At 36.6% G+C, this 144179-nt stretch overlaps 1 protein-coding gene across 1 annotated transcript; it reads left to right on the forward strand.

Annotated features, from left to right (window-relative positions):
• The first annotated feature begins 15912 nt into the window (after window positions 1-15912).
• Window positions 15913-119688, forward strand: RASSF8 (Ras association domain family member 8). The gene is made up of 5 exons (XM_081311162.1): window positions 15913-16015; window positions 100317-100507; window positions 111701-112590; window positions 114759-114903; window positions 115579-119688. Exons 2-5 carry the CDS (start codon window positions 100405-100407, stop codon window positions 115698-115700), a joined length of 1260 nt encoding a protein of 419 aa, XP_081167288.1. The 5' UTR covers window positions 15913-16015; window positions 100317-100404; the 3' UTR covers window positions 115701-119688.
• The last annotated feature ends 24491 nt before the right edge of the window (window positions 119689-144179 follow it).

Here is a 144179-nt window from a genome sequence, read left to right on the forward strand (position 1 = left end):
CCAAAAGCTTTACCAGCTCTAGATAAGGAGAGAAGCCAAGAGAGAAAAAATGAGATTGATGTCCTCCCTGGAAACAAAGGAGGAAAAAGAGCCTCAAGATCAGAGAGATGGTCAGCAATATTGAAGGCAAAGAGGAAATCAAAGAGGATTTGACTCTCTGATAATCAAATAATTGGTGTGAACTTCCCAGGGACAGTGAGGTTAAGTATTGAGTTGAGTGTGAGGCATTGGAGATTTTTTCTTTTTTAATTTTCTTTAGCTGTAGAGGACACAATACCTTTATTTAATTTATTTATTTTTATGTGGTGCTGAGGATCGAACCCAGTGCCTCACACATGCTAGACAAGTGCTCTCACTGAGCCACAACCCCAGCCCTGGAGATTTATTTTTAAAAACAGTAACAATAATTTTATTTATAACATCTGAGTGCTTGTAGTGTGCCAGGTTCTTTGTCTTTATTCGTTCATTTAAATCTCAAAACTCTCTTGAAAACCGCCCCCCCCCCCATTTTATTTCTGTGAAAACCAAGGCCCAGAATGGTTTGTCCAAGCTTGCAATGGTAACAGAACAAATATGCCAACCCAGGGACAGCTCCACCACTACTGGTTTTCTACCATTCCATGCTGGTTTTCTACCATTCCATGCTGGTTTTCTACCATTCCATGCTGGTTTCCCTGGTTGAATGCTTAGATGTTCTTTGTAGTGTGGGAGTGATAGATGCAGAGACAGTGCCTTGAAGAACTTCCACAAATCTGGTTCAGGAGATAGATCTACAATACAGTTGTGCCTCTGTTGGTAAGTAGCACTAGGGAATATAGTGGCCAGTTTTCGTATTGCGGGGGAATGAGGAGTTAGGAAAAATCTCTTGGAATAGGTGACCCCTAGGAGGTTCACAGTGGTAAATTCAAGGTGGTGGTTTAAAAAATTTAGGTAACCAGAAGCTGGATTCCATTCTTAGGTCTGTTTCTTTCTTTTTCATCAAATTTTCTAAGTACCCTCTCCCATGATTAAAAACCATTTGAAGCAAATGTAAGGTGTCTTTCAAAATCTTTAGTGGGTTTAACTTAACAAGATACTTAACCCACAAATGAGAACTTTTCATTCTTTTGTTTGGCTAGGTGGACCAAATTATGAGTATTATGCTGTAATACTCATAATTATATATTTTCTTTAGAGGAGGAAAACCAAAGGTTCCTTACATAGTCTATTTTAAGAAAAAAGTACATACATATGCATGACAGAATGGTCATTATCATCAGTTTAAAAAAACATTTAATTTAAGAAGTAAATGCGGGCTGGGGATGTGGCTCAAGGGCTGGGGATGTGGCTCAAGTGGTAGCGCGCTCGCCTGGCGTGCATGCGGCCCGGGTTCGATCCTCAGCACCACATACAAACAAAGATGTTGTGTCTGCTGAGAACTAAGAAAAAAATAAATAAATATTAAAATTCTCTCTCTCTCTCTCTGTCCCCCTCTCTCTCACTCTCTCTTTAAAAAAAAAAAAAAGAAGAAGTAAATGCAGTAACTATTATAATAGCTTTCTGTATGTGGTGGAAAGTATCTTCCTCCTTAATCATTTTTGTGCTTTCATCAAAAGCATCTTGTGAAATATCACCCAAATGGGGAGAATATGGAAATCAGCAAAGGAGTTTGGGAAATCATTCAGGTTCCTTATAAGTGATTCCCTTCTAAAGTACAGATGCCCTCTCTCCATCAGAGGGTTTTGTAGTGTAGTTGAGTTTATTATTTCTTCTTTATGAAATAAATTTTTGTCACATATTCTTTGACAGCACGCAAATTATAATTTTTTAAACTCAATAAATTCCATAAAACAAAGTTATTTTGTCATTTTGGATCACTATTGGTTTATTTCCAGGTCTGCTGACTTACTTGTAAGAACATTGAGTAGATATGAGACATGAAGGATTGTGCTGGGTCCTTTCTCTACATTTTTGTTTAATGTTCACATTTTGTGGGTACATTTACTTGTTTTCTGAATAACAGGCTTGGGGAGATTGTTTTTAAACTGCAGAAACTTAACTTTTTGTTGTTGTTTTTATGTTCCTTTCCATTTTGTGTTTTTGTTCTTGTTGCTGTTGTTTGTTGTTGTTGTTTTGTTTTTTGTTATTGGTTCTTTTTAGTTACACATGACAATAGAATTCATTTTGACATAATTACAAAAGTGTGGTATATGATTTGTTCTAATTCAAACCCCAGTACTTTCCCTTCCCCTCCCATTTACCCTCCCCTTATAACTTTCCTTCCCTCTATTCTACTGATCTTTTTGCATTTACTTATAGTTTGTTTTATTTAATAGTGTAGATATACATGATGGTGAGATTTACTGTGGTGTGGTATATTCATATATGTACTAGGAAAGTTAGGTCAGATTCATTCCACTGTCTTTCCCTATCTTATCTCACTTTTTTTTTCCTTCATTCCCTTTTGTCTACCCCACTGATGTGTGTGTGTGTGTGTGTGTGTGTGTGTGTGTGTGTGTGTTTTGTTTTGCTTTGTACTGGGATTTAACTCAGGGGTGTTTAGCCACTAAGCTGCATACCCAGCCTTTTTATTTTTTATTTTGAGGCAGGATCTCACTAAGTTACTGAGGCTGGCTTTGAACTTGACAGTCCTCCTGATTCAGCCTCCTACTCCCTCCCCAAGAACTTCACTGATCTTTCTTCTATTCTTTTATTTATTTTTTTATCTCCCCTCCTGCTTATTTTTGATTAGCTCCCTTATATCTGAGAAAGCATTCAGCCTCTGACTTTTGGGGACTTATTTATTTCACTTAGCATAATAGTCTCCTCTTCCATACATTTGTAGCAAATGCCATAAAGTTGTTCTTTTGGGCCAAGTAATACTCTATTGTGTACATATACCACATTTACTTTATCCATTCATCTATTGAAGGGAACCTGGGTTGGTTCTGTAGCTTAGCTATTGTAAATTGAGCTGCTGTAAACATTGATTTGGCTGTGTCACTATATAGTATGCTGATTTTAATTCCTTTTAGTATAAACTGAGGATTGGGAATATCTGGGTCATATGGTGGTTCCATTCCTAGTTTTTAATTTCCATACTGCTTTCCAGATTAGTTGCATAAGTTATGCAGTGCTACCAACAAAGTATGAGTGTATCTTCTTTTCCCCCACATCCCTCCCAACATTTATTGTTACTTGTATTCTTGATAATTCTTAACTGGAGTGAGATGAAATCTTAGTGTAGTTTTAATTTACATTTTTCTAATTGCTAGAGATATTGAACATGTTTTTCACTTATTTGTTGACCATTTGTATTTATTCTTTTAAGAAGTGTCTATTTGCCCACTTACTGATTGGGTTATTTGTTTTTTTGGTGTTAAGTTTTTTGAGTTCTTTGTGTATCCTGGATATTAATGCCCTGAAGTGGTGATAAAGATTTTCTCTCATTCTGTTGGCTTATTTCTGTTGATTATTTCCTTTTCTGGGTAGAAGCTTTCTAATTTGCTGCCATTCCATTTATTGATTTTTTATTTACTTCTTGTGCTTTAGGAGTCTTGTTAAGGAAGTCAGTTCCTGAGCTGACATGTTGGAGTGTTGGGCCTGTATTTTCTTCTAGCAGGTCCAGGGTTTCTGGTCTAACACCTAGGTCTTTGATCCACTTTGAACTGAATTTTGTGCAGATTGAGAGATCAAGGTTAAAAATCATTCTACAATATAAGGATTTCCAGTTTTCCTAGCACCATTTGTTAAAAAGGTTATCTTTTTTCCATCATATGTTTTTGGCATTTTTGTCTAGTATGAGATAACTGTATTGATGTGGGTTTGTCTCTCTGTCTTCTGTTTCACTGATATTTGTGCCTGTTTTAGTGCCAGTATCATGCTGGTTTTTTTTTTGTTGTTGTTTGTTTATCTTGTTTTGTTGTTATTGTTTGCTTTTGAATTTTTAAAAATTATTTGTTCTTTTTAGTTTTACATGATAGTAGAGTCTATTTTTGTCGTATTTATGTAAACATGGAGTATATCTTATTCTAATTAGGATCCCAGTCTTGTGGATGTACACAATGTTGAGATTCACTGTGGTGTACCATGCTGTTTTTGTTATTATAGCTCTGTAGTATGATTTGAGGTACAGTATTGTGATGCCCTCTGCTTCACTATTCTTGCTTTGGATATTCTAGGTCTCTTATTTTTCCAAAATTAATTTCATGACTACTTTTTCTATTTCTCGTCATTGGAATTTTGGTAGGAATTGCATTGAATCTACATAGTGCTTTTGGTGTTAATAGTCAAAATGGTCATAATACCAAAAGCACTATACAATTAATTCTGCCTAATCAAGAATGTGGGAGGTCTTTCCATCTCCTAAGGTCTTAAATTTCTTTCTTTAGTGTTCTTTAGTTTTCATTTAGAGGCCTTTCATCTCTTTTGTTAGATTAATTCTCAAAATTTGGGGGTTTTTGAGGCTATTAGGAATAGGATAGTTATCCTAATTTCTTTTTCTTCATATTCATCATTGGAGTATAGGAATGGGATTGATTTATGGGTGTTGATTTTGTTTCCTGCTACTTTACTGAATTCATTTATGAGCTCTAGAATTTTTCTGGTGGGATTTTTTTTTTTTGGGGGGGGGGGGTTCTAAGTAAAGGATTATGTCATCAACAAACAGATAATTTGAGCTCTTCTTTTCCTATTTATATCCCTATAATTTCCTTTTGTTGCCTAATTGCTCTGGCTAGAGAGAAACTTAACTGAACACGTATGGTTTCAGGCAAATATCTTTTATTGTATGAAATTGCAAGTACTGTGTGCTTTACAGATGTATCTATTAGGGAACTTTCTTTAAAATGATTTCAATGCTGAATGGTATGATGATCCACATCTTTTTGAACTTGGAATACAGAAGGCATATTAATAGTCTTAAATAAATACTTAATGGTATATAATATGTTAAAATGAGAGATTAAGAATTCCTTAATAGCTTAAAACAATGTCTTAAATTAAAATAGACTAAATTTAATAGGTTAGAAAGTAAATTGCTGCATTCAGATTAAAAACAGCCATTATGCAAGTGGTCTTATCTTCTTCTCACAGGTGTGGAACTTGGGGAGGTGTAGCTGAAATCACTATGTGGGGAGAAAAGGACAGAAGAGCAAGCTTTCACCAGCGCACTGCTAGGGCTGTAGAGTGGTTAGAAGCACACACTGAGGTCCCCAGGGCTGGGTTCATAAGTACATGCCATTTACTAGCTGGGAGACTTGGGTCAAAGTAATTTTTTTATTGGTTCTTTTTAGTTACACATAACAGAATATATTTTGATATAATTATATAAACATGGAATATATCTTATTAGGATCCCATTCTTATGGATGTACATGGCAATGGGATTCACTGTGTTGTTTTCATTATATGTATGTGAGAAAATTATGTCAGATTCATTCCACTTTTCTTTTCCTACCTGCCTCCCTTTCCTCCATTCATCATTGTCTAATCTACTGAACTTCTGTTCTTCCCCATGCACCCCCCCCCCCTTACTGTGTGTTAACTTCTACATATCAGAGAAAACATGCAACCTTTGGCTTTTGGGGACTGGCTTATTTCACTTAGTGTGACAGTCTCCAGTTCCATACTTTAACAGGCAAATGCCATAGTTATTCTTATGGCTGAGTAATACTCCTTTGTGTATATATACCACATTTTCTTTATCACTCATCTGTTGATGGGCACCTAGGTTGGTTCCATAGCTTAGCTATTGTGAATTTAGCTTCTATAAACATTGATGTGGCTGCATGACTGTAGTATGCTGATTGTAAATCCTTTGGATATATACCAAGGATTGGGATAACTGCATCAAAATGTGGATCATAGTATTTTAACTACCCTGTTCTTCTAGCCTGAGAAAATGAGGACACTTCCTATTTCCTAGGATTATTTAAGAGAATTAAATAAATCAATATGCATAAGGTAATTAGGTCAGTGGCTTGGTACATAGTACCAAGTTTTGAAGTTTTGTGTGATTTTTTTTCAACGTTGGCTTTTAGCAAATGATTGCCCTGATGGTTATGACCCTTGTAGCAGAACTTATCCACAGTCTTAAAAGGCTGCGATTACTAGCCTCCCAGCATCCCAAGTTGGATTCAGCCCCATCCAGAAGGTAGGCGTGATCTTCTTTTACATTCATCAGGTTTTCCTGCTCCATGATCTTGCATCTCCCAGGCCATTGAGATAAGACAATGCCAGAATTTTTTAAATTTAAATTTATTTATTTATTCTAATTGTTAAACATGACAGCAGAATGCATTTCATAGTACACATATAGAACACAATTTTTCATGTCTCTGGTTGTAAACAAAGTAGAGTCACACCATTCGTGTCTTCATACATGTACATAGGGTAATGATATCCATCTCATTCCACCATCTTTCCATATCCCCTTCCTTCCCCTTCCTCCCCCCTTTGCCCTATCCAAAGTTCCTCCTTTCCTTCCATGTTCTCCCCGACCCCCATTATGGATCAGTATCCATATATCAGAGAAAACATTCGGCCTTTGGTTTGGGGGGACTGGCTTATTTCACTTAGCATGATATTCTCCAGCTGTATCTATTTATTGCAAATGCCATGATTTTATTCTCTTAATGTTGAGTAGTATTCCATTGTGTGTGTGTGTGTGTGTGTGTGTGTGTGTGTGTATATATATATATATATATATATATATATATATATATATCACAGTTTCTTTATCCATTCATCTATTGAAGGGCATCTAGGTTGGTTCCACAATTTAGCTATTGTCAATTGAGCTGCTACAATTGATGTGGCTGCGTTACTATAGTATGCTGTTTTTAAGTCCTTTGGGTATACACCAAGGTGTGGGATAGCTGGCTCAAAAGGTGGTTCCATAGGAATCTCCATACTGCTTTCCAGATTGGCTAGTCCCACCACATACTTAATGTTATTTGTCGTTTCTTAATAGCTGCCATTCTGAAAGGAGTGAGATGAAATCTTAGTTTTGATTTGCATTTCTCTAATTGCTAGAAAAGTTGAACATTTTTTCATATATTTGTTGATTAATTGTATATCACCTTTTGAGAAGTATCTTTTCAGTTCCTTAGCCCATTTATTGATTGAGTTTTTTGGGTTTTTGGTGTTAAATGATTTGAGTTCTTTATATATCCTAGAGATTAGTGCTCTATCTGATGTGCATGGGGTAAAAATTTGCTCCCATTCCGTAGGCTCTCTTTTTACCTCATTGTTTCTTTTGCTGAGAAGAAGCTCTTCAGTTTGAATCCATCCCATTTATTGATTTTTAAAAAATATTTTTTAGTTGACAATGAGCCTTTATTGTATTTATTTATATGTGGTGCTGAGAATCGAACCCAGCCCCCACCCCTACCATTTATTGATTTGGGATTTTATTTCTTGCTCTATAGAAGTCTTGTTAAGGAAGTCAGGGCCTAATCTGACATGATGAAGATTGGGCCAACTTTTTGTTCTATTAGGTGCAAGGTCTCTGGTCTCTGGTCTCTGATGTAATTCCTAGGTCCTTGATCCATTTTGAGTTGAGTTTGTGCATGGTGAGAGATAGCGGCTTAATTTTATTTTGCTGCATATAGATATCCAGTTTTCCCAGCACCATTTGTCAAATAGGCTATCTTTTCTCCAGTATATGTTTTTGGCACCTTTGTCTGGGATTAGGGTGTTTGCTGTTGTCTGTACTACTTCCATAATGCATAGAGGTCAAGGCCAGTTCTCTCCTTAGAGCCTTGATTCATGCAGTATGCATGACTTCACTTTTTTTGGGTCCCCTGGACTTTCAGGCCGTAGGGGTTACATATGTCTATGTGAGACCCATGGTGAGTAGGCTGCCCCCAGCTTCTGAGTCACTCAAGGTCATTCTGCTTCTTCTTTGAGCACCTCTATTCATTACTCCTCTTACCTCAGTTTTTATCTAACGTGTGTAGGATTAGACATCTAGTGACTTCTTCCATGTTACCTGTCTGACCTGGTGTTTCCAGTGATCATTGGCATCTCATGACACTGACAAAGTTCCCCATTACTTGCTGCCTCTCCTCCCCTCTTTGCTTCCTCTTGTGTTTACTTTAATTATTTTTCTTCCTTTCTTTCTTCCTTTCCTCCTCCCTGATTTATTTTTATGCTCTGACCCTTTTGTATTTCAACCATTTTTCCTTTACCTGAGGCAGGATCAGACTCAACTTTTTGAGAAAACGCTAGGCAGTGAGCATTCATGACAGGAACTAATCTAATCACACTATGTAAACTACATTCTTGCCTCTCAGCTTTTGAATAGCCTGAGGCTAAATTTTAATCAATACCGTATGCTTTCAATAAAGAGAAAGAGTACACGAAAATTGAACACATGCTATGGTACACTGTAACTCCAGGAATGATCTAAAGGCTTCCATTCATTCAGGTAGGGTGGGTGGCAGGAAATGGTAAGGTTTCCGAACCAGGTAAAGTATAAACTATATGAATGCTTGGCTTAAGTGGTAATTAAATCTAAATATATTCTTTTCTTCAATATAAGTTAGCTTTTTATATTGCTTATGCTTTTCTTTGAACTGAAATGAGGTCATTTATCAAGATTAACATACATTATGAAGCAGTTCCATTTAGGAAATAAGGTAATTATTTAAAACATACTTGAACATTTCAACATAGTACAGTAATTTTCTGTTCACCAGTAGAACATTCTTTATTGTGTGTATGTGTATGTGTGTGTGTGTATGTGTGTGTGTGTATGTGTGTGTGTGTGTGTATGTGTATACACATATTTTTAAACATATATTAAAGGTTTTCTGTCAGCTGTGATTTTACAAGGAGAATGAAAATCATTGTCATTTGAAATTAATCAGTATTATTTTTAAAAAATGAAGTCCTTCCTAACATTTGAACTTACCCTTCTTTGTGGAATTTTAAAATAGTTTTCTGAGACCATTAGGGGGAAAAAATGGGACAGTTTTAACATCTATGCAGAGACCCCATGTCAAAACTGTCAGGTATTTACAAGCAATTTTAGGATTTTTATTATTGTCTCAATACTATTGAACAGATGGTTAATTCACACAGTAAAGCTGGATAATCAAATCCCATGATCTAAGAAGAAGTTAACTAGAGCAATCTAGTATTTAGAAAATTTTCCAGGACAACCAGGAGGTGGTGACTGTAATCAACATTTGAAATTTCAAAAATATGTTAATAAAGCTATATAACATAAAGCTACAAGCTTGTTTGTTTAATTAGAATTCTTTTTTTTTTTTTCACTTAAAAAAAATTTAGGACCACACCTCCCAAATGCTCCTTCTTTTCAGGGGACAGGGGTAAGAAGAAAGATTTTCAACAGCTAGCCTCACTTACAGCTGCTTCAGGAAATGGCATGTATAATTCCTGCTATATAAGGCCCTTCCTCCTTGCCTTCCCAGGTTGAATGTGCCAGATTCCTCATTTGTTGAGTGTGCTAGGTGCTGGGACCATAAAAAAGACAGGGTTCCACGGCACAGTAGAGGAGTGAATCTTAACAGCAATAGCATAATGTGGAAACCACCAGAGACACTTTTTGTCTTTTCCTGGAAACTATATATTTAAGAGCATGGGTTACACCTCCTGGTTAAACCTTTGTGTTTTATTTCACTCAAGTGAAAAACTAGTTAACTTCTTTGAATTTTTCCTCTTCTTAGAAAGCAGCTCTTTGAGGGGTATATGTATCTCCCCACATCCCTCTGCAAACATATACTTTGTCTCCAACAGAGCCTTATACTTTCAATGATAGTAAAAAAGCCTTATGATGTTTCCTTTATGGAAGGTTCCTTCTTTCTCATCTGTTCTTCACATTCTTTGTCTCCTAAAATTTTCATCAGTTTGAATGTTTGCTCTGAACACTGATTTCTAGCCATGTGGGGTTTGGGTGGGGGTGAGCCGGGAGGGGTGGTGTGTGTTGTTGTAATTATATTCACTGTACTGCACCAGTGACCATACTATTTTTTTTATGAGTGCTTGTTTGATGTAACCCTTTAATATGTCCTGGTATCACATCTGACTGATACGTATTTTATAGTAAAACACAGTTACTATTCATGTGATTGTGTTTGTCTTAATCTATATGTATTTACTAGTTTGTGTGTTTTTCTTTTTTTCCCTTCTTTCCTTCCTTCTTGATTCAAATTGGAGTAATAAATCGTAAATAAAAGACACCTAGATAATTTGATGAATACTAATCAAAACTCTGAAGTTGGTCTTCTGAAAATAACTCTCTGACAAATGGGATATTGACGTATTAGCCTGAGGAAGGAAACCCTATACAAATAATCATTCTGTAGCTTATCTGGTAAAGTTTAGGAGTTGCATCTTTCAGATCTATTTAACAGAAAGGATTACTTAGTGTTTAAACAGTAATTGATCATATCCCTGTCTTTGTCTTTGTCTCGGCTGCTTTTCTTATTTCTTAGTGACATTTAATAATGAATAATACCAATGGGGATGTATTTCAGTTCATTGTGGTTTATGGACAGAATATGAGCCAGAGAGGGAAGGTTCAGTAAAGAGTGTGAATACTAAAAGCAGCAAGAGATAGGTGAATTAACCTGGGATAATCGGAAACTGAGTTTAAATCAGGGCTCTCCAAGTGACTAGCCATATAATCTGAAAAGGTACTAAATCTTTCTGAAATCTTATGTTTCCTCATCTTTAAAATGGAGATTGTAGGATATACATTCACTGCATTGTAAACAGTGTCTGAATTGCACATAAAGTGGTGCCTAGGACTAATTTTCTGAGTATATATTGTTATTCTCTAACACCAGTAACTGTATTCTAATCAAGTTACTCAATATTTATGATCCTCAAGTTTGTCGTCTGAGTAATGGGACTATTAATATATTAATATGAAAATACTAGAAAAATGTGTAGCCACATACAAATAGGAGGGACTATTTTATGAAGGCTTCTTGGATACCCACGAGTTGTGATTTGTCTCTTATTTGAACTTATTATAGCTTTTTCTCAAGTCCTTTGTTGCTTACCAAATATTTATTTGGTGTTATTGTTACTAGATATTAGTCTAGTAATACTAGATATTACATCTCACAAATATTGCACAGTTATTAGAAAGAAATTCATATCTTCATCTTTCTATTTTTAAATATGATAAGGTCTTGGTAAATTTTATTATGTAATTAATTTTTGTTATTTTCATTGCCCTCTGCTTTTTAGATTCATATAGCTCATAACATTATAATGGACTTATTCCCACAGAAAGTCAAGGTATTATTGTTATATCATTTTATTGTGTTAATATTTCACATAGAATATCTAAAACCTAAGATTTCTTTCTAACATTGTTTATTGCTTTTAGCAGGATGGCATTATCTTTGAATGTACGTTATTAAGTTTTTGTGTCAAAAGAGGGAAGGAAAAACTGGGCATGGTGGCCCATGCCTGTAATCCTAATGGTTCAGGAAGCTGAGGCAGAAGGATTGCAAGTTCAAAGCCAGCCTCAACAATGGCATGGTGCAAAGCAACTCAGTGAGATCCTGTCTCTAAATAAAATACAAAATAGGGCTGGGGATGTGACTCAGTTGTCAAGTGCCCCTGAGTTCAATCCCCAGTACCAAAAAAAAAAAAAAAAAGAATATCACTTACAAAAATAAGGTACCACACCTTATCTATAGCTTAATATTCAGAATTCAGATGAATTTTCTCTTCTCAATAAAAATAAATTTGCTGTTTGTTTTAAAACTTTCCAAGCATAGTGGAGTCAGAGTAGACAGTTGTTCGTTTCCTCCAAAATTTCTTAGATTTTTTTCTTATCTGATTTTTTTCTTATCTGACCTATAATATTTAAACAACCAGAGCTATGAAGTCTTTTCTCATAGAAAGAAATGCCACTGCTGTCCATTGATTATCATTCCTTGTGGACCTACTTTGAAGTGAGGGGACATACCTAACAACTAATAAGCAGTCATTAAGAGACATCTATCAGGATATGAAGGGCTTGCATCCTTTACCTCTTTTGTAAAAAAGGAAGGAAAAGGCAGAACTCCTTGGAAACTGGAATTTATTTTGCTTGAGTTGTACTTGAACATTTTGTTTGGCATTTGTTCAGTGTTTAGGAATTACAATAACCCAATATTGTATTAACATCAATTACTTCTACTTGCATTCTTATAAACTAAATGAAAGTTGTGTGGGTGGTAATAGTGTATGTTATTGCTGTATAACAAGTTGCCCCAGACTTAGAGACTTAAAACAGTACTTTTTAAATCTTGCCTAGTTTCTTTGATCAGGAATCCAGGAATGGCCGAAGGATCAGTGTCTTTGAGGAGATACCAGTCCAAATGCTGTGCCAAATTGTACAGAGACTATATGAAGATTTGATTAGTATGGACTATCTACTTCCAAAGTGGCTCACCCCCATGCCTAGCAAATTAGCACTGGTTGTTGGCAGGAGGCCTGAGTTCCTCACCACATGGATATCTCCCTGAGTCTGCTCAAACATCAATGTAATATTGGCTGGCTTATCTTAGGATAAGTGATCAAAGAGAACAAACTAGAAGTTGCCATGTCTTTTATGACATCATTTCCACAGGATCCTACTGGCTGTTCAAATTAACTCTGTTCATTATGGGAAGAGAAGATACAAGGGTATTAATACCATTAGGAGAAGATCTTTGGGAGCTGTCTACTGAAGCAGATTGTCGAATCTTTGATACATTTATATAAGTGTCTAATCAATGTGTGACTACTCTTAAGTTTCACTAAAAATAATGTAATTATTGGAATATAAAAGTTTCTCATTTTTCTTTCTTTACCCCAATTACACATTGATTATTGGTCTCTACTATTTGCATGATACTTACCTGTTTCTCAGAAACATGATTAAAGGAGAATTATATCTAGGTAAAAGAATCATTTAGCTTAGTAGGGCTTTCACTGAGGATAACCTCAGTACCTCCATTCTATAAAACCCTCTGAATTTATCAAGCCTTCAGTGAACATTTATTGAAAAACTCTTTAATATGCTAGGTATTGTGAATGCCGGTATCAGTACAAAAATATACAAAAATTATATTTTATGCTAAAATGATAATACTGGTACAGTTGTTGAAGCTCATAGATTCACATTTTAATTTATTTTAAATTTAATTCCTGTATCCCCTGTATATTAGAGGCATAGCTTTTCTATTTCGTTTTCTGATTATTCCCTTGTTACAGCTTACTTACCTCATTGGATTATTGTGAGGATTCAGCAAACAGTGCCAGTGAGTACCAAAGGTAGATACTTGGTAATACCTGGAGTGATTAATTTGGATGAGGGAAGGTTTTCAGGGACTGGTAAGAAGACATTTGAGCTGTCTCTCATAGAGTGAGTTGGAGTTTAGCTGTTACAAGATGATGATCCTGTTATGAGATTCCAGTGTAGAGTTTGAGTCTGGAAGCTGTGCGGTAGGGAGGCAGGGGCATGCCTTATGGTGATTTCAGGAGAGCAACTGTGGATGAGCTTTCACAATGACATGAAAAGATGTAAAAGGTTTCCTGTAGAATACCCAGCACATTATAAATTTTCTGAGTGTTTCCCCAATTAAATTTCTGGATTCTTATTGCCTTCTTAAGTACTACCCAAATTGCTAAATCTTATATGTGTATTTGTGGTTACAAAATTTTGTCACTAGAGTTACCAAAAAAGTTACACCACTCCTTCAAAACAGTTGGAACCTTTTCATGGAGACTTTCAAAAGCAATTGAATGATAGGATTTGGTCTTTTTTGCTTGGTTTGTTTCTATGAAGTGACCTGACTGAAAGGTGAACTGTGGGTGTACTAGTTAGGATGCTTATAGTAATCAAGGAGGAGACAATTAGTGCCTCAAAGAACTGGTGGGGGGACAGGTACATAAGAGCCTAGTTCCACTCTTTCTCATCAGATTTGGCATTTCTCATGGGCATTCTACAGCACATTCCTGGGACTCTAGCAGAACTAGTATACCCCATCCCATCCCAGAGAGCCTTGACTCATTTGGAGTTTTGCATTGTAAATCTAAAAAGGAATGCTGTTAATCTCAGGATATGTGTAAATTGGTATGTTTGGGATTATATATGAGGGAGTAAGCACCATATCTTCTTTCCCTTAAGTGTGTGGCTTTAATGATAATTTTATTTTGTAAACAAAATAAGCTAATGATTGTCAGTTTTAGAAACTCCCTTCTCAGTTGCTCATTCCCAACTCCCAGACCTTTTCTTAAAAACAAAACTAGAAAGAGATGAGGCTTTAGAGGGAAAAAAAAAAGTGGGAAGAGATTTTGATTTAGGTAAATAACAATACTTTACCAGTGAGCTAGATTCCAATAATATCCAGGCCCAAGAATGGGAGTTAGGGTGGTTGTTGATCTACTTGGCCTCTTCTTGAATGTTTCCAAATTGGTCATACAGTCATCTCTCAGCAGGCTTAAACCCTCCCTTGTTTTTTGGATGCCACTCTCCTGGACCAGCCCTCTATCAAGCACTTGGTCCTCGGATGTGTGAATGCCCTGGTTTCTTTGGAAGGAATGAGGTTATATGAAGGCTCTCTGCCAGCATCTGACACATTAGGATGAAAAGGAATTCTGTGGTTTCTGTAATATCTAATATGCTTAAAGCCTGTTTATTATCATTAGGGGAAAAATCCTGACTACTACTCTCTTTTTCTTTTAAAAGAAACGTGGGAGCAGGCACTAATAGACCCTTATTACATCACAACTGTAACACTATATACAAAATAATCAGGAAGCAAATGGCATTTTTGTAGCAACTATTAAGTTATATGAAGTGTTAATCTAGTAAGGGATTTGGAGACAGTGTCTCCATCTGGGAAAGTAGCAGCTGTCCAGGGAGAACCTGGCTATGGAACGGCAAACTGCTTGCTGACTGACTTCCCCCTTGCTCAGTGATGTTTGAAATTTATGTATTTACTTCAATTTTGCATCAGATTTAATGTCCATCAGTTCTTTTTCCTTAAGCTATTTCTAATTTAATATTTCATATCATTTTATGACTAAGAATTTAAGAATTGAAATACTTTTAGGTAGTATATTCTATTCATAATAAAAATTGTTCAGTGTCTTGTATTTTTTAAAATGGTTGATGGAAGCTGGTTCTGTTTCTAAAGTAAACTTTCCTATAAATAAATGTAGAAACATCTGTGGAGGGCATCGTCTGAACGTGGCAGACAAATGAATTGCGTCAATTCCCGTCTTGTGGCCAAGATTTCTTCCCTAGGCTTTCTTTATAACTAACGTCGTGGCAGAGCTTTACATTCTCACAGCATTAGGCAACAAAGTGGTCAAGAGAAGTGCAAGTTGCCCTCTTTTTTTTTTTTCCATTTTTAAAATTTGTTTTAATTAGTTGCCCTCTTCTTAAGTTGGGTAGTGGTAGTGATGTGTACTTATCATGGAAAAGTGTGGCATGTTTCATTTGTGTTTGTTAGGACTGAAAACCTGAGATGTCTACTCCAGCTTGATTTTTAGCCCTGGCTTTAGGCAGTTTTCCAAATGTCTAACTGCTTACTACTTTCAAGAAATTGTTGTGATATTGCAGGGGGCTTTGGTCAGGAGAAAAAGAAGGCCAATAACCTTCCTAGAACAACAGTACAGTCCATCCAGTGACCTTTTTAAAGAAACAACTGAAATTCCTTTTTCAAAGGGGCAAAAATGCTAATTGAAACCAAACAGAAAATAAACCCATTCCACAAATGGTGCCATTCAAATGACCAGGGGAAGGGGATGTGGAGGTGGGGAGGGTGGAAGGAAAATTATCCCTGGGAATGTTATTTGAAGCTCCAAGCTTGTATATTTTGCTCTTTGATAGTTGTGAGTTAAAATGGGGTGATTTTGCATTTTTAAGATTAAAAATTAGCCAGGACTTAAGACCACTGTGTACCTTTTCAGGTGCCTGTGTAGATCCTCCCAGAATATCTGCCTGGTGCTGTGCTGTGCACTTCCTCAAGACTACCTCATATTGGCTCTGGCTCAGAGACTCCTGCGTGCTGAGGTGAGTCAGAAAACTTGTACTCTTTATATGCATCCTGGAAGCATAGTATTTTTTCAGTGACATTTATAGGTGTATTCATGGGGGAACTCAGGAATCATCATTTGTAAGATGTTTTAATTTGAAAAATACAAAGTATAGTTAGTAATGGTCTTGCCACCATTATAGAATTTTTTGTTCTAAATTTGTGATGACACTAACAGCATCTTAAAACATGCTGTAGGGTTCAAGTTTGGAGTTTGAAACAGAAGTTTTTGAGGTGGTATACTGCTGGGTTACTGTTCTCACGACTAAAAGGCTCAAGGGTCACTCCAGTAAAACTGGGCTGACTGGGCTGCGCAAAATAACCATACAAGAGACACAAATACCTTTTTTTTTTTTTTTTTTTTTATTGGTTGTTCACAACGTTACAAAGCTCTTGACATATCATACTTCATACATTAGAATCAAGTGGGTTATGAACTCCCAATTTTACCCCAAATGCAGATTGCAGAATCACGTCGGTTATACATCCACAATTTTACATAATGCCCTATTGGTAATTGTTGTACTCTGCTCCCTTTCCTATCCCCCACTGTCCCGCCTCCCCTCCCCTCCCCCAGAATAACAAATACCTTTTTGTTTGGAGTCGCTGTCAAGGCTCCTCTGACCTTAAGGGTCTGCAGGAAGAGAGAGAGTGTCGGGGGGCCGGGGCCGACCCCTTTTATTGAGGAGAAGTTATTTAAATGAGGCAAGGGGTCAGGTTTCAGGGGGCTGAGTCTATCTTCATGATGTCCACTGTCAGCAGGTTGACTGACACCTGGGTAGGCCACATCCAAGGGCACAGTAAGAGAAAGGGACACACACAAGGCACTTCCATGGAAGATTCTATCCTAAACAGGGCAAGGGGTTATATTACAAAGGAACAGGTGAGCATAGCTTCACCCATGGGGCTGCAGCAAGACACACCCATGCATGAGACACCAACCCTCGGATCCAAGAAGGGTGGGGAAAACTGCCACATTTCTGCAACTGAGCGCCTCAGCACCCAGCCACAGGGAGTGTGACTCAGTCATGAGTAAAGTTGGTCTCCCACAGTATACCACTGCTTTTGGGCTTTCTGAACACTTTTATACTGATGTTTTGAATTGGTGGTCTCTTCAAAAGCAGAGAAGTGTTATCAGCAGGGAAAAGTTAGAAATCCTTAATGGGTAACTGGTTTTTCTTATGATTCTCCATGATAATTCTGAAATATCCTGTTGTCTTCACTAATGGCTACAATTGGCTTCATTAAGTAAAAGGGAGCACAAAATCTCTTTAGGGGAGGATGTGCAACCAAAATGTGTTTCACTTGCTTTTAGTATGCTTGCTGTGTGTGATCTCTTTTCTCTTGAGCATTGAAGTGACTTATTGGTCCCAGAAGGGAAAAATAATTTGACCTTGTTTATACTAAGTGAATCATTTATGAATAAACTGTTCACATTTTATAGGTGAATAAACTCTTTAAGGGTACCAACCAGTTTACTATCTCATAAATTCCTTAGCCCCTCATTTGTAAAAGCTGTGTGCTTACATTTGATGGCTCTCAAAGGCCTTACATAAATTAATCTCCTCATGAAATAAAAAAATAATAATAACTTTAAGTCTTCAAGTAATTGTGAGTTATGCAGAGGGACTGAACTCCTAAAACTGTAGGTCCGTATCCTTACTGGTTCAGTTCTTGTATATATCCTGTTGTAGTGCTTGTGTCATTAACCCTAACCATAACTGCAAGACCACAAATGTATACTAGAAGACAGGGATTCTAATAAGACAATTTTGTCATATCTGTGTGAGAGCTGAAAAGTCCTAGTGAAGCTCTATTCAAGAAAATCGTAGAAGTAAAAAGGACTATGTATGGGCTGGGGTTGTGGCTCAGCAGTAGAGCACTCGCCTAGCACATGCAAGGCCCTGGGTTCGATCGTCAGCACCACATTCAAATAAATAAAATAAAGGTAGTGTGTCCAACTACAGCTAAAAAATAAATATATATATTATATATATATATTTTTTAAAAGGACTATGTAGCTTCACTAACAAGTTCTCTGTGTGATTGGAGAGTCACTTGAATTTTAGACTTAGCTTCCAATACTGATAAAGCTATGCTGTGAGCTTTCGCTTTTATACTAATTATTTTTTATTTAGGAGGATTTGTGTGTAAGTTACCTCAAGAGAGACTATGATTCACTCTTAGTGATTAGAATTGTGTGGATTTGGGGACTGGGGATGTGGCTCAAGTGGTAGCGCGCTCGCCTGGCATGCGTGCAGCCCGGGTTCGATCCTCAGCACCACATACAGACAAAGATGTTGTGTCCGCCAAATACTAAAAAAAATAAACATTAAAATTCTCTCTCTCTCTCTCTCTCCCTCTCTCTCACTCTTTCTTTAAAAAAAAAAAAAGAATTGTGTGGATTTGGGTTTGAACATTTCAGTTATTTGGTTCCTCTGGAGCACTTGCAGTTATTCCGGTAGGGATTGCATGGGTTGCTTGGAGTTTGCTGCTGAAGAATTTGCATGATTTGCTGTTTCTTCTCAATTGCTCAATATTTCAAGATTATCAGCCTTTGATGGGCTGGGGATGTCGTACAGTAGTAGAGCACTTGCCTAGCATGTGTGAGATGCTGGGTTCAATCCTCAGCACCACATAAAAATATATAAAGTTTCATCAACAACCAAAATAAAAATAAAAAGATTATCAGCCTTTGAAATTTTTACTTACAGTGCAAGGAGACTCTTCTTTTCTTTTTTTTTTTTTTTCTCTTTTTTAAAGGAAGTTTTTTTGTGTGTGTTTGTTTGTTTTAAATAACCAAAAGGTCTGCCAGGGCTGGGGTGTAGATACATGAGAAACAGAGAGCTCTTTAGCCTATGAGGGCTAGCTACTGAAGAAGCTGTTGTTCCTTGCCCACAGGAGAGGGTGCCTTCCCTTAGCTTTTCTGATATAGTATCTAATTTTGATAATGTTAACTTTGATGGGTAACAAAAACAACTTTGAGGTTTCATTGTTGCTACTGTAAAACTATTTTACTTTTTTTTTTTGTTTCACGGGCTAATGTAAATTTTTAATGTCTTACAATCAGAATATTTCTACTAAATCATATTTTTTCCATCAAGACTTCAGTCCATTTTTCTTTTAGGAAATGATGATGAGAATAATACATACTTTATTTAAACAAGGCACCTTTGTTTAGATTCATAGATCTGAAACTAGGAGAACAGACTTGAAAGTCCGTAATTTGTGTAAAAAGACAGATTCAGTAAAACAGTAAATTTTACAGATTATTTTATTCTTTGTTTTTCTTTCAGTTTAAAATAGGCTATAGTCTTCCCTCAACCCCTTTTCTGGTACCTTCCTGTAAAAAGCATTAGTGAAGGAAAAATAATGATAAACAGGACTTAACTGCATAATATTTTTTTCAAACCTGCCTTGCAAATAATTTCACACAGTTTCTTTTTTTTTTAAGAAAGAGGGAGAGAGAGAATTTTTTAATATTTATTTTTTAGTTTTTTTTATTGGTTGTTCACAACATTACAAAGCTCTTGACATATCATAGTTCATACATTAGATTGAAGTGGGTTATGAACCCCCAATTTTACCCCAAATGCAGATTGCAGAATCACGTCAGTTACACATCCACAATTTTACATAATGCCCTATTAGTAATTGTTGTATTCTGCTACCTTTCCTATCCCCTACTATCCCCCCTCCCCTCCCCTCCCCTCCCATCTTCTCTCTCTACCCCATCTACTGTAATTCATTTCTCTCCTTGTTTATTTTCCCATTCCCCTCACAACCTCTTATATGTAATTTTGTATAGCAATGAGGGTCTCCCTTCATTTCCATGCAATTTCCCTTTTCTCTCCCTTTCCCTCCCATCTCATGTCTCTGTTTAATGTTAATCTTTTCTTCCTGCTCTTCCTCCCTGCTCTGTTCATAGTTGCTCTCATTATATCAAAGAAGACATTTGGTATTTGTTTTTTAGGGATTGGCTAGCTTCACTAAGCATAATCTGCTCTAGTGCCATCCATTTCCCTGCAAATTCTATGATTTTGTCATTTTTTATTGCTGCATAGTACTCCATTGTGTATAGATGCCACATTTTTTTTATCCATTCATCTATTGAAGGGCATCTGGGTTGGTTCCACAGTCTAGCTATTGTGAATTGTGCTGCTATGAACATCGATGTGGCAGTATCCCTGTAGCATGCTCTTTTAAGGTCTTCAGGGAATAGTCCAAGAAGGGCAATAGCAGGGTCAAATGGTGGTTCCATTCCCATCTTTCCCAGGAATCTCCAAACTGCTTTCCAAATTGGCCGCACCAATTTGCAGTCCCACCAGCAATGTACAAGTGTACCCTTTTCTCCACATCCTCTCCAGTACTTGTTGTTGTTTGACTTCATAGTGGCTGCCAATCTTACTGGAGTGAGATGGTATCTTAGGGTGGTTTTGATTTGCATTTCTCTGACTGCTGGAGATGGTGAGCATTTTTTCATGTACTTGTTGATTGATTGTATATCCTCCTCTGAGAAGTGTCTGTTCAGGTCCTTGGCTCATTTGTTGATTGGGTTATTTGTTATCTTATTGTCTAATTTTTTGAGTTCTTTGTATACTCTGGATATTAGGGCTCTGTCTGAAGTGTGAGGAGTAAAAATTTGTTCCCAGGATGTAGGCTCCCTATTTACCTCTCTTATTGTTTCTCTTGCTGAGAAAAAACTTTTTAGTTTAAGTAAGTCCCATTTGTTGATTCTTGTTATTAACTCTTGTGCTATGGGTGTCCTATTAAGGAATTTGGAGACCGACCCCACAATATGTAGATCGGAGCCAACTTTTTCTTCTATCAGACGCAGAGTCTCTGATTTGATATCAAGCTCCTTGATCCATTTTGAGTTAACTTTTGTGCATGGCGAGAGAAAGGGATTCGGTTTCATCCTTCCTCCATTGCATGCTTTTAGCCCCTTTATCAACTATCTTATATTTGATAAAGGGGCTAAAAGCATGCAATGGAGGAAGGATAGCATCTTCAACAAATGGTGTTGGGAAAACTGGAAATCCATATTTTTTAGTTTTTGGCGGACACAACATCTTTGTTTGTATGTGGTGCTGAGGATCGAACCCGGGCCGCATGCATGCCAGGCGAGTGTGATACCGGTTGAGCCACATCCCCAGCCCCTCACACAGTTTCTGGAATGAAGCATACTATAGTATTGTAGTATGCTTCTGGTTGGGAAGTAGTTTAAAAATACTCTCAATATTTTATATTTTAAACTGGGTGTTTATGTATGTTCACGTTAGGTTTTCCATCCATATTATTTTAATAGAAACTATTTTCCATTAAAAGTCAATTATGTTTATTTTAAGGGTTTAGATAAAGGTATTTATAAATAAAACTTGTAAAGAGGTGTTTATTGTTGTTACATTCATTTGTATGTACAGATTTTAGAATGCTTAAAGTTATCTTCCAGAGAAGAAACTTGGTAAAGAAAGGGTGGCATTTCTTTTCTGTAATTTAAGTTGTCATAGTAATTTGCCTTAATACACATACTTAGAATCCAGGCTTGAAGAATTTCAGTAACAATAAACATTCCAATTGCATTCATCATCCTGTTTTTTTTTTAACCAAAAAAGGAGCTATCCATTGTGACTCAAATATTTTATTTCTGTTTAGAAGATGGAGAGCAGTTTTTCAGTTTTAGCACTTTGAAACTTTGTTGGTGGAATAGAACTGAAAAGTTCACCTGTTTTTATTTTAAATGGACAATTTCTGATGATGTGTCACAATTTTTTTCAGGTTTCAAGATAGGTTCAGTATAATGTTCATTTAATGAAATTTGAAAAGAATCACAATTGGATAAGAACTGAAGAAATCATATCTGTTTGTTAACATGCAAGTCTAATATTAAGAGTATTAGAATCTGGTTTCCATGGAGCGCTGATTTTAAGAATGTTATCACTTTCTTAATGCCAACTTGTTAATATTTTTATTTTATAGCACATCACACTATACTCTTAATGATGAACAAATGATTTTAGAAGTTTCATTTTTACTTATAAAATAGAAATTTGTAGTCACACATTATTTTTAAATATTCTCAGAGTAGGATATTATTTCCAAAGAGAAAGCCTTTTTTTTTTTAAGGATTTTCTTTGTTCTTGCTTTCTGCAAGGTTGCTAACCAAGATTATTCTCCTTAAGCAAGGAATATAAGGAAAAATAAAGAGATGAAAAAGAGAGAGAGAGTGTGTGTGTGTGTGTGTGTCTGAATGCATATGCACATATATGTGTGTCCAGTTGTTTTGGGAAGTTTGGAAAATAAATTGGAAGAGTTTATAGCCAGAATAATTTGTGGAAAAATGTATAAAAATCCATTTACTACAAAAATGTGAGGAAAAATAAAATCACCCATTATGTCACCCTATTATTTCCTTTTTTCAGATTGTCCTCTAATAATATTTTGTGGAAAGTATCTACAATTTTATAAACAAAATTCATACTCAATGCTAAAATACTAATGGTAGTAAAACATTAGAATTTTATCCATTTCTAGAATTAGTAGTATGCTTACTTTCATCATTTGCTAAGAAATAATGCTGAAATATCTAGTTAGTGTCTTAAGTAAAAAGATCTTCCTTCCCAGTAATTCTGTGGGGATAGCAGAACTATTGGGAAGGAAGATAAAACTATTTCCATTTAAAAATTTCCAAGACAACTATAAGTAACAGAGTTTAGTAAGGTTCTATTATAAATATCATGATCTTTGGTATGTAGTACCAGTAACCAATTAGAAAGTGACAAAAAGGGAACCCATTTATAGGAGCAATAAAGAATATACTAAGGATTAAATTTGATAAGAAATGCAAACTGCCTGTAGGAAGGAAACTATTGTACAATTCTGGGAAGATAGGAGACTTTCTGGGTAGAAAAACAACTCATTAATGGTTTTTAATGTATTTGTATTGATTTATAAGTTTAGTACAGTTACAATCAAAATCTCAGTAGGGAATTTTCACAGCTCAGTGTGATTATGAATTTCATTTTATACAATAATTAAGAGCCAAATGTGTTTATAAAGAAGAATAATGAAGGGAAAATTGCAATGCTAGGTAATTACTTAAAAATAGAAAATTGTGAGGTCCTGGGTTTGATTCTCAGCACCACAAAGAAAAAAAGGGCAGGGGGCTGCTAGAGGTGTAGCTTGGTAGTAAAATACTTGCTTCACATGCATAAGGCCTGGATTTGATCTTTGATCCTTAGCAATAAAAGGGCTTAGAGGTATATATTAGTGGTAGAGTAAGGGCCCTGGATTCAGTCCTCAGTTACCGAAAAAATAAATTCATAAAAGTAAAAAATAGTACGATACTGATAAAACATATAAATACTTGGAGAAGTATAAAAAGGTTAGAGGAATGTTGAATTGCTAAAAAATGCCATTGCAAATAATGAATATAAAAATGTAATATACTAGAATGACTATCTGATCCTGGATTTGGGAAAGGTGTAGTAAAATACAGAAGCAAAAGTAAAAGCAAGAGAATGATTCATGTATATAATTACTTTAAAAATAAATGAATCTTATATATTTATCACATCACCAAAAGGCAAACAATTACTTGTGGAAGGTATTCATGTATTTATATTCTTTTAATAAGTAGACCACAAAACATATAAAGTTGACCAAATATCTTCAGATTTCATGGTATGCTTTTTTGGTGGAAAAAAAATTATTTTAAAGACCATTGGGGATATAAGATGGGGGGCTAGAGGGAGGCTGCATTCTGTGTCACTCCTTGACCTGGGATTTAAGTAGTGGGAATATTGTTTCTCTGTGAGTGATTAGAGGACCCCCGACGGCTGCTCCCACACAGGACTGAAGGTCGCTGTGCCCAGGCAGACCTCAGTGTCAGAGCAAAATTCCTGGCCACTCACCCACACAGGAACTCTGAGTGCCTGAGCAGGACCACCGGCATCAGCACTGGCACAGGACACCCAGCCACTGCCCACGCATAGGAACTCCAGTAGCCACTCCCGTGTGGACCCCCATCTACCAACGTGGGGCTCCCCCGGTTGCCTCCATCTTAGAAAACTGCAGCTACTGCCATAGTCTACCACATGCAGTAGCCTTCACCTGGGGACACTGCACAGCATCTGGAGACAACCACCAGCCACAACACAGCACACCGCAGAGCTGCATCTCTGAATATGCTGTCCACCGCCACCACCCGGCCCCACCTGTCCTGACACCCCATTGGTGAAAGCAGCCACCTCCATCTTGGGACACATTGCCATCTTTAGTTGGGGCAGCCTCCCACTTGGAACACCAGCTGGGGCTTAGAAGCAATATCAGGATACCCTTCTTTAGTCCCCAACTCCCCCATCTCCTCGGCAGCCGCTAACCTGGCATAGTGCTTGCGGCTGTAGGCCGTCTGTAGCTCACAAAACCTGGTCCTGAACTGCTCATTACAAAATAGATCTCCAAAACAGGTATGCAGCCCCCCGCCCCCAAGCACAGCCTACAAGACCTCCAGAGAGAAAGGTTTCTGATTGGGAAGTAGAAAGGGAGGGGGTGAGTGAGATACAGTTTAGAGGCTAAATTAGAGACTAGGAATTGTGAGGTTTACAGACGATATAAGGAGATAAGACCAGGCACCCACATCATACCACCGGTCCCCAAAGGAGATCCTTGGGATGCAGCCAACCATTGGGGATCACAAGTGCCATCCATTCCCCACATCTAGGAACTATGCGTCCAAGACCAACCCTCGCACCCTGATAACCTTCACCATCCTGAGGGTGAAGATACCAGCAAACAACAGACAACCCCACCTATTCGAAGAGAAGGGAAGCAGGAAAGATACTAATCTCCAACAAAAATAATCCTTGAGATTTTTTTTTCCTCTCACTCCTCCCACCCTCACATCCCCAACATTTGTGAAACCAAGTACTTCTCATGAATTAGGCTACTGAGGACAGTATGTTCTTCATTTTTTAATTTTTCTTAATGTTTTGTTTGTTTTTTGTACTCTGTTGTCTTCCCACTTACTTATCTTCCCAAAATCACATTCTCTCTCTTCTGCTACTAATCAACTTCCTTAGATTCCTCTTTCACGCTTTCTAAGATCTAATAACTCTACATCATCACCTCCTACCCCTCAACATCTGATCATACACCTCACAACCGGTTTTTTGTCCACCATCAGAAACTATAGATCCTTTTGCGAACCTACTGTTTTATATTGTAGATAATAATTGACTTACCATTTCTGTATATTGTGACAAAGCTGTAATAGCAACTATTTGGTTTGAGGTTGTATATTGTTTGTATTTTGGATCTGTTAATATTGTTCTCCCCCTTAAAGGAGAGGTATTGGAAATCCTGCAGGGGCACTATAAGCCTATAGGGTAAAAACTGTAATACCTCATATCTGCAGTGCTAGAAGGGAAGATACACAAACAACATGAAAAAACAAGGGAAGAAAGAGATTGGGGAAAAAACAAAGCACTCACATGGACTGCGGAAACATGCAGGGATTTCCATCCTCATATCAAATAAAGTAGACTTCAAGCCAAAAGTTACTCAAAAGAGATAAAAAAGGACATTTCATACTGCCTAAGGGAAACATATATCAATAAGACATAACAATTATAAATATATATGCCCCAAACAATGGAGCATCTATGTTCATTAAACTCTTCTCAAGTTCAAGAATCATATAGACAACACAATAATTCTGGGTGAGTTTAACACACCTGCTTCACCACTGGATAGATCTTCCAAACAAAAGCTAAACAAAGAAACTATAGAACTCCATAATATAATCAACAACTTAGTCTTAACAGACACATATAGAATATATCATCCATCAGTGAGTGAATACACTTTCTTCTCACAGCACATGGATCCTTCTCTAAAATAGACCATATATTATGCCACAAAGCAACTCTTAGCAAATACAAAAAAGTAGAGATACTACCCTGCATTCTCTCAGATCATAATGGAATGAAATTAGAAATCAAAGATAAAATAAAAAATAAAAGCTACTCCAACACCTGGAGACTAAATAATATGCTCCTGAATGAATGGGTAGCAGAAGACATCAAAGAAGAAATGGAAAGATTCTGAGAGGTAAATGAGTACACTGATACAACGATTTAAAATCTCTGGGACGTAGTACTAAGAGGAAAGTTCATTGCATGGAGTTCATTCCTTAAAAGAAGAAAAGGTCAACAAATAAATGACCTAACATTATATCTCAAAGTCCTAGAAAAAGACAAACAAATCAGCACTAAAACAGTAGAAGACAGGAAATAATTAAAATTAGAGCTGAAATCAATGAAATTGAAACAGAAAAAAAAAATCTGAAAAAAATTGACAGAACACAAAGTTGGTTCTTTGAAAAAAAATAAGATTGATAAACCTTTAGCCATGCTAATGAAGAGAAGGAGAGAGAAAAGTCAAATTACTAACATCCATGATGAAAAAGGAAATATCACGACAGATACTACAGAAATACAGAAGATAATTAGAAATTATTTAGGAAATTTGTTCCCTGGTTAAATTGAAAATATCAAAGGCATCAACAAAATTTCTGGATTTGCTCTGACTGAATCAGGATGATATACACAAGTTAAACAGATCAATTTCAATCAATGAAATAGAAGATGCCATCAGAAGCCTACCAACAAAGAAAAGCCCAGGACCAGACGGATACACAGCTGAGTTCTACGAGACCTTCAAAGAAGAACTAATACCAATATTCTTCAATTTATTTCAGGAAATAGAATGAGTTTGAAAGTGTTTCCTCTTTTTCTATGAGGCCAATATCATCCTGATTCCAAAACCAGACACAGATACATCAAAGAAAGAAAACTTCAGACCAATATCTCTAATGGACATAGATGCAAAAATTAAAAAAAAAATTCTGGCAAATAGAATACAAAAACATATCAAAAAGATAGTGCAACACAATAAAGTAGGGTTCATCCCAGGGATTCGAGGTTGATTCAACATGGAATTCAATAAATGTAATCCATTATATCAACAGACTTAAAGATAAGACTCATATGATCCTCTCAATAGACGCAGAAAAAGCATTCACCAAAATACAGCACCCCTTCATGTTCAAAACACTAGGAAAAAATAGGAATAACAGGAACATATCTCAATGTTGTAAAAGCTATCTATGCTAAGCCCCAGGCCAACATCATTCTAAATGGAGAAAAATTGAAAGCATTCCCTCCAAAAACTGGAACAAAACAAGAATGCCCTCTTTTACCACTTCTATTTAACATAGTTTTTGAAACACTGGCCAGAACAATTAGGTAGATGAAAGAAATTAAAGGGATACAGACAGGAAAAGAAGAACTCAAATTGGCACTATTTGCTGATGATCTGATTCTATACCTAGAACACCAAAAAAATTCCACCAGAAAACTTCTGGAACTAGTAAAGGAATTCAGCAAAGTAGCAGGATACAAAATCAACACCTATAAATCAAAGACATTTCTGTATATCAGTGACAAATCCTCTAAAAGGGAAACGAGGAAAACTACCCCATTTACAATAACCTCAAAAAAAATAAATAAATAAAATACTTGGGAATCAACCTAACAAAAGAGGTGAAAGACCTCTACAACGAAAACTACAAAACACTAAAGAAAGAAATTAAAGAAGATCTTGGAAGATGGAAAGATCTACCTTGCTATTGAATGGGCAGAATTAATAACCTCTTCAACAAATGGTGCTGGAAAAACTGTATGCAGCAAAATGAAATTAAGCCCCCTTCTCTTGCCATGCACAAAATTCAACTCAAAGTGGATAAGGGACCTAGGAATTAAACCAGAGACCCTGTGCCTAATAGAAAAAAAGGTAGGTCCAAATCTCCTCATATCAGATTACACCTTAACAAAATTCCAATGGCACAAGAAATAAAATCAAGAATTAATAAATGGGATGGATTCAAACTGAAAAGCTTCTTCTCAGCAGGAGAAATAATCAATGAGGTAAAGAGAGCACCTACACAGTGGGAGCAAATTTTTACCACACACACATCAGATAGAACACTAATCTCTAGAATATTTAGAGAACTCAAAAAAAACTTAACACCAAAAAACTCCAAATAACCTAATCAATAAATGGGCTAAGGAACTAAACAGATACTTCTCAGAAGGTGATATACAATTAATCAACCAACGTTTGAAAAATGTTTAGGAATTAGAGAAATGCAAATCAAAACTACTCTAAGATTTCATCTCACTCCAGTCAGAATGGCAGTTATTAAGAATACAAACAACATTAAGTGTTGACAAGGATGTGGGGGAAAAGGCACACTCATACACTGCTGGTGGAACTGCAAATTGGTACAGGCAATCTGGAAAGCAGTATAGAGATTCCTCGAAAAACTTGGAATGAAACCACCATTTGACCCAGCTATCCCACTCCTTGGTATATACCAAAAGGACTTAAAAACAGCATACTATAGTGACACAGCCACATCAATGTTTATAGCAGCTCAGCTGACAATAGCTAAATTGTGGAACCAACCTAGATGCCCTTTAGTAAATGAGTGGATAAAGAAAATCTGGTATGCATACACAATGGAATATTACTTGGCATTAAAAGAGAATAAAATCATGGCATTTGCAATAAATGGATGGAGTTGGAGAATATAATGCTAAGTGAAGTAAGCCATTCCCCCAAAAAAACAAATCCAAATGTTTTCTCTGATGTGAGGATGCTGATCCATAATGGGGATTGGTGGTGGGTGGCATAGGAGGAATGGAGGAACTTTAGATAGAGCCAAGGCGAGGGAGGGGAAGGCAAGGAGTATGCGGGTAAGAAAGATGGTGGAATGAGATAGACATCATTACCCTAAGTACATGTATGAAGATACAAGTCTACTTTGTGTACAATCAGAGAAATGAAAAGTGGTGCTCTATATGTGTACTATGAATTGAAGTGCATTTGGCTGTCATGTATAACAAATTAGGATAAATAAATTTTTTTTTAAAAAAAAAGATTATTTATTCGGGGCTGGGGATGTGGCTCAAGCGGTAGCGCGCTCGCCTGGCATGCGTGCGGCCCGGGTTCGATCCTCAGCACCACATACCAACAAAGATGATGTGTCCGCCCAGAACTAAAAAAAAAAATAAAAAAACTCTCTCTCTCTCTCTCCCCTCTCTCACTCTCTCTTAAAAAAAAAAAAAAAAAAAAAAAAAAAAAAAAAAAAAAAAGATTATTTATTGGGAGGTACTGTTCACAGAATTGAACAGCAAAAGAATCATCAGAGTTTCTGGGTAGTATTGAACAGACTGCCATTCAAAAAAAGAATACAAACTAAAGTAGACTTAAGGTTTGTTTGGTTTTTGTATTTTGATGAAAACCTATGTAACCAGTATCATGCTTCTGGAGGTATGGGGCCCAGCAACCCTGGGAATGATGAAGAGCAGTTTGTCCCCATCATAGTTTGTTTTCTTCCGTTATAGCAGAATACCTGAGACTGGATAACCTGTAATGATCAGAAATCTATTGGCTCATAATTCTAGAGGCTGGGAAGACCATGACCATGGTAGAGCACCTCCTTGCTCCATGGTCATGTGGTTGTAAGTGAGAAGGAAAAATGAGAGAGATAAAATGGGACCAAACCCACCTTTATTTATTTCACTCCTAAGTGAAATAACAGCCTAATCCATTCATGATGCTGGAGCACTCATGGCCTAATCCCTCTTAAAGGTAACAGTTCTTAATACTAACACAATGGTAATTAAATTTCAGTATGAGTTTTAGAGGGGATAGACATTCAAGTCCTACCTATGTTTAAATTTCTGCCCCTTTCCCTGTACCCATTATGTCACTGTAGTTTAAATTTTCAAATATTCATTGTCAATGACACTGAAACAAACTTGCAACATCTTTATGGATTAAAAGGGATAAATAGGACATTACTTTAATTCCTTAGCCATTTTGATGCATTATTGTTCACTTTGTCCCATCTTGACTCCACTGTTAACATGAGCAATTCCACCTGGATAAGGAATTTTTAGGAAATATGCTCAGGGTGAGATATTGTGCTTTTGAAGTTTAAGTATTACTTTCTCTAATATGTTTGTGGTGTCCTTCCTGAACATGGCTGTTAAAGGGATCTTGGTCTTTTTCTAGCAGTATTTATGGATTTGCAGACATTTCCAACCAGTTTGTGACTAGGATTAACTTTGATCTCTGGTGCATAAAACCCTAGGAAGGTCAGACTGTACTACCCCAGCACAGCCTTGGTCCTGTCTCATCATAGGACATAGACTGCCTGCTGAGGTGAGCATGATCAGACAGTATCTTGGTCTGCTCTCTAATGATTTGCTCTGAGTTCCCCGATAAGCCACACCCCTGCCCCAAAATAAAAACACTTTTAAGTTTAAATAAAATTTTATTTTATACTATTTGAAACAGTTTTCAGATTTGTTTGATTTCCTCCTTAGAAGGCAAAGATTGATGACTAAAGAAAATTCGCAACACACATCTGATACCTTGTATTTTTTTTTTTAATTCTGGAAAAGAAGTTTTTAGCAAAAGCAAAGCATTAGTCATCATCTAATTAAAACAGTTGCTCATTTTAAATAGTAATACAGTAAGTTTAAAGCATATATATAAAAAGATAAAATAAAGAATAAAATTACCCCTACCTTTATTGAATTTTGTTTTCTTTCAAGGTAACTATTGTTAGCAGTTTGGGGGTATCTTTGCACTGCAAAGATGCACATATACAACCTATATTTATGTCTTTAAATTTGTAGTGATGGTGTGTGTGTGTGTGTGTGTGTGTGTGTGTCTTTGACTCTAGATTCATTCAGATTTATTCCTTCAATGACTAGAATAATCTGTTTTTAATTTGTTACTTTGAGTTATACATGACAGTAGAATATATTTTGACAGACCAGAATAATCTCAAAGGCAGATATGATTATTAGATTGTAGGTTGAATTGGTGAGAGTTCAGTATAGGTTTCTTGTTGCTTTGCATTTTTACATGTGACTGAGTTTGTATACATGAGGTCAGTATGTAACTGTCTGATAAATGTGGAACAACAATTGATTCTATTCCTGTAGTCTTAGTCAAGTCATTCTATGGCCTAGTTTCTATCACTGGGTCTCTGTCTACCTGAATGCAGTATGAAAAACAGAATCAAAATACAAAATAAGTTTTTGTAAGATCTAATAAGATAACTTCACAAAGGTGATACCTTTTGCCCCTGATGTTGGGATCAAACTCAGGGCCTCATGAGCACTCTACCACTGAGCTGTACCCTCAGCCCAAAGGTAATATTTTTCATCTAAGTGGACCTCATGAAAGTTATAAAACTAGTATAGGGTGGAATCCATGGTTTCTCCCCTTTCAGAACATTTAATATCACTATGTTAAAAGGTTCACAACAGATAGGGAAATATGGCTTTTAATTGCCTTATAATACTATCTTATGCCAATCATCTCACTTACTCACTCCCACACCCCTTCTTTTATTCTTCCATTCTTCCTCTCAGATTTCCGCTAGGGTAACTTGCTCCTTAGAAAGTAGGGAAACATGTCTTAAAACTCCTTTTTAAATGCTTGTGACAGTCTCCCCATCATCTTTCTGAGTCAGACTTCTGTCTTTGACTTGCCACCAGTTGTGTCCTTTGTTTTTGTCTGGTTATACCTTTCTCTTTCATTTCTATTAAATAACATTCATGCTTAGTAGACCTATTTAGTAGACCTACCAAGGACCTAAGAGAAGAAAGAGACACACATTTCAGCAGAAAGGGAAGTATTAATTTCTTCCTGGCATCTGGCTTTATCCATATTGCTCATCCTCTTTTTTTATCGCTACCCTTCAGGATGTCCCAAGGTACAGTGTCTGTGTTCTGTAGTCTCATAAATTGCCAAATATCATCTGGGATCATCAGTCTAAGTACAAGTTAGCTTCTTGAATTAATTAATGGTTGACTTTATGTGCTTAGTTTCACAAAGTTCTCTCTCATGTCTCTAAAGACTTAAAGTTCTCTTACTTAAAATATTAAATATAGGACTATCTGTTTCATTGGTTGCTTGAACATTAAATTTTATATGTAAAGAACTTGGCATATAAACTAATCCAAGTCATTATTTTTATTAAAATAATACAGTTTTTTCCCCTCAAACCTCAGACTTGATCCAGACATAGGCTACATGTAAGTAGACTTTCACTCTTTTATACTTAGAAACAATTATTCAAATAAGACACTTCGGAGAGTGAAATATAAGGATTATTGATAATTACATGGGATAACAATGTAAACTTTGTCATTCCGATATGTTCCAGGATTCATGTTCACTCCATATATACCCCTAGTTTTTGATTCATGGTGCATGCTCAGAGACAAGGGCCTTTTGTTCATTGTGGTGTAGTGGACATGTGGGACAAAGCGAGATCACATTCATCTTTCTGAACTTTAGTTCTTACTCATTAAAATGAGGTTAACAATACCTGTCTCCAGATAGCTATAGAGAATAGATGAAACTGTGATTTCATAAAGCACAGTGTCTGGAAATTAGACACCTGCCAGTTCCCTCCTCCATTTTTGCAAATTGCCTTAGCTGCTGTGATGGCTAAGTTTTGTGTATAGATGTTTCTGCTGCATTATGTACTTCTTACACTTTCTTAGTGTATCTGTGTAGTCCATTTTACTGTACAGATCTGTCATCCTGAGAGGTAGTAGTCTTAGCTAGCTCTCCTCAGTGGAGAGTTGCTCTATTTTGTTTCAATCAAGCACTTTTTGACATTGAAAAGCATAAATAGTAGTGTTCAGTAATATACCCATTTTCCTGGTAAACTTCCCTTCTGTGATAGCCCTTCTTTAATTGTTGTGTAAATGGTTGAAATACTGTTTTATAAATATTTCATGTATGAATTTTTATCTGCGTTTAATACAGACTCTGGGTGAATCAAAGGCACTTTTGTGTACACAACAACCCAGTGGGTTTCCTACCTGGCAAGAAAGTCTGTCTGAACTTTGGAAAAGTGATAGAATAATTGGTAATAATACTTATCAATATGGTTTTCTTATAATGTATGAATAACTTCCAACAGTAATACCAAACTGACCAGGTGCAGTGGCAAACATCTGTAATCCCAGTGACTTTCAGAAGGCTGAGGAAAGAGGATCCCAAGTTCAAAGCCAGCCTAGGCAATTTAGCAAGACCCTGTCTCAAAGTAAAAAATAAAAGGAGCTGGTGATGTAGCTCAGTGGTAAAGCATCCTTGGTTTCAATCCCCATCTCCCACCATATAAAAGGATCAAGGCCTTTTCATCTTCCATAGTTTTGATCTGAATCCCTGCACTCAAACTTGGGATTTCCTCCTGTTTAGGCTTGCAAGAGTCTGTTGGGGTGGGAGTGGAGGAACAGGTAGTAAGTGATCACAGTCAGGTTATGAATTCTGCAGCAGCCCACTGAAGAAGGTGCCATGGGGAGAGACTTTGTACAGAAGTGAAGGAAGGCTTCTTGGAGATGTCATTTGAGCCATATGTTTAGAGGTGAGAGGTCTTTGTGGGGTTGTAAGAAGGACTCAACATGTGGGAAGTGGCCTAGGCAAAGCCTGGAAAGACATGTAGGACAGTGTGTGTGGGGAAAAAGCAAGTTCAACTGGGTGTGGATGAGTGGATGAGCCTCCAGAGATGGCTGATTTTGATAGAAATAACCTTTTCTTCTAGCAGTGCCTTAAGGTAATCAAAGGAATCAAAATTATTTATAATTAAACAAAGTTATTTTTGAACAACATAGAGAAGTATTAACCATTTGACGTAATCTAAACAGCTCTCTGTAAATAGAGAAATTCTCATGCTATTTATTCTTTTTTTTTTTAAAGAGAGAGTGAGAGAGGAGAGAGTGAGAGAGGAGAGAGAGAATTTTTAATATTTATTTTTTAGTTCTCGGCGGACACAACATCTTTGTTGGTATGTGGTGCTGAGGATCGAACCTGGGCCGCACGCATGCCAGGCGAGCGCGCTACCACTTGAGCCACATCCCCAGCCCTGCTATTTATTCTTGATAATTTCTTTATAATCTCAAGAAATTAAATATATAACTTCTCATTCTTTTTAAAAGATATTGCTACTTTGAAGTATTCTTTCTTAAAATCATGGGTCTGATTTTAAGAAACACGAGAAGTTATACTGTCAGTCATTTGACTTAATGTTGTTCCCTTCATTTCAGCATGTTCTATGAGCTGCTCTAGCAACTAGACAGTTTTATTGTATGAACTCTGCAAATTTAGCTTTGTCAAAAAGGGAATTGTGTAAGAGATAAAATCATTAAAGATTACATTTTTATGGTAGAACAAATAATGCTTTCAGGAAAAACAAGTTCATATTTATTGCCATTTCAGTTCCATTTTGCTCCAAAGGATTATTTGAATATGTATTGTCAACCTTTATTATAAAAAGAAGTAGCAGTATGGTAGTTTTCACTGTTAATAAAGTAGAAATTTAATATAGTAATATTTATATTCTTACCTGAAAAATAATATCACATAGTGACTTTACCAGAGCTCTTTAGTACCTAGTGCCTGCTTTTGTTGGTATTTTGGTTTGGGAAATACTGGAGATTCAGATTTGAGGCTGAAGAAACCAAGACACAGTTGGAGACTAATGGGCTCCCGCTGTACTTCTCCTCTGGATCAAAAATTTCTTTTATTCATTCTGGTGTTCCTGGGGCATAGCCAGTAGAAAAGATCTTTCAATGGGCAATAGTCTCTTTATTCACAATGCCTAAGTAACAACTCTGATTTTTTTTTATTTTCAGTCAGTCCAGTGTTCTTTCTTGTACACCAATGAACTTTCCTCATTTTGTTTTCTAGTACACAGTAAATTTACATAGCAGCAGTCCCAGGACTTCAAGTTATGTAAAGTGCCTACCTGCCACTTATACTCCCAATAAATCCAAGTTTCCTGCTGAGTTAGGATGAGAGATTAAATATAAATAGAGGAGAGGACAAGTGATGGAGATCTGGGATACTCAATTATTAAACAGTGGTAGAGCCAGGGGCACAGAGAAGGAACCAGTGAAGGAGGAGGTAACAAGACAGTTCAGTGTCCTGGAAGACAGGTGAAGAAAGGTGATGAGGAGGAAGAAGTGATAGAGGCTCTCATATTTAGCAATGCAAAGGTGATAGCAGCCTTGACAAGAGTAGTGGTTGAGTAGTTAGGGCAAGAGCCTGGCAGGAATGGGCCTGATAAAGAGTGAAAGATGAAAACAGCAAGCTTAAACAATTTTTTTGAGGAGTTTTGCTGCAAAGGGGGACATGAAATTGAGGGTGATCCATGTGGGAAGTGGAATGGGAACAAAGCTGTTTGGTTTGGTTTTAAGGTATATAAAATAGCCACTTATCTATTCTTTGACCCAACAACAACAAAAAAGTGATGAGAGTGGTGGACCTAGAGTAAGTACAAAGGGGCTGGCATTGACTTTGCTTGGGACCCCTAGGCCTGCCCTACCGGCTTCTCAGGTATCTAAGCAGGGCCTGGGAGAGCTAATTGATCCTGCCTTCATTTCTGAGGCCCCTGGGCCAGAAGGCTTTCCCACTCTCCAGGATTTGTTCCTTTTTCACATAAGGGGTTGGGCATTTACCAGCCAAGGGCTTGGGCTTTAGTCAGAAATTAAGTAAGAAATTATTGAGGAATTAAAAGGGAAGGTAGAACCAATGATGCCTTCTCCTTAGACAGCGACTTGGGAATAACTGAAGTTTTCCTTCTTGTCCTTCCATGACCATTGTCACCAAGATGTCACAGGACCTTTAGAATAAGGCAACTGGGCCACCCAGCGGGGCACAAAATGTAAGGAGACATCACTCTCAGGATTGCGCAAGGACAGTGCTGGCACCTGGGAGAGTTCTGCCTCCTTACATGTTGCATACTAGGTCCCTAATTGCCAAACTCTAATTCCTCAAGCCCTGGGAAGGCATACTGTTTATTTCAGGGCAGTAGGAAAGCTCTCTTTACCTAATTGTCTATTCTTATGGTACCAATTGCAGATTAATTTAATATTCTTAGTTTAAACTGATATTCCCTTTCCCCTTAATATCTGGTTGACTTCTGCCATAAAGAAAAGAAAGATGACCTGGTGAAGAGGAAAAGAAATGCTCCTGAGCTGGAAAATGCTGTTGCTGTTGATAGGAGAGAGCAGAGAATGATTGGTTGAGGGCCTTTGTACAACCAGCAGGTAACATGAGTAACATCTAGATACCCAAGAGGAGTGGGGTATAGAAGGGAGATGATTCAGGATCAGGCCTCGTCATGAAGGCTAGAATAGAAGCAGCTCCTCTCTAATACACTGGTCATTTCTAAGTGTTGTGAGGACTCTAATACCATTTTGTCTCTTCCTTCCTTAGAATTTAAAGATGATAGGCATCATTGATCTTGTTAATTGTGGAATTCTGCTGCAGTGCATATCCAAGAGAGCCATCTAAGCAAATTGCCCATATTCTCACTTTAGAAACCAAAGGAAACCTTACAGTAATAGCTACAGAATCCAGAAAGGATTCTCAAGGCAGAGTTTTATTGCAGTTTCTTTGGAATGAGACATGATGCTGTTTTGGTTTGTGTTGTCCCAGTTATGTCTAAGAACTGAGTCAGCCATGTGTCCATGGAAAATAATAGGCACTAACCCAGTCTGATATTGTGTAATCAGTCCTCTTTGAGAATTTCCTTGGAATTTATTTTCCAGAAGGATCAGTGTTTCCCAGAAGAGCTTTCTTCTTCTTGATAAGCAATATTATTTTTGATGGTAGTGAATTGTTCTTTCAGGCCTTACTTCCTCTCTACCTTCAATCCTACAAACGCCTGGGTGAAGTAAATATGATGACTTAACATTACTGAGACTGACTGCTGTGGTCTGAATGTTTGTGTTCCCCCCTCCAAATTTACCAAATCCACCCATGTGGTGGTATCAAGAGGTGGGGCCTTTGGGAGGTGATGAAATTATGAGGATTCATGAGTAGGATTGGTACTCTTAGAGAAGAAGTTCCAGAGAGCTGCCTTGCCACTTCTTTTAGGCAAGGGAACAGCAAGAAGGCTTCATCTGTGAACAAGAAGGTAGACCCTCATGAGATACCAAATCTGATGGAGCCTTGTTCTTGGACTGTTCAATTTCCAGAACTATAAGAAATTTCTGTTGTGTATAAACCACCTCTTTTATGGTATTTTGTTACAGTAGCCCAAATGGACTAAGACACTGATCCATGAATTTGTTTAAGTCTAGCGACTTCGAAGTATTTATTATAGTAGGCGTTTAGTACAAGTTTTTTGAAACAATTAGGTACCTTATATAGTCTGCCTAATTATTTTCTTAGACACTAGAGTGTGTATTAGTTAAAGCCCTGGTTCCAGAATGTATAGACTGAAGTCTTGACTTTTCCTCTAAAAAGGTGTCTGATTGTAAGCAACTTCTATTGTGAAAAATGGGGATAATAATAACTACTTCATAAGATTAATAAGAGAATTAAATAAATTGATATATCAGAGCACTTTGAATGGACCTGGCATCTGGTAAACACTTAACAAATGATTATAACAAAAGCTGTCAGGCATTTAATATTTTAAAAGTGAGAAGACCGAATTTCCACTTGTTCCCCAAATAGCCCTATAATTGGCAGTGAATATTTGACTGTTGGTTGTGTGAACTGTAGTTATTTAACCTTTTTGCAGTAAATAGCTTTCTGTGTTTCTTATGAAGAAGGAATAGTAATTGTCCTTCTGTCCAACTTTCTAACAGTATATCAGTCTGACACAAATATAATTGTGCTTATATATTTTTTATATTATAGCTAATCACATGAGTCAGATTTTTAAAAATATCTGGGGATTATGATCAGCATCCAGATTTGTTCCCCACTCCCCCTTTGGCATCATATATCCATGGTGTTTCTTTCCATGTGAGGTGTTATTTTTTTAATATTTTTTAGTTGTCAGTGGACCTTTATTTTATTTATTTATATGAGGCGCTGAGAATTAAACCTGTGCCTCAGGCATGCCAGACAAGTTCTCTACCTCTGAGCCACAACTCCAGCCCCTCTTTCGGTGTGAGTTTTAAGAACTGTGAAGTTTGTTCAAACTCCTTACTCTGTTCCTAAATCTAAACTTATAGAATCAAAATAAAGGAGAATATATCTCCTAGAATACAAAACTGACCAGGTTTCCATGTAGTCCACAGCATGTTTTCTATAGGTCGTCTTCTCAGATGTCCTGGGCTCTGCCTTCGGGAATTCGGCAGTTCAGTAAGTGGGTATGGTGCCCTCGGGGCTGCCCTGCCAACTTCTCTCTGTAAGTCTACTTTATAAACCCATTGGGTAATGTGGCTTCTCCACTGAAGGCTATCTGGTGGGACAGCACTTAACAGTCCATAAGACATCTTTTATCAGTGAGTCTAGTGTGATATTCCAGCAAACCAACAAGAAAAAATACTCTTGGTAGCATTCGGTAGAAGAAATGAGCCTCCGTGTGTTAAGTGAGTTCAGGTTACACAGTTAAAGCAAGCAGTGAGCCCTGATCTCCTGACTCTTCAAATCCTCTGTCCTTCCAATTTTACTGTGCTCTGTCAGTTCACTCAGCTTGGTAAAATCATAGTAATAGGACCACAGCCAGGTCTGTTAACTAGAAATCATTATCATGGAGTTAGAATTCCAAATGGTATCATAAGATCTGGCACTTGTTAGCTGTTAAAACTTTCCTTTTTATAGGAAAAGAACCTAGTTTCCTTATAGCTATGTTGTTTATTCTTATTGTTAAATGTCATAAGTGTTTTCTAACTACCCTCATGTTTTTAAAGGTGTTTTTCCAATATATGCATATTTTGTCATTAAAGTAAATCTCATGTGATAAAGTCTTTTCTTTTAATGTGATTAGTGTTGAATAGGCCTACATTAAGACTCTGAAATTCAGAGAAAAGTATAATTACCAGTTTTTATCCTATACTTTGTAGGTAGGTGAGTAGTCCCAAGAAGAATAAGATCTTTGTAATCAAAAATGTTCTAAACCTCATCAGAGTAGGTGGCACATTTTTATATTACTTGGACAAAACTCAGACCTGTAGCACTGGTTTGAAGAATATAAGAGTGTTGGCCTTGTTTGCATTGGGAAGTTGTGTTCTTTTGTCCTTGTGTGAGGGGCAGTGCCTCTGCTCAGTGCATGCAGCCATAGTTGGCTGGTGCTATGTGTCCAGTGGCTTGCTGTGTGAGCCTCAAACTTCCGCAGAGATAAGCTTATCTCAAGACAGACTCAGTGATCATCAGTAATAAGTTTTGAAAAGCTTAAACTCCTGTAGTAATGCCAGTAAGAGCTATTACTTATTAATTACAGCATGGCAGTCCCTGTTTTATTTTTTAATATACCTTTATTTTATTTATTTATTTTTATGTGGTGCTGAGGATCAAACCCAGTGCCTCACACATGCTAGGCAAGTGCTCTATCACTGAGCCACAACAGCCCCTCAGGCCCTGTTTTAAATGTTTATATCATTGTTATTCAGCACTGACAACTTTAAGGATTATTATTCTCATGTTTCAGCCAAGAAAATTATTGATTTATCTAAAGTCATATGGCCAATAAATGGTAGGGCCAGGATTTGAACAAGGGCTGCTCAGAACTGAAATGTGTTAATGGACAGCTTTAATACTAGGGATGGTAAAATATGTCATGTTACGCTACCTGCGCCTGTGGTAAACATAATTGATGATGCTGTGTGTTCATGCTAAGCCTGATAATCCTTTTTAGCATCACATTCTTGGCATCTGTAGTCAATCAGGTTTAGTGGGCAATATAAATATAAAAGATCTTGCTATCCTTGGTGCTAAATATGTCCTAAATTCTAGTAGTGTGTTGAAATTGGGGCAGTATGTTGGAAGAATAAGGTAAATTATTACTTTGTTTAAGAACAAGCATGTAGCCTTTTTCTGTATATGTCTTAATTGGTGTGGACAACTGAATTTAGTACAAGTCATTTCCATTTTTAAGCCATATAAAATTTTTTTCTAAGCAAGTTATTATTGATCCATAATGTGTATTTATTTGAAAATTATTTCTCAAATGGATATTTGAATTAAGAAACAAATTGTGACAGTGTTCATAGAATTTGTAATAATGAGATTAGATCTCTTTTATATAGTTAGCAGAAAGTGACTATGAAGTCTTCATTAAATTCTAATCTTAGATCAAAATATTGATCCTTTAAGAATTGCATTAAAATTATGCTATTTCTATAACTGTGGATATGAAAACATGTTAGGATTAGTACAATAGTTAGGTTTGGTTGTGGTTTTTGTCCTTTTTCTTTGAGACTTTATTACTACTTCAGTTGCATATCGCATTTAAAAAAAATTCCACATATAGTCAGGTAGATGCTCTAATCTTGGTCCCTTAAACCAGTGCCTATACCCATCACAGGATTATTGAAGAGCACTTTGGCACAGAGTTCAAGGTTGGGGGGTTTATACAAAAGCCAGTTATATGTACACTAATAAATTATCATGCCTGTCTGCTGTTTAGTGTTTATTTATGGAGAATAATCTCTTTAGTTTTCTCCTCTGAAGTCTGAGACACAAATCTGAGAAATAGGAAATAATTTTAATCAAATATATTTCCATTGGTAGACTGCCTGGTCAGCAAGGAGATTGAGACAAGATTTAGTCCAAATAAATGTATGAAGCCATGGAAAATTGCTTATATTTTGTGCTTATCTTTAAAATTAAGTAAGATTGTATTTTAATTTACTTATCTCAATTTGCAAAGAAATGGAAATTTTTCCTACTTATTTTTGTAATGATGATGGTAGGAGAAAGACACATAATACCTGAAGTTAGGCTGTATATAGTTGTAAGAGATGCTGATTTGAATGTGCTTTGTAAAAATAAATGAAATAAAGGGAAGTTACTCAGTAGTAGTGTTTCTGTAGTTTTACCATGCTTGTTCTCAGAGATACAATTTCTCTTTTCTTTTTATTGTTAAGGTCCTAGCTATACATGCTATAAGAACATGATGTTCCTCTGTAACTGTGACCAGACCCCACTAAGGTAGACGTTACCAGTACTCCATGACCAGTTGGAGTTTATAATGTGTTACCAAGTCACTAATTACCTTTCTTTTCATCCTGTACTTTGACTGTCAAGTAGTCATAGTCTCCAAATTGAGGTTAGGACTTTCAGCTGAAGTTTGACCAGAGGCAGGAAGAACCTATTTCCCCTTGAAATACATGGAAAATTCATTCACTTTTGTTTGTTTTAGACTTAAACCTAGATGACATTAGGGGTAGATGCGGGTTTTGTTTTGCTTTTTATTTATCAGTTGGTGTTTTGTTTCATTTTGAGTTGTTTTGGATTATCTAGTTGATCTCCCAGGCTCTAAAGTCTAACCCGTGCTTGGCTTTGCCTCTTCTGCTTCTGTTACACTGGTCATTTAGATTGAGAATAAGCTTCTCCTTGGCCCAAGATTTTAGGATTTCTCAGTAATCATGGACTGTAGTCCTTATGTCTAGATTTTTCTTGTAATGTTTCTTTAATTTGCCTATTTTTGCTGTTATAAAAAGTCATGATTTGGAATATGGGGCCCAGGAGGGGAAATATCTTTTTAGTTGACATTTTAATCTCCAGGTAAAGGTTTTTGAGAAAGATGCTTATCAATAGCAAAGTTATGTGCAGGTTTTATATTAAACAGGCAAATCAGTTTTAGGTAATTATAAATATAAAAATAAATTTCTAAAAATTAGCAAAGACTTCTTTCAGAGTTTAAGTCATTTATGAAAAAGTTGTTTGCTGGCAATTGTTCATGTCAGTCCATTTAATAAAATGTGAAAATATTTTCTTCTCTTTTTTTTGCATAATGAAATTTATTTTTGCCCATACTATTTTATAGATGCTCTTTTACATAATTTTCCTCACATTAACAAGACAGGATAATGAAAATATTATCTGATGTTTATTCATAAATTAAGACCTTTCCTTTTCTCTTTTCATTTCTAATGGTTTGTAAAATTGACCTAATTCTTTAATTTCTCTGCTGTGCACATACTGGGCAAGTATGAGCGTGTTTGCTTCATAAATGTATTTGCTTCATGTTTTTAGTATTAATCTGGGTCCAATCAGAAGAGAGAAACATCGTAATCTGAACATGATAATTCTAATATAAAAGATCATAAATATAACAGGGGTTTGGAAATTTAATGTTGATAAATAAGAGGTAAGAGAACTCTAAATATTATAAGACTAGCAGATTTACTATTATATAATCTTACACTACTACTATTTGATGTTATATAATATAATCTTATACTATTACTACTAAGGCTGAGATCATATGACTTTCTGGGAGGTATCTTGCCAGTGGCACTCCACTAAAAATGCACCCAAGATGAGTGCTACTGAGTCAGTGCTAGATTTTGATACTCTGCAGCAGCTGGGCTCTAGAGAAACTCATTTGCCATAGAACCTGCACCCTGGAGAAGCCACCCATGCTGCAAGAGCTGCCGAGAAAGTACATCAAGAAACAGAATCTTGTCTTCCTGTCTTCTTCAGTGTCCCTTGACAAAAATTTCACATGCTATTACCATCTAAGACAAAATATTTAAGATCCCACATCTGTTTTCCTAAAGCAGGAAAAAAAGATGAAGTTGAAGCTCAGAAGCAATCATTGACAATGAACACATCCTGACAGATCTTTCATGATGAAAAATACTTTTCAGACGGGCTTTGGAAGTTTCTGAGAGCGCTTGATCTCATTTCTGCTGAAATGTCTGTAAAAATATTTGAATTATTAGACATATTGGTTTTTCAACCTCTAATGAAATTTGTTAATGCTTTTTAATTGACGTATTCTGTAGTTTTGAGAATCTCCGTGTCACTATAAAAGCCAGTTTTTCTTTAATTTTTTAACACTTGCTTTATTTCATCATGTTTCTTAGCCATATCCATTAGCATATGAACATAAACACTACAAAAGAGTTTGGGCATCCACCTATGAAGACCTTTTTCTTGCTTAAAATATTTTTAGAAATAGTTCTATGACCTGGTTACTTTTTCTTAAAGCAGATCCACGTTTTTTAATTAAAATTTTTTGACATTATGTAACTATCCTAAAATTTGGCGTTCTACTTCAGCATTATTCTTCTTGGAAAAACAAATAAAATTAATATGCTAAAATAATAAAACTTAAGGGGCCTGGATTATGGCTCAGTGGTAGAGCGCTTGCCTAGGTTTGATTCCCCGGCGCTACATAAAAATAAAGAAATAAAATAAAGGTATTGTGTCCATCTATAACTAAAAAAAAATTAAAAATAATAATAATAAAACTTAAAACAATAATATTTTATAAACCAAACATGGGTCCCAGCATTAGTAGTGAAACAAAGAATGTAGTTTTATTCTCTGAGAGCATGATAAGTCAATCACATAGAAACTATTAAAACTTGGAATCAGGGACCAGAAATTATATAGTTGGAAGAACCAGCAAAAGGGAAGTGTACCTGAGCCTTTGGTGTGCTGCTTATACCCCATACCACTCTCTGAGGAAAGAGGGCATTGGAGGGATCCTGGGCAAAACCAATGACCTGCCTACCAGCATACTTTTCAGTTCATTGGCAAATTCCGTGTGGCCCCAGACCTGATGTCTGATGTTGGCCTGTTTGGGCAGTCAAATTATTTGAAGTAATCATTCATGAGTGGCTTGAGGAGCTATATCCAAACTTGCCCAATAAGCCATTCTCTTCTCAAGAACTAGTCTAAATTTTAGTGAACCTATCTCCACCTCTACCCCCATCCCCCTGAGACTTGACTTCCACATATTCTGGCTTGGCTATAGTGGCGAAGTGATATATTGTCCTGTAATCAAGTGAATAATTGCAAGAGGTCTTTTGAATTACAGGTAGCACAGGATTGGATTACACAAAGATGGCTGGAGACTTGTCATTTGGAGAGTGTCTCCAGTAGGACCTGAAGATCTGCTTGACATACTTAGTTACAGAGTATAGAGTGCCCACTTGGTCATGGCCTGCTCATTGGGATGAGGCAGCATATACTCTGTTGTGTTCTCTTCTTTCAAACTAATGTCAGTACCAGCAAAAATTTATCACATGGGATAAGCTTGTTTTTTAAAAATAGAAGTTCTTGAGTTCAACTATTACTTTTTATTTTATTTATTTACTTTTTAGTAAGTTTAGGAATAAAGAGTATGACCATTAAAATATCATGTTTTGTGGATATAGTAAATTGATATAGAAGAAATTTCTAAAAGAGAAGTTCAGATACATTTGAGAAATAGCAAAATGTGCATGTGTATATTTCCCAAATTGCCTACCTTAATAGCTACAGCACCCTTTGCATGCAAAAGATACAAAATTATATGTTAAAGAAAATGTAGTTTCATTATATTATAGCCATAACTCTTAGAAATGACTTTGGAAAAGCAAAAAAAAAAAAAAATTCTTATGCCTCCCAGACATACTAAATAATGTGAATGTTCATCCTGGGTAGACTTATGTGAAGGGTGGACATGAATATTCATACTACTAAATTGGGTTTAAAAGAAAACTTGAATTTTAAAAGGATTTGTGATTTGTAGAAGAACACTTAGTTTTTTTTCTTTTAAAGAATGTTTGAATTAATGAAAAGTGTACTATTTAGATTTTAATACCATATTTCTAAATGACTTTCTAGGGGCTGGGGATGTGGCTCAAGCGGTAGCGCGCTCACCTTGCATGCGTGCGGCCCGGGTTCGATCCTCAGCACCACATACCAACAAAGATGTTGTGTCCACCGTGAACTGAAAATAAATATTAAAAATTCTCTCTCTCTCTCTCTCTCTCTCTCTCTCTCTCTCTCTCTCTCTCTCTCTCCCTCTCTCTCTCCTCTCTCACTCTCTCTTTAAAAAAAATAAATAAATGACTTTCTAGATAATTCTCTTAAAAGGGGAATTTGTTTTTCTTGGTATCCAATGCTTGATAATGGTTTTTAAACTTTGTGTCTTTGGAAGTACCTTTGGGCTGTACCTTAAACTTTACAGCTCCATGTTATATTTTTAAGCTATTAGCAACAAGAATAAATATAATGATCACATTTGGTGGATGTTTTAAGAATACTTTTGAACACTATATGTCAAAAGAGTGAATATTACCCGACATGACAAAGTAAATTATTTAAAGATTTTGAGAAGAAAAGCTTATCGTTCATTACCTTAGTGAGTCCTAATGTGATCACATCTACCCTTTTAAGAGAGATGCAGAGATTGGAGTGATGAGGTCATAAGCCAAGGAATACCTGAAGCCACCAGAAGCTCAAAGAAGCAAAGCGGAGTTGGCTCAATAGAACAGATATTGGACTTTTGGTCCCCAGAACTGAGAGGAAAATCTTTGTTATTTTATATCCTCTAGTTTGTGGTATTTTGTTGCAGTAGCTCCAGGAAACGAATTCTTAGTAATGACAAATATAAAAATAGAGTGTAAATATATAGTAAGCAACCATAAGGGAAAATACAGGGAGATTGACAAGAGTTTTTTTAATTTATTTTTATGCCTTTATTTTATTTATTTATTTATTTATTTTATGCGGTGCTGAGGATTGAACCCAGGGCCTCGCATGTGCGAGTCAACTGCTCTACCACTGAGCCACAACCCCGCCCAGACAAGAGATTTTTTTTTAAAGAAAATGTTGTTTTCAGTGATGTTGAGGACATAATGAGACATGAACTATCTATTGTGGAAGTGAAGTAAATTTGGCAATATGGTACAAAATTTTGTAGCCATTAGAAACTATTTCAAACAATAAGATTAAAGGATGACTACAATACTAAGTAAAAACAGGTTTAAAAATTCTTTACATTATAGACCATATTTTAAGAATCTATTTTTTAACAAAGAAATTTAAAAAAACATTATTTAAACTTACTTTTCTACTTAGCTGTGTAACCTGTGAAAATTTTCAAAATTTTCTTAGCCTCCGTTCTCATCTATAAAATGAGGATGAAAAAAAAAAAAACCCTATGTACCTTATGGAGGGACTAAACACTTTAATATTTTCTAGCCATTCAAAATAATGCCTAGCATATTCTAAATGTACAGTATATATTATTTGGTTTTCCTTGTTTATAATAAATATTTGAGTCAGACTTTTAATCTAAAGAATTTTTTTATTCCAGTTACCTCAAAAGTTTTTCCTTCTTTCTGCACTTAAAATATAGAAATTGGGGTTGGGGTTGTGGCTCAGCGGTAGAGTGAGGCCTTGGGCTTGATCCTCAGTACCACATTAGAATAAATAAATATGATAAAGGTATTGTGTCCATCTACAACTAAAAAAATGAATAAATTTAAAAATATAGAAATTGCTTTCTATCCTCATACATGACCAGTGTAACTCCACATCATGTAAAACCACAGTAATGAGATCCTAATTAGAACAAGTTATACTTATGTATGTGTAATATATCAAAATATTTTCTACTGCCATGTAATAAATTAATTAATTAATTAATTAGTACTATAGAAACTGGAGCTGTACTTTGAGAATGGCACCACAAAATGTTCCACTGTCCTACGCCATAGCAGAACAATCATAATTGGTGAAACTATGTAAAGCTACTGGAAACTGTCCTATGGGCGTACAATAAAAAAAGAAACATAACATACACACTTCAAACAATCCAAAAATTTGGTAAGAACAGCTTGTCTAGAACTTGAGCTGTGACACTTTGTGCTATATTTAGTGTTATCAACTCCAAAGCTCATATTGAAAATTTTTTTAATAACTTTATATTAATTTTTTTAAATAATTTATATGTGGTGTTACGGATCGAATCCAGGACCTCACACATGCTAGGCGAGCACTCTACCGCTGAGCCACAACCCTAACCCTCATATTGAAATTTAATGGCAATTGTAACAATATTACGAGATGGGACCTTTAAGAGGGGATTATGCCATGAGTGCTCTGCGTTCATGGGTAGGATTAGCGCTGTTATTGGAATAAAAATATACTCACCTAGAAAAGCCAATGTCCAAATGGCTTCACTGGTAAATCCTACCAGACATTTAAGGAAAAATTAATACCAATTTCTCATGAACTCTTCCATAAAACAGAAAAGGGGAGACCTACTTCTCAGCTTATTCTGTAAGGCCAGAATTTTTTCTGATACCAAATCCAGACAAAGACATCACAAGAAAAGAAAACACCACAATAATATTTTTTTATGAACTTAGATGCAAAAATCTTCAACCAAACATTTATGGACCAAATTCAGCAGTATATTCAAATGACCTCTATACCATGACCAAATGGGACTTTTCCTATGAACATAAGGTTGATTCAACATACAAAAGTAAGCCAAGCTATTATACCATATCAATAGAAGAAATAACGAAAACTACATGATTACTTAACAGATGTAGAAAAAGCATTTGACAAAATTTAATACCCTTTCATTATAAAAATACTCAACAAGTTAGGAATAGAACTAAAAAAGACTTGAAGCTAACATCATACTTAATGGTAAAAGACTGGATGCCTTCTCCCTAAGATCAGAAAAAAGACAAGCATTTCCACCCTTTTCACTTCTATTCAAAATTGTGTTGGAGTTTCTAGCTACAAGAATTAGGAAAAAAAAAAAAAGTACTGAAGCATCCTGATTGGGAAAAAAAAAAAATAGTAGAGCTATCTGTTTGCAAATAACATGATCTGATATATAGAAAATCCTACGGAACCCACTTTAAAAAAAAAAAAAAACCTGTTAAAACTATTCAACTTTGCTAGATACACAACCCATACACAAAAATTAGTTATATTTCTTACATATCAGCAATGAACAACCAAAAATGAGATTAAGAAAAAACATCCACTTATACTAGTATCAAAAAGAATAAAGTATTAAGAATATATTTCACAAAAAAAAAAATAAAAGACACCCCAAACAACAGTACATTGTTGAAAGAAATTAAAGAAGAACTAAATAAAAAACATCCCAATAGGTTTCCTCTTGCGAAAGAATGAAGTTGGTCCCTCATATATTGCATATTAAAATCAAATAGACCACATAGTTAAATATAAGAAGAAAATTATAAAACTATTAGAGGCAAACTTAGGTGTAAATCCTGTTGAACCTAATTAGACAGTGGTTCTTTGGATATAACATCAAAAGCACACGCAACAAAACAAAAAATAGATAAACTGGATATCTTCAAAATTAAAAACTTATGTTTCAAATGACACCATCAAGAAAGTGAAAAGACAACATTTCTGTAATGGGAAAAGATGCAAATAATTTATTTGAGAGGAGACTTGTGTCTAGATAACATGAGAATCTTACAACTTAAAAATAAAAAAGACACTAGTCCTATTAGACAATTGGCAAAGAATCTAAATAGCGATTTCTCCAGAGAAGATATAAAAGTAAGCCAATGAATAGATGCTTAACATTGTTCTTCAGGGATCAAAATGAAATATCACTTCATACCTATAAAGTTGTCTGTATAATCAAAAAGGCAAGTACTATTATTGACTTCAACATAGATGAACCTCAAAAACTATATGCTAAGGAAGAGAAATCGGTTACAGAAGAATACGTACTATATGATTTTGTTTAGATGAAATGTTCAGAGTAAGCAAATTCATAGGGACAGAAAAGAGGAATGTTTGCCCAGGGCCAGGGCTTTGAAGGGAAATAGGAAGTGAGTGCTAATGAATATGGAGTTCATTTTTGGGGGGATAATGAGAATGTTCCAAAAGTGATTGTGGTGATATTGTGCAATTTTGTGAATATATTAAAAACTATCAAGTTGTGAACTTTAAATGGGTAAATTGTATGTCTTGTTAGTGATATCTTATAAAGCTGATAATCAAACAAACAGAAACTGAAAAGCACAGATAATTTACCATGGCTATTAGTAAAGAAAGACACTGAAGAGTCAGCAGACCCTTATTTAAAGAGAAGGCTGTAACTCTAAAATTATGGACTAGTGAATGGGCATGTATTTGATTAAAATTCAATGTATGAAATACTTACTTGTCCAGCTTGGGTTGTAGTTCAGTGGTAGAGCACTTGCTACATGTGAGGCACTGGGTTCGATCCTCAGCACCACATGAAAAAATAAATAAAGTTTTAAAAAATACTTAGTTATCTTGTTTTTATCATTTAATGCTTTAACACACTTTTATGATTAACCAGCCAGTTACCTGTCCTAGCTGTGGTAGATAAAAGGTTTCTGCTATGTGGTTCTGTCTGGCCTTGGAGCTGAGAACTTCCTAGAGATTAGAATCAAAAGTCATTAATATTAAGTCATTAATAAAACCCAACACTTATTAAGCATCTGTTTTGTGTTAGGCACATCAGCCATGTATCAGTAGTTGATACCATGAGAGCACCTTTAGTTGTCCAGGGAGAGGGAGTAGAATGAGAAGCATAGATGATGGAACCGGAAATTCAGTAATTAATGTAAACCTGAAAAAGAACAGTCCAAAATGATGTCAGAAGGGGGTGACCAGATAGGTGGAAGGAGCTTAGGATGTTTGCAAAGAAGTGGTCCGAGTGCAAATGCTGCAGAGACATCAAAGAAGGTACAAGGAAATAATAAACTGTGAAAACATGGACTACCCAGCCCCAGATTCTTGGTGAACTTGTCAGAACTAGTTTTTCATTGGGAAAGAGGGCAAGAAGGCTAGTTGATTTGGTGATGAATGTAGATGAATGATAATATTAAAAAGTTGAAACCATGTGTAAATTTGTGTGTGTGTAAAATATGTTTCATTCAGAACTTTTTTCTCTTTCCCATATTCTCTGGGATTGTAGGCTTTTCTCAAAGCCTTCTCTATTTTCTGAATATTCTGTAGTGATATATTTTGCCTTTGTAGTTGGGAAAGTCATTAGGTGTCCAGAAGATACAAGGATGTGTGATTAAACTGATTTGCCAATATGTTAGAATACAAAACTGTACTCTAAACAAGTATTTCATAAAGAAACTACTGAGGATATCTGGGCTGCTAAATATCCTCTCTTTGAAATTTCCTGTGGTGCTGCATGAAATAAGAAATAGTGTGTTTAAAAATGTTTAATCTCTTGGTGTTCTTAGGGTCTATGCTGAATTGTCCCTTGTGCACATACGTGAAATTGTTACTCTTGGATTTTACTTCTACCTGTGGTTTTAGCAAGTGGTAATAGAGAATGAGGCTGTCCCTTAACTAATGGGTTGGTAACTTGTGTTGTCAGCTTTTTCCTATTATATCTGGAAGATGGAGTGAGTGAGGAAGGTGTTTGCTGAGCGTGCTTTGAGCAGGGCACTTTGAGGGATTAAGGTTTCTTTCTCTTCTGTTTGATTATAAATATGTATGCTAAACCCTGGGGAGCCGTGGTTAATTTACTCTTTTCTTAAAGCCAAAATTCAGTGTATAAAATTTAGGTTTGACATGCAAAGCTAATGGGGGGAAAAAAACAATTTGTTATATAGTCTTAAGCTGAAGGATGTGCAGGAGTGGTTGTAGTTATAATTCAGTAAAAAAAAATTAAAAATCCAGAAACCTTTTCCAGCTCTCTCAGTCATCTCTCAAAGCTTGGCATCTGTTCCACAAATCTCTCTTCTCCCAGGGAACAACATCCCTTCTCCACTCCCCAGCGACTTGACTCAGCTCTATTAAGAACATCATTTTAGCCTCTCGGGCAACTTTCAGTTCTATTTTCCAATTTTTTCAATATTCAGATTTGTTTTGGGTAGAAAGAGAATAATATTGCCAACATGTATATCTTTTATAGTACCCCTTTAACAAACAGAGTGAGAAGGGCTTCAGAGCTTTTGTCTCTCTGGGGAAGAGTGGCCTCTGGTGGTTGAAACCATAGCCCCAAAATCACGAGACAGAAGTTTCACTTCACTTCTGCCTAAATTGTGTTCGTATTTTGTCTTGTATCATGCACTCATCCCAAATAAATCAGTATATTTTGCCATCATGTTTCTGTGCTGCCTTTCTAGTTACTCATCAGCTATTCCTGTTTTCATGATTGATCCAAAGTATTTTCATAACAATTTATTTCTTAAGACTATCTCTTTGGCAGTCTCTTATGATATTAAAACTTGAATTTTCCCTTTCGGTTAATTTAAAAAAATTTTTTTTTTAGTTGTAGATGGATACAATACCTTTACTTTATTTGTTTATTTTTATGTGGTCCCAGGGATCAAACTCAGTGCCTCATGCATGCTTGGCAAGTGCTCTACCACTGAGCCACAATCCTGGCCCTTGGTTAAAATTTTTACCATTCTAATTAGAGAAAGATTTTGCCTATTGGCTAAACTATCAGTCTCAAGCTACACTGTCTGATGTATACCCCTGGCTGTTATTTATCTTTGATACATCTATTTTACCAATATATAATTAGGTGGCTTCCTCAGGGGTAACTTGTGTCTGTTAATAAATGGAAGCCAGATTGTCAGTTTTGCTTTCTTGTCAAGTCTTTACTAATTTCATTATGTATGCTTTACTTTGTTTTAAAAGGATGTTAAGCCAACTTACAAAGAGGGTTATACTATTAAAAAAGAAAGTTAATAGGTTTAAAAAACAAAAATAGGTCAAGGGATATTTTCTTTCTCTTGAGTTATAGATTACACTACAAAATGTCTAAATTGTCTCAAAGTTAATTTTAATTCATTCATTTTCTAAAATGTGATGGCACGGTGATTTAACTGGTAAAGTTACCCTTAGTGATAAACAAAAATATTAATGGTTTTTCCCCAAGATCAAAAGAATGTTTTATTCGGGAGAATATTTTTTTGTGACAGTAAAAGTCTGTTTTATTTTTCATGATTTACAGTCCCAATAGAAGCAAAAATGACTCCAATCCACATACTTGCATTTTTTTCAGAGAAAGTTCTATAAGGTTCACCGGGATCATTTTTCAAAGCTATCTTTTCTAGTTCAGATGTACTGTATTTTTTGTAATCAGTATTGAGTTTGTGTCTGTCACACACAGGATTCTTTTTCCAGCCTGTGATGCTCTGCAGCACTGTTAATAACACAATAGGCAAGATACTGAGACATTTGGTATGAAACAAAAACCCATGTTACCCTAAATGCAGTAGCAAAGATTACTTAAATGAATGATATTTATTTGTCTATAACAGACATCTGTGAATTTTTCCTTTTTTCCATAAAATTTGATTTTAATGTAAAAGATAAGCAATTCCAGACTTGTGTCTGGAACAAAATTAGGACTCAAGAGTATTTCCTCATATATACAGTACAAACAATTGGTTTTTAGGGTTAGTTGTATATCACAAAATGTATCTAAATGATGGCACCAAAAAATACAAAATATATCTGATTATGCTTAATTATTATGTTCCTGAACTATTAACCATTCTTTAGCTAATCTAAGGCATCTTAATTCCAGAAGTACATATTCATGATTTTAACATTTTATTCCCTATAGAAACATAGTATTTTAGTGTATATGGTAATAAAAACAATATATGTGTTCTAGAGTTGATTACAGAAAGAACAAACTAAGAACTCAATAATCACAAGTGTGGTTTTTATAGAGTATTCAATACCATAGAAATGATCTATAAAATGCAAATCTTCTCTATAACACTAATACTGTGGAAAGCATACATTCAGGTACTAGGTTTACAGAATTTTTAAAATAAAATGTAACTATTATATTTTAAAAATTTTAGTTGTATATGGACTCAATGCGTTTATTTGTTTGTTTGCTTTTAATGTGGTGCTAGGATCGAACCCAATGCTTTATACTTGCAAAGCAAGTGTTCTACCACTGAGCTACACTGTAGCCCATAACTATTATATTTTAATCACTCTTGTATATCCTTATCAAAATTACTCACTATTAAAAGATACTATTGGGAAATCCTCTGTGCTCATTAACATGAAGCAGGGAAAATGCCTCTCAGGGGTGCCCTTCTGACTGGTGTGCAGCCAGCATCTTCAGCCTGGAGCAACAGGACCATCATGGTGACCTTCTCCCATGGCCATTGTGTAAATGAATGAGCCTGGCTGTTTTATATGAAACTTTATTTACAGAAACAAATAGCAGGCCATAACTTACAAACCTCTTGGAAATAACAAGTTGATGTAGTAGAATATTTGGCATTTCTTAAATATATTTGATTTCTTTTTTTTAAATTTGTATATTTATGCTTATAAGGCATCTGCTTACTTTTTTTATAAAATTTATTTTTATTTATTTTTATATGGTGCTGAGGATCGAACCCAGGGCCTCATACATGCTAGGCGAGTGCTCTACCACTGAGCCACAACCCCAGCCCCAATATATATTTGATTTCTGACCAGCTTAGATGCTGATGCTTTCAGTCTAAATGAAGATTTTTTTTACAGTGATAAAATTTCTAAGCTTACAATCTAGTAAACTTTATTTCACATCTAGTAGTTTAGTGTCAAATTAATTTACTCATAGACTTTTTTCCTCATTTTTTGATGTCTGTGGGGTTTATACCACTCTGCCAGGCCTTAAGTTAATATAGCATTTTAAAATGCCAAGTTAGTTTCTGCATTATTTTGAGTTTGCCAATATTACAGTTACTAGATCTTGGGTATCAAATTTGAGGAGTTGTGTTATGCTAGATTTCTGGATTACTTTGGTTTTGCCAACTGCTGGACCTTTAAATTTTCAACACCCCAAAATACTAGATTGTTTAGTTTTTTGGCTTTTGTTTTTAAACTGTATCACTTACTTGAATTTGCAAAGTATATGTTACACTGGGGGACCCATACTTCCTCATCTTGGTGGTGTGAAGTCAGTATAGAGTTTCTGAACTGAATCAGCAACCCTTTAAACCTCTGTCATATGTACAGTAGAGATACAAACAAGATTTGCACCAGGCTGAGAGAAGTGTAGGATTTGGTGGCAATGTGTCAGATGGATTGCAGAGATATGAGCATCCGCAATTATGTCATGATAACAAATATGTGATAATAAAGATTTTGTACTCTTACTGTTGGCAGTCAGAATGACTAACAGTTGATTGTCTGAGAAATTATTTTAAATAAAGGACTAGGAAATGCCTGCCTACCCCTAAAGGTGCTTGTTAAGGGGGTTTATGAGATCAGAGTGGGGGAGTAGGGCAGCTTAAGAAAAGGGTTGAATTTCAAAAATAGCTAAAAGGTAAAACTATATCTATTATTACTGAAAAGTTCTTATTCAGAAAAATCCAGAATAGCTAAGGAGATGATGCCTCAGTGGCTTACATCATCTAACCTGTATGTTTTAGTTATAAGTGTGTTCCAAATAAACTTACCAAAGTACCTTAATTTTCTCAGTGTCACATGCTGGTTATTTTAGTGAAATATATGTTTCTGTGTGTATGTGCATAACGTCAGCAACCTATAGTAAATGAAAGAAACTTCTCATATCTCAGGGGAGGAGTAACTAACATTTGGCCTTGGAATGATTGGAAACTTTATATCTGGAAAATTTCTGGATTAGGAAGTTTTCCATTGCTTTCCTGAAAAGGTCTTTCTTATAAAATAGCACTTTATTAGCCTACTTCATCCTTTCTTATGATGATATACTTATTTTTATTTTCTCAAAGAAAACTTTTAAATGTCTTTTAGAATGTTTGTTAGAATATTGTGTATTGTTAATGTTTAACTTTTCTTAAAAAGAAGCAGAAAGTCATTGGTACAAGTCAAAATTTTGTGTTGGTATGATTTTATATTCATAGCAGGTTGTTCAAAAGCAAGGAACTTTGGAAGGTCTATAAAAAAAATAAGCTTCTAGCACTGATTGTGTAGAAAGTCAAGTTCTGGGACTTTTGGGATTCTTGAATGGCTTAGTCAAATGTTCCCTAGGGACACATGAGTTTTTAGGAGAATGAAAATCACTACCTTTGTGTGTTGCAAAGAATTCATAATAAAGTATGTCCTGGCAGTTTTGGTTGTATATTTATCTGCTATTTACAGCCTAAGGTGTTTTTAATTCATAAAAACCTTCAAATCCATTAAAAATAGAAGCCAGATAGATTTCGTTAGCATGTACAACACCCTATTTATTTACACCTCTATAATTATTTAAAGCAGGGTTCCTCATGGGAATATCAGCTGAGAAATTCTGTTGATGTTTGAAATGCCTGGAGTGCCAACATAATTAAACAGCGTATGAACACAGTTTGGCCCTGCTCCAAAACCAGTGATTATGTGTCTGACATTAATCCCATATGTCTGTAAAAGCTGTTAGAGTAAACATCTGGACTCTTTTATAGCAAAGCTGAAATATTACCTAATGAGTTAAAAGAAAGAGCTTCTTATCCGCACAGATGTACTCCAGAGAGCAGTTCACGTGTGATCTTGCTTTAAAGCAAACCTGTCTAAAGTAGCAATTAAACGTGTAGGACAGTCAGGCACCCTTCATTTGTGACCTGTTCTAAGGTTAAAAACTAAGGATGGTTTAAATGTTGCTGAAGAGTCTGGATCAATCACGAGTACTACATAATGACTTTAATTTGGAGATTAATTTCTTTCTCAAATTGTGTGGCCCATCTCTCAGGCCAGTATGGAATATGGTATAACTTCCTTTTTCTTTTTGGGTTTTTTTTTTGTTGTTGTTGTTATTTGCTGAACTCAGGACCTCTCAGGCTAAGCACATGATCCTCCACTGAGCTATATTCCCTCCAGTAGAATTCCCTTAATCAAAAGAATTTTATATCTGTTTAAGTAAGTATTGAAACACTAAGTAAAAATTGTGATTTTTTTTCCAGTCGTAACAGAAAAACACAAGTTAGTTGTAGCATTTTTCACAATTTAAAATGACAGGAACAATGCAATCTTTCATATCCTTTTGTTTTTCCACTATTATTATTTGTCTAAGCCTAGTAAGGTATTATTTTTAATCTTTCATCCTTACACATGTTAAGATTACCCAGAATGTAAATGTTTTCTTTAGAGCAATGCCATTAATATAACTATTCTGATTATTATTTTAGAGGGTAATTAATGTGAATATTACTGATCTTCACCGAAGGAAATAAAGGTTCATATATTAAAGTTTTCTTTAAAGCGTGTGTGTGTGTGTGTGTGTGTGTGTGTGTGTGTGTGTGTGTAGGTAAAGACTGTTTCTTTGCATTTAATATGCAGACATGCCTGGTACCATTCAGGTAAGGTTATGAGCAAAGACTCTCCATTCTGACTCAGTATGAATCACTGCTCCATCTTGTAGGAGCTATATTCTATCAAGTTAGTTAACCTTTCAAAACCTCCAGGTCCTCTTTTATAAGATGGGAATGATAATAAAATTACTTGAGTGGTCTATTTTGAGACATTGTCTGTGCCTGGCATAGAGGAAGCACTCATTGTGTACTGTGCCTCCTCCCCACTACTCCTCAATGACCAGCAAGATAGCTGGGAGCTAGCTGCTGGAATGGGTAGGAAAGAAGATGTTCTTAGCAGAGAACAGTACATGTGGGCAGAGAGATACAGTTTTCTCTGGCAGCCAGAGAGTAGTAATGGAGAGGTTGGGGTAAAACGGACAGTGATAGAACTATGGATTTTATCCTAAAGTTAGTCTGGAATATTCATGGATTTAAACAAGAGACACTCAGATATATATTAACATTAAGTGAACAAACAGATGGGAATGAACGAGATTGTTCTTGGACAGAATTAGGCCGAGGGAAGAAGCTAATGTGAAAAGCTTGTCAGTGGTATCTGCTCTTTAAATGAAGTTTGAGCAGAAGGGCGAAGTTATGAATGACTATACATTTTCATTTTTTCAATGTGTTCTGAGAGTCCCTCCACCCCTTTACTATGAACACTTCTTTGGAAGGAAGGAAGGAAGGAAGGAAGGAAGGAAGGAAGGAAGGGAGGGAGGGAGGGAGGGAGGAAGGGAGGAAGGGAAGTTAACTGTGTGAATCAGTTGTTCTGTTTCTAGCCTAGATGGTGTTCTTCTCAGCCAACTGTGTAGATAGGAACTCTCTATCACTAGGTGATACAACTAACGAAAGAGTAAAACTGGCAGGAAAGTCCTGTCCACAACAATAAGGATCATTGCCTCGATATAGTCCAGAGAAGCAATTTCTTAACTAATCATACTGCTAGAATTAATAATTTTTATCAGTGGTATTGGACGATTGAAAAAAGGCCATGAAGTTTATAGGGAAATACCAAAAGTAATTGTTATAAATCTCAAGGTAATAATTTATAGTGTCTAATGCACATAGGAACTAAAGCCAAAATGTTGTGATAAATATAAAGTACCTAGAAAGGCAAAAGTAGTTTATGACAAACAATTAGAATGAATCTACAACTTGTTGGTATGTCTATTGAATGGTGTTTTGAGTAAGATGGGTTTTTTTTAAAATGTTTAATACAATACTATGGATTTTAAGAGGCACGTTACATTTTTAAGATGTAATAAGGAATTTTGTTGTGTTTGGATCTTGTCCCATCCTCCATTTGATTTCTCTCCCCTTCCCCAGAATTTTAGTAAGGATGTACGAAGCAGAAGATTCTTAAGTTTTTAAATATGGGAAGTAAATGTTGAAAGAAAAGATGCAGATATTACCTAGCCTAATGGAAAAGAATAATGAAGGATTTTCTTTAAGATTATAAGAATAACAATCTTAGATGGGGAGTGGAGCTATTTCATCCTGCTGCTATGTACTCAGGGATCTGACACTTCTCCCCTTGCTCCTAACCCCCTAAACCAGCTTTGGCTGTGTTTATTTTAGTTTGTCACTATGTTCATTAAAGTTGAGTCCTGTCCAGGTGGTGGTGGGGTCAGAAAACAGATGGCCTAGATACAAATGCTTATAGCCGCTACTGAAGAATTACTAAGGTAAAGGAGATGAGAGAATATCTTAAATGGTGTTTGGTACTTAGTTGAGTGATATTCATCTGTGTTCAGTGAGTTATGAATAGAACTTTGAAGTACAGACTAAGGCAGACTAATATGAGATGTGGAAGTCATGTCTGTCAAATGTAGCCTATCGTTCTTTTCCTCCATTTGTTAAATGACCTTACAGTAGGTAGTAGGGAGGAACAGGGCAGGAACAAGGGTGAGAAACCACATCAACCTCTTAAGTTAATTTAATGTGAGAAATATGAGTGAAATGTGCAGAAACTTGTTACTGATTTGTGTGTCTTCATTTAAACTGGATGATATCTGATATGTTCATTAAAGGTTCCCATGGTGTTTCACTCTTCATGCTTCTGTACCCATATTCTGACAGGAATGAAAGATGACTGACTTCATGAATTTTTAGATGAGCAGTGGTAGAAACAGTCTGACTATTCTTTGTGAATGGTCAAAGAAGGGCACATGAGAAGGGAAATCCATGACTCAGTTTATAGATTTATCTTAAACCTTTTTTGCAAAATGGCTGTTTTTTGAACTGAAAAATCCTTACTGAAGAATAAATAGAAAATGATTTAATAAAAAAGGTCAGATACTATTGGAAATTTGATACTCATTTCAATATTTTTTGAATATTTATTTTTTAGTAATAGGTATACACAGTATCTTTATTTTATTTTATGTGGTGCTGAGGATCAAACCCAGTGCCTCATGCCTGCTAGGCAAGCACTCTGCCTCTGAGCCACAACTCCAGCCCTTATTTCAATAGATATTATTTTTTTTAGAAAGTTATTTTCATATATAGTCTATTGGGAATAACAATTTTTATTTAAATTTAAGGAATATTTTATTTAATTTTTGTTTGAAAAGAACCAAGATGATTATGAAACTAATATTTAATACAGCCCAGATTTGGTAACCTGGATTTTTAAAAGTGCATATATTACAGTGTGTGTGATTAAGTACTAGCTAAGCGATAGGAAGTTTATTTTTTCCCTTTTATATCTTAATTTATCCAGATTTTCTAACAATATGAGTTAGTTGCTGCATATTTTTTAAATCCTCTTTAATTGTATGAAAAATTCTGCACAATGAATATAAAAGCTGCAAAGTCTGAATTTGGATAGCTCCTTGACAATGGAATCAAGGGCAGGCCAGTAAGACGTAAAAGTAGGCAGTGAGGATGCATTGTCCATAGAGAATTAAAAAAAAAATAGTGAAACAATAGGCGTCCTAAAAACTGACCTTCCTTTTCTTCTCTTCCTGTTCCAGAAATCTAAACAATATTAGTGATTAAAAATTCTTCCTCACCTGGGTAGATCTCTGCTATTACCAACCCCACACCTTACCCACTTTGCTACATTCTTTAAAAGTGAAGTTTTTACAAATTTTATTTTTTTTAAATTTTTTTATTGGTTGTTCAAAACATTACATAGTTCTTGATATATCATATTTCACACTTTGATTCAAGTGGGTTATGAACTCCCATTTTTACCCCGTATACAGGTTGCAGAATCACATCAGTTACACTTCCACTGATTTACATATTGCCATACTAGTGTCTGTTGTATTCTGCTGCCTTTCCTATCCTCTACTATCCCCCCTCCCCTCCACTCCCCTCCCCTCTTCTCTCTCTACCCCCTCTACTGTAATTCATTTCTCCCCCTTGTATTATTTTTCCCTTTCCCCTCACTTCCTCTTGTATATAATTTTGTATAACCCTGAGGGTCTCCTTCCATTTCCAAGCAATTTCCCTTCTCTCTCCCTGTCCCTCCCACCTCTCATCCCTGTTTAATGTTAGTCATCTTCTCATGCTCTTCGTCCCTATGCTGTTCTTAGTTACTCTCCTTATATCAAAGAGGACATTTGGCATTTGTTTTTTAGGGATTGGCTAGCTTCACTTAGCATAATCTGCTCTAATGCCATCCATTTCCCTCCAAATTCTATAATTTTGTCATTTTTTAATGCAGAGTAATACTCCATTGTGTATAAATGCCACATTTTTTTTATCCATTCGTCTATTGAAGGGCATCTAGGTTGCTTCCACAGTCTTGCTATTGTGAATTGTACTGCTATGAACATCGATGTAGCAGTGTCCCTGTAGCATGCTGTTTTTAGGTCTTTAGGGAATAGACCCAGAAGGGGAATAGCTGGATCAAATGGTGGTTCCATTCCCAGCTTTCCAAGAAATCTCCATACTGCTTTCCAAATTGGTTGCACCAATTTGCAGTCCCACCAACAATGTACAAGTGTACCCTTTTCCCCACATCCTCGCCAGCACTTGTTGTTGTTTGACTTCCTAATGGCTGCCAATCTTACTGGAGTGAGATGATATCTTAGGGTGGTTTTGATTTGCATTTCTCTGACTGCTAGCGATGGTGAGCATTTTTTCATGTACTTGTTGATTGATTGTATGTCCTCCTCTGAGAAGTGTCTGTTTAGGTACTTGGCCCATTTGTTGATTGGGTTATTTGTTATCTTATTGTATAATTTTTTGAGTTCTTTGTCTACTCTAGATATTAGGGCTCTTATCTTATTGTATAATTTTTTGAGTTCTTTGTCTACTCTAGATATTAGGGCTCTATCTGAAGTGTGAGGAGTAAAAATTTGTTCCCATGATGTTGGCTCCCTATTTACCTCTCTTATTGTTTCTTTTGCTGAGAAAAAATTTTTAGTTTGAGCAAGTCCCACTTGTTGATTCTAGATATTAATTCTTGTGCTATGGGTGTCCTATTGAGGAATTTGGAGCCCGACCCCACAGTGTGTAGGTCGTAGCCAACTTTTTCTTCTATCAGATGCCTTATCTCTAGTTTGATATCAAGCTCCTTAATCCATTTTGAGTTAAATTTTGTGCATGGCGAGAGAAAGGGATTCAGTTTCATTTTGTTGCATATGGATTTCCAGTTTTCCCAGCACCATTTGTTGAAGATGCTATCCTTCCTCCATTGCATGCTTTTAGCCCCTTTATCAAGTATAAGAAAGTTGTAGTTTTGTGGGTTAGTTTCTGTGTCCTCTATTCTGTACCATTGGTCCACCCGCCTGTTTTGGTACCAATACCATGCTGTTTTTGTTACTATTGCTCTGTAGTATAGTTTGAAGTCTGGTATCACTATACCACCTGATTCACACTTCCTGCTTAGCATTGTTTTTGCTATTCTGGGTCTTTTATTTTTCCATATGAATTTCATGATTGCTTTCTCTATTTCTATAAGAAATGCCATTGGGATTTTGATTGGCATTGCATTAAACCTATAGAGAACTTTTGGTAATATCGCCATTTTGATGATGTTAGTTCTGCCTATCCATGAACAGGGTATATTTTTCCATCTTCTAAGATCTTCTTCAATTTCTCTCTTTAGGGTTCTGTAGTTTTCATTGTATAAGTCTTTTACCTCTTTTGTTAGGTTGATTCCCAAGTATTTTATTGTTTTTGAGGATATTGTGAATGGAATGGTTGTCCTCATTTCCATTTCAGAGGGTTTGTCGCTGATATACAGGAATGCATTTGATTTATGCGTGTTGATTTTATATCCTGCCACTTTGCTGAATTCATTTATTAGCTCTAATAGTTTCTTTGTAGACCCTTTTGGGTCTGCTAGGTATAGAATCATGTCATCTGCAAATAGTGATAATTTAAGTTCTTCTTTTCCTATTTTTATGCCTTTAATTTCTTTCATCTGTCTAATTGCTCTGGCCAGTGTTTCGAGAACTATGTTGAACAGAAGTGGTGAGAGAGGGCATCCCTGTCTTGTTCCAGAATTTAGAGGGAATGCCTTCAATTTTTCTCCATTCAGAATGATGCTAGCCTGGGGCTTAGCATAGATTGCTTTTACAATGTTGAGGTATGTTCCTGTTATCCCTATTTTTTCGAGAGTTTTGAACAAAAAGGGATGCTGTACTTTGTCGAATGCTTTCTCTGTGTCTATCGAGATGATCATATGGTTCTTATTTTTAAGTCTATTGATGTGGTGGATAACATTTATTGATTTCCGTATATTGAACCAGCCTTGCATCCCAGGGATGAATCCTATTTGATCATGGTGTACAATTTTTTTTATATGATTTTTGTATCCGATTCGCCAGAATTTTATTGAGGATTTTTGCGTCTAGGTTCATTAGAGATATAGGTCTGTAGTTTTCTTTCTTTGAAGTATCTTTGTCTGGTTTAGGAATCAGTGTGATGTTGGCCTCGTAGAATGAATTTGGAAGTTCTCCCTCTTTTTCTATTTCCTGAAATAGCTTGAAAAGTATTGGTATTAGTTCCTCTTTAAAGGTTTTGTAAAACTCTGCTGTATACCCATCCGGTCCTGGGCTTTTCTTAGTTGGTAATCTTTTGATGGTTTCTTCTATTTCCTCAATTGATATTGGTCTGTTTAGGTTGTCTATATCCTCCTGTCTCAATCTGGGCAGATCATATGACTTAAGAAATTTACCGATGCCTTCACTATCTTCTATTTTATTGGAGTATAAGGATTCAAAATAATTTCTGATTATCTTCTGTATTTCTGAAGTGTCTGTTGTGATATTGCCTTTTTCATCCTGTATGCTAGTAATTTGAGTTCTCTCTCTTCTTCTCTTCGTTAGCATGGCTAAGGGTCTGTCGATCTTATTTATTTTTTCAAAGAACCAACTTTTAGTTTTATCAATTTTTTCAATTGTTTCTTTTGTTTCGATTTCATTAATTTCAGCTCTGATTTTAATTATTTCTTGCCTTCTACTTCTTTTGCTGTTATTTTGCTCTTCTTTTTCTAGGATTTTGAGATGAAGTATGAGATCATTTATTTGTTGGTTTTTTTTTTTTTTTTTTTTTTTTAAGGAATGAACTCCATGCAATGAATTTTCTTCTTAGAACTGCTTTCAATGTGTCCCATAGATTCCGATATGTTGTGTCTGTGTTTTCATTTATCTCTAAGAATTTTTTAATTTCCTCCTTAATGTCTTCTATAACCCATTGATTATTCAGTAACCTGTTGTTCATTCTCCAAGTGATGCATGATTTTTCCTTCCTTCTTTTATCGTTGATTTTCAGTTTCATTCCATTATGGTCAGATAAGATGCATGGTATTATCTCTACTCCTTTATATTGTCTAAGAGTTGCCCTGTGACATAATATGTGATCTATTTTTGAGAAGGATCCATGTGCTGCTGAGAAAAAAGTGTAACTGCTTGATGTTGGGTGGTATAGTCTATATATGTCAATTAAGTCTAGGTTGTTAATTGTGTTATTGAGTTCTATAGTTTCCTTATTCAACTTTTGTTTGGAAGATCTGTCCAGTGGTGAGAGAGGTGTGTTGAAGTCTCCCATGATTATTGTATGGTGGTCTATTAGACTCTTGAACTTGAGGAGAGTTTGTTTGATGAACATAGCTGCACCATTGTTTGGGGCATATATATTTATGATTGTTATGTCTTGTTGGTGTATGGTTCCCTTGAGCAGTATGTAGTGTCCCTCTTTATCCCTTTTGATTAACTTTGGCTTGAAATCTATTTTATTTGATATGAGTATGGACACTCCTGCTTGTTTCCAAAGTCCATATGAGTGATATGATTTTTCCCAACCTTTCACCTTCAGTCTATGTATGTCTTTTCCTATCAAATGCATCTCCTGTAGGCAGCATATTGTTGGGTCATGTTTTGTGATCCATTCTACTAGCCTGTGTCTCTTAATTGGTGAGTTTAAGCCATTAACATTTAGGGTTATTATTGAGATATGGGTTATCCTTCCAGCCATATTTGTTTATTTATGTTACTGAATATGGTTTGTTTTCCTCTTTGATTATTTTCCCCCCTTTACTGTCCTACCTCCCACTGTTGGTTTTCATTGTTATTTTCCATTTCCTCTTCCTGTAATGTTTTGCTGAGGATTTTTTGGAGAGATGGTTTTCTAGCTGCAAATTCTTTTAACTTTTGTTTATCATGGAGGGTTTTAATTTCATCTTCCATCTTGAAGCTCAATTTTGCTGGATACACAATTCTTGGTTGGAACCCATTTTCTTTCAGTGTTTGAAATATGTTATTCCAGGATCTTCTAGCTTTCAAAGTCTGTGTTGAGAGATCAGCTGTTATCCTGATTGGTTTACCCCTAAATGTAATCTGTTTCCTTTCTCTTGTAGCTTTTAAAATTCTCTCCTTATTCTGTATGTTGGGCATCTTCATTATAATGTGTCTAGGTGTGGATCTCTTGTGATCATGCACATTCGGCGTCCTGTAGGCTTCTAGGATTTGGGATTCTGTCTCATTCTTCAAGTCTGGGAAGTTTTCTCGTATTATTTCATTGAATAGATTGTTTATTCCTTTGGTATGGACCTCCATGCCTTCCTGTATCCCAATTACTCTTAAGTTTGGTCTCTTTATGTTATCCCATATCTCTTGGATGTTCTGCTCATGGTTTCTTAACTGTCTTGCTGAGCTGTCTATGTTCTTTTCAAGTTGAAATACTTTGTCTTCATTGTCTGATGTTCTATCTTCTAAGTGTTCTACTCTGTTGGTAGTATTCTCAATTGAGTTTTTAAGTTGGTTTATTGCTTCCTGCCTTTCTAGGATTTCTGTTTGTTTGTTTTTTATAACCTCTATCTCCCTGTATAGTTGATCTTTTGCTTCCTGGATTTGTTTGTGTATTTCATTGTTGAAGAGATCTTTCATTGTCTGATTTTGCTGTCTAATGTCTTCCTTGAGACTCCAAATCATCTGAAGCATGTATCTCCTGAATTCTTTATCTGACATTCCATCTGCTGCAGAAATTACCTCTTCTAACGTTGAGTTGACCTGCATTGCTTGTCGTCCTTTCTTTCCTTGTCTCTTCATACTGTTCGCGTTTCTTTCTGCTTACTGAGACTGTTGTGTTGTTGAATTTTCCCCCTATATATTTTTATTACTCTTGTATAGTTGCAAAGTCTCCCGCGCAGGCGCGGGCAGGGGCTCTGCTCCTCCTCCAATTGGGGCGCTGTGCCTACCACATGGGCAGGCCGCTGGGCCTGTTCTGCTGGTTGGTAGCAGGTGCGCCTACCTTGCAGGCGCGTGGGGCGGCTCTGCCACTCCCAGGTTGCTGGGCCTGACCTGCTGGTGGGTTGCGGTCCGGCTACCTTGCAGGCGCGGGGGAAGGGCACACACCTATTTGTATTTAGACAGTTACGCGAAATGGAGGACATAATGCTTGGGATGAAAGTTGGGGGGAAGGGGAAGGTAGGTGCTCTTGAAAAGAAAGAAGGAGAGGGAGATAGATAGCATAGAGGAGAATGGAAAGAGCCATAAAACTTGGAAGGGGAGAGAGAGAGGGAAAAGGGAGATAAAAAGTTTAAATGAAATAGGAAATAAAATTAGGTCTTAGAGATCCATTTTCTTCTCTTCCCGTAGGCAAAGCTGTGCCCTCCGGGCTGAGTTTTGCCCTCAATGTGTCAACAGCAATCCCTGTAAGGCGGTTCCAGGGAGTCTCTCAATCCTGTTGGTCCAGAGCCGTTTCACTTCTACGGCCCCTCCTCCCCTTCCTCCTGCCAGCCAGCCAGGTCCTGCTCACCGGAGGCAGTTCCCCAAGGATTTGGTTACACTTTCAGCCCCACCGAGTGCTCTATTTCCCTAACTACTGAGCACTCTCGCTGTCATTCATCTAAGCCCCAGTGCTGTGGAGCTGTAGTCTGGGAGTCAATTGTTTAATTTTTCTGGACCCCTTTGGTGGGCACACCTTTGGAATCTGGCAGCTAAGACCATTGGTGTCGCTGCTGGTGGTAATAGGAGTTGGGGGTCGAGGATCCCCTCTACTTCCCTCAGCCCCTACAGTCACAACCACACTGCTGGCGGTAGGAGGAGTTGGGGGTCTGGAGTGTCCTCTGTTTCCCTCCGCCCCTACCGTCACACCCTCTCAGTTCGCGGTTGGGGGATTTGGGGGTGGGGAGTCTTCTCTGCTTCCCTCTGCCCCTACAGTCACACCCTCGTCACTGGCAGTAGGGGGAGTTGGGGGTCGAGAGTCCTTTGGCCCTTAGGGTCACGCCCATGGAGAGATTTTGAAGTTTCCCGGTTGTTTGTATCTGATGTGGGTGGGAGTCACACAGCTGCTAAAGTAGATTCCGCTGGGAAGGAATCTCTTTGGCCGAATTTTGGTGACTTCCCCTCTCTGCTATGGCGGGCCCCTGGCTCCTTGCCGGAGTGTCCGAAGGGAGGGGTGGAACTGGCTTGTCTCTGGTCTGACACACTCTCTGGTTTTAGTTCCCAGTTCGCTATTTCATAAAGGGTTGGTTATATTCCCTTCACGCTGTCTCAGGGGGGGGAGCCATTCGCCGGATGGGTGGGGCTGTTAGTAAAGCCGGGAGGGCACGGGCTATCTGCTGGGCCAGGCGGGGACACTTCTTGCTGCGCCGGGCTGCCGGTAGAGCCGGGCAGCTGCAGCTGCGTGGCTAAGATCCGGGCGGGTGGAGTGGCCGTTCGCTGAGCGAGAGCGGGGCCTCTCGGGACGGCGAGGTGGCGGGTGCCGTCTGCGGGTTCGGGCGGGCCGCGCCGCTCGGGGCCTCCGGCCGCTTTCTGAAGCGGCTGGTGGCTTCAGGACTGGACCTCCGTGCCCGCGTGGCCGGCCAAGATCCACTTGTCTGGGACAAACTGACATTTCTAATAAACCTACCAATTCCCGGCAGGTCCCCTCTTCATGGAATTTTGCTAGAAGTTCCTCGGTAGGTAGACTGCCGCTGTTCCAATGGGCCTTTCTGATCCCGTTAATGTGGAGACATTGGAATCGCTGCTTCCTCGCCGGCGGCCGTGTTGGATCCCCCACAAATTTTAAATTTCACCTTATTTTGTTTAATTTTGGATTTTGTAGACTTTCTTGGCATTTTTAGGAATAGAGAAAAACATATTTTTAACTCACAAGATCCCATTTTATTATGTTTTTATCAAAATCTTCATTTCATTTGTAAACATTAATTACCAAATTAAATAATAATTTTCTTGGATTTTTTATTAAATATTTATAACCAGAAAACAGATTAACATTGAAATAACTTTAATACAGTGAATTCAGGGAATTATTTTCAAAAGCAGCCTTTATATGAGTGGTCTATCTCTATGACTACTTCCATGGAACCCTCTAGATTTTGTGGGGGTGCGTCATGTACTAAAGAAACCGGTTGAAATGGATGGCAGAGAAAAGAGCTTCAGAGATGTGCTTGTGTCCTGAAACCAAGAGATGCACCCGAAGATCACCACAACAGGCTTATATCTGAATCTGAGACTAATGGAAGGAAATACCATAGCCAGCCTGGGGCTCAAGGACTGAGCTGAATGCCCGTGTACACTTGACAGTGTCTCTTCCTCTTTGCTCTGTTGTCATTCTGCCTGGTGTACACACACCTCCACCATCACAGTTACGTTGCATTATCATTATCTGTAAATTTCTGGAGTTGACATATAGATTACATGTGATTTTTGTGCTTTAGTGAGCTAATAATATCACTAAAACAAAATAGCTTATTCTCAGAATAGTATCATCTCTACTGTTCTGGACCTTTACTCTTAAGAGTGAAGCTTCGGGGCTGAGATCGTAGCTCAGTGGTAGAGCGCTTGCCTCGCACAAGTGAGGCCCTGGGTTCGATCCTCAGCACCACATAAAAATAAAGATATTGTGTCCATCTACAACTAAAAATAAAATTTAAAAAAAAAAAGAGTGAAGCTTCGATTCAGGATCGAAGTCTCAAATTAGAACATCCTTAGTTCCTTTGGAATTAGAACTGATTAGATTTTTAAAAATATAGCAAAGACCACAAAAATACATAAGCTAAAAATATGGGGTTCTTGAAAGTATTTAACATTCTCAGTTATGAACACCCAAGGTCCTGTAGAAGTACTTTTGTATTTTTATGCTTTGCATTTAGAACCTCAGTGTCTGAGGCATGTTGGAAGCCCAAAACTGAATCTTCAAAATATACATTCATCACTATTATTAACAAACAAAAATTTGTATAATATATTCTTTAGTTCCTAAGATTAATTTTGGGAAATAGTTCAAAACACTTTGTTCTTTAAAATGTTCTTGTTTTTAAAAGTTTAAAAGATAACATTTAATTCACTTGATTTCTAACCAGACATAATTAGTGCTCATTGAAGCCTTAACTTCTAGAGCCCCAAACTAGGACATCGCTTTGTCTCTTGTTGGTTTTACTTGGTTTGTCTTTAGTGTCTTCACAGTGAATTTTTATTGCCTGCTAAATTACTCCTTTGTTTTCAAGCACAGAGTCTTCCTGTCATTCAGGTCTGTGTAGGCCTTTTCTACTTAGAGCTTCAGGGAGCATTCATGGACATTTATTCCTTAATAATTGTAGCGCGTTTCCCTTATTTTCCTAGAAAATGTTTATATTCTTAAAGCTTGCTTTTAGTTTTGTTTTGTTTTTAACTATCCTAGTGGCACTCATAATGTGAAGGGACATTATGGATCTTCCATGTGATTGATGGATAACATGACCTACAGCTGTGATTTTAGTGGAGGCCTATTCCTGTGACATTTGGCATATTGCTCAGATCAGGCTCAGAAGATGAATTCTTAAGGTGACTTTCATGGCACCTGCAGAATTAGCTTTGCTAAGGATATGGACAATCTTCATTCTTCAGTTTTCCCTAGACATTCTATGGGTTTTCTGGCCTCTTTGTTTACTCCTTTCCATCCCCTATGATGAATGATGAATCTGAGAGGATGGTGAGATCCAAGTGGGCAGAGTTCTGACTTCAGAGGTGTTTCAAAATGATAGTGATAACTACTTTACCTAACTTGATAAATTATCTAAACACTTGTTAACACTATTTGAATTTTTTAGGCGTTAAAAACAGAAGGCGTTATCTCAAAGCTGTAATTATTCTTACATTGTAACTCATTGCCCATTGTGTGAAACTTTAAGGTATGCTAATAGTGCTAGTAGTTGATGATTTCCATGTCATAGTCCATTGATTTTTCTAATAGCATGAATTTTTACTGAGGGACTCACCTGTGACCTTGAAGTTGAAGGAATAACTTATTTGCTTCTTGAATAGATTTATTTAAATAAAACTTATAACTAATGGCTTGATTTAGAGAAATCAAGTCATCTCTTTAGATTTAGTGAATAACTATACAAAGGAAAAGAATGTCATTTGTGTTTTTTCTAAATAATCACATGTTGCAAAATGTCTCATCTCCTTGTCTGATAATTAACAAAGGGCTTGTGAATCACAGTGTGTATTTAAAATTAAATCAATTTCATTTTTAATATTTATTTTATTAACATTAATTATACCAATTAATGGAATTCATGTGATATTTCCATATAACATGCATTAACCTTATTCTCTCACCCCATTTATTTGAGTATTAGATTCACTTAAACATTGGTTTTTTAGTTTGTTGTCTGTTTTGGTCTTGTTTTGTTTTATATAATATTCTTGTGTTTTTGCTTTTTTAGTTATTAAATCATAGCTTTGTTAGCATTTTTATTTTTTAAAAAATAAAGTTTGTGTATCTCCTTATCATAAGATTTTGCACTTATTAGCTAAACACAGATAATTGGTTCCTTGGGTTTGAATTTAAAAGTTAGCAACTTTATTTTCTTAATTGTCTGCCACTATTGGATAAATTCTGAGTAATGGAGTAATTCTAAATGGGTTGTCAGTGAAGTGGGACTTTGGAAGGAGGTCAGGAGTGGGAATGGCAAGAGGGAGTGATGAAGTAATCCTGACCTAGAGGAAGGAAACTATCTGAAGTTTGGAAGGATAGAAAAAGTAGGAAATTATTTTCCTGGTGGACTTGTGCTGCAAGGCCAGGGAGCTTTCTGCTAGTGCTTGAGCTGATCTGCTATTAGTGGGACCTCTTGACTGTGGAAGCATCTGTCTCAGGCTGTTCATGAAAGCCTTCCCTGACACCCCCCTTTCTCACACTTCACCTCCTCAACCTTGAATCCTTGATTCCTATTTTGTTAATAAGGTAACTTCTGGCTCTATATGGAACTGTGACTTTTCATTGTTTTCAGAGCACTATATTTGTATAGAACTAATGTGAATATTTGAGTACATTTTGATAGACTGATTTGTATAGATTTACTCTGTGATTTTTCCATAGTCTAAAATTTAATAACTCTTTTTAATTTGTATCTTGTAACCTGAATACATTGGTTTCTATCCCATGGAGACACAGCCTTAAGTTTTTGAGGATTTCTTAAATTATTTTGCAAATGAACAGTTTTTAGAGTTTGTCATTGCTTAGTTTGTTTAATAAAGCTTTACATTATTCTCTGGGAGCTCAGTTGGATTAATATTATGAGTCTGTGGAAATTTAGGAAATTAGAAATGGCTTAACACTGTAGCACCTTGAACAATTTATCTGCTGTGTAATTCAGTTAATTTAATGAGATATAAAGAAGAAAGACCAGGAACTATAAAGAAGAAAGGAAAACCCTTTTTCTTTCTAGTTTTAATGATAGTTAAGAAAGCAGGGGAGAGAGAGAATGTATGTGTGTGTGTGTGTGTGTGTGTGTGTGTGTGTGTGTGTGTGTACACATATACTACATGGTTACAAATATAAATATATGTGTGTGTATGTACAATAAATGTATATGCACATTAAAATACTAAATTTCAAGCCTAAATGAGTCTTAAGATGGAATCATGGGGCATTCTGATATGAATTTGTACCTTAATGCTGAGGAGATTCCATTTAAAGCAAAATTAGAGTATACTTAAATGAATTTTATAGCTTTATGTCAGTCCTACATGCACATTTCCAATTTTTCTGGACATCTGTATAGAAATATGTATGTCCCTTACCAATTCAAAATATTCTTTTTTTTTTTTTTTTTTGGGTGGTGTTGGAGATTTAACCCAGGGCCTTGTACATGTGAGGCAAGCACTCTACCAACTGAGCTATATCCCCAGCCCCCAAAATATCCAAATTGTAATTAGCTACTTTTATTTATGGAAGAACCTTATTAAGAAAATGAATTGCTAGTTATAGAATAAATGTTTAGATACTTAAGAGTATGGTTTTTAAAATGAAACTGGGTATCTACAGATTTATTGGACTGTGACTTATTATTATTATTTGGTGGGGGGATACCAGAAATTGAATTCAGGGGCACTAGACCATTGAGCCACATCCCCAGACCTATTTTGTATTTTATTTAGTGTCAGGGTCTCACTGAGTTGCTTAGCACCTCACTTTTTGCTGAGGCTGGCTTTGAGCTCACTGTCCTCCTGTCTAAACCTCCAGAGCCACTGGAATTATAGCTATGTACCACCAACTTTCTATTATTTTATGAGCACTAAATATATTTATTTCAAACTAACATGAATATGTGAGTTCATTTTGTTGGACATGTTTTGCTCCTACTTTTATAGTAAAACATTTAATAATTTATTTAATCTTACTTTTCCCATGAATATGTTGTGGGCATTTCTTTCACTGAGTTTAACATAATTCTTTTCTGAAATAATGAAGTTATAAATCAGAAAAGGCTGTTTTATCTCTTCTCCAGTTAAAGGGAAAAATAAACAATAATTTGTCAACTGAGTAAGCAAATAACATTTGAAGAAAGGATTGGAAAAGGGCACGTGTTTATGTACACTTTGTATGTTCCCAAGCTAAGGAATAGGAGAGAATATTACCTTTAGGCCCATCTATGGGTCTGCTTGTCTTCATAATCTTAGACAAGTTATTCAGATAGGTAATTTATAAACCAGAATCTGAAAATGGCTTGGAAAATCTGTATTGTTTACTTTATCAATTCCTTTGTTTTGATTTCATTAGATTCCTCACATTCTTTTTATGTAAACCCTCAATTTGTAGGGTGGAGCATGTCTTTTTTTTCTTGACTGGTGACATTTTATCTATTTTGATTAATTTGTTTTTAGGGAGGAAAAAGCTTTACTTAAATGATAAGGTGTTTAACGGCTATGTCAGTAGAATTTTATACTATACCGATTTCCCTGGCCCCTTCCCCACTCCCCGTTTTTAAGATACATTAGACATTGTTTAGCAGTTATTTTTCTATCTGCTTTCATAAGTGTGATTTACTCAAGCATCTCATTTCACTGAGTATTTAAAAAATAATATCCATAAACTTGTTTCAGTTAACTGTTTCACTTAAAATTTAAGATAATATGGGAACCATGGATCATAGATTAGAATCATACCATTCTTTCTTAAGGTATTGCCTGGGAAAATGTTTTAGAATTTTACAATGTGATATTTACAATGTGATATTTAATATCCACAATATTATCAATGGTAAGATGTAATGTTTATTCTAGGAATTCAAATCAGTTTCAATGTGGACTGCAGGACTTCTCTGAGCTTAACATACTTAAATGCCAGTTTACCACCTCTGAGTTCACACTTAGCTTTCTCATTGGTTCTGTTCTTTCCCCAGTTAATAAGCATAAACCATGTCAGAATCTGCCCTGTGCAGTTAATACCTATGTTATTCAAAAGATACATATGGTTCAGCCACTGTGCCAAGGGGTTCAAGAAGTAGTACAAGAATGCAGCAAATACATCAGTGATCTGTGAGGAGTTTGAATCTTATCCCAAAGGCAATGGAGAGCCAGTGGAGGATTCTGAACAGTAATGTGGATTTTTACCTGAAAGAGATTTTCCTATAGCTATGATGTACAAAGTAGATGCGCAAGGAGAGAGGCAGGATGGGCAGGCAGGGAGATCAGGTAGCCTGCATTTGCAGCATGCAACAATTTTACTCCAAGGTTCAAAACAGCATTATTTATACAGCCCAGTCAACACTAGAATAGATAAGTAAGTTGTGGTACATTTATGCAGTGAAAACCTCTGCTGCCCTATTGCTATGCACAACAAGATGGATGAAGCTCAGCAAACTCAATGTTAGGCCAGCAAACCAGACATTATTATATGTTATAACCCACTTATTCAGAGTTCAGAAACAGGTGAAACTAGTCTATAATGATAGAGATCATGGGGGGTTTTGCCTTTGGGGGAGTTGGGACTAAGAGAAAGGTTCTTCTTGATCTTGGAGGTGATTAGATGGGTGTGTACACTTTATGAAAGTTCATGACACAAGATTTCTGAATTTTTCTATAGTATATTATACTTTAATTAAAATTTTTTGATTTTGTCAAATGCAAGACATGTACACTATTCTAATATTGTTCCCAATCCCTTTCCTATCTAAATAGTCACTTATTACTGTGCTCTTTGTCCCTCCAACTTTGCAACTCACAGAGGCATGGTGGAGTGACTATTGGCATAACCCATGAGCTGATGTTTCTCCTGCAGGCAACCTTTACCAGGATGTCTGCTTTAGCAGTGCTTGAGCTTTATTTTCTACTTGAAAATGTAGGGCTTGAGGAAATATAAAGATTATGGAAATATAAAGATATTATGGATATACTAGTGAAATGCAAAAATGTTTATTTAAATATAGCAAAAACTAGGGGTTCCCCCATTTATATAAGCAGTTTAATTTGGAAAGTGTGCTAGAATTTAAACTAGAGAATTGATTCAGCATTTGTACCCTACAGTTGAGACATTCATATTATTCCTGTGCCCTCGGTTGGGGTAGCTTTCCATGTTTAATCTGACTGCTAATTGACAAGTCACATTCATCTTCACCTGACACAGTAGTTTCAATGAAGGGCAGTGACTACGCCAAAACTCAATTCTATGAATAGGTTATTATCAAATAGAATACCATGTTAGTGAGCATCACTGATGATATTTACAATAAATACCAGGTTCTTTGCCCTAAAATTTCACAGTGCATATCTCAAACTTAGCAACTATCTTCTTCAATAATATTAAATACCAATAAATTAGTATAACACTTTCTAGATCATTTGAAACCCAAAACACTCCCAGCTAATTGCAGAGCAGCACACAATATGTCTTTAAAGAGAATGGCAACTAAAGGTAATATGAAGGAAAAAGTATGGGTTTGAGAAACAATAGCATTATTTGTTTCATTACGCTAATTAGCCTCTGATAAATTTTGATGTAATGGAAAATACCTATTACTTTAAAATATCACCAAGGATACACCTATATTTGCATGTCATCTAGATATTTAATTATTTAATTGACCTCAGTTTTCTTCAGAAAACAAATAGGAGAAGCAAAAATTTTCTTGCCTCTTAAAGATAATGGAAAAGTTATTGTGCTTTAAACTTGTTCAGATAGATGCTTTTTAAAAATTCTCAATGAAATGAAATAGTTCCAGTTTAACAAATTTTCTTGTATGGTTGCTTTTGCCAAATACAATTTCTGCCTTCCAGGCTTGTAAGACATTTAGTACTTTGTCAACTAAATATATATGATAATAAAATTTTAAGAAACATTTAAACTGTTCTGCTTTGTTTACTGTTAGTTAAATCTTAAAATGAAGTTTAGTAGGAGTATGATTGGCAACAACTTTGATCCAGGACTCAGGGGCTCCAATTTTCTTCAATCATATATATTTGTTTTGTTACTATTTCTTTCAACATATTTTATTTTGGGGCTGGAGTTGTGGCTCAGCGGTAGAGTACTTGCCTAGCACGTGTGAGCCCTGGGTTCGATCCTCAGCACCACATAAAAATAAATGAATAAAATAAAGATATTAAAAATATATATTTTTTTTATTTTGTCCTTGAAATAATTACAAACTAATTTAGAAATACATCCCTCCAAAGAAGCATGTTTTGGCATATGAAGTTTGGCTATTTGAAGTCAACACTCTAGTCTTAAGAATGAATAATATGGGGCTGGGGTTGTGGCTTAGTGGTAGAGTACTCACCTAGCATATGTGAGGCCCTGGGTTTGATACTCGGCACCACATAAAGATAAATAAATAAAGGTATAGTGTCCATCTAGAACTAAAAAATATTTAAAAAAAAAAAAAAGAGTGTGGACCTCCATTTACCAACATGGGGCTCCCCCGGTCACTGCCATCTTGGGACTCTGCAGGAGCAGAGACAGTTCCCTACATGCAGTAGCCTGCCTGCACCCGAGAATTTCACACAGGCTCTGAAGTCAGCCGCCCTCCATACACTGGACACCACAGAACTCATCTCTGAACTCAGTGCCATCACTTGGCTCCCCCCACACGACCCAACAGCCCACTGCTGAAAGCAGGTGCCTCCATCTCAGTGACACCCTGGTTTCCTTCAGCATCCTGAGGGCAGAAATACTAGCTAACAATAGTCAGCCCCACCTATTGGATGAGAAGGGAAGCAGGAAAGATATGGTTTTCGAACCAAAACAATCCTGTTTCTTCCTTCAAAAATTTTTTTTCCTCTCCCTCTCTATTCTTCCACCCGCACATTCACAACATGTGAAACCAAGTACTTTGCATGAATTAGGATTTTGAGGACTGGGACATCTGAATAGTATAGTACAGCTGTATTGTATATTCTTTTTTTTTAAAATCCCACCAGTTTCTACTATTTGAACATTTTTATGTGTGTTTTATGTACTCTACTGTCTTCCCACTTACTTGTCTACCCAAAATTACTTCCTCTCCCTTTTCCTGTTACTAATCTTCCTCTTTAGATTTCTCTTTCACGCTTTCTAAGATATAACAACTCTGTATCCTCACCTTCTACCTCCTCAGCATATCATCCTGCTCCTCACCTCTAGTTCTTTGTCCACCATAAGAAACTGTAAACCTTTTTACAAACTTACTGAGTATATTGTAGGTAATAATTGAATTCATCATTCCTGTACATTGTCACCAAACTATAAATGTATTAATAGCAAACATTTGTTTTTAGAGAGTATACTGATTATATTGGGATCTGATAACATTGTCATTCACCTCAAAGGAGAGGTATTGGGATACTTTAAGCCTACAGGGTAAAAAACGGTAACTCATCAGATCCACAATGCTAGAAGGGAAGACACACAGCATTATTAAAAGACAAGGGAAGAGAGTCCCCCAAACATATCAAGATACCTCATTATTGGAAACCATGGCTAGTACATCAGAAGAAAGGACAGAGAAGGAGTTCAGGATATACATGATTAAAATGTTCTGTGAATTAAAGGATGATATAAAAGAGTAAATACAGAGCGCAAAAGATCATCTTGACAAAGAGCTACATAAACAAATACAGGAAGCAAACGATTTTTTCAATAGGGAGACAGAGGTTCTAAAAAAAAACACACAGAAATCCTTGAAATGAAAGAAACAATAAAACAAATTAAATTGAAAGCATAACCAAAGATTAGACCACTTAGAAGACAGGACCTCAGACAATGAACACAAAATATATAATCTTGAAAAGAATGTAGACAACATATTGAAAATGGTAAGAAACCATGAGAAAAACATTCAACAAATATGGGATAGCATAAAAAGACCAAATTTAAAAGTTATTGGAATGGAGAAAAAGAAGAGTTCCTAACCAAAGGAATGAGCAATCTATTCAATGAAATAATGTCAGAAAATTTCCCAAGTACGAAGAATGAATTGGAAAACTGAATTCAAGAGGCTTACAGGACACCAAATGTACGAAATCACAACAGATCCACACTAAGGCACATTATAATGAAAATGCTAACATACAGAATAAGGAGAGAATATTAAAAGCCATGAGAGAAAGGAATCAGATTACATATAGAGGGAAACCAATTAGATTATATGAAGATTTTTCAGCCGAGACCCTGAAAGCTAGAAGATCATGCAAAAACATATCAAGCTCTGAAAGAAAATGGATGCCAACCAAGAATCTTATATCTAGCAAAATTAAGCTTTAGATTTGATGATGAAATTAAAATCTTCCCTAAACAAAAGTTAAAAGAATTGACACCTAGAAAGCCTGCACTACAGAATATCCTCGGCAAAATACTCCATGAAGAGGAATTAAAAAACAATAATAAAAATCAGCAAAGGGAGGTATTACACTAAAGGAAAAATTAATCAAAGGAGAAACCAAATCAAGTTAAATACCAAAACAAACAAAAATGTTTGGTAATACAAATCATCTCTCAATAATAACCCTGAATGTTAATGGCCTAAACTCACCAATCAAAAGACATAGACTGGCAGACTGGGTTTAAAAAAAAAAAAAAAAAAAAGACCCAGCAATATGTTGCCTTCAAGAGACTCATCTCTTAGGAAAAGATATCCACAGACTGAAGGTAAAAGGTTGAGAAAAATCAAACCACTCACATGGACTGCGGAAACAAGCAGGGGTTTCTGTCCTCATATTAAATAAAGTAGATAGACTTCAAGATAAAGTCAATCAAAAGGGATAAAGAAGGACCCTAAACAAGGGAATCATACACCAACAAGACTTAACAATTATAAATATATATACCCCAAACAATGGAGCGTTTACGTTCATCAAACTCTTCTCAAATTTAAGAGTCAAATAGACCACAACACAATAACTTTGGGTGACTTTAACACACGTCTTTCTTCAGCAGATAGATCTTCCAAAAAAAGCTGAACAAATATAGAACTCAATAATACAATCAATAACTTAGACTTAACTGACATATATGGAATATTTCATCCTTCAATGAGAGAATACACTTTCTTCTCAGCAGCACATTGATCCTTCTCTAAATTAGACCATATATTATTCCACAAAGAAACTCTTAGCAAATATAAAAAAGTAGATATACTACCCTTTATTCTATCAGATCATAATGGAATGAAATTAGAAATCAGTAATAAAATTAAAAATAGAAGTTAATCCAACACCTGTAGACTAAATAATATGCTACTGAATGAACAGTGGGTTGCAAAAGACATCAAAGAGGAGATTAAACAATTCTTAGAGGTGAATGAGAATACAGATACAACATATTGAAATCTCTGGGACACTTTGAAGGCAGTACTAAGAGTAAAATTCCTTGCATGGAGTTCAATCCTTAAAAAATAAAAATCAACAAATAAATGACCTCATATTACATCTATAAGCTCTAGAAGAAGAAGAACAAATCAACACAAAAAGCAGCAGAAGACAGGAAATAATTAAAATCAGAGCTGAAATCAATGAAATTGAAACAAAAAAATTGAAAAAATTGACAAAACAAAAAGTTGGTTGTTTGAAAAAATAAATAAAATTGACATATCCTTAGCCATACTAATGAAGACAAGGAGAGAGAAAACTCAAGTTACTAACATCTGTGATGAAAAAGGAAATATGACGGATACTGCAGAAATACAGAAGATAATTAGAAATTATTTGGAAAATTTGTACTCCAAAAAATAGAAAATATCAAAGGTATTGACAGATTTCTAGACATGATTTGCCTAAATTGAATTAGCATGATATACACAAATTATTTTATTTATTTTTATGTGGTGCTGAGGATTAGACCCAGTGCCTGGCACATGCTAAGTGAGTGCTCTACCACTGAGCCACAGCTCCAGCCCAGATATACACAATTTGAACAGCTCAATTTCAAGCAATGAAATAGAAGATGCCGTCAGAAGCCTACCAACCAAGAAAAGTGTGAGACCAGATGGATGGACAGCCGAGTTCTACAAGACTTTAAAGAAGAACTACCAATACTCTTCAATTTGTTTCAGGAAATAGAAAAAGAGGGAACACTTCCAAACTCATTCTATGAGGCCAATATTACTCTTATTCCAAAACCAGATAAAGACACATCAAAGAAAGAAATCTTAAGACCAATATCTCTAATAAACATAGATGCAAAAATTCTCAAGAAAATTCCGGCACATAGAATACAATCACATATCAAAAAGATAGTGCAAATTGATAAGTAGGGTTCTTCCCAGGAATGCAGGGTTGGTTCATCTCACTCCAGTCACAAAGGCAGCTATTAAGAATACAAACAACAGTAAGTGTTGGCGAGGATGTGGGGAGAAAGGCACACTCATACATTGCTGGTGGGACTGCAAATTGGTGCAGCCAGTATGGAAAACAGTATGGAGATTTCTTGGAAAACTGGGAATGGAACCACCTTTTGACCCAGCTATCCCGCTCCTTGGTCTATACACAAAGAACTTAAAAACAGCATACTACAGGGACACAGCCACATCAGTGTTTATTGCAGCACAATTCACAATAGCTAAACTGTGGAACCAACCTAGATGCCCTTCAGTAGATGGAATGGATAAAGAAAATGTGAGGTATATAATATATATATATATATATATATATATATATATATATATATATATACATACATACATACATACATACACATGCATACATACACACATACACACAATGGAATATTACTCAGCATTAATAGAGTATAAAATTATGGCATTTGCAGGTAATTGGATGGAGTTGGAGAACATAATGGTAAATGAAGTAAGCCAATCCTCAAAAAAACAAATTCCAAATGTTTTCTCTGGTAAAAGGAGGCTGATTCATAGTGAGGTTGGGAGGGGGAGCATGGAGTAGAGGAACTCTAGATAGGACAAAGGGGTTGGAGGGGAAGGGCGGGGGGGAAGGGGGTTAGAAATGATGGTGGAATGTGGTGATCATTAGTATCCAAAGTATATGTATGAAGACACAAATTGTTGTGAATATACTTTCTATATAACCAGAGATATGAAAAATTGTGCTCTATATGTGTAATATGAATTGTGGTGCATTCTGTTGTCATATATAACAAATTAGAATTTAAAAATGTCTGATCCAGAAAGCAACTAGAGGTTCCAACTTATATGCAGTTTGAGTTTGGAAGTTTAATCATTTATCTAGTTGATAAAATTACATAACCATCCTATGAGTATACCTATCACATTAATTATATTAACAGGTTCTTGGGAAATAAATATACACCTTTTTGTTAAAAAAAGCATGAGCTTGTTGGTCAGAATTGATCACTTCATATTTATGACATCATGAATGAGAAGTTCATTGTCATCCTCCCTTTTATGTCAAGTGGTATTTCATTGCAAAACATTAGAATTTATTTTAAATATTGAATTCAGAAACTGGATTTATTATATCTGAATGGTGACTATAAGGTAACAAACATAGTTTGCCATCACTCTGACATAAAATTCACTGAGGAAGTGGCCTGTATCAGTTCAGTTGTGGAAAAGAAAAATGATTTTGCCTTTAGCAACTTACATGGAAAGGACCTAGACTTTGGGAATCGTATTACATTTGGATTCAGACTCTAGCTCTAGTTCTGCTTTGTTGAGTTGGGGGAAATTAGGAAGAGTTTTCATCAGGAACTTCAAGGGTCATATATTTCTTACTAAGTCTGATTTGATTATTGAATATGAACTCCATGCTTCTCAGTTTTGTGGCAATATGGAACTAAATCAATCATTCAACTTTGTTGAAATTTACAGCTAATATGGTCACATCTACTTGTTTACTTTCCTGAGTCAGGAAAACCAATAACTAATGTCTTTATAAACTTTACTAAAATCTATTTCATGAACTTTGATTGTGAGCATTATTATTCTGACTGGGTGACCATAGCTGAACATCTGGTTTCTATGTGCCTCATTTTCCTCATTTGTTTAATAATGATTCATGTTACAAAAAAGCTACAAATGAGTATTGAAAGGATTAAATGTGTATATGTGTATGAAATAATGGCATGTCACCTAGTAGGAATTCCATGAGTGCTAACTTATTTTTTTTATCTTTTTAGTTGTGAATGGACACAATCCCTTTATTTTATTTCTTTATTTTTATGTGGTACTGAGGATCAAACCCAGTGCCTCACACAGGCTAGGCAAGTGCTTGTTCACTGAGCTATAACTGCAGTCCCTAATTACTTATTTTTGTTGTTTATACAAATAAGGACTCATTGCCATTTGTCTGGCTGGTTTATAGTGAAGGTACCAAAGCATACCTGCTCAAGAGAAATACCACAAGTCTGTTTGTACTTAAATCTTCCTTTTATTTATTTTTTATTTATATATGACAGCGGGATCCATTACACATACAGAGCGCAATTTTTATTCTTATTACACAAACAGAGCACAATTTTTCATATCTGATTGTATACAAAGAATATTCACAACAATTCGTCTCTTCATACATATACTTTGGATACTAACGATCATCACGTTCCATCATCATTTCTAACCCCATTCCCCTAAACTTCCTCTCCAACCCCTCTGTCCTATCTGGAGTTTTGTCTATTCTTCCCATACTCTCTCTTCCTCTCACACTATGAATCAGCCTCCTTATAGTGAAGAAAACATTTGGCATTTGGTTTTTTAGGATTGGCTAACTTCACTTAGCATTATCTTCTCTAACTACATCCATTTACCTGCAAATGCCATGATTTTATTCTCTTATTGCTGAGTAATATTCCATTATGTATATATGCCACATTTTTTTATGCATTCATCTATTGAAGGGCATCTAGCTTAGTTCCACAGTTTAGCTATTGAAAATTGTGCGGCAATAAACATTGATGTAGGGCTGGGGATGTGGCTCAAGCGGTAGCGCGCTCACCTGGCATGCGTGCGGCCTGGGTTCGATCCTCAGCACCACATACCAACAAAGATGTTGTGTCCGCCGAGAACTAAAAAATAAATATTAAAAATTCTCTCTCTCCTCTCTCTCTCTCTCTTTAAAAAAAAATAAATAAATAAACATTGATGTAGCTGTGTCCCTGTAGTATGCTTTTTTTAAGTCCTTTGGGTATAGACCAAGGAGAGGGATAGCTGGGTCAAAAGGTGGTTCCATTCCCAGTTTTCCAAGAAATCTCCATACTGCTTTCGATATTTGCTGCACCAGTTTACAGTCCCACCAGCAGTGTATGAGTGTACCTTTTCCCCTCACATCCTTGCCAACACTTATTGTTGTTTGTATGCATAATAGCTGCCATTCTGACTGGCGGGAGATGAAATCTTTGAGTGGTTTTGATTTGCATTTCTCTAATTGCTAGCAATGATGAACATTTTTTCATATATTTATTGATTGATTGTATATCATCTTCTTAGAAGTGTCTCTTCAGGTCCTTGGCCCATGTATTGATTGGGTTATTTGGTTTTTTTGTTTTGCTTTTTGGGGTTTTTTTGGTGTTTAACTTTTTGAGTTTTTTATTAGAGATTAGTGCGCTATCTGAGGTGTAAGGGGTAAAAATTTGCTCCCAAGCTATTGGCTCTCTATTCACCTCCCAGATTGTTTCTTTTGCTGAGAAGAAACTTTTTAAGTTTTTTTTTTTTTTTTAAGTTTGAGTCCATTACATTTATTGATTCTTGATTTTAATTCTTATGCCAAAGGAGTCTTATTAAGGAAGTCGGGGCCTAATCCCACATGATGGAGATTAGGGCCTACTTTTTCTTCTTTTAGATGCAGGGTCTCTGGTTTTATTCCTAAGTCTTTGATCCATTTTCTGTTGAGTTTTGTGCATGGTGAAAGATAGGGGTTTAATTTCATTTTGTTGCTATGAATTTTCAGTTTTCCCAGCACCATTTGTTGATGAGGTTATCTTTTCTTCAATGTACATTTTTTGGCACCTTTGTCAAATATAACTGTATTATACTGATATACAGAAATGCCTTTGATTTGTGAGTGTTGATTTTATATCCTGCTACTTGGCTGAATTCATTTACTAGTTCTAGAAGTTTTCTGGTGGAACTTTTAGGGTCCTCTAAGTATAGAATCACATCCTCAGCAAATCGTGCCAATTTGAGTTCTTTTTCTTTTTTTTCCTGTGTGTATCCCTTTAATTTCTTTCATCTATCTAATTGCTCTGGCCAGTGTTTCAAGAACTATGTTAAATAGAAGTGGTGAAAGAGGGCATCCATGTCTTATTCCAGGTTTTAGAGGGAATGCCTTCAATTTTTCTCCATTTAGATTGATGTTTGCCTGGGGCTTAGCATAGATAGCCTTTATGATGTTGAGATATGTTACTGTTGAGTTTTTTATTATACTGTTATCCCTATTTTTATTACAGTTATCCATACTTTTTCTAGTATTTTGAACATAAAGGGGTGCTGTAATTTGTTGAATGCTTTTTCTGCATCTATTGAGATGATCATATGATTCTTACCTTTAAATCTATTGATATGATGAATTACATTTATTGATTTCCGTATGTTCAACCAGCTGCATCCCTGGGGTGAATCCCACTTGCCCATGGTGCACGATCTTTTTGATATGTTTTTGTATTCGATTTGCCAAAATTTTATTGAGAAATTTTGCATCTATGTTCATTAGAGATATTGATCTGAAGTTTTCTTTCTTTGATGTGTTTTTGCCTGGAATCAGAGTGATATTGGCCTCATAGAATGATTTTGGAAGTGTTTCTCTTTTTCTATTTCCTGAAATAAATTGAAGAGTATTGGTATTAGTTCTTCTTTAAAGGTCTTGTAAAACTTGGCTATGTATCCATCTGATCCTGGAGTTTTCTTGGTTGGTAAACTTTTGATGGTGTCTTTTATTTCATCACTTAAAATTGATCTGTTTAAATTATTTATATCATCCTGATTCAATTTGGGCAAATCATATGACTCTAGAAATTTGTCGATATATTTGATATTTTCTATTTTATTGGAGTACAAGTTTTCAAATAATTTCTAATTATCTTATGTATTTCTGTAGTGTCTGTTGTGATATTTCCTTTTTTATCATGTATGTTAGTGATTGGAGTTTTCTCTCTCCTTCTCTTTGTTAGCATGGCTAAGAGTCTGTCAGTTTTTGTTTTTTTAGTTTTTTCAAAGAACCAACTTTTTGTTCTGTCAGTTTTTTTCAGTTGTTTCTTTTGTTTCAATTTCATTGATTTCAGCTATGATTTTACTTATTTCCTGTCTTCTACTGCTTTTGGTGTTGATTTGTTATTCTTTTTCTAGGGCTTTGAGATGTAAAATCATTTATTTGAACTGCTTTCTTAGTGTCCCAGAGATTTTGATATGTTGTATCTGTGTTCTCATTCACTTCTAAGAGTTTTTTAACCTCCTCCTTGATGTCTTCTGTAACCATTGTTCACTCAATAGCATATTATTTAGTCTCAAGGTGTTGGAGTGGATTTTATTGCTTATTTATCATTGATTTCTAATTTCATTCCATTATGATCTGATAGAATGCAGGGTAGTATCTCTACTTTTTTTTATATTTGCTAAGAATTGCTTTGTGGCATAGTATGTGCTGCTGAGAAGAAAGTGTATTCGTTTATTGGATGATGAAATATTCTGTATATGTCAGTTAAGTCTAAGTTATTGATTGTATTATTGAGTTAATTTGTTCAGCTTTTGTTTCGAAGATCTATCTAGTGAAGAAAGCGGTGTGTTAAAGTCACCCAAAATTATTGTGTTGTGTTCTATTTGACTCTTGAATTTGAGAAAACTTTGTTTGATGAATGTAGATGCTCCCTTGTTTGGGGCATTTATATTTATAATTGTTAAGTCTTGTTGGTGTATGGTTCCCTTGAGCACTGTGTAGGGTCCTTCTTTATACTTTTTGATTAACTTTAGTTTGAAATCTACTTTATTTTTTAATATGAGGATAGAAAGCCCTGCTTGCATCCGCAGTCCATGTGAGTGGCATGATTTTTCCCAAACTGTGGATGTCTTTTCCTATGAGATGAGCCATTTTTGTTTATTTTTGGTTTAATGTGACTTGGTTTCTCCTGATTAGATTTTCCTTTAGTATAATACCTCTCTGCTGATTTTCATCATTGTTTTTCATTTCCTCTTTTAGGAATATTTTGCTGAGGATGTTCTGTAGTGCAGGCTTTCTAGTAGTAAAGTCTTTTAAATTTTGTTTTTCATGGAAGGTTTTAATTTCATCATCAAATCTAAAGTTTAATTTTGCTGGATATAAGATTCTTGGTTGGCATCCCTTTTCTTTCATAGCTTGGTATATATTGTTCCATGATCTCTTGGCATTGAGGGTCTGGGTTGAAAAATCTGCTGAGATATAACTTGGTCTCCCCCTATATGTGATCTGATTCCTCTCTCTTGTGGCTTTTAATATTCTCTCCTTATTCTGTGTGCTAGGCATTTTTATTACAATGTGCTTTGGTGTAGATCTGTTGTAATTTTGTACATTTGGTGTCCTGTAAACCTCTTGTATTTGGTTTTCCAATTCGTTCTTCGTGCTTGGGAAATTTTCTGATATTATCTCATTGAAGAGATTGTGCATTCTTTTGGTTTGAAACTCTGTGCCTTCCTCTATCTCAATAACTCTTAGATTTGGTCTTTTGATGCTGACCCATAATTCTTGTATGTTCTGTTCATGGTTTCTTACAATTGTCACTGTGTGATCAACTTTATTTTCCAGTTTGTATACTTTATCTTTATTATCTGACATTCTTTCTTCTAAGGGATCTAGTCTGTTAGTTATGCTTTCTATTGAGTTTTTAATTTTATTTATTGTATCCTTCATTTTGAGGATTTCTGACTTTTTTTTTTTCAGAGTCTCTATCTCACTCTTGAAGTAATCTTTTGCTACCTGTATTTGATCTCTTATCTGTTTGTTGGAGTGATCAATTTTTGCCTGTATTTGCTCATTTAGGTCATTCTTTAATTCACAGATCATTTTAATTATGAACCTTCTGAACTCCTTCTCTGACATTTCATCAACTTTGCTGTCCATGGATTCTGTTATTATAGTGTCCTGGTTTGTTTGGGGCACTTTCCTCCCTTGTTTTTTCATGATGTCTATGTGTCTTCCTTTCTTGCAGTGTGGATCTGAGATATTACATATTCTTCCTTATATTCTTATATTGTAGTACCCATGCAGATTGTGTGTACCTTACCTTGATGTTGGGCTTCCAGACCCTGCTGGTGTCCCTAAATGTTTGCTACTGCATCTAAGGTTGGTGGCGGCAATGGCAGCGATAAGTCGAAATAATAGTTAAGGTGCCCCAAGATGGAAGTAACGTCTTACAGAGATGGGGCTGCAAGAGTGGGCTTCACACTCCCTTTGGGATGCCTGCTCTGAGATGCAGCTGCTTGTAGGCCCTGTCTGTTGTCAAAAAATTAGGGGCTACTTTGTGGAGAAGGCTATGGTGATAACTGCAGTGCTAATACAACTAGTAAAAGCAAAGTTACTAGTTATATTCATTTAAAAAGTTTATTTTAAGGGGAAAAGATACTTGTTAATAAAAGGATCAATATTTTCATGCCAGTAAGTTTATCTGGACTCATACCATGTCTCAAACTAAAAGTGATTGAAATTTCTAAAGATGGATTATCATTGTTAATGTCCATTTAAAAATCTTTGAGGTCTTCTTTAGGGACATGATATAATAACCTAAAATGTCTTTATTTTCAACTACTTTTGTTAATGTTTTCAGGATTTTTCTTCAATGTTCATTTTCCTTTCTAGACTTTTCATTTCCATACTCCAAAATAGCTTTTGAATTCATACTATGTGCCAAACTCTGCACTAGGTACATTTTTTTAATTTTTATTTTTTTTTAATTTTTTTTATTGGTTGTTCACAACATTACAAAGCTCTTGACATATCATATTTCATACATTAGATTGAAGTGGGTTATGAACCCCCAATTTTACCCCAAATGCAGATTGCAGAACCACGTCGGTTACACATCCACAATTTTACATAATGCCCTATTAGTAATTGTTGTATTCTGCTACCTTTCCTATCCCCTACTATCCCCCCTCCCCTCCCCTCCCATCTTCTCTCTCTACCCCATCTACTGTAATTCATTTCTCTCCTTGTTTATTTTCCCATTCCCCTCACAACCTCTTATATGTAATTTTGTATAGCAATGAGGGTCTCCCTTCATTTCCATGCAATTTCCCTTTTCTCTCCCTTTCCCTCCCATCTCATGTCTCTGTTTAATGTTAATCTTTTCTTCCTGCTCTTCCTCCCTGCTCTGTTCATAGTTGCTCTCATTATATCAAAGAAGACATTTGGTATTTGTTTTTTAGGGATTGGCTAGCTTCACTAAGCATAATCTGCTCTAGTGCCATCCATTTCCCTGCAAATTCTATGATTTTGTCATTTTTTATTGCTGCATAGTACTCCATTGTGTATAGATGCCACATTTTTTTTATCCATTCATCTATTGAAGGGCATCTGGGTTGGTTCCACAGTCTAGCTATTGTGAATTGTGCTGCTATGAACATCGATGTGGCAGTATCCCTGTAGCATGCTCTTTTAAGGTCTTCAGGGAATAGTCCGAGAAGGGCAATAGCAGGGTCAAATGGTGGTTCCATTGCCAGCTTTCCCAGGTATCTCCAAACAGCTTTCCAAATTGGCCGCACCAATTTGCAGTCCCACCAGCAATGTACCCTTTTCTCCACATTCTCGCCAGCACTTGTTGTTGTTTGACTTCATAGTGGCTGCCAATCTTACTGGAGTGAGATGGTATCTTAGGGTGGATTTGATTTGCATTTCTCTGACTGCTAGAGATGGTGAGCATTTTTTCATGTACTTGTTGATTGATTGTATATCCTCCTCTGAGAAGTGTCTGTTCAGGTCCTTGGCCCATTTGTTGATTGGGTTATTTGTTATCTTACTGTCTAATTTTTTGAGTTCTTTGTATACTCTGGATATTAGGGCTCTATCTGAAGTGTGAGGAGTAAAAATTTGTTCCCAGGATGTAGGCTCCCTATTTACCTCTCTTATTGTTTCTCTTGCTGAGAAAAAACTTTTCAGTTTAAGGAAGTCCCATTTGTTGATTCTTGTTATTAACTCTTGTGCTATGGGTGTCCTATTAAGGAATTTGGAGCCCGACCCCACAATATGTAGATCGGAGCCAACTTTTTCTTCTATCAGACGCAGAGTCTCTGATTTGATATCAAGCTCCTTGATCCATTTTGAGTTAACTTTTGTGCATGGCGAGAGAAAGGGATTCAGTTTCATTTTGTTGCATATGGATTTCCAGTTTTCCCAACACCATTTGTTGAAGATGCTATCCTTCCTCCATTGCATGCTTTTAGTCCCTTTATCAAATATAAGATAGTTGTAACTTTGTGGATTAGTCTCTGTGTCCTCTATTCTATACCATTGGTCCACCCGCCTGTTTTGGTACCAGTACCATGCTGTTTTTGTCACTATTGCTCTGTAATATAGTTTGAAATCTGGTATCGCTATACCGCCTGATTCACACTTCCTGCTTAGAATTGCTTTTGCTATTCTGGGTCTTTTATTTTTCCATATGAATTTCATGATTGCTTTATCTATTTCTACAAGAAATGCCGTTGGGATTTTGATTGGCATTGCATTAAACCTATAGAGAACTTTTGGTAATATCACCATTTTGATAATGTTAGTTCTGCCTATCCATGAACAGGGTATATTTTTCCATCTTCTAAGATCTTCTTCTACTTCTCTCTTTAGGGTTCTGTAGTTTTCATTGTATACGTCTTTCACCTCTTTTGTTAGGTTGATTCCCAAGTATTTTTTTTTTTTTGAGGATATTGTGAATGGAGTGTTTTTCCTCATTTCCGTTTCAGAAGTTTTGTCGCTGATATACAGAAATGCCTTTGATTTATGCGTGTTGATTTTATATCCTGCCACTTTGCTGAATTCATTTATTAGTTCTAGTAGTTTCTTTGTAGACCCTTTTGGGTCTTCTAGGTATAGAATCATGTCATCTGCAAATAGTGATAATTTAAGTTCTTCTTTTCCAATTTTTATGCCTTTAATTTCTTTCGTCTGTCTAATTGCTCTGGCCAGTGTTTCGAGAACTATATTGAATAGAAGTGGAGATAGAGGGCATCCCTGTCTTGTTCCGGATTTTAGAGGGAATGCCTTCAACTTTTGTCCATTCAGAATGATGCTAGCCTGAGGCTTAGCATAGATAGCTTTTACAATGTCAAGGTAAGTTCCTGTTATCCCTAGTTTTTCTAATGTTTTGAACATAAAGGGATGCTGTACTTTGTCGAATGCTTTCTCTGCATCTATCGAGATGATCATATGGTTCTTATCTTTAAGTCTATTGATGTGGTGAATAACATTTATTGATTTCCGTATGTTGAACCATCCTTGCATCCCAGGGATGAATCCTACTTGATCATGGTGCACAAATTTTTTGATGTGTTTTTGTATTCGATTCGCCAGAATTTTATTGAGGATTTTTGCATCTAGGTTCATTAGAGATATTGGTCTGTAGTTTTCTTTCTTTGAGGTGTCTTTGTCTGGTTTCGGAATCAGGGTGATGTTGGCCTCATAGAATGAATTTGGAAGAGCTCCCTCTTTTTCTATTTCCTGAAACAACTTGAAAAGTATTGGTATTAATTCTTCTTTAAAGGTTTTGTAAAACTCCGCTGTATACCCATCCGGTCCTGGGCTTTTCTTGGTTGATAGTCTTTTCATGGCTTCTTCAATTTCATCCGTTGATATTGGTCTGTTGAAATTGTGTGTATCCTCCTTACTCAGTCTGGGCCAATCATATGACTTAAGAAATTTATCGATGTCTTCACTATCTTCTATTTTATTGGAATATAGGTTTTCAAAATAATTTCTAATTGTCTTCTGTATTTCTGTAGCATCTGTTGTGATATTGCCTTTTTCATCCCGTATGTTAGTAATTTGAGTTCTCTCTCTTCTTCTCTTCGTTAGCATGGCTAAAGGTCTGTCGATCTTATTTATTTTTTCGAAGAACCAACTTTTAGTTTTGTTAATTTTTTCAATAGTTTCTTTTGTTTCAATTTCATTGATTTCCGCTCTGATTTTAATTATTTCTTGCCTTCTGCTACATTTGCTGTTGTTTTGCTCTTCCTTTTCTAGGGCTTTGAGATGAAGTGTGAGCTCATTTATTTTTTGTTTTTTTCTTTTTTGAGGAATGATCCCCAGGCGATGAATTTTCCTCTTAAAACTGCTTTCATTGTGTCCCATAGATTCCGATATGTTGTGTCTGTATTTTCATTTATCCCTAAGAATTTTTTGATTTCCTCCTTTATGTCTTCTGTAACCCATTGATCATTCAGTAACATATTGTTCATTTTCCATGTGATGTAGGATTTTTCCTTCCTTCTTTTATCATTGATTTCCAGTTTCATTCCATTATGATCAGATAAAATGCATGGTATTATCTCCACCCCTTTATATTTACTGAGGGTTGCCCTATGGCATAATATATGGTCTATTTTTGAGAAGGATCCATGTGCTGCTGAGAAAAAAGTATATCCATTTGATGATGGTTGATATATTCTATATATGTCAGTGAAGTCTAGGTTATTGATTGTGATATTGAGTTCTATAGTTTCTTTATTCAACTTTTGTTTGGAGGATCTGTCCAATGGTGAGAGAGGTGTGTTGAAGTCACCCATAATTATTGTGTTGTGGTCTATTTGATTCTTGAACTTGAGGAGAATTTGTTTTATGAATGTCGCAGCACCATTATTTGGTGCATAAAAATTGATAATTTTTATGTCTTGTTGGTGAATGGTTCCTTTTAACAGTATATAATGTCCTTCTTTATCCCTTTTGATTAACTTAGTCTTGAAGTCGATTTTATTTGATATGAGGATGCCCACCCCTGCTTGCTTACGAGGACCGTGTGCGTGGTATATTTTTTCCCATCCTTTCACCTTCAGCCTGTGTATGTCTTTTCCAATCAGATGTGTCTCCTGGAGGCAGCATATTGTTGGATTTGTTTTTTTAATCCATGATACCAGCCTATGTCGCTTTATTGGAGAGTTTAAGCCATTAACTTTCAGAGTTACTATTGATATATGGTTGGTACTTCCAGCCATGTTTGATTATTTATCCTTTTTTTAAAAAAATTTAGTTTGTTTCTCCATGATTATCTTTCCCCTCGCCCTCTGTCTTTACCGAGGCACTTCCCACTGATGGTTTTGGTTATTGTTTTTCATTTCTTCCTCGTGTAGTGTTTTGCTCAAAATGCTTTGCAATGCTGGTTTTCTGGATGCAAATTCTTTTAACTTTTGTTTATCATGAAAGATTTTTATTTCGTTGTCATACCTGAAGCTTAATTTTGCTGGATACAGAATTCTTGGTTGGCATCCATTGTCTTTCAGTGTTTGAAATACATTGTTCCATGACCTTCTTGCTTTCAGTGTCTGTGATGAAAAATCCGTTGTTAACCTTATTGGTTTACCCCTGAATATAATCTGTCTCCTTTCTCTGTAGCTTTTAATATTTTCTCTTTGTTCTGTATATTGGATATCTTCATAACAATGTGTCTTGGCGTTGGTCTACTGTGATTTTGTGTGCTCGGTGTCCTGTATGCATCTTCAATTTGTATATCTGTTTCCTTTTTTATTTCTGGAAAGTTTTCTGTAATTATTTCATTCAGCAGGTTACTCATTCCCTTGGTTTGAATCTCTGTACCTTCTTCTATCCCGATGACTCGTAAGTTTGGTTTCTTCATGTTATCCCATAACTCTTGGATGTTTTTCCTGTCAATACGCGGGAACCAATCACTGTGCAGCAGCTCCTCCTCCCAGACTGGGCGAGTCTCCAATCCTGAGTGCCTAGGGCCTCCTCTTGTGTCTAGTCACTTCCCACTTTTCCTGTAGACAGGCCCCTCTCACGGGTGCCGCTCACCACAATACTGGCTACACGCCAGGTCTGCTGCTCCCGGGAGCCCTGTTTTCATGAACGACTGGGCACACTCTCCCAGTTTGCCATTCCCTCAGACCCTAAGTTGGTAGAGCTTGGGGCTGAGAATCCTCAGCAAATTTTACTTGCCCTCCGGTAGCCACGCCCCCGGTAGCTGGTGCAAGAGACCTCAGCTGTCAGCACTGGTGGTAGCGGTAGTTCCACGCCCCCGGTCCCGCGCCACCTCTGATTCCCTCGGTCTGGCTATCGCGCTCACGGGAGAGCTGGGAGGGGCCCTTAAGGTTTCCCCGATGTGTGGAGAGGGAAGGCTAGGGAATTACACACCTGTAGCCGCAGGTTTCAATGAAGTTATCTCCTCCGCCGAAGTCTGATGATGTCAGTTCTCTGCCATGGTGGTATCTCTTGCAAATGGCGACAGTTCGTTTCCCTTTGCCGGGTGACCAATGCAACGGGTGGGTCCTTACTGTCTCTCCCAAGCCCCATTTCAAACCTGTGGCCACTACCTATGAAGGCTCGGTAGGCATTTACCTCCGTAGGATGAGAAGGGCTGACCAGTTGTTTCAGCCGGATGGATTAGTGCTGAGTCACAGCTGTTTGTCTGCGGGAAGCAGGCGAACGGGAGCTTGAATTCGGCCGATCCGGGCTCAGTGTGTGTTCTTAGGTACATTTTTAAGACATTACCTCGTTCCATTTCTCACAAGTGCCATAAGGAAAGTCATGCATCCTGACCTAAATCCCACAGTAAGTAGAGCCTAGGATTTGAACCTCTAAGCGTGCTGTTGCCGCTGCTCAGCACTGCCTTGAAATAAAATGGTTTATTCTACAACATAGTTTCTAATTGTTCAAATCTTAAGAAAATGAAGGAAATCTCTTAGAAGTTTTACTTTTGAATTTAAGACAGGAGTTAAAATAATGACACGTTCAAACATACTTTATTTGGGACTATGTAGAAATAAAGCTGAATATAATTTTAAAAAACTAGAAGAATTGTTTGTTGATCCTGAAAAAAAATCACCATCAGATACTCATTTTTCTGGATGGCATGTGTGTGTCATAGATTCCTTTGAATTGAAATTGCAGTTTTTTATCATGGTTTACTTGATTATGCCTCTTTTCTTTCTCCTAGAATGGCAAGTTTTACATACATTCTGAAAATTATTTGTTGATAGAAATAAATCTCCAGGAAATTATAAGTGAGATTTCTTAGGGTAGTTTAAGAGTCTAAAAAGAGCTGTTCGGGTACGTGAGTCCTTGTGGAGAAGCATGGCCCTGTTTATTCTTAAATTTCTTCATTCATCTAAATTTTGAATGTGATTTGTTAACCTTGGAAAAAGTTATTTTTAGCTCTATGAAACTTATCTTATTTTTAAAATAAGATTATTGACGTCTAACTCAATGGGTTGTATTGTTGAGGTTATGATAACTGAGGCTCAGTACACAATGCCTAGCATATGGAAAGTACCCATGCCAAATATGGCAGTTGCCATTATTGCAGATCATTCATATTTTGATTATTCATATTTTGGCATTGTTAAGTATTTGAATGCTGTCACCTGAGGAGGATGAATAATTAAGAAAGGAACATGGATTTATTTTATTTAATAATTAGTAATCATAGATTGGTTAGAATTGAGATTTTTAAAAACTTACCATCGAAGAAGAAATCCTATGATTTAGACAAATCTCTAAAAGAAAATATCAATACGTCTTTAGGAAAAATGGGTTACTGGTGGCAATGAAAACTTTTCACATAGGGAAAGAGAAAAGCTAGATTATTAATAATTTTTCCTCTGTTTTATATTGTCCCTACAAGTAATACTTAAATAGGATATCATCGTCCTGGGTTCTTCAACATGCACTGAGGGGCTGGCACATGTTTCTTATTTTCAAAAGATGGTAGTTTGTTTCTATCCTATAGTTCAGCAGCATATTTTATAAGCATTATCTCCCTTTTCTTCACATAGCACTCCCACACCAAATCGCTGAATACATTTATCTGTTTGACTGGCTTCTTTGCTGTGGCATATCAGAATCTTTGTCTTGCTGTGCTTTATCTTCCTAAGTATTAAAATCGACCATAAGCTATTTGTGTATTGGCATCTATTGTCCAGGAAGTAATGGCATTTGCTCAACAGATTTATTGTTGCCATTACAAGGAAGTTATGCTTTTTAAAAATATACAGTCATGCTGGGCTTTGTGGTGCATGTGTGTAATCCCAGCCACCCAGGAGGCTGAGCAGGAGGATTACAAATTCAAGGCCTCAGCTTCAGCAACTTAGCAAGGCCTTAAGCAACTTAGTGAGACCCCATCTCAAAATTTTAAAAAAACTTTTAAAGGCCCCCCCCTTCTCTCTCTCTCTCTCTCTTGCTCACCCTCTCTATATATAATATATAATAATATTATTATATAGTTAAATGTAATTTATATGTGTGTGTGTATATATATATGTATATATGTATGTGTATATATATATGTATATATGTATGTGTATATATATATATTTATTTATTTATTATATTTGTAAGTTTAATCCAAACACTCAATTAGAACTATTTTTCCTAAAGAGAATACATAGTTTCCTGTGAATCTGTGGTCACAACATTTTTTTAAAATTAATCAACACATACCCTTGTTTTAGGTGTTTTTCTGTTTAAAGACGGCTTATTTAACATATTTTATTGATTTATTAACATTGAACTCCCAGCTGAGAGCATTATAACTCATGTATTAACAAAGCTTATCTAACATGCATTTTTCTTCATCACATTATAGCTTCCTTGCCTCGTAAACACTAGATAGCATTCCAGCACTATACATGGAGGCCACTTTAAACTGTAAAGTCACCAAAACGTGCACACTCGCGCACATCCACACACACACACACACACACACACACACACACACACACACAAATATGGCACTAAGTCTATTGAGAAAAGGACACTGACTGACAATATAAGAGTAGAAAACCAAAAAGGCAGAATGGCTTCTGATTCAGCCTCAGCTGGGAATGTGTCAGGTAGCTCAGATTTTTCACTACTCTGCATATCCTTGAGTAACCATGAAAGCACCAGTATTGACTTCTATGGTTACAAATAAGTTTTAGCAAGTAGACAAATTCACAAATGTAGAATCTGGGAATAAGGAGGGTTGGCTGTTATTCCTTAATTAAAGCATTGATCTTGTGGGAAAATGTCTCCACAAATGTAGATGCTTAATTCAGGTGGGCTTTTATAATGACACATGGTTCTTAGCTAAAGAACTTTTGTTTCCCAGTGGCATGTTTTTGAATAAAAAATTATTAAAATAATCATGATTTGACTATAGAAATCTCATGATGAAAACCATAAGTGCACTATATTAATACCCTTGCAGCAGAACCTTACTTTAACTCTGTCACTTTCCACTTCCATTTAACTACATCATTTTTCCATGAACAAATTTATTCCAAATTCTAACTGGAATGCCAAAGTCCTTTGCTGCCCAGGTTCTAAGTTTCAGTGATGCCTGCTCTACCACAGGCTCCTACAATATAGAACTTCATTTTCCCCTCTAGTCGAGTTCTGGAGCAAGATATAGAGCTATAGAACTTGAGAGGGTTGAAGAAAAAGAGCAATTGGACTTGATAGGGTTGAAAAGATCCAGGCTATAGCTCTGAGAGAGGAGCATTATGGGCTTTTACTGGAAAGATGGAGAGACAGGTTCTTCAGATGACTCATAAAACATCTGTGACTTTTAGGGAAGTTAGAGATGATTATCAGTAAAACTTAAACCCCCAACAGAAATTGTATTCTCCTAAAAATAGTGGCTCTCCTAGAAATAAAATCTGGGGCAGGCCAGTCCATTGACCTGAACCCAATAAAACTTTTCCTACCCTCCTTAAGATTCCAAGTATAAAAGATAAAATTCAAAAATAGATGTTGGTCTTCCTGGTGTGATGTGCCATGGTAGGAAGTCTGTTCAAAAACTTGAATACCCTGCAAGTTTATATTACTAAACAGTATTCTTTATGCTCAGTGTTTTCCCACAAGATTACTTACTCTGTAATATGTAACAGATGTGCATGACACTTATGTTTGTTTATATTCACTCAATGATTGAAAGTTCAAAGTGAAACAGAAATTCAGATAAGAAAATATGTGTAGTATGCTAAGGTCTAAATAAGAATATAGAACTTAGATAAGGTATCTAGAGTAGTCAAATTTGAAGAAACAGGAAATAGAATAGTGATTGCCATTGGAATAGGTTTGGAATAAGAGGTAGTTGGCAGTTGCTGTTCACTGGGTATAAAGTTTCAATCGTACAAGATGAGTGAATTCTAGAGATCTGCTCTACAGCATTGTGCCTTCAGTTAACAGTGCTGTATTGTGTGCTCAGAAATGTGCTAAGTTTTCTACTAATTTTTTGTTATTTATTTTTTTAATTTTAATTTGTTGTATATGACAATAGAATGCATTAAAGTTCATATTACACACATAGAGCACAATTTTTCATATTTCTGGTTATACTCAAAGTAGAGTCACATCCTTTGTGTGTTTATACATGTACTTAGGGTAATGATGACCATGGCATTCCACCATCTTTCCTACCCCTAAGTCCCTTCCCTTCCCCTCCCTCCCCTTTTCCCCTTTGCCCTATCTAGAGTTCATTTAATCATCCCATTCCCTCCCCCACAGCATATTATGAATCAGCTTCCTTAAATCAGAGAAATCATTTGACATTTGGTTTATTGGGATTAGCTAATTTCACTTAACATTATATTTTCCATCTCCATCCTGCAAAAGCCATGATTTTATTCTCTTTGAATGCTGAATAATATTCCATTGTGTATATATATATATATATATATATATATATATCACATTTTCTTTATCCATTCATCTACTGAAGGGCATCTAGGTTGGTTCCACAGTTGAGCTATTGTGAATTGTGCTGCAATAAACATTGATGTAGCTGTGTCCCTGTAATATGCTGTTTTTAAGTCCTTTGGGTATAGACCAAGGAGAGGGATAGCTGGATCAAATGGTGGTTCCATTCCCGGTTTTCCAAGGATTCACCATACTGCTTTCCATATTGGCTGCACCAATTTGCAGTCCCACCAGCAATGTATGAGTGTGCTGTTCTCCCTACATCCTCACCAACACTTGTTGTTTGTATTCTTAATAGCCGCCATTCTGACTGGAGTGAGATGAAATCTTAAGAGTAGTTTTGATTTGCATTTCTCTAATTGCTAGAAGTGTTGAACATTTTTTCAATATTTGTTGATTGCATATCTTCTTCTGAGAAGTGTCTGTTCAGTTCCTTGGACCATTTATGGATTGGATTATTTGGGGTTTTTTGTGTTTAACTTTTTAAGTTCTTTATATATTCTAGAGATTATTACTCTATCTGATGTGCATGTGGTAAGAATTTGTTCCAAATTAGTACACACTCTATTCACCTCACTGATTATTTCTTTTGCTGAGAAGAAGCTTTTTAGTTCAAATTCATCCCATTTATTGATTCTTGATATTAATTCTTATGCTATAGGAGTCTTATTGGAAGTTGGGACCTAATCCAACATGATGGAGATTTGGGTCTACTTTTTATTCTAATAGACGAAGTGTCTGGCTTAATTCCTAGGTCCTTGATCCACTTTGAGTTGGGTTTTGTGCATGGTGAGAGATAGAGGTTTAATTTCATTTTGTTGCATATGGATTTCCAATTTTCTCAGCCCCACTTGTTGAAGAGGCTCTCTTCTCTTCCATGTATGTTTTTGGCGCCTTTGTCAAATATAACTGTAATTATGTGGATTAGTCTCTGTATCCTCTATTCTGTACCATTGGTGTACAAGTCTATTTTGGTGCCAATACCATGCCATTTTTGTTACTATTGCTTTGTAGTGTAGTTTAAGGTCGGGTATACTGATGCCACCTGCTTCACTCTTCTTGCTAAGGATTGCTTTAACTATTCTGGGTCTCTTATTTTTCCAGATGAATTTTATGACTGCTTTTTCTGTTTCTATGAGGAATTTCATTGAGATTCTGATTGGAATTACATTAAATCTGTATAGTGCTTTTGGTAGTATGGTCATTTTGACAATATTAATTCTGCCTATCCGAGAACAAGGGAGATCTTTCCGTCTTCTAAGGTCTTCTTTAATTTCTTTCTTTAGTGTACTGTAGTTTTTGTTGTAAAGGTCTTTCACCTCTTTTGTTAGGTTGATTCCCAAGTATTTTTTTTTTCTTGAGGCTATTGTAAATTGGGTAGTTTCCCTCATTTCCCTTTCAGAAGATTTGTCACAGATATACAGAAGTGCATTTGATTTATGGGTGTTGATTTTATATCCTGCTAGCTGAATTCCTTTACTAGTTCCAGAAGTTTTCTGGCAGAATTTTTGGGTCTTCTAGGTATAGAATCATATCATCAGCAAATAGGGCTAATTTAAGTTCTTCTTTTCCTATGTGTATACCTTTAATTTCTCTCATCTGTCTAATTGCTCTGGCTAATGTTTCAAGAACTATTTTAAATAGAAATGGTGAAAGAGGGCATCCCTGTCTTATTCCAGTTTTTAGAGGGAATGCATTCAATTTTTCTCCATTTAGAATGATATTGGCCTGGGGCTTAGCATAGATAGCTTTTACAGTGTTGAGATATATTCCTGTTCTCCCTAGTTTTTCTAGTGTTTTGAACATGAATGAGTGCTGTATTTTGTTGAATGCTTTTTCTGCTTCTATTGAGGTGATCATATGGTTCTCATCTTTTAAGTCTGTTGATGTGATGCATTACATTTATTGATTTCCGTATGTTGAACCAACCTTTCATCCCTTGAACACCACTTGATCGTGGTACACTATCTTTTTGATATGTTTTTGTATGTTTTTTAATATTTAAAAAAAATAAGTCCCAGAGGTTTCTTCTGAATGAAAGGTTTCTTTGGAGGGAGGGGGCTTTCTTGGTAGTTTTTTCAAGTTCAAGATTTTTTAATGAAAAAAAAGGATGAGATATTAAGCATATTTTAATTCAACATTTTTTAATGAAATAAAGCCATATATTAATGCTTGATCACTTTTTTATGCCTGCATCTTTTTCCAAGAAAGAATAATTTTTGCATGTTCTGTTTTTAGTGTAGAGAGAACCTAGTAAGGCAGAGCCTTCAGGGTCAGAACTGCCCTATTCCTTTCCCTATGTGTCCTCCAGGTGAGTGGAAGACAGTTGTGTGTGCAGCTCCTTCTTGAAGCTTAGAGTGCTCACAGCCTGTTGGAGGTTCAGAGAAGTCTCACTGTAAAGAAACTTTTAACATTGTTTATGGGATTTCTTATATTTCTTTGACTTTGGAACCCTTTTTCTCAGGACCGTTAACATCTCAGAGGATCTCATAACAAGGAACCCAGTTATGGGAATCAGCTGGTCATTGGAAAGAAGACCCTTCTCTGTATAATGTAAAACAGTAGAATATAGAGGGAAGGGAACTGGGCGTGGGAGGAAGGAAGGTGAAGGAGAAATACTGGGGACTGAAGTAAAACAAATTATATTCATGCTCTTGTAATTTTGTCATAGTATATTCTGTTGTCATATATATCTGAAACCAATAAAAGCAAATATAGGGGTTTCTGAAACTTCTTTGGCACCTCATTATAGGCAGAGACCTGAAGCAGCATCCTAGGAAGTTACTGTTCAATCAGTCCTTTCTTGTTTTCATGATGACAGAGTATTTTTGCCCCATCTCTGGAAGAAGTAATATAGTTTATCTTCCTTCAGATAGCATGTGTTCTAACTTACCACTAGGTGACTAGATGGCCCATAAGTGTCTTAGGTCCCTTAAGAAAATGTAAAGGGGCAAAGCTACTGTTCATAGTAAATTCTATTTTATAGGAAAAGTTTTCAGTATCTTTTAGTAAGCTTTTTTAAAAGTCATTAATTGTGAAACATCAGTGCCATTATAAACCTTAAAACTAATCCAAATGTTCTCTTAATTAAGTCAATGTTTATTACATCTCATAAAAACTTTAATGTTCTTTTCTAAAACAACAAAGAAATATGAAGATCAAAAACAATGGATAGGGCTGGGGATGTGGCTCAAGCGGTAGCGCGCTCGCCTGGCATGCGTGTGGCCCGGGTTCGATCCTCAGCACCACATACAAACAAAGATGTTGTGTCCACCGAAAACTAAATAGATAAATAAATATTTTAAAAAATGGATAAACAAAGTAAATCCTAGATTGATAAAAAAGATTTGACACAGGAAAAGTTGAGATTTTAAAAACACAAGAAAAGAACTGTGCATAAATTCTTTTTAGCACATTAAAACCTTTCAAATCAGTACCAGTAGAAGAAATCAAGGTATTTGGTTTAATGAAATGAGAAATGTTTAGCATATAATTCAGCCATAAAAAAATTGAGCACTGGTTTAGCACAGCAAATACAACAAATGATGATGGTTTATGTTTGTATCAGTCTTCTAATTCAGCAAAATTAGCAAGCCCAGCTAAATAAGAAAAGAATAAGATGTTCACACATGGGGTCAGCTACCCAAGGAATTTTTTTTTTTTTTTTTTTACACACCTGTCTTCATGCATGCTTGGTGGGAGCATTCAGTGGTAAAGACTATTTCCTCAATCTTGTGGGGAGGTCAGGGACACACTCAACACAGGAGTTCAACTTGGAGTTAGCAGGACGCCTTGACAAATGTTTCTAACAAGTGTTATACTCAGTGCTGGCAAGCCTTTGAGATTGGTTTATGATTCCAGGAATGACAAGAACTTTTTTTTTTTTTAACTCAGAACCCATCCTAATGAAAGTGGTGAAAAGGGATAGAAAAAGAACATATACATTGAAAAGTAGGACTTGATCAAGTAAATAAGAATATTTAGCCCAAAGACACATAAATAAAATCATTGTTAGGAAAGTAGTAATAATATGAAGCAGTGTCATGCTAGGTGGCAGTAATTGCATTTGTACTGCTGACTTTAGTTCTGTAAAATAAGTACAAATGGACTTTTATAGTAGCAGGAGTCTGATATATTAAAATTTGTTTCATGTAATTTTTATATTATATAAGAAATGCTAACATTTACCTTATTAAAAATGATATTTTCTTCTTTTTATCTGACTACAGTCTCTGCCTTCTCTGTGTTCTTGAAGCCAGACATGACCTGACACTCTGATGACTACTGTCAGGGCCTTGGGTGATTAGCCAGTGCACCATGGAACTGAAAGTATGGGTGGATGGAGTTCAGAGGATTGTTTGTGGTGTCACCGAAGTCACAACTTGCCAGGAGGTTGTAATAGCCTTAGCTCAAGCTATAGGTAAGTAAACTCTTGGATGTCTAGGATAAAAGTCCTTTACACTTTCTTTTGGGGGCTGTATATGTGTGTGGTTTCAATATATGTCTCTAGTGAGTTTTGTTCATTTAGTTCTATAATAAATCTCACAGACACACTTTTACTTACTATTCTTTGCCTGTGTTTGAGTGAATCTGTAATGATGCTGTTCTTAGAATTACCCCCCACCCATATCACTCAACTTCTTCCCTGGTGTCATCCTAAACAGTGATTTCTGAAACTGAAGATGTTTTCTTAAGCAAAACATAGATTCCTAGTTCCCAGAATCCCTCATAAGGAAAAATTCTATTATCAATTTCTGAATACTTTTAGAAAAGCAAATACAACAAATGAAATAACAGCATTCCTTTTTAGGAAAATAATGTGCACTCTTTAAATCTTATACAGTGAAGATGAAGTTGTCAAATACATCTCCTGTTTTTAAACCTTATCCTCCTATCTCAAGTTTCTTCCAATTTATTTTAAACTTTTCCTTGTCATAATTTGTGCAAATTTATTTGTTATCTTAAATCCTTTTGGAATATGATGAAGATATAAATTCCTGCCTCAGTAAAACTAGTAATGTGGATTATAGTTTCTGTTTACATCTTAAATCTGTTATTCAGCAAACAAATATTAAGGGGAAACTGTGTGTCCAACATCATGCTGGGTGCTCTAGACTTCTTATCAAAAGTTTATTTTTTGTTTTGCTAGTTTATATTAGAAGCATGTCCAGTTAGATCAAGGTTGAAAGCAGCCAGTGTTGCCAGGATGTCTGAGCATCTGATGGAGATGCTTGACTTTGCCTCCTGCGTTATGGCAGATGCTTTGTTAGAGGTTGTAGTGCCCTACCAAGATAGAGACTTCCTGACATTTTTTATTTTTCCTTAAATGCAGTAGCATTCTAATATATTAAAGGAATGCTAGGCTTTCACATCCAGTGAAATTCCCTAGTATGAAATTAATGTAATATTTGTAGACTTAAATTTAACTATTGAAGAGGAGAAGACTTAAGATGTTTAATTTTATTTCATATTCTTTTATACCAACTTATTTAGTTATTCCCCCCCCTTTTTTTTTTCTTAATGAAGACTAGGATTACCATTGTTCATGTAACTTTCTCTGTTATGTTTGGGAATCAAAACATGGACAATACTTTAAAAAACGTTTTTGTAGAAGTCAAGTAGTTGAGTGGTGTTGCAGGCCACATTTATCTGTGTGGTAGCCACATTTTCTGCACAGAATTTCAAGGGCAAAATGCCTACAGGTACTAGATATGAGTTTGTCCTTTACAACTGAAGTATGTTCTTACTTGTGGAACATGGTAAAAAGTTTTAACAGAATCTTTTGCTGCCTCAATAACTCAGTACAAGACCTGTTTTGAAAGGTCAGCTACCTGAATACAGGTGTTTTATAATATTCCTCCAAATTTGGCCTATTTCTTTTTTTTGTATCATAACTACTAACCAACAGCTGTTAGTCCTTGTTTCTGTTGTTGTGCCAGATTTTCTCAGCACCAATTTGCTTCTGATATATATTTGAATATCTGTCTTATAATGAAAGATTTTTATATTCAGAGTTTAAATACCAAGTGAAAATTTTGTAATTCTTTTTTCTTAACTCTACTTATAAGAAACAATAGGGGATTTATTAATTAGAGAAAATTGCTTCTATAATAAACAACCCCAAAATTTCAATGGCTCAAACAGTAGTTTTTACTGAAGGAACTTGAGACTAGTTGCTTTTGTTTGCATGTACATATATACCCTGTTTAGGCAACTGTATACAGTCAGCCCTCCATATCCACAAGTTCTACATCCATGGATTCAACTAACCTTGAACCAGAAGTACAGTAGTTATGCCTAGTACCAAACATGTACATGCTTTTTTTTTCCCCTTGTCATTATTCTCTACACAATACAGTATATTAACATGGCATTTACATTGAATTAATTATTATAAGCAATCTGGAGGTGATTTGTAGTATGTAGGACAATGTCATAGTTTATATGCAAATACATGCTATTTTTTGTAAGGGATTTAAACATCCACAGATTTTGGTATCTGCAGGGTCCTGGAACAATCCCCCATAAATACTAACAGATGACTGTGTGTATGTGCAGGCATGTGCACGTGAGATAAAGAGAGAGACCTCAGAAGTCATTTTCTCCAAGTAGTTAAAATTATTTTTTTAAGAAACCACAGAAACTATCAAAATTATTTACTATGAAAATATGTACATAAGCCAGCAATCTGAGAATACATATGACAGCTAACATCTTTTGTCTTAGTGCTTCTAATCAATCAACTCTAATTAGCAAAGAGCCAAAAGAGAACTAGTTTGATTTTTTTTTTTGAATTCTGAATGTATGTAATACTCTAGAAATAAATCCTTTCTACCCTAATCTTTCACTACTTTGGCAGATTACAGGTAGGTGATGGATGTAGGACACATTTTCAAATTATGACAGAATAGTTAAAAGTAAAACTGTGATTAAAATATTCTTTGCATGAAGTGGTTAAGCTACCTATGCATCCAGAGTGCACCCTGTGTTCAGTCATTGTAATCCTAGGCTTTCTGAAACATTCCCAATTTAAATATTCTATTTTGTTTCCCTGGTAAACTGTCCTAGAAGTGCCATTATTCCAGAGCACAAACTGCCTGTATCAAGTTATAGTAGGGAAAGTTCATTTGCTTTTACGGTATCCCAAACCAAAAATAAGAAAAGTATGTTTTTTCTGCCCTCAGGTATCTTAAAGCTTAATACAGGAGCCGGGAGTATGGCTCAGTGGTAGTGTACTTGCCTTGCATGCATGGGACACTTGTTTCAATCCTCAGCACCACATAAATAAATAAAATAAAGGTATTGTGTCCTTTATTTTATTTATTTATGTTTTTTTAAAAAATAAAGTTTAACATAGAAATAAATTCCAGCTAAAATTAGGGGAGGAAAAAAATAAAGGAACTGAAGGAAAAGGTTTCTGATCCACGAAGCTTTGATACCTGATGTCATTTAAAGTATCAGTGATTCAGAATCTTTTTGTTCCCATTTATTGTGATCTGTTCCCTGTATCTTCTTCTGAAAATTCTTCTAAAGTGTAGAGGATCTTGCTTTCTTGTCTTTCTTATATCATTGCTTTGCCTAAAATAAGTACTCAGTTAAACTTATTTTCTAGGACAGTCCTGTTCAGTAAAACTTTCAGCAAGGATAAAAATGTTCTATACCTGTGCTTTCCAATATGATAGTCCTTAGTGACATTCAACTATTGAATACTTGAAGTGTGGCTAGTGTGACTGAGAAAATGAATTTTTAATTTTAACTGAATCTAAGTAAGGCTAGTAGTAGACAACACTCTTGTAGGAGACAGTGTATTCTAGAGGATAACTGATTGGTATCTTGGACTTAACATGTCAAAACCCAAGCTCTGTGTCCCAGATACTGCCCATCCCCAAGTTTCTTCCTTCTACCCATCTCCGCAATGAGAACTCTTCTTTTAGTTGATAGAATCCAAAACCTTTGGGTTGTCTTTTCTTCCTTTCTTGCTTTACTACCTTAAAACTAACCTATCAACAAATCCCCTATTCTACCTTCAAAATATATCCAGAATCTTATTTCTTCTCTCAACAACCACTGATGGTGGTTTTTTACCACTTTGTTACCTTGATGGAAACCACGATTATTTTTCACTTAGATTTTTATAACAGCTTTCCAGCTCATCTCCCTACTGTGTCAGTCAGCTTTCCGTTATTGTAACAAAATATTCAAGATAACCAACTTAAAAAGAGAAGAGGTTTATTTTGACTCACAGTTTCAGAGGTTTCAGTCCATGGTTGCTTTACCCTGTTACTTTTGGCCTATGGTGGCAAAATACATTATGGTAGACGAGTTGTTCACAGTACCTAGGAAGGAAAAGAGAGACAGAACAGAAAGTGACCAGGGTCTCCATATCCTCTTCTAGGGCATGCCTCCAGTGGTCTAACTTTCTTCTGTTAGATCCCACGTCAGGTTCCACCATCTCCCAGTAACACCACTGTCTGGCAGCCAAGTATTTAACACATGGGCTTTTAGGAGACACTTTGAACCTAAAGCACTACTTCTACCTTGTCCGTCTTTTCAACAGATTTCTTTTAAAAGTAATTCCTTTAAAACATGTTGCATCATTTCATTCCTCTGCTCAAAACCCATTAGTGGTTTTCTAACCCAGAATTCTTAACCCACTCAGTAGTCTTCAGGGGCATAAAGGAATCCCCACATACTCTCACTACTCTAACCTCATTTAAAACCACTCATTTTGGAGTATACCCTCCCACGTAAACATGCCAACCACATTCCTACCTCAATCTTTGCATTAGTTTTTCTCTATTAAGAATACTCTATAATTAGTTACTTTGTGTTCATTCCCTTAGATCTCTGCTCAAACATAATCTTATAACAAAAACTCTCTCTGACTACTGTGTGTCATGCACATGTGCACATTCATATACTCCTTGTCCTAACTACTATTTCTCTGTAGCATTCACCTCCTGACATGTTACTTATCCACCACCATCCCTTATCTACATTATGAAATCTAAAAAATTCTGAAATCCTCAAGTTTATCATACTTCTTTTGTTAGCCCAATACCTGGCATTGCTTCAGTAGTGGTTAAAAAAAATGGCTTGATGTGAGGCTGGTTTTAGTTCATCTATCCCATTTGATATAAATGTTGGTACATTTTACTTTAGAACTGTCATAAGCTTGGGTTAGGTTGAAAGGTTTTATTACAAATACAGAATCATGATTGCAGGATGGCTTCATGCCACCTTTCTAAAACCTAAAAAATTCTGGATTTTCAGTACATATGACTTCAAAGCTGTTAGATAACAGAAAGTAGGTGTACACTTACTTGGGATTGTCTATCACCTACCACTGTTTTGTTATTGTTTATTCCCATAGCTTAAAGACATATCTTTAATGTAGTAAGCACTTGAGCTGTTTTTATTCACAACATGCCTGACACCAACCGTTCAGTACAGTTCTTTTTTTATTTACTTTAATTTGTTATATATGACAGCAGAATGCATTTCAGTTCATATTACACTTATATATAAAGCACAATTTTTTATATCTCTGGTTGTACACAATGTAGAGGCACAGCATTCGTGTCTTCTTGTGTACAGCATACATTGTACTTCATACAATGTCCATTTCATTCCACTGTCTTTCCTATCCCCATGACCCATCTCTTGCCCTCCCTCCCCTTTGCCCTATCTAGAGTTTTTCTATTCCTCCATGTGTACCCCCCTCCATTTCTATTATGAATCAGCATCCTTATATCAGAGAAAACACTTGGAATTTGTTTTTTTTTTGAGATTGGCTTCCTTCACTTAGCCTTATATTCTCCAGTTCCATCCATTTGCCTGCAAATGCCATGATTTTATTCTCTTAATGCTGAGTAATATTCCATTATGTATACATACCACAGTTTCTTTATCCATTCATCTATTGAAGGACATTTAGGTTTAGCTATTGTGAATTGTGCTGCAATAAACATCAATGTGGCTGTGTCCCTGTAGTATGCTGTTTTTAAGTCCTTTGGATATAGACAAGGAATGGGATAGCTGGGTAAAATAGTGGTTCCATTCCCAGTTTTCCAAGGAATCTCCATACTGCTTTCCAATTTGCAGTCTCACCAGCAATGTATAAGTGTGCTTTTCCCCCCACATCCTTACCAGCACTTATTGTTATTTGTATTCTTAATAGCTGCCATTCTGATTGTAGTGAGATGAAATCTTAGAGTATTTTTGATTTGCATTTCTCTAATTGCTAGAGGTGTTGAACATTTTTTCATGTATTTGTTGATTGATTGTATATCATCTTCTGAGAAATGTCTGTTCAGTTCCTTGGCCCATTTATTGATTGAGTTATTTGGTTTTTGGTTCTTTGTGGGATTTTGATGATGTTGTTATTGTTTTGTTTTGTTTTGGTGTTAAGCTTTTTGAGTTCTTTATATTTGCTCTCAAACAGCATGGTATTGGCACCAAAATAGACATGTAGACCAATGGTACAGAATAGAAGACACAGAGACAAGCCCACATAATTACAGTTATCTTCTATTAGACAAAGGTGCCAAAAACATACATTGGAGAAAAGATAGCCTCGTCAACAAATGGGACTGGGAAAACAGGAAATCCCTATACAACAAAATGAAATTAAACCCCTGTCTCTCACCATGCACAACCCTCAACTCAAAGTGGATCAAGGAACTAAGAATTAAACCAGAGACACTTCATCTATTAGAATAAAAAGTAGATCCAAGTCTCCAATATGTGGGATTAGGCCCCTACTTCCTTAATAAGACTCCTATAGCACAAGAATTAAAATGAAGAATTAATAAATGGGATAGATGTAAACTAAAAAGCATCTTTTCAGCAAAAGAAATGATCAGTAAGGTGACTAGTTCAATATAATTCTGAAACTATCCTCCTGGAGTTAGCATTAGGTGAGTTAAAGGGTTCAGTTTTACAAGACTTTTTCCACTTTATGCACCAGTTGCAAACCACCTATATACTTCTGACTGGTTAGCTATAAATTGGAGGTTTCCACAGCTGCTTCTTAAAAAAAGTTCAGTAATGTGATAGAATGACTCAAAAGGCTCAGGAAAGGGCTGGGCACAGTGGTGCATGCCTGTACTCCCAGCAGCTCTAGAGGCTGAGGCTGGAGGATCACAAGTTCAAAGCCAGACTCAGCAACAGCAAGGCACTAAGCAACTTAGTGAGTCCCTGTCTCTAAATAAAATACAAAATATTAGGATGGATGTGGCTCAGTGGCTGAGTGTTAGTACCCAAAAATAAACACAAAACAAAACTCAGGAAAGGACTTAACTTATTATTGCCAGTCTGTTATTAAAATCGGTAATAGTAAAGAATTCAACTCAGGAATAATCAAATGAAAGTTGCATAGGGCAAGGAATGGTGTAGGAGGGGACAAAGAGGAGAGTATGAAGCTTCTTGATCCTCTCCCATCTCCCAGCACCTCAGTGTGTTCACTGACCCAGAGCTGTCTGAACTCCATTGCTGAGAGGGTTTTAATGGAGGCTCCATTACAGAATCATCATTGAGTAAATCATTGGCCATTGGTGATTAACTTGGTCTCCAAGATCTCTCCTCTGAGCCAACTGGCACAAGGATTTATTATGGATACAGAAAAAGTGATCTCATAACTCCTGTTATTCAGGACATTATTCCGAGGGGTTTTCAAAGCTCTTTATCAGAAAGTGGGGACAAAAACGAAATATATCTCTTATTATGTATCACAATAAACAGTATATATTTCTGAATGGGTAAATGAGTTTTTAATTTTTTTCTGGTTTTTTTTTTTGTGTGTAAATCCTAGACTGAACAAGATGACTATCTAATGTCAGTGACTCTTCCATCTCTAAGATTAATTCCTTTAGAATATAAGAGAAGGAATACATGTTGCATTGTCATATTTAACTCCTAACTTCATATGAAAGTTATCAAAATTAGAAATTTTAAATTGATCTACATTGTATCTATTTATGAAGTATTATGTAGAATATTTTGAAATTTAGAAAAATACAAAGAAGGCAAAAGAATCACTCATGATTCTATCTCCAAAAATTAACCACCATCAATGGCAAAAATACAGCTTACTTAAAGAATTTTAATTAGTATTTTAACAATTTTAATTTTTATTTTATTTTATTTGCAGTTCTAGAATTTGGCAACACTTCATTCTATAAAGTAGAATTAGTGTTCCGATAAGCCCAGCAGAGAACATTGGTTTTATAGACAGAGAGGAGCCAAAGAAAGCTGAAACAAAGTACAAAAAATAGATAGGTCACTCCAGAATTACTCTCGTGGTGAGAGTCAACACAGAGGGGACTTTCTCATCAAGCTGGCTCAAACCAGCTTATTTGGTGGGTTGGCTGTTATTTATCCTTCTCCTGTTGTTTCAGAAGGTCAGAGAAACAACTTAGTTTTTGGTTGGTGACATGGAACTTTAGCATATGTTACCCCATTTTGGTTTGGTCTGTTTTACCTTGTGCCAAGAGCTCAGTCTAAACCAATGACGACCTATAAATTTTATTTAACAAAACTAAAAGCAATGTTTTTAATGTCTCTGTAGATGAGCCTTAATAAAAAAGATTATACTTTTCTAGGTTTTAAAATCTCACTTTTCACCTTTTGTATCATGAATTAATCTTCCATGTCATTTGATCCTCACCCCCCATAACAGTCTGATGAGGAAGGTACTATAATTGTCTGTATTTTACAAATGGTCAAACCAAGGCACCAAGATATTAATTACTATTCTTTTGTAGCCAGTGGTCTGATTGAAGACTTCTCCTCTTAACTATTATTGTATTAGTTGTGCTCCCTATAATCTCCATGGACAACTGTTAGAAAACATAGTTACTGATTGAGTTATACTAAAAGAAGAAATAAAAATCTTAGTGAAATATACTTCCTTTTTATAACCATGGTGATCATTTACAGCTTTAGTATTTATATCAATAATCTAATCAAACTTAATCTTAAATATTTTCTACATTTTCCACATATATTAAAGATTATTTTTAACAAATGTGAGTACAAGTAATTCATAACATGCATCAGTCAGGAAGGATTTTATTTATACTGCATTAATAAATAATCCCCAAAATCTTCTTGTGTTTTGGTGATAAATATTCCTATTACTTTGGTTGATATTAGTTAAATAAAGTGACAAGCATAATGGTACTCAGTAACTTCATTATTTTCAGTGGTATTAAGCTTATCATATCATCCTAAGTAGGCAGTAATTCCCTGATTACATAATATTCTCAGTATACTGGGACTGATTTAGCTATGGGTTAAAAGCATAACTAGCTGATGTGTACTCAGATGTAATCTTTTATTAAACCACTATCAAGATAAATGCTTTGTGGTAAAGAGTTATCTCAATAGTTTCTCAATAGTTTCACTATAATTTTTTATATATACTATAATTTATATATATATAAATTATAGTAATAGTAAACATATATATAAATAAAAACTGAAATTAATTCACTGATAAATTTATGTTATGCCTGCATGTCATCTTCACTGATGAGGATCAGAATAGCTATACTGCTTAACTCACAGAATCAATCAAGGTGACAATACTGCTGATAAGTGGTTTTTCTTGAGACAGTTACAGTGTTGTTGTTGGTTTGGTTTGGTTTGGTTTGGTTAGTTGTAGATGAACACAATATCTTTATTTATTTATTTTTATGTAGTGCTGAGGATCAAACCTAGTGCCTCACATATGCAGGGAAGCACTCTACCACTAAGTTATAGCCCCAGCCTGCCCAATTAGAGCAGTTTTTAACCTGAAAATCATTAGAAATATTTTGTAATCCAGGAAGTCAATCCAATGTGCTAAGGTTTTCTTTTCCATTATCTTAGTTTGCCTGAATACTTTGATGGTAGTAACTAATATTTATATACCACTTTTCAGTTTTACAACAGATTTTTACATTTTACATTCTCACTTGACTTTCAGAACAACCTTTATGTCAGATAAGGATACTGAAGCTAAAGGACATTTAATAATTTGTTCAAATAACATATGCAGATGGCAGACTTGAACACAAGCCTTCCAACCCTGAGCCATGTCCTTTCTATTCCCTCCAGCTTTACACATAGTTGAAAGTTGCTTAAGAAGAATTTTTTTTTTTTTAAGTCAAACAGCTGCAATATACTGAATGTCTGCTATGGGCCAAGCAGTATGGTAGATTCTTTCTACATCTGCCATTCAAAATCAGTGAGATATTTTAGAAGTGAAGTTTTTATCCAGTGAGTAGTTTTACCCAGGATTAAAGCGTCCACAGCCCTGGAGCTGCACATAGGACTCAGGTTTCCTTAAAGAATATAGTCCTATGCTTAGAACTAAATCATTCTTTATGTGCTGCTTCTGAATTGCATACATGGGTGTTCCTATTTACACATCCAGATATCTGACACATAATTAAGGAAATACTATTGGCTCAGAAGCTCATCACATTTAAAAAAGAAGTCAGGAAAGGTAAGTCACTAGCTATATGTGTTAATATAACTACTGGATGGCATGATCAGGTTTTTTTTTTCCTTGTAATAATATTAAATAGTAATGTACACTTTTAAGAAAATTAAAATACTTTAAGTGAACATACTTAGAAGTTAGTTCAAGCTTATATCCTTACACTGTCTTCTAAAATTTTATCTAATTTTATATTTAATACGTTCAACATGTATTTTTAATTTAAATGTGATTTTTTAGAAATATATTTTTAGTTATAGATGGACACATACCTTTATTTATTTATCTTTAAGTGGTGAAGACCAAACCTAGTGCCTCACACATGCTGTTCAAACATTCTACCACTGAGCCGTAACCCCAGCCCTGTTTTTAAATAAAAAACAATTTAAATTTATTTAATTTTTAAGAATCTTTGCAACTATTATTGTCAAAATTGAGCAAGGCTTTGCCTCTTCAGGCTGGCTGCTTTTTTTTTTTTAACCTAAAGTTATTTTGAAGAGTTGTTTTCATTAGGTCACTTGTTTATTGGCCAGAGTTAATATTTATATTTGTGCCCCTCTAATTAGGAAAGTAAAGAGGGATATGAGGGGAGAGGAGAGGCGGGAAGGTTCCAGCTGTGTGACCTGAGTAGCAAGTCCCTCTCGGCTGTGCATCAGGAGAGGTGGCATCTCTAGCCTCTCCAGATCCCGATGTGCAAGAGACTTCCACATCAAATCTAAACTTTATTCAAGTTTAGCAGTGCTATCTAGCTTCTGGGGCTAGCCCTTGGTGTTCTCCTTTGCTTTGACTAGAATATAAACTTTGTTCAGTCTTGTCCCAATAAGAAGTTCTAAGCAATTAGGCATTTGACAGGTGTGTGAGACTCAATCAGATTAAAAGTGTCAAGTTGAATTTCTAAGCAAATCGGAAGAGTACTGTGTGATTCATATTCTGTCATTTGTGTTGTTACGTATCTTGGGAGGTTTGGTATCTTGTGATCTTCCACTGAAGGTGTTAAAGACAACATGGACTGGACTCTTAAAATTTGACATTTTGATTCTAATCAAAACACGAGTGTCAAATGCTGTTCTCTGTTGCATTGTTTATCTATTACATATCCCACAATTTATTCTTATCTTTCCTGCCTAGGTCGAACTGGAAGGTACACACTTATAGAAAAATGGAGAGATACTGAAAGACATTTAGCACCTCATGAAAATCCTATCATATCCTTAAACAAATGGGGGCAGTACGCTAGTGATGTACAGTTAATTCTGCGTCGAACCGGGCCATCTCTCAGTGAAAGACCCACTTCAGATAGTGTGGCTCGAATTCCTGAAAGAACTTTATACAGGCAGAGTCTCCCCCCATTAGCCAAACTGAGGCCTCAAATTGACAAATCAATCAAAAGAAGAGAACCTAAAAGAAAATCGTTGACATTTACAGGAGGTGCCAAAGGATTGATGGACATTTTTGGAAAAAGTAAAGAAACTGAATTTAAGCAAAAGGTGCTGAATAACTGCAAAACAACAGCAGATGAGTTGAAGAAACTGATTCGTTTGCAGACAGAGAAGCTTCAATCCATTGAGAAGCAGTTAGAATCTAATGAAATAGAAATACGATTTTGGGAGCAAAAGTATAATTCTAACCTTGAAGAGGAAATTGTCCGCCTGGAGCAAAAGATCAAAAGAAATGATGTAGAAATTGAGGAGGAAGAATTTTGGGAAAATGAATTACAGATTGAACAGGAAAATGAAAAGCAGCTAAAGGATCAACTTCAAGAAATAAGACAGAAAATCACAGAGTGTGAAAGCAAATTAAAGGACTATTTGGCACAAATCCAGACTATGGAAAGTGGTCTTGAAGCAGAAAAATTGCAACGGGAAGTTCAGGAGGCACAAATCAACGAGGAAGAGGTTAAAGGACAGATTGGTAAGGTCAAAGGGGAGATTGACATCCAGGGCCAGCAGAGCTTGAGGTTGGAAAATGGTATTAAAGCTGTGGAAAGATCTCTTGGACAGGCCACCAAACGACTACAGGTAAGAACATTTTTATTTATTAACAGGATGTTTCATCTATTTAAAGAATATATTCCTGGACTCTTTTTTGAGTGTTTCCCTTGATTTTAAAGGACTTCATTTTTCTGTATTTCAAGAATTAGAAACCTAGTTTTGTTTAAAAGTCTCATAGAATTTTTGTGATGTGTGACAAAGTGTAACACCACACTAATGGGTGCTCCATGGAAGAGGCTTTTCACTGTGACAATTGTGACATTAGGTGATTGTGTATAGAAGAGCACAACCCCAGAAGGGTCAACCCTAGACCTGGAATGGATACTAATGATGAGATAATGCACCTGACCTTCTCCTTTCAGAGGGAAACCCAAGCCAGATGAGATTACAAAGATTGATTGACCAAGGGTTGTGTCTGACTGCTTGTCTGTCAGTCTTCCATTGTCAAGCCCCAGCTTTTTTCCTTTTTCCCAGTCACCTTCCCACCTCTCCTCTCCCTCATATCCCTCTTTACTTTCCTAATTAGTGGGGCACAAAGGAGGGGCATATCTCCAACTTCCCTCTCTCTGGTACCTATATAAGAACGTTTATATTTTACCTCTTAAACTCTGATCACTCAACTTACAATTCTTGGATACCCATTCTTGAAAACACAGTAGTGGTTATACAGGAGTTGTAAAGATTTATGAAACAGTTGCTAACAGATGAAATGAAAAAGACAATTGATGGCTGTTTAAATTTAAATTAGTTAAAATCAATATTCAGTAAATTAGTTTAAAATATAAAATAATTTAAAATTCTATGTTTGGTCACAGTCACATTTCAGGTGTTTGATAGTACATGCAGCTGTTGATTAGATAGCACAAATGCTGAACTTTTCCAGGAAGTTCTGTCAGATAGAACTAGTTGGAAGCTCACTACTCAAAGTATAATTCACAACAGGCAATTCAGGGCACACTTATTAGAAATTCAGAATCTTTATGTATTGAGAGCCCCAAATACTACCAAATAGCACACTAAAGTTTGAGAAGAGCTGCTTTTATATTGATACATACAGTCCTTCTGGGAAAGCTGAGATTTCCAGAAGAATCAAGATGGTTTCCTTTCTCTGTCTGTCACTAACTGGTAAGACATAATACTACCACCAAAATTTTGAAAATCAGGAATTTCTCATTTGTTAGCATTTTACTATTTGGATTTATTTTGACAGAAGTCATGTTGTCTTTGCTATTATTATAGTAATGACAGTCATTATTTGTAAGCCATGTACCCATTGAAAAGTACCTGATAGCAGATTACTAACCCATTACCACATACCATCGTTCACTCAGTGTAAATGGAGAAAATCATTCCTCACTTCTATTATCTACCAGAGCCCTCAGATATGTCCAGCCCAGTTAAGGCCAGGCTGCCTTTCCTGAAAGTCCAGTAGAGACAGAATAGAAAGAGACAGAAAGTAACATACATAACAGGATGCCTCTCCTTACTTTTGGAGCTTTCCAGTTTTCTAAACCAGATTTCCTTCCCTAAGGATCTGTAGTCCTCAGGCTGTCTTTGTCAAGAATTTAAGAACCTCAGACTGAGACTCTTGTGAAAATCTTGCTTTGCTTATGCTATCTTGATAATAGATGTGATGAAAAACACCTTATGAAAACCAAGAACTCTAATAAATCTCCTGGACCAATTTATTCATCATTTGCAGTCAGTTATGAAATGGTTAGTAGGGAAATTTGTGATGAGCTTGACAAGACTGCTATAATGCTAGGATAGAGAGAAACCAATTTTTAAATTTGTTTTTAAGTTGGACACAATACCTTTATTTATTTATTTATTTTTATGTGGTGCTGAAGATCAAACCCAGTGCCTTGCACATGCTAGGCTAGTGCTCTACTGCTGAGCCACAACCCCAGCCCAGAAAACAATTTTTTAAATGAAACTTCATAGACATGCCTTATTTTGTATGAATGCATAGTGATGTTCCAAAGGGAAGCATTTCAATTTAGAGGGCAGACTGAAGAAGCTGTTGCCTTTTTTTGTTTTGTTTTGGCCCATGCCACAGAATGCAAGTGACCTTTGTATCCATGTAATCCAGATTTGTTAAATGTGCTGCCTTAGCCCATGCAGCAGAGGGACATCTTGAGCTGGCCAATAACGAATCCTCAGATGAAGAAATAACAATAATAATTTCCACTTAGGACAAAGAACAAGAACTGGAGCAGTTGACCAAAGAGCTGCGGCAAGTCAATCTCCAGCAGTTTATCCAACAGACGGGGACAAAAGTTACCGTTTTGCCAGCCGAGCCCATTGAAATAGAGGCCTCACAGGCAGATATAGAAAGAGGTAAGGGATTGATAAGTATTTTTTTCCTTTTTTCTCACTGGTTAACTTTATTCAGTTAGTTAAAGTGTCAGTCTACCATTCATAGCTAATTTTTAAGTGGGTCACTTTTTCAAAAATTAACATGCTTCCCATTTTTATAGAGAAAAACAATCATTTGGTTTTGTTTACTTAGGTAATCATGTAATTACCAAATATCCTATTACTTAGTTTTAAAAGTTTAACTGCTTCTTTATGAAACTTTTACCTGAGTATATATGAGCCATAGTGTATTAATTTGAATTTCAGCATCTCTCAGTTTCCCTAATGTCCTCTCTTCCCTTTCTCCCTTTCTGAAAGTCTGTATTACTAACATGTGCTGATATTTAAGAGACCATTCCAATCTATGCACATATAATCTGAACAACCAAAAGGTGAGAAGAATGCTTACCTTAAAAAAAAAAAAAAAAAAAGAACCATTCACTCTTCCTACCCTGCAAAGCTGGCCTGTCAGCTAGAGTCCCATGTGAGATAGTCTTACTTTTCTCCCACCTCATAGCCCACAAGGGTTTGCAGTGGTTGCTATATGCAGTTCTCTCTCTCAGGTTTTTTTAGGGCAGGAAATATTCTAATTTGTCACATTGCTAAGTGCTGCTAAGTAATGAGTACATCAAGTGACTTTCTTTATTTCTCATTTAGAGGCACCATTCCAGTCTGGGTCCCTGAAGCGACCTGGTTCATCTCGGCAGCTTCCCAGTAATCTTCGTATTCTACAGAATCCTATCTCGTCTGGTTTTAATCCTGAAGGCATATATGTATAACATTATCTGTCTTTAGGGGAGAGATCAATAAAAGTACCAAGGACAGTCAAATTTCTACTTTGATTTGTGCCAATGATGAACAGAGGACATGTTTCACAAGTCACCGTATTTTTTTCCTCTCCTAAATTGCATACCACTTGGAGCCATACCCTGTGCACTGATGCTAAAGAACAAAGAAACTGTTTTCACACATCAACAGTATTGACATTTTTGTCCAGCAGCTGTAATACAAAGCCTTCATTTTTATTTGTAGCATTTGAGAGCATTGGTAAAGTATTATACTATGTGTATACATAAATAAACCGTGAATTAAGAGTAAAGAGAAATATGTGACTGTTTTAGTTTAATTTATTCCTTGTAATTGATTAATGTGTGAATGTTAATGTTTTAATATTTTTATTAATACTTATCCTGTGATTTAATTATGTTACATATTGTGTGATTATGACTGTGTGCATGTTGTCAGACTCCATCCATGCATTACGGATTTATAACTACACACGTGTCATGGGGTGCTCCACCATCCAGACTAACTCCAGAAGAACCCACTTGCATTAATTTCATGAGTCTGTTTTAGCCATTGCTTAATTGGGTGAAGTAATTGAGATTTCTTTTTAATATGGAATTTAATCTTTCCTTCACAGTATTTCCAAATATATAAGTGACCACATAACAGAAATGTTTTTCATGAGGTAAATTATACATGTTAAAGTTTGCAGTCTTTCATATCATATTGAGCAAAACCCTAATTGTTGTGTATCTATTCAAACAGGCATGGGGGTTCCTGATACATTATGTGATTTGTTTCTGCCCTGCCTTATCATTTACTCTCAAGGATCCTCAGAATTAATATATGTTATAGATGCCTGAGGATCGGGTTAGTATACTTTGTGAATATTGCTTCAAATTATATATTTTTAAATAACCCATTTCTCATGTATGGTCTGTTGTTATACACGCCTACAAGTGAGTTATTGCTTCCACATAATTTACTCTGTATATCATGAACAACTGTGCTTTTCCTTCAGTCACTTAGGGAGAGAATAGATTGGAGTTAGCTCCTTTTTACCAAGGAAATAAAGTTAAATTCAGAGTATATTTTTCATTTTTAAGTTTGACTTTTAAAGGATACAAATTTCCATTTGTATGTATATTGTTTTATTTATAAAGCCAAAAATGAGTCCACAACTCCACCATGAGTAGTGGCTTAACTGAGATTATCAAGTAATATTTAGACAGATGCTGTCAAACACTTCTTAGCCACTTTTACTTTCCCTCTGATCAAATTTGGTACAATATAATTAATATTTTAATCTGAAATTTAAAGTAGTTTTTAGTTCTGAAGGAAATATATTCTCTGTATTACTTACATGCAACAAAATAAAAGTGGATTAATATAGTATTGCCATGGTAACAATAAAGAGATATATCTTATGCATGAAGGCAACTTTGGATGTTTCAACACATTAGACTTATTTTGATTTAATGAATGCTGAGAATGCTGCTTTATTTAGGTTTCCTATGAAAAATTTTAAGAATGACTATGAAAATATATAGACGTTCTAGAGAACTGAAAGTAACATAGTGTTGCCTTTTCTAGTCCAGCTAAATAGTAGACCTCAACTGAACATATTATTCTTTGGGTTCTTGGAGTTATCAAATTGGTCTTGCCATTATACTGTTTTGCAAATAACTTAAGGAAAAATGATTCTTAACTAAGTAACCATAACCTGTACACATTTGCTCTCAGTTTATAATATGTATTTCATATCTACATATATTTAAAAATCAGAATTAAATGTCTAAATAATTTGTAGCTTTTGTGACAATAATGATTTAGGTATGCCCAATATATGCCTTACTTTTAAAGATTCCTATCCTCCACTGAGTCATTTTGTTGTTCAGAGAAATTGAGACCTTATTCACAAAGAAAAACATTTTATAAATTGTATTCTATTTAAATCAAAATGTTAAACTGTAGGTGTATTACACTTTGCAATTAGAAATTACAAAGATGCCTTGGTATACCACAAAGAACACAAAGTCGGTATCTAATTTAGTAATTGTAAATTATTAACAGAATTGCCTAATAAATTTAAAGAAAGATAGATAGCATCCAACCAACTTGTAGTAGTCCTGGGTTCTCCAGCATAGTATCCCCAGTTAACCTCTGACTTCTTCAGAATTTTCAAGCTGCCAAATAATGGACCTAGTTACACATGAAAATACTGTTTCCTAGATGGGAAGAGTATGTAAATATGAATTAATGAACACATTGAGCAGCTGTACTTTTTAATCAGTCATACTACTGGAAGCACATAACTGAAGAATATTTTTTAAATCTTTTTTTTAAAACAGAGGAAAATTCATTTCTGTAGAAACATCTTTAAATATTTTAGTCTATTTGTGATCATTTTTACCTATTGTGAATACAAATGAATTAGATTAAGTGCCACATCTTTGGATACTTTTGGAGGGGGGAGAAGTTAATGGTATAAAGAAATACCAAACATAAAATTTTGCATCTAAGGGATAATTCAGGTTCTAAATAATAAATTATAATACAAATTTATGTGTTTTTTGAATCATACTGTAAAGTGTTTTATTGTGATTTTCTACAACTATTAAAGATATTAAAATGGTTTTTTCTTACCAAGAAATCATTTGAAATAGCATTAGTCTATTTGACCTTTAGAATATCATTATTCTCAGAGAATGGTACATAGTGGGTCACCTCATTTTTTTTCATTTTCTTTATAATTTGATTTGTTTATATTTGGTTTTTGTCTTAATGCACAGGGAATTTTTTATGAGACTTCAATTGGTTTTAGTAGAAATTGCCCACTTAATTCCCAGTCACCAATGAGTAAATTGTCAGTTCCTGTAGTTGCAATTAGTCAAAAACTAGACTGATCAAGTTAAGAAAAAACTGAATAATACAATAAAAAAATAGAATATGTGGTGTGAAATGTGAAGTATGGCTACGTATAAGAATAGATAGGCACTTGCTTCTACAGTCAAAATAAAATGTATCCCTGTACTAAAAGACAGCTTTCTTTGTGAATAAGAACAAAACAGCCTTTCGAGAAAAAGAATTCTTCATTGAAAGACACTTATGTGAACACCTTTCCAAGTTAGAACTGTATTGGATTGAGGAAATAATGTGGAAAAAGCAAAAACTCGATTTCAGGCATGCAAAGGCTGTGAGCAGTTGGGCATTGCCTTTGAAAAATTGGGCCTTAATTTATATGTATATAATGGCACTGTGTTTGAATCTCTCTTCTACATAAAGTTGTCCTTATTAGTCTGTATTGTATTAAAATTTAGCTCATTAGTATTACTTTTGTATTATGTCAGTTTTTTAAGTTGCATGTTTCTACTGTTTGCTACAGTATTTTTAAGTTTTAGGTGAAGGCCACCAGCTGTATCAAACAACACAACAATCACTATTTATTCAGTATTGCTGCTTTATGTTTGCCAACCAAGCTTTCGATGCCTGGACAGTGACTGCTAGAAAGCTGCAGGAGCTCTTTCCAATGCATTTTATATATTTTTAGAAATCAAATAAATGCAGATGACTATTTAGTATACTAATTATATTAAACCAGCAGAATATAAAGGCAATAAAATATATACTTATATATGGGGGGAGGGGAAAGATTAAAAATATGGGTTCACAACCAGACATGGTGATGGCCCTAAATGTATTTCTCAATGTCTTTCTTCACTGACCCTAGAAGGATTTGAGTTGCTGCAGCTTTAAACAGAAAATTACCATGTTCATTAGTTGTGGACTATAAATATGCTTTTAGTAATGCTTTGCTTATGTTCAAATAAAAAGTCTATAATATGTATTATATGTAACTATTTTCTTTTGACCTTCATTTCAAAATGTATATTTTCTGATTATTATCATGAGCTGTAAAGCAAAGGATCAATATCTGATATTCCCCCAAATAATAAATTTTCAGGATTCATTGGGGCAGAACTATTGTTGGTTTATTTCTTATGTGTTTAACATTTTTAAATGTAACTTTATTTCCTTTAAATGATGGCAGAATTGTTCTGTCCACATCAGTGACACCAGTTATGTTTTTACACATATGACGTTGTTATAACTGAAGAATCCTGTTGCTCAAAAGGTAGCTGCTGGGCTGGGGCTGGGGCTCAGTGGTAGAGCACTTGCCTAGCATGTGTGAGGCCCTGGGTTCGATCCTCAGCACCACATAAAAATAAATACAAAAAAAAATTGTGTCCATCTACAATGAAAAACATTTTTTTAAAAAAAGGTAGCTGCTTCATCAAGTAAAGTTTAATTAAGAAACTACCGTGCCTCCCTTTTATTTCTAGAGTGAAAGGAAAAGTTATTTCTTAATCTCTGTACTCCCCAGATTTTCTGAAAGCCCAAGTGAGAGGAAGGGAGCTAACACCTCAGTGCCCATGGTGCCAGGGCAACATGAGGCACTCGTCACACGTGAACACTCACAGCCATCCGGGGAACTTCTCCCAAATTGCAATCCAGTAAGTGGCTGACACAGCACTTGAATTTAGAACTTTCGGACCCTGAGTACCTCCCTGCATCCCATGGTAAAGCTGCATAAGCTCTACAATGCAAGTGTCTGCATTTTAACCACCCTACAGTGAAAACGTATAACTTTTAAAGGAATATTTTTATAAGTAGAAGTTACATCTTGACCAAGAGACTATACAAAGTAATAGTGTACTCGAAAAGCAAAGTTAAAATGAAGAGCTTTAACTCAATTATTCTATATCCAAGCTTGGAGGACTTAGAATTCTAGTAATCCATCCTAGACTTCTTTAAAGCCATGGTTTTATGTTCAAGGCAGAACAAGAAACAGGATATGTTCACCTGACTCTTCCTGCTGCTGGCTCTGCAGATTTGTGCAGTATCTTAGGAGAAGTTGCTGGAATCTTTGGTGAGATCCTGTTGTTGGCTAGACACCAGACAGAAATGAGCAGGCTTGCTCTCTGCCTCAAGGAGACCACAGTCATTTAATGAGTCAGGTGACATCCTCAGTGCAACCTGTTAAGCATGATTAAAGGGGCCAGGACAGACTGTCATGGAACACACCCCTAACCTGTGGTATCAGAAGACCCTGGAGTAAGCGATAGGATCAAGGGTGGGTTTTCTGGTCGGGCTGGAAGATGGAAAGTTGAAGAGCCTGTAGAGCTGTGGCAGGACAGTGAAGGGCAGGGAGGGCTAAAGGAGAAGGGAGGTTGGCATCGGATCATGAAGGGCCTTGACTGTCATGGTAAGGAGTTTGGGTTTTATCCTGAGAGCCCCAGGGAAGTTTTAAGCATGGAAATGAAATGATGATCAGATTAGCATATAATAAAGGCGCTTCTGGATGACTGTGGAGACATGAATAAGAAGAGTCATGAAAGGAGCCAGAAAGACAAAAGGGCTATAGGAGTCAAGCCAGAGATGATGGTAACCTGAACTAAGAAAGGAGATAGCTATTGGAGTTTATTCATTGAACAAATTTTTGTTGAACACCTACTTTGTACCAGGATATGAAGAGAATCAGGCAGGTTATCCTAAGTAGACAGACAATAGAAAAAGGACTTGGTATTTAAAAATGGGATTCAGAACAAAAGAATTTTTTAAATCCCAGGTATTTAACAGCTATTCACCATCCTAAGTAGATGGTGGAAATGGTACTGTGGGTCTACGAATAATGAGTACTCACAGATATCCTGTCTTGGGTGCTGGCAGGCAAGAGACAGGCACAGGAGAGATGGAGAAGAGAACAAAAACATGGAGAACAGAATGTGTATTCTGAAGTGTGTCTTCATTTGGGCTTGCTCCCTGCAGAGAGCCCCTGCAGTATTCCTTGTGAGAATGGCAGGGTGTGGAGGAATGCCCTTCTTCTTATAATATTCCATTGCCCAAGTCTTCATTCAGTATATTGGGATATTGCTTTCCCAGCATTAAACTTGACTGTGTGTTCTATATCTACTGCTTCCATCCATCTGCCATGTGGATGTGTTCAAGGTGATAGAAGGATCTGACACAGACCAGAATGAAGGGACATAAAGAAGGTGAACAATACAAACTCATCTATGCAAAGTCAATGTTTACAAACTTCCTGCAACTGATGGAAATATGAAAATCAAATAAAATTGGAATACTTACTAACAAAATATTTTAAGCATAAAGAAAATCCTAGATACTAAGCAAAGAACACAGTGAGCAACAAACACCACAAAGAGAGGATGGGTAGAGCAAGGAGGGGTGCAGAATGTACCTCAGGAGCAATGCAGCCACGGGGAAGGTTTCTTGTGACAACTGTGGCAATCATTGTATGCAGTCATGAGCCACTTCTACATCGTGTCACCAATGCTAACCTCCACCTGCACCCTTAAGGACCGCACCATCCAGGCTTACCTCCATAAAATGAAAAAAGGTCTCCCTTTTATTGAGCTAAAATAGATTCCCTTGTCGGGGCTGAATCATAATGGGGTGGGGGAGCGTGGGAGGAATAGACAAACTCTAGATAGGGCAAAGGGGTGGGAGGGGAAGAGACGGGGCATGAGGGTAAAAAAGATGGTGGAATGAGATGGACATCGTTACCCTAAGCACACGTATGAAGACACAAATGGTGTGACTATATATACAACCAGAGATATGAAAAATTGTGCCCTATATGTGTAATATGAATTGTAATGCATTCTACTGTCATAAATAACATTAGAATCAGATGTTAAAGAAAAAAATTCATTTGTCATGTAAATTTTCATTAAGACCATGCAGGAGAAACAATTTCTCACTAATGCATTAGAATTTCAGATATTTGAAGACATCTCTATGTCCCTGATTTTTCCTCTTTCCTTGGATAAATATTCTAGGTTCTTTCAAACAGTTCCCTCTCTTCTAACATACTTTAGATTACTCTTGAACATTACAACCAGGACTGACGACAAACTCCATCTGTGACTGGACTGAGTCAGCATGGAGGATTTACTTGATTCATTGTTACAGGATGTTGTAACTCCTAAAACCTAAATTGGATGGGTTTGTCAGTTGGGTTAGATGGTGTTTGGGGAGCCTCAACTTAGAATCACTGAACTGGCAGTTGACTAAAATCCTGTCTTTTACCCATTTTCTGCTCAGGAAAAGCTTCCCTAATTGAATGAGTGTAGCTGAATTTCAGGATGCATGTGCAGAATTTTACTTTATGAAAATATTTATCTCTAAAGTAGTAAGTTCCAGAAGGAAGAGATATGAACTTTAATGTTAGGTCAAAATGAGGTTGATTTTTGTTGAGGGCAGAGCTCTACAGAAGGACATACACGGAGGTCAGTAGCTAGAGAAAACAGGGAAGGGTCCCCTGAAGTGGGCGAGGCTCTTGAAGAGCAGAAAGGTTCCCACTCTCCAGTACTTAAGAAATTCACACCAGAGATTCTACTGTGGAAAAAACCCCAAATGTTTGCCCACATGGAACTTGTAATCTAGTGAGGAAGACAGATGCTGCCCATGGAAAACACGCACACCATACCAGTGAGAAAAGAGCTAAAGAGGAAAAAATAAAGCATTAAAGAGAAATAGGAAAAGTCACAGTTGGGGGAAGGACTGCAGTTTTCCAGAGGAGGCATGAGAAGGCCTTTCTTGAAAGATGACACTGGTGTAAAGATTTACTCACAGGCCATGCTGCAATGAGGGGAGGTCTGTGGCCATGGGCCCCACATCAAGCTCAAGTGTCCAGGAAGCCTGCACAGACAACTCTGTTTCTAAGCAACCGGCTCAGAACGTATAGGCCCTTCCTGGCCAGGAGCTGTAACCTCCTTGGACCAGTTACTTAGTCTTCTCAAATCTCAAAGAGTCTGGAAAGAAGTTATTTTAATGATATCAAACAAATGTTGCAAATCTGAATTACCCTCAAGCCTTCCCAAATTAAAAGTAAATTCACAGGTAAAATGTCCTTCTGCGACTAAACTCAAACTTGGTCTACTCTACTTTCCATAATAGTGGTTAAGGTATGAAACTTTAGATATAGACAGGCTTTATTTTACTATCTAGCCCCTCCAAAATTAATGGCTTTATAACCTGTAAATATATACTTTTAAATTCAAACTGATAAATAAAAGCAAACCACTGTCAGGTACTCTTTTGTGACATTAAATGAATATTTACAGGTGGCCCTCAGGAAAGAAAAACAAAGGACACAGATCCAAACCATATAAAATTGAGGTGAAGTTCTTAGCTCTTTGTTGTCATGTTCTCCTGTGCTATCTAGAGATCACCAGGCACTCTTATAAGCAGGAACAGCAAGACTGGCTATCACTCTGAAAGCTCAGGCAACAGAGGGAACAATACACAAGTGGGGAAAGCTACCAGCAAAGGCAACATCATCAGAATGAAAGGGCAGACTGTAGATTCGGAGAAAACACTCACAAACCACACATCTGAAAACAGAGTGATGCTGGACTATGTAAGTGACTTACTACCAAAAACCAAATATTCCAATTAACAAGTGGGCAAAGAAATTGTATAGACACTTCTCCAAAGAAGACACTAAGATGGCCAACACATGTATGAGGATATATTCAACATCAGTAATCAACAAAACAAGTTAAATCCTCAGTGATTCCACCTCACACCTGCCTTACCTGCTGTTCTTGATAAGAGATATGTTGGTTATAAAGCGGAGAAAAGGCAACCCCTGCACACTGTTGATGGGAGTGTAAATTGGTACAGCTGGTATGAAAAATGGTAGAGAAGTGCCTTAAAATACTTTTTTTTTATAAAACAACCATATGACCCAGCAATTCCTGAACTGGGTTTATATTCCCCCAAAATGAAATCATCCCTTCAAAGAGATATCTACCCTCCCGTGCTCACTGCAGCATTTTGCAGTATTATTTACAATAGCCAAGACAAAGACTCAATCCAAGAGCCCATTAGTGCGTGAATGTATAAAGAACTTATGTAACTATAATATGTACATCATAGATATGGATGAAATATAATTCAACCTTTAAGAAAGGAAATAAAGTCACTTGCAAAAACATGAATGAAGTTAGAGAACATCATGCTAAGTGAAAAATAAGCCAGACATGGGAAAAAAGTACTTCATGATCTCATTTATATATGAAATCTAAAACAAGCACACCAAATACATAGAAACAGAACAATGGTTAAGCAGGAAGGGAGAGTAAAGGGGAAAGATGTGAGTCAAAGGGTACAAACTTGCAGTTAGGTAGGAAGAATAACTCTAGAGGTCTAATGTACTACAGGAGGATGACAGTTAATAATATTGCATAAGTAGATTTTAGGTGACTTTACTACACAGACAAAAAAAGAGGTACATGTGTAAGGTGATGCATATGTTAATTTGTTTACTTGTAAGTAATCATTTCACTATGTATATCAAAACATCATGTGATATAACATCATGTTAAATATGAACAATAAAAAGAATTTAAAAGAACAAACTGTCAAGGCAACAAGCCACTATCATATATTACTATGGTAAAAAATAAACAAACTGGTTCCTATAACATGAATTATCAAGAACTGCCCAGACTTTCATTTGAAGCTCCATTCACCACATTGCAGAGGGAAGTCCTCCATGTAGATTTGCTTGGAGAGGACCCTGTAAAGGGTTGATCCTCTATGTTTTCTCTAAATCTTTTAAGTTTACTGGGGCTCTTGGTAAGAGGGATATTATCAAGTAGCATTAGCAATATAACAATTCTAGTGGTTTATTTGAGATTCATGCTGCAGAATGTGGACACAATGGTATTTGATAACAAGAAAGACTTTCATTTGTTTTTTATCATATGTATTGTAATCTAAATACTATGAATGTAATATATCTACATATGTATTCTATGATGGTGAATTTTATGTGTTAACTTGTCTGGGCCACAGGATTCTCAGATACTTGGTCAAATATTATTCTGGGTGTTTTTGAATGAGATTAACTATTTTCTGAAAAAGAATATCTATATTAATGTTTTTAGAAGAAATTATGTCTGATATGTCTTATTCCCAGTCCTGACCCAGGATTTATTTTTGTGTTTTTTGTTTGTTTGTTTTTGGTACCAGAGAGAGATTGAACTCAGGGGCACTCAACTACTGAGCTACATCCCCAGTTCTATTTTGTGTTTTATTTAGAGACAGGCTCTCACTGAGTTGCTTAGTGCATTGCTTTTGCTGAGGCTGGCTTTGAATTCATTATCCTCCTGTCTCAGTCTTGGGAGCCACTGGGATTATAGGCATGTGCCTGGACATTCTTCTGTACTTTCAATGCTTCTACACTGTGCACATTTAAATACAGACAGATACATCATACAACCATTTAAGATTCTACAAATAATATATCAAATACTTTTCCCACTTTTTGTAGCAAATTTATTGTATACATTTAAGGTTTTAAACGTGTTATGATGTGCTTATCCTGATACACATATACATGGTGAAGTGATTACTAGAGTCAACTAACATATCCATCACCCCTTATAGTAATCTATCTTAGAAAAGATACTGGAGTTCTGCATAGGAACTCTAGTAAAAAAGTAGGGGCCAGGCACAGTGGCACATGCCTATAATCCCAACGGCTCGGGAGGCTGAGGCAGGAGAATCTCGAATTCAAAGCCAGCCTCAGAAAAAGCAAGGTGCTAAACAACTCAGTGAGACCCTGTCTCTAAATAAAATATTTAAAAATGGGGCTGGGGATGTGGATCAGTGGTCCAGTGCCCTGAGTTCAATCCCCAGTACCACCCCCTGCAAAAAAAAAGAAGTGGGAATACAAAGAGTGGAGATGAGGTAATTCTAATAGTAACTCAAGAGTGGAGAGGCAGGAACCAACAGGGACAGAGAAATGGAAATTGCTAAACACAACTCCAGAGATGCTTTTCAGGGAGAATATCAATAAAGTCCTAGGTCTGGCTGTACACAGGAATCAAAGGAGAGTAGTTACAGTTCATCCCATGATTTCTAAGCAAAGAAGTTAGAAAGGTGAGACCTGTTCCACTAGAAAATCTTTGGCAAAACCTGGTTGGAATCCCACTGTGCCACCTTCTCACTATATAACTTGAGAAAGCCACTTAGTTCCTCTAGTTTTCAGCTTATCTGTCAAGGGAGGGTGCTGCATGAGATCATCTCCTCTGTCCTCACCAACCCTGAAGAATGGGTAATGGCAGTGAAATTCTACTACTTTGTGACAGCTCTAATGGATGCGGGAGCTATCAAGAAGGAAGATACTTAGAAGATGGTGAGTAAAACATGGCACATGTCTTGCTGAGCAGATGGTAAGATGTATACTGCAATAAGCGAAAGCATTTGATGGTGTTAGTCTGAAAGTTGTTGAGGAAACAAAGATGAAGATGGACATATAGAAAATATCTACAGAGACAGTCATTTAAAATGCAGGTGCAGGGGGATCCAACATGGCAGCAGACGGAGAGGCAGCGCTTTCAATACCCCCTCAGTGATGGGGTCATAAAGACGCATAGATAACGCTTAGATTCTACCAACGGAGAATCTCCTAGCAAAATTCCACTGAAGAGAGACTGGCCGGGAGCTACTAGGATTTTTTGAAGTGACAGTTTGCCCCAGACAAGCGAATCCCCGCCACGAGACGCAGAGGTCCAGATCCGCCACCCCCAGTCCGCGCGCCATGGCCCGTGCGCCCGCAGCCAACGCGATTGGGTCCCGCTAGCCTCCGAGATGCAGCTTGGCAGGAAGAGGTCTTTAGCCAAGCCTTCATGAAATAGCGAGCCGGGAGCTGAGGCCAACCAGGGACGGACCAGTCCCACCCCTCCCTTCGGACACTCCTGCAAGGAGCCTGGGGCCCGCCATAGCAGAGAGGTTACGTCATCAGAGTTTGGCCAATGGAATTCCTTCCCAGCAGAATCCACTTTAGCAGGTGTGTGACTCCCTCCCCATCCAGATACAAGCAGCCAGGAAACTTCAGGGATCTCTCAGGGGTCGTGTCTGTAGGGAAGCAGAGGGGATCCCTGACCCCCAACCCCCCATATCACCAGCGGTGACTCCCAAGGTCTTAGCCGCCAGTTTACCACAGCACTGGGGCTTAAATGGGACACGCGGTGGGGCTGTAAGTGTAACTAGATCTCTGGGGAACCGCTTCTGGTGAACAGGACCTGGCTGGCTGGCTGACAGGAGGAAGGGGGGGAAGGGCTGGAGAAGTGAAACGGCTCTGGACTGACAAGTCTGAGAGACTCCCAGGAGACACCTTACAGGGATTGCAATCGGCAGGTAGAGGGCATACGCTCCGCTCGGAGGGCACAGCTCCGCCTACTGGAAGAGAAGATAATGGATCTCTAAGACTTCAATTTTTTTTTCTTTTCTTCTTCTCTCTCTGTTCCTTTCTCCCCTTTTCCTTCTTTCTTTCTTTCCCATTTCAAGTTTTATTGTTCTTTTCATTCTCCTCTAATCTATCTCTCTCTCCTTCTTTCTTTTTAAGAGCACCTTCATTCCCCTACCCCCCAACTTTCATCCCAAGCATTACGTCTTCCATTACGTGTAATTGTCTAAATGAAAACAGGTGAATGTCTCGAGTCTGTCTATAGGGCTCCTAAATACCTAGCTACTACCAACACCCTGATCCAATTGCCTGTTAGTATCCACCTTCAGTAGAGCAATCTTCTAAAGTAGCCAAGACATACTAACCCTCATACCATCATAGCACCTAACCTAAACATAAAGTCCTAAGAACAAACAACAAATCACTATATGCATACAGAACCCTGCCAAAGTCTCGGCTTGGCACAGAATCACGAGCCACCACAGCTTTGTAGATTCAAACAGCCATCTTTATTCCTGAACTCACACCGGCCTCCACACACGCTCTGGGGCAATCCCAGTTCTCCTCCGCCCAATTCACCTACTCCACGAGGCTTTCTTCCCAAAAATACTCTCTGAATCTCACGAGAACTCAAAGGGAGCTCAGGTAGCAGGAACACCCTATTTCCAGCAGCAATAATCCTCAACATCGAACTTCCCTAAAACCCAAGGTCTTAAACTGGGAACGCCCTTAACCCAAGGAACGGGATACTTCCTCAAACTGCAGGATACACCCTAATCCTGGATCCACCCTGGTCATTGAGCAGGGTCACCTTTCTCAAACACACATGCAAGGTCACAGCAAATTTCCAAGGCAAGTCCATTTAACATGGGGTACGCTGGCAAGGAAATATCGATGCGTCATATCTACTTGGCAGTGGCCCTCAGCAGAACCCGGAAGCCTTTTATGAATTGAATGAATCAGCTTTAAAGTACAATAAAGCCCAACATTTCTAGGCATAATCTCCCACCACAAAGGAGAGACAACAGAGATATACAAAGCCAAAACAAATGTATAGGAGAAAGCAGTTACAAAGCAGTCAAACAGAGCTGGAAAGTAACGTGAACAACATGAAAAAACAAGGGAAAAAAGGACTACAAACAACGCAGGACAACTTAAATCTACAGGAGGACCTAGAAGCATCAGAAACATGAACACGGAAAGAAATCAAGGCATACCTAACTCAGATGGAACGGAATATTAGAGAAGATATGAGACAGCAAGTCCAAGCAATGAAAGTATATTTTGAAAACGAATTAAACAAACAAATTCAAACTGCAAAGAACAAGCTTTACCAGGAGATAGAGATTTAAAAAAAAAACCAAACAGTAATCCTAGAAATGCAGGAAACCATAAACCAGATTAAAAACTCTAACAAGAATATTACAAATAGACTAGATCAAGTAGAAGTCAGAACATCAGATAATGAAGACAAAGTTTATCAACTTGAAAAGAATATAGTCAATACAGAAAAGATGCTTAAATCTCACGAGCAATCTATCCAAGAGATATGGGATCTCATAAAAAAACCAAATTGAAGAGTCATTGGAATAGAAGAAGGCACAGAGGTTCAAACCAAAGGAATGGACAACCTATTAAATGAAATAATCCTAGAAAACTTTTCAGAGATGAAAGATGGAATGGATTGCCAAATCCTGGAAGCCTACAGGACCCCAAATATCCAAAACCGTAATAGACCAACACAAAGACATATAATTATGAAGATAGCTAACATACAGAACAAGGAGAGAATATTAAAAGCTACGAGAGAAAGGAGGCAGATTACATTCAGGGGTAAACCAATTAGGTTAATGACTGATTTTTCATCACAGACTTTGAAAGCGAGAAGATCCTGGAACAACGTATTTCAAACGCTGAAAAATAATGGATTCCAACCAAGAATACTGTATCCAGCAAAATTAAACTTCAGATTTGACAATGAAATTAAAATATTTCACGATAAACAAAAGCTAAAAGAATTCGCAGCCAGAAAACCAGCACTGCAAAGCATTTTGAGCAAAATACTACAAGAAGAGGAATTGAAAAATAGCGCCCAAACAGTGGGAGGTATCTCAGTAAAGGGGGAAAAAAATAACCAAAGAGGAAAAAGTAGCCAAACTAAAATAAATAAATAAATAAACATGACTGGAAGTACAAACCATATTTCAATTGTAACCTTAAATGTTAATGGCCTAAACTCACCAATCAAGAGACATAGGCTAGTAACCTGGATCAAAAAAACAAATCCAACAATATGCCGCCTTCAGGAGACTCATATGATAGGAAAAGACATACACAGGCTGAAGGTGAAAGGTTGGGAAAAATCATATCACTCACATGGCCCTCGGAAGCAAGCAGGAGTGGCCATACTCATATCAAATAAAATCAACTTCAAACCTAAGTTAATCAAAAGGGATAAAGAAGGACACTATATACTGTTAAAAGGAACCATCCACCATCAAGACATAACAATTATCAATTTGTATGCACCAAACAATGGTGCTGCAACGTTCATAAAATGCAGGTGCACCCTCCAAGTACATACACATAAATATATTTTTAAATGATATAAACTTTCTCTGGGAGAAGTATAAACATTTGTTACTCTACTGAGAGGGAACCAACATCTTCGTGACACCTGGGGACCTGATATAAATATAGAATCTATGCTGCAATCCACGCAGCAAAAAATAGTTCTCCAGGCGCAGGTGATGAGCAGATTGAAAATATAGGGAGAATAAGAAATAAAAACAAAATACACGAAAATAGGTAAAAGTGGGGCCAGTGGGTGAGCTAGCTCTAATGGGATCTAGCTGAACAAAGAGCAGAGCTCTGCATGTTTATTATATAGGTTTTAACATCAAAAGATTTATTGTGAGAAAACTTCTCCAAGGTAAACAACCCGAGGTTGTAAGCAGGAACAGACTAATTGGGTCTTATCAGCCTCTGCAATACCTTCTCTAGCTCCTGGCAGCTGGTGCCTCAAGGCTATGATGCACCTATGTTTCTTCTACCTCTGGGCAGCTGGTGTTTGAACCCAAAGCTATTGAGCTCATAAATCCCATGCCAGGCATGGAATCTACTCTATTAACAATGGCCACCTGCAAATGGGCGGTCCTCTGGAACCCTCCCACAAAAAGATTCCCCAAAACAGTGTCTCACTGTCCAGGGCTCTGGAGTTCAAAGCAATGATTGATTCTTGGTTCCCGACAAGAATATAAGGCCCCACTTACTGAGTTAGAATTCCTAATCTAGTGAGTACCTTTTAAAAGAGGCCCTCATGCCAATCATAGGCACATTCAAGTTAGCTGGTGTAGAGCTGGTGTAGAGCGCCAAGGTCAGGAGCTGGGGGGAGCATCTACCTTGATGAGGCCAACAGACTGAAGAGGCTGGAGAGAGAGACCATGTAGAAGGAGAAACTAAAAAGCACTGAGAGAACCGTTCGTATCATAAGGCCTGTGGTAACAAAACACCATAAACAACAAATAGTTGTTTCTCACAGTTCTGGAGGCTGAGGAGCCCAAGATGGTCTCAGCAGGTTTGGTGTCTGGGGCCCATTGCTCATCAATGTTGCCTTCTTGCTATGTCTTCACATGGTGAACAAAACAAGTTCCCTTGGGCCTCTTTCTTTTTTTTTTTTTTAATTGTTCAAACCATCAGTCCATCACAGTAAGCCTTGAGCCTCTTTTAAAAGGCACTAATTCCATTCATGGGGGCCAACTTCACAAAAGACCCCACTTCAGAATGCCATCTCCTTGGGGTTAGGATTTTAGCATGTGGATTGTGCAGAAATGCTTACAGACCATAGCAGTCACTGTCTAACCACAGGTAAATAGGATACTATGATCCTTGTACTTAGGTGATAAGATGTCAAAAACACAAATTTAACAAATATCTTTTTAAAAATATTTCTTTTGTTTTTAGCAACTCCAGATTTTTTTTTTTTTTAGAGAGAGAATTTTATTCACATGCTCTCCAGCCCCCATTCCCAGAAAGCAGAGATCATGACGGAATAAAACACCTGAGCTCTTCCTGCCTTTTAGCAATTTAGGGCAAAAGAAGGGAATTTTGAGACTGGAGTAGACTGTCCTGTAGACGATATTTATGGTTTAAAGATAATAAGCCAACACAGTGAATGAGCTAGATGGGATCTGGGGAGTGAGGGTTGAAGAGGGAAGTCACACACACCTGGAGATTGCCCAAGACACAGAGGGATGGAGGTGTGAGCTGCAGAGCCATGTGCATGCACAGTGCTCCTGAAGCACCCAGGCAGCCTGGGGGCACTTTCTCACGCTAGAGTGTGTATGGGATATGTGCCTGTGTGTGTGTGCCCATGTGCACACATGGGCGCTCAGGAGGAGGAAGCAGAGCTAGCTGCTGGCTCAGTCTGCTACCTCTGAATGCTTCTTCCACCACAGAGGCTGGGAATCAGGGCCCACTTTTTCTCTGAATCACTATGACCCAGGGATTCTTGTGCCATCCAAAGATGGGAGGTGGGGAAAGAAGGGGAAGTGCCCCCAAATTAACTGATGATGTGTTTAATTAAGAAAGAGAATAAATGTGATATTTCTTTCTTTAACTCCGAGTGCTGTGGAGAATTTATGCCTGTTTAATTTTGTTATCATAAATCTGGCCTGATGTGAGCCATTTCTGATGGATCATTGTGGAAATGGTTTTAATAGGTTAACTTTGTTTAAATTCCCCATTTTCTAAGTATCTGATACTTTTTGGGTTTTTTTTGTACCAGGAATCGAACTCAGGGGCACTTGACCACTGAGCCACATCCTCAGCCCTATTTTATATTCTATTTAGAGACAAGGTCTCACTGAGTTGCTTAGGGCCTCGCCATTGCTGAGGCTGGCTTCAAACTCACAATCCTCCTGCTTCAGACTCCCAAGCCACTGAGATTACAGGTGTGTGCCACTATGACTGGCTGCCTGATATTTTTAAGAGAAAAGAAATGGAGAGTAAAAAGTATAAAGGAGTGTGTGGAGACCCAAGTTTTCACTCTTTCCTAAAAGCCATATAACACTAGACAAGTTACTCATTCTCTCTGGGCCTCAGTTTCCACTTTTGTTAAATGAAGAGCTAAGGTGAACCGATTTCTTTCTAAGTCTTTTCCAGCTACAGCACCACATGATTCTATGATATGTAACAAAGATGATAAATGTAAATATTTCAAAGATCTTAAAGATGAAGAACAGAAATCACAAATGTGGTAGCACTGAAATTTATCAGTCAATTATTGAATTGAGACTCTTAAAAGTTTTTCTCTGATCATTGTCTACAATATGGCAGCAAGGGAATCAGAGAACTAAGAGGTAATATGGCTGAAGAAAGGTCAATCACCTTTCTTCATCTAACAAGGGGATCCACTCAGGGTGACTGGACAGAGCCTCCTCTGGCTTAGGGCTCTGGCATTGCACGGCAGAGTGCCTGGTCCAGGTGTCTGCCTATGGCTCTTAAAGACTGATCTGGCAACAAGATGCCTCTATGCCTCCAATTCTTAATCCCTACTGGCTTTAGCTCACAGAAACATTACTTAACATCCTCCCCTCCTTCCCCCCAACCCCACATTAGGTTCACCTGTTACGTGGCAATAGCATCCTTTGTTTTCTGTGACTCGGTTATCATACCTGTACAGTGATTTGTCTGGTCATTGAACATCAGCTTCACTATTCTGCTATTGCACAAGGACAAGGATTTCGTCTGTTTTGTTCATCCCTGTATTCCAGGCCCTGGTGGATAACATGCCTTTGACAAACATGAATTGAATGAAAAGATGAGTGAATGGATCCCATCTGGCAAAGGAGAAGACAAAGACTCCCTGCCCAAGTCACTAACAACTGAAATGACAGCCTCTTTTCACTGGCTCCACAGCCTGCCCATCCTCCATTCCCAGTGGCCTTCTCTTCTCTCTCCTAGGCTTCAGCCCCTTGGCACTAGCACTGGTGCTCAAGGTGGCAGGCAAGAGACAATGACACATTGCCGTGACCTGGTCCCTTCCACCTTGCCCTTCTGCTGTTGTTTGCCAATGCTTTGTGCATTGTGAGTTTGCACTCCACACCTCCTCACCCAGGCCCCACTTCCTGGGTTAGAATGTGTACAGTCTTAACATCTGGCTCGTGGCCTTGCCAGAGGGAGCACAGGGTGCTGCTGTGTTCAAAGGTCTGACTTTCCTCTCCTCCACCTTCATGTATATCACGGACTCTCATACAAAACATTCAAATTGGAGATGGATAGTATTTCTATTTCTTAATGGACCCAATCCAGGATCACCTCCCATTCCTAATGTAGCAATCCCTTCTCTTGCCAAGATACTTGGGTGATAGAATCTGAAGTCAGCCCTCAATCCATCCATTCCGAGCTCCAGGTCCATTTCCAAAGCCCAGGAGTCCTCTGCTTCAACTTCCCTTCTCTTGCCTGGAGCTACGTTCCTCTAAGTGTTCACCCCATCTGCCATAGCTACCTCCCTCCCTCCCTCTTCTACGCCCATAGCTCCCTCTTCTTTCTTTCTTCAAAAGTCCATTAGGCTTAATATCTCTAATTTAAGATAAATAGAATGAACACATTCTGGCCCAAATGGAAATCAGGTTAGCTCTCTTTCTTTACCTCATAATGTCATCAAAGTAAATTCTCAAATTGGATGGCTCAAAGTCATTTTTAATGATTCTATTACTTCTTTGTTCCAGAGAAAAACGAAGTCCCAGTAGGCTTTCCTCAACCTCTGTCAACCATTTGTTTGATTTAGAAAAAGCCTAGTATTCTCCAAATAGCACTGCAGCACAGACAATGTGTGTAGACCTGGGAAGTCTGCCCACCAGGAGGACACAATTAAAGCCTGACACCCTGTCTTCCTTCTCCAGCTGCCACTGGCTTTCTGCATTTCTCCCACAGAGAGGGATGGAGAGGGGCTCCCCGCCCTGGATCTCCCCCTGCTCGGCAGCAGCGCTGTCACTGCCTGGTCATCCTATGCCCTCTGCAGGAGGACTCTATTTTGGCTCCATTTTATCCACAGCTCCCTGAAATTAGGCTCCGTCCGTCTGTATAGAATCAGCCCTTGATCTTGTGCTACTACGTATTACCTGAAATTAGCCCACAAGTTCCCACCTGCTTGAAGTTCAGGATTTGTATTCATGCTACTAAAGTTCACTGAGAAAACTTCTATTTACACCGACAAACCCTGGTACTTGGGAGACTTTCAGACTGGCAGGAAGGGAGTACTGATATGGATATTCACACATTGATTTTAATCTATTGAAGATAGCTTTGGCATATAATTACCTTCTTGTTTTCCTAAGTTCTGGATCATGACCCCAAGTCTATATTCTCATTTGTTTCCCCATGACAAAAAAGAATAAAACACCTGGAACACTCTAGGTGAAAGAGCTAAAAGAGCTGTAGTGAAAAATAAACCAGGTTCTAGCTTTGGCCTTTTGCTCTTTCTGTGTGGCCTCAGGAAGCCCCCTCTGAGCTTTAGCATAATCTACTGTAAATAGGGGACTGGCCATGGTGATAACTAAAATGCCTTCCAACTCTGAAAATCAGTCGCCTTTCTCTTACCCCTTGGTCACCCTTCTCTGTCAATATATCTTGCTCTTTTTTTTAAGTGCTATGCATTTGTTTTATTTTCTACTTTGGGTTCTGTGCTTTCCAATGGTCATGCTTTTGGCTTTGCAGTATTAACGTATTCTCTTAAACACAGAATAGTGATTACATGTAGCTCTTCCATGAAAGATAATGATATAGTTGTTGTGCTTGTTTCTGTCAGCTTTACCATCACTGTGACCAAAATACCTGACAAAAATATTTCCAGAAGGATAAGTTTATTTTGAGACTCACAATTTCAAAGGTCTCAGTTCATAGATGGCTGACTCCATTCCTCAGGATTTGAGGTGAGGCTGGATATCATGATGAGAGGTGTGGCAGAGGAAAACAGTTGGGAACATGGCACTAGGAAGCAGAGAGGGAGAGAGCTCTACTCTCCAGGGACAAAATATATACCCCAAAGCCATATCTTCAGGGACTCAACTCCTCCAGTCACACTCTACCGGCTTATAGTTAGTCCCCATCAGAGGACTAATTCACTGATTGGGTTAAGGCTCTCATAACCCAATCATTTCGCCTACAAATTTATTTACACTGTCTCACACATGAAATTTTGGGGTATATCTCACATCTAAACCATAATAGTGCTCATTTTAAAATTTAAAAATATAGTGTTCCTTTTCTATCCTCTGCCCAGATTATTATTCTTCATTCCTGACCTATGCCAAAATTTACTAATGTATACTTCCTGGTATAGACAAATAACCTAAATGCAAAGGAACATGATTTTTGAACCTAAGAGATGGATTCTGTTAGGTACATGTGGCAAACAGACGTAGTTCTTACATAATTGCCTCTGCTTCCTCATCTGTAAAATAAGAAAGTTGCACACATGGAGACAGGAGAGGGATCTTACTAAAAAATTCTAGGATTCTTTCTAACTCTTACAGTTTACAGATTTGTGGTTTGGACTTACAGTTTAATTTTATAATTCTTCCAATAATTATTAAAAGGAAGACTTTATATTTTCATCAAGACCAGTGGAAATGAAGCAAAACCCACTGCAAAAGGTTCAAACCTGTGTTCAGCCATGTCTTTCTTGGGTCTATGGTGGTAGATTAACTGGTCAAAGACACAAGATCAAAATACAAACTCAGTTCCTTAAAATAAGGCATATACATTTAAAAATGAATCTCACATCTGGATGATTTTGAAGATCATTATTTTCTTTTGAAAACCATAGAGAAATAAAGTTGAAAGAATTCATCACCAGAGACATATACTACAAGGAATGCTAATGGAAATTCTTCAGGCAGAAGGAAAATGATACCACTTGGAAATATGGATCTACACAAAGGGAAAAAGAGATCAAGAAACAGTAACTACCCAGACACAAATGTCTTCTATAGATTTCATTAACAGATCAGAGACAACAAATGAAGGAATGGAGAGTAGATCTTGTAAAAATGGATACACTGATCATTCAGAGAAGGAACAAGCTGACAATCCTACACTCAGGGAAGAGAACTGGAAATGTGTTGGAGGACGTATTAGTGAAAGTTCTCCAGAAAAACAGAGCCAACAGGATAGATGGAAAGGTGGATGGATAGGTAGATGATAGATAGATAGATAGATAGATAGATAGATAGATAGATAGATAGAAAGAAAGAATGCTAAATAGTATGATTGTGGGAGGCCAACCTTATGGGTGACGGAGTTACACTCCTCAGCTGGGTGCTGAGGCGCTCAGTCACAGAAATGGGTGTGTCTTGCTACAGCCCCATGGGTGAAGCTATGCTTACCTGTTCCTTTGTAATATAACCCCTTGCCCTGTTTAGGATAGAATCTTCCATGGAAGTGCCTTGTGTGTGTCCCCTTCTCTTACTGTGCCCTTGGGTGTGGCCTACCCAGGTGTCAGTCAACCTGCTGACAGTGGACATCATGAAGATAGACTCAGCCCCCTGAAACCTGACCCCTTGCCTCATTTGAATAGCTTCTCCTCAATAAAAAGGGTCAGCACGTGCTCTCTCTCTCTCTCTTTCTGCAGACCCTTAAGGTCAGAGGAGCCGTCACAGCGACCCCAAAGAAAAAGGTCTTTGTGTCTCTTGTGTGGTTATTTCGTGCAGCCCAGTTAGCCCAGTTTAACTAGAGTGACCCCTGAGCCTTTTAGTCGCAAGAACAGAAACCCGGCAGTATGATAATTGATAGTATGATAAATAAAAAGAACATTACATAGTATGATATAAGATGGATGTGGTATATCTATATCTCTAGAAAAAGATCCATAATAAGGAATTGGATCGTGGATGCTAAGAAGTCTCACAATCTGCCATGAGCAATCTTGAGAGAGAAAAGTTGTTGGTATACAGTACAGTCTAAGTCTGAAAGTCTGAGGAGTGCTAATGGTGAAAGTCTCAGTCTGAGGACAGAAGGACAAAGTCCCAGTCAAGCAGTCAGGCAGGGAGCTGGAATCCTCCCTTTCTCTAGCCTTATAGTGTACTCCGACCCTCAATGGATTGCATGATGCCCACCCACCTTGGGGAGGGCAATCCTCTTTACTCAGTCCATCAATTCAAATGCTAATTTCATCCAGGAACACCTCAGAGACTTACCCCGAAACACTATTTAGTGTAATATCTGGGCACCTGTAAGCCATTTAGGCTAACATAGAATTAACCATCACAAAGAAGGACAAAAAAGGGAAAAGAGAGAGGAAATAATTTTAAAATCATAATAAGCTAATGTTAATTAGTAATGGTCATCCAGAAAAGATCCAATTAGATTCAGGATACTACCAGATGGCACAGGGAACTGAGACAGGTCTTTATGACATTTTTATCTAAATCAAGTGAATAGAATTTTATTACTGGGCTAATGCAAATTTTAAATTGTATCTTACATTGTTTTTCTGATTATTCGATGGATATTATTCTGATCTTCCAAACAGAAGTATCCAGAAGGTAGGAGCTTTACCTTCTCCCTTTAGATTTCCTCCCTCTATGGTTCATATGGCACATCCTCCAAGAATGCCAATCACTGAACAATGCATTATAATCGAATTGTTGATAAAATTAATCTATAAATTTTTAACTATAAACCAGTTCTCCTAGAAGGCATACACTGTCATCCTTTTCAAAAAAGTTAAGCTGAAGGAACCCTAGAACTTGTCTATTCTTAACTACCACCAAATTTTCAAAGTGAACTTAATTTTGCCTCTTGCCACATATTCATACTGAGGAATCAAAAACTTTTTTTCTGGTTTCTTTATAGCAAATACCCTTCATTTTTCTAGGCAATTAAAACAAAGCACACTAGATATATTAAGCATTTTTGCATGATTCCTACATTAATGATATTTATCCCACCTTAAAATGATGGCTTTGAACTCTTACAGAATGCAAGTCAAGGTGCACAAGTCAAGATTGTGTCTTGGTCTTACTGCATTCTGTAAGGCCAAGACACAATCATGTGGCGCCAGCAGCAGAATCCTTCATCTACTGCTTGACTGTTGACCAGTGTCTATAGTCTTAGGAAATTCCCTCCATGTTCTTTCAAAGAGCTTGAATTGTACATTCTTATTTGAAATTAACAGAAGTCCAAACAAGCAAACAAGATTTTAATTATACTTTTGTGGAATTGAATTAAGTTACACAGGGCCAACTTCACGGACGTGCCACTTGTGCAGTTGTTCAGGTCCTACACTCAGAAGGGTCCTGTGGTATATTTGATACTGTGCTGCCATTTCCATGAAATTCTGAATAATTTTATTTTTTTAATTTGTGCTTTTTTTAAATTTTTTTATTGGTTGTTCAAAACATTACATAGTTCTTGATATATCATATTTCACACTTTGATTCAAGTGGGTTATGAACTCCCATTTTTATCCCGTATACAGATTGCAGAGTCACATCAGTTACACTTCCACTGATTTACATATTGCCATACTAGTGTCTGTTGTATTCTGCTTCCTTTCCTATCCTCTACTATCCCCCCTCCCCTCCCCTCCCCTCCCCTCCTCTCTCTCTACCCCCTCTACTGTAATTCATTTCTCCTCCTTGTATTATTTTTCCCTTTCCCCTCACTTCCTCTTGTATATAATTTTGTATAACCCTGAGGGTCTCCTTCCATTTCCAAGCAATTTCCCTTCTCTCTCCCTGTGCCTCCCACCTCTCATCCCTGTTTAATGTTAGTCATCTTCTCATTGTTGGTGGGACTGCAAATTGGTGCAACCAATTTGGAAAGCAGTATGGAGATTTCTTGGAAAGCTGGGAATGGAACCACCATTTGATCCAGCTATTCCCCTTCTGGGTCTATTCCCTAAAGACCTAAAAACAGCATGCTACAGGGACACTGCTACATCGATGTTCATAGCAGTACAATTCACAATAGCAAGACTGTGGAAGCAACCTAGATGCCCTTCAATAGACGAATGGATAAAAAAAAATGTGGCATTTATACACAATGGAGTATTACTCTGCATTAAAAAATGACAAAATTATAGAATTTGGAGGGAAATGGATGGCATTAGAGCAGATTATGCTAAGTGAAGCTAGCCAATCCCTAAAAAACAAATGCCAAATGTCCTCTTTGATATAAGGAGAGTAATTAATTTGTGCTTTATAAGTGAAGTCACGTGGGATAATGGAGTAGGCATGTGAGCAGAAGAATCCTCTGCAATCTGTATATCCACCATTCCTTATCTCCTTATCTGCATACAGCATTCACAACGACCTGGGAACACAGAACCCCAGTGGGCCCACACATGAGGGAATTCAGTAAGACTCAAATTAAATACTGGTTAGTGTGTTACATCTACATCTGGGAAAGCAGGAGCAGAGAGTCTGGAGAGGCCATTCATACCTCTCAAGCCACAATTGGCTTCTAACACAGATAAAAGAAATGGTATTCTACAAACACAAAGGACCAAGAAATCCTGCATATCCTTTCTTATTTCTGTTATTTAGCCAATCACTTGTGCTGAAAAATTTAACATAGTAGCAAAGGGGGAAATAGATGGGGCAACCCTTGGCCATTTTTCTTTCAGTCCTTCTTTACTCATCATTAAGACAGAGGTAGAGAGTATTGGCTGAATGAACACGAATCAAGAAATGAGCTAATAACAGTTTTGTGCAGCATTTTCACTTATTCTAAAAAGAATGAAAGACATTGCATAATTAGAGCCAAATTCCAAAACATTGTATTTGCATTTAATACAAATTACACTTGCCCTTACCTTTGCCCTAACTGGCATAATAGAACATAAAGATGAATGGCAACAACTTATGCTAATAATTAAAATTTTATTTTTTCTTTGAAATGACACGAAATAGCAAATTTTAAAACACCGTGACAAGTTAGGAGAGACCACAGAGGAAAGGAAACGCTATTACTTTACCTTTAGTGGAATCTTTTTTCTGTTTGCTGAACAAAAAATAGCACGTTTTCATTGAACACTGGGTTCTGCAAATTATGTAAACAGCCCAGAAGCAGAAAAGGCAGAAAACAATGAGAAAGTCAAACTTTAAGCATGACAGAAAAACATCAAACTACTATTTCTGCAAAACCCATGTTCTAAGGGATTTATTCTGAAGAAATAATATGGCTTTTCTCAATTACCTTTATCATTAAAAGGAAACACCCTAGTGTATTTCCCATTCTTTGTGGCGGGGTTACCTGGCTATTTCAAACCCAATGTCTGCAGTAACAACGAAACTTACACTAGGGGGCAGCAGCTACCGTCTGTCAGCCCTCCAGGGTTCCAAAGCTGCAGCCTTGGAGTGAATGAACCCATACTTGAATACACCCTGAGAAAATGAAGACATACTCATTACCTAAGAAGATTGCTTTTAATCTTTACATTAATTTACTTTGCTGCATTGTTTGTGAAAGAGGATGGGTTACTCCAAGGACTTAAGGTGCTTCTTTGTCAAAAAAAGAAATAGCGGCAAACATATTTTACCAGCTCATCTCTGGAGTAACAATTCACAGAGTTTGAAAGACCTTTTTACACTTAGTTCTTCTGTATAGACTTGTTGTCATTTATTTATTATGGATTTAATCAAAAGGAATGACTCATTTTACGGAGACCACTGAGCACCTATGTTGCAATATACAGAGTGATGATTTTAGAGGGAAACTACCTGAATTGTTGAAGAACTATAATGTCTTAAGTATAAACAAGAATCTAGAAACCTAAACTCCTCAAGAGAGAGTTTGCAAATATGAGTATGTTTGCAAAAATATGGAAAGTTACTCAGTACAAAGGTAAGAATAGCATTACCCTATAGATTAATTATGCTTATTTGTTCCAACAAGAGTTTCCAAATAAATTTTTTTATATAAAAAGCAGACTGAACATTCCATGAAACAATATGCTAAGAAACTTCACCTATGAATTGCAGACTATCTGTCAAGAGTTAATTTTTAAAATTCCTTTTGCCCTGCACGGTGGCAAATACCTGTAGGCTCTGAGACTCAGGAGGTTGAGGGAAGACGAGCTCAAGTTCCAGGCCAGACCCAGCAACATCAAGACCCTGTCTCAAAATTTAAAAATGTAAAAATGGACTGGGGAGGGGGAAGGTGCTGGGGGGGATATTAGCCAAATTATATTATCATATTGTATTTATGTATGAATATGTAATAAGTCCCACCATGATATACTACTATAATGCACCAATAAACAAGTGTGTGTGTGGGGGGGGGGGTAAGGGGACTGGGGATGTAGCTCAGTGTTACCACTAAGTTTCAGTGCCCCTGGGTTCAATACCCAGTACCCCTCCCCACCCCATCCCCCCAAAATTCAACATCACTAATCATCGGGGAAATGCAAATTAAAACCACAGTGAGATATCACCTCAAACTGGTTGAATGACTGCTATGAAAATACTAAGATAAGTCCTGGCAAGAGAAAAGAGAACCTTGGCACATTGTTCTAAATATAGAACCACTGTATGAATCAGCAATCCTACTTCTGGATGTATATCCAAAGAAATCTAAATCAGTATGTTAAAGAAATATCTGCACTGTCATGTTCATTGCAGCAGTATTCACCATGGTTAAGATTTGGAATCAACCTAAGTGTTAACAACAGATGACTGGATAAAGAAAGTGTGATATATACACACAATGGAATACTATTCAGGCTTAGCAAGGAAGGAAATTTTGTCATTTGTAATAACTTGAATGAACTTGGAGGACATTATACTAAGTAAAATCATCCAGGCACAGGAAAACAAATACCATGTGATTTCATTTTTGTGTAGAATTTAAGAGAAATGGAACTCCTAGAAGGAGAGACTAGAAATGATGGCTATCACTGGCTAGAGGGAGGTGGAATAAGTGGAAGGGTTGAGGAAATGTTGGTCAAAGAGCACAAAGCTTCAGCTAGACTGAAGGAATAAGTTTTGAGACCTATCACACCGCAGGATGATCTTAGTTAATAATAATCTATTGTATTTTTGTAAATTTCAAAATAGACAAGAGTAGATTTCAAAGTTCTCACCACAAAGATTGATAAGTAACTGAGGTGATGGATAATTAATTTGCTTGATCTAATCATTCCATATTGTATTCATAAATGAAAATAATCACATTGTACCCCATAAATGTATACAATTGTGATTTGTTAATCAAAAATAATATAAAATATAAAATACAGTAGGGAGGCAGAGCTGGTACAGTAATACAGTAGGCGAGTCCCAAACAATGAAAAATGGTTTCCTATGTCTCACTTTTAATGTTTCATCCATTTTACATATAAGCACAAATTATTTCTAGCGTGTTTTTAATAAAACTGAGTATTTCAGGAATACAACTTCCAGGTGAGTTGAAGAAAGGTCATGCTTCGTCTCATCCAGGACTTCAGCAAAACTTGTTAACCATCTTTGAAGTTTCTGTGAAACTGAGCCACTAATAGACATATAGGAATAGCACTTGTAGTTCTTGATTCATGGTGGTTTTAAGATTACATCTTAATACTCTCTTCAGTCTTTATTCAAAATGTCAAATATATAAAAAAGAATCAACTTGAAAATTTCTTTATCTCTTAATTTTCAGTATATTATCAGTCTCTATGCATTGGACTACTTTACTATGTTTTACAGTATAAATACATCTGTGCATGTCTATATATATATATATATATATATATATATATATATATATGTCTTTCCTTTTATATCTCCTCAATATTACGTTTTTGGGTTTGTTGTTTGTTTGTTTGTTTTGATGATGTTGGGGGTCAAATCCAAGGCTTTGTAACAGGTTTTTTTTTTTTTAAAAAAAAAAAAAACTCTATCACTGAGCCCCATGCCCTTCTTCTTTATATTAAAATTAAGGCATTATACTATTTTTATAATCATGTGTATTATAGAATATATCTTCTACAAATTTTGTTTCAGGCTGGTGAAATGTCTGTTATAAAAAGGGAGCTTTACATCTTACGGGTTTGAGAGTCTATACTCCAACCATCCCCTTCCATGTGTGGACTCTTCACCACTCCTCTCTCCCACCCCACCCCCCGCACCCCTGCCACTTAAACAGGAAGAAATGGTCAGGAACAAGAAATATTAGTAGCTAGGCCCATGAAATGAATTTTATT

Source organism: Spermophilus citellus (assembly GCF_964194105.1).
Source record: "Spermophilus citellus genome assembly, chromosome: 10".
In the NCBI taxonomy this organism is placed as follows: Eukaryota; Metazoa; Chordata; class Mammalia; order Rodentia; family Sciuridae; genus Spermophilus; species Spermophilus citellus.

Coding starts and splice junctions, on each gene's coding strand:
- RASSF8 (XM_081311162.1), top strand. CDS start 100,405: ATGGAACTGAAAGTATGGGTGGATGGAGTTCAGAGGATTGTTTGTGGT. Junction 100,508..111,700: donor AGCCTTAGCTCAAGCTATAG/GTAAGTAAACTC, acceptor TTTCCTGCCTAG/GTCGAACTGGAAGGTACACA. Junction 114,904..115,578: donor ACAGGCAGATATAGAAAGAG/GTAAGGGATTGA, acceptor TTTCTCATTTAG/AGGCACCATTCCAGTCTGGG.